General features: G+C 32.5%; 2 protein-coding genes and 3 long non-coding RNA genes across 5 annotated transcripts in view; 3 read left to right on the top strand and 2 right to left on the bottom strand.

The window, feature by feature from the left end:
* Positions 1-10,219: 10,219 nt before the first annotated feature.
* Positions 10,220-98,016, bottom strand: LOC143257450 (uncharacterized). Its single transcript, XM_076516144.1, has 4 exons — positions 97,982-98,016; positions 73,043-73,377; positions 12,466-12,504; positions 10,220-12,285 (listed from the first exon to the last, which is right to left on the bottom strand). The coding sequence occupies exons 2-4, from the start codon at positions 73,360-73,362 to the stop codon at positions 12,282-12,284; spliced, it is 363 nt and encodes a 120-aa protein (XP_076372259.1). The 5' UTR covers positions 73,363-73,377; positions 97,982-98,016; the 3' UTR covers positions 10,220-12,281.
* On the top strand, positions 18,187-20,059 carry LOC143257453 (uncharacterized). Its single transcript, XR_013031859.1, has 2 exons — positions 18,187-18,505; positions 19,843-20,059. It is a non-coding gene; the product is annotated as an uncharacterized LOC143257453 (long non-coding RNA).
* On the top strand, positions 40,101-58,936 carry LOC143257447 (uncharacterized). Its single transcript, XM_076516140.1, has 5 exons — positions 40,101-40,233; positions 41,035-41,136; positions 45,636-45,704; positions 55,602-55,742; positions 58,697-58,936. The coding sequence occupies exons 1-5, from the start codon at positions 40,198-40,200 to the stop codon at positions 58,865-58,867; spliced, it is 519 nt and encodes a 172-aa protein (XP_076372255.1). The 5' UTR covers positions 40,101-40,197; the 3' UTR covers positions 58,868-58,936.
* Positions 98,017-125,959: 27,943 nt separating the features above from the next.
* Positions 125,960-130,806, top strand: LOC143257451 (uncharacterized). The gene is made up of 3 exons (XR_013031856.1): positions 125,960-126,096; positions 129,792-129,996; positions 130,185-130,806. It is a non-coding gene; the product is annotated as an uncharacterized LOC143257451 (long non-coding RNA).
* LOC143257454 (uncharacterized) overlaps positions 126,090-133,123 on the bottom strand; it is a 10,924-nt gene continuing 3,890 nt past the window's right edge. The window contains exons 2-3 of the long non-coding RNA XR_013031860.1: positions 129,387-129,478; positions 126,090-126,267 (exon numbers count right to left, since the gene is read on the bottom strand). This is a non-coding gene — a long non-coding RNA (uncharacterized LOC143257454). The remainder of the gene's footprint in view (positions 126,268-129,386; positions 129,479-133,123) is intronic.

The following is a 133,123-nucleotide window of genomic DNA, read 5'->3' on the forward strand; positions in this document are numbered from 1 at the left end:
AAATAAAACCATACAAAGCTCCTGTGCAGCATAGTTAAAACCCTAGTAGAAGTTCTCAGTGTGTGTTAGATATTAAAGCTTAGTAATAAAGTTCTCAGTGTGTTAGATAAAGTTTTCATTAGAAGCTCTCAGTGTGTTAGATATTAAAATCCAGTAAAAGTTCTCAGTGTGTGTTAGATATTAAAACTTAGTAGAAGCTCATGTAACTGGTATATGCATTAAACAATAAATAACAATTAAAAAATAATATCCACTGGTACATTTAGCTCTATAATAAAAAACGAAATTGGAAATATTTTATCACTGCTTACGTATCGATACAGTAAACACGAAATAGCTAAAATACATTCACTGATACATTTTGTTATAAAACAAATAAGTAGAAAAGTAAATGGCACCTGTACATGTAAGCTCTATAAGAAATAAAAATAACACATACATTAAAATAACATGTAGTCTCTAAAGAAAAAAAACAACACTGAACTTTGAGAATGAGTATAGAAATAAAAACAACATACACTGAAAATATGTAGTTTTATAAGAAATAAAAAAGCAACATACACTGGTACATGTAGTTCTATAAGAAATAAAAACAACATACACTATGGTACATGTAGTTTTATAAAAAATAAAAACAACATACACTAATACATGTATGGTTTATAAATAATAAAGCAACATATAATTGAAAATATGTAGTTCTATAAAGAATAAAAACAACATAACACTGGTGAAAAGATGTAGTTCTATAAGAAGAATAAAAACAACTTATACACTGGTGCATGTAGCTCTATAAGAATTAATAAACAACATACACTGGTAACATGGGAAACACAGAAATAAAATAAATATAACAAGGACATGAGTTAAAAATAAGAAGGAATGTAAGAAATAAGAATAAATGTCACTGTACACTGGTTTTATGTAACTCTGTAAGAAATAAATAAACAACATACACTGGTTTTTATGTAGTTCTATAAGAAATAAATAAACAACATACACTGGTACATGTAGCTCTATAAGAAATAAAACAACATACACTGAATTTTTATGTAATGGCTTATATAAAATAAAACAACATACACTGGTACATGTAGCTCTTTATAAAATAAAAACAACATACACTTGTACATTGTAGTTCTATAAGAAATAAAAAACAACATACACTGAAATATGTAAATCTATAAGAAATAAAAACAAACATGTAACTGGTACAATGAAGTTCTATAAGAAAATAAAAACAACATACAATTTAAATGTATGAAGCTCTATAAGAAATAAAAACAACATACACTGGTACATGTGACTCTATAAGAAATAAAACAAACATACACTGAAAATACATGTAGCTCTATAAGAAATAAATAAACAACATGTATGACCCGAAAGAGGAATGGCAAGAAATAAACAACATACACTGGTACAGTGGCTACGTTCTAAGAAAATAAAACAACATACACTGGTACATGAAATCTATAAGAATTAAAAAACAACATATGCTGGTACATGTAGCTTTATAAGAAATAAAAATAATATGGTGCACCATAGCATGGAACCTGTAAGAAATAATAAAACAAATACAACACTGGTACATGTAATCCCTGTAAGAAATAAAAAACAACATACACTTTGTACATGTAGCTCTATAGAAATAAAAAACAACATACACTGGTACATGTGGCTCTCTAAGAAATAAAACAACACAAATTTGGTATGTACATGTGGTTCTATAAGAAATAAAAAACAACATACACTTGCAGTACATGTAGTTCTATAAGAAATAAAAACAACATACTGGTGGATGTATTTCTATAAGAAATATAAAAACAAACATAAACAATAAAACCATGTAAGTCTCTATAAGATTAATAAAAACAAACATACACTGGTACATGTAGCTCTATAAAGAATAAAAAACAACATACAACTGGTACATGTAGCTCTATAAAATAAAAAAAACAACACACTGGTACATAAAGCTCTATAAGAAATAAATAAAATACACACCTGAACAGGAATAAGAAATAAACTCTATAAGAAATAAAATACAACAACATGGAAGTAAGGAAACAAATAAATGGACATGAAGTAAATGGAATATAATGTAATAACAAATAATGGAATGTAACAGAAATAAAAACAACATCTTGTAGTTCTTATAAGAATTAATAAAATTAAACATGAATTAGTATGAATGTATAAGAAATAAAAACAACATACACTGGTACATGAAGCTCTATAAGAAATAAAAACAACACTGGTACAGTAGCCTAAGAAATAAAAACAACATACACTGGTACAATTTTTTTAATGTAGCTCTATAAAATAAAAAAACAAACACTGGTACATGTAGCTCTAATGAAATAAAAAACAACATTAACTGGTACATGTAGCTCTATAAGGAAATAAAAACTGGACATGGAAGTAAATGGAATATAAAGACATACAACAACAGGAAATAAATAAACAAACAAAATACACTTTAAGGTATGTAGCTCTATAAGAAATAAAAAAACAACACACACACAGATTTTTTATGTAGCTCTTAAGAAATAAAAAAGCAACATACACTGGGTACATGTAGTTCTATAAGAAGAAATAAAACAAAACATACACTGGAAAAAACATGTAGCTCTATAAGAAATAAAAACAACATACACTGGTACATGTAACTCTGTAAGAAATAAATAATCAACATACACACTGGTACATGTTGCTCTTATAAGAAATAAAAAACAACATGACTCTGGTACATGTAGCTTTATAAAAATATAAAAAGCAACATACACTGAATTTTTTATATAATGAATCTGAGATACAAATAACATACACTGGTACATGAAGCTCTATAAGAAATAAAAAAAAACATACACTGGTACATGTAGCTCTATAAGTCATAAGAAAACATTATACACTTATACATGTAGCTCTATAAGAAATAAAAAACAACATACACTGGTACATGTATAGAAGGGGAGAAAAGTTTTAAGATGTGGGTATACTTTCCATCTTTTTCATATTTTCTCATACACATAAAATAGAATTAATTATTGATAAATATATATATGTAAAACTGCTGGTTTGAACTTTTTTTTCCTCAACCCAAACCAGCCGTTTTAGATATATATTTTTTTCTTCTAAGTGGGTTTCTCATCACCACTGATTAATTGTTGATAAATTGAAAAATAATTTGATAATTATTTGTTTGCCTGTTGGAATAATGTAGATTCTACCACACTTGAAATACATTTTACAGAATAAAAGTGAAATAATCTTACTGCGTTATGTTACATGGTTTTGTGTAACCATACAATTCTCATAACAAAAAAATATTATGAACATCATGCTCTTTCACCTGGAGTGAAATTCATGTATTTTCTGTTTTAAAACTTAGGGTCAGAATCTAAAACTGAATATGAGTGTAAACTCGTTCATTCTTTAATATAATATTTTTGCTTTAAAATAAACTATCCTTTTATTTGTAAGGTTTTAAAACAACATAATTTTAAAATGGTCATTTTTTTTCCAGCACATTTGCTGTGAACAATATTACTTCAAAAAAAACAAAAGAGGCCCTGCATGACCAGGTGGTTAAGGCACTCAACTCATAATCCGAGGGTCATGCGTTCGAATCCATGTCACACCAAACATGCTTGCCCTTTCAGCCGTGGGGGCATTATAATGTGATGGCCAATCCCATTATTCATTGGTGACAGAGTAGCCCAAGAGTTGGCAGTGGGTGGTGAAGACTATCTGCCTTCCCTCTAAATTATTGACAACTAGCAGATAGTCCTCATGTAGCTTTGTGCGAAATTAAAAAACAAACCAAAAACTAATTAGATTAATTGGAAATGAAAAGTTTAACCTTCTCAAAGCTGCTGAGATATAGTTAACAATTTGTAACTTCTGAGAGTTGAACTATAAAGGTTCTTAATAGCATTTCAAAAGTTATTAAAGAATGTTAGAAATTAATTATGGGCATTATTTCAATGGTGAATGAGAATTCTTTAATATCTTCAATTAATCTCTTGATTGAAGTCAACTGAACAATGAGAGATGTTATTCAGCAATCTTTTTTATTTCTTTTTTTCAGTAAATTCTGGTCTTATCTTAATAAATCAGAGATTCTGATGAAATATGATTTTAGAAAACCGTATGTATGCTCAAAAGATAAATACATTGCTGACCAAAATCTTAAGGTCAATGAATATAAAGAAAAACATGGAATTTCCATTGTCAGACTCAACCAATTATTTGAGTAGAGCTTCAAAGATGAAAATAAGAAAAGGGAAAAAAAACCAAAAAACTATTTTAGCATTTAATAGGGAAAATGCGAATACTGTGAAAATAGTCTAAATACTAGCTGGTCAAAAGTTTGAGACAATACCAAAAAGAAGTCCTAAACAGGGTAGGAAACGCCCAAAGAGAGGTCTCAGAAGTGAGTTGCATGGCCGTCATTGCAATAACTTCAAACATTCACTTTGGCATGGTCAGTATAAGTGTTTGCAGAAGGCTGGCTGGAATGTTATTTGAAGTGGTAAAGATGGCTTCATGAAGATCATGCACTGTTTGGAATTGACGTCCATTTCCATAGACTTCCCTTGCCATCCACCCCCAAATGTTATCAATGGATGGTCCAAAAGAATCACGTTATTTGCCATGAAAAAGCCCTTTGTCATGCAGGCGTTGTGGATTGCAGTGTTGTCCTGCTGAAAGATCCAGTTATTTACAAACAAGCGAGGGCTTTCAGTCAATAAGGATGCTCCCTCAACATACCAATGTAGCCAGCTGCTGTTTGACACCCCTATATAACCTGAAGCTCCATTGTTCCATGGAAGGAGAAAGCATCCCAGATCATGATAGAACCTCCTCCACTGTGTCGTGTAGAAAATGTCTCTGGTGGGATATCCTAATTGTGCCAGTAACGTTACAAGCCATCTGGACCATCTAGGTTAAGTTTTTCTCATCAGAGAACAAAACCTTCATCCACTTTTCTATGTCCCATATTTCGTGCTTCTCAGCAAAATTTAATCGAGCTCTTTCGTAGTGTGGAAGGAGGCGAGGCCTTTGAAAACGTTTACGGTTTTTGAAGCCTTTCTCTCGTAGATGCCGTCTTCTTGTTCTTAAGCTGTATTCTGTGACCGTTAGGGCCTTAATCTGGTTCGACGATCGACTGATGTCTTGCCGGACAACCCATCGAACCCTCCTGCTCAATGCCGGCGAAATTTTCTTAGGCTGACCACTTGAAATTCTCGTTCTGTATCCCTCAGGGTCTTTTAAGAAATTTGCAACAGCAGTTTTACTACGCCCAATCTCACCAACGATGGCACGTTGAAAGAGACCTTGCTTTCGCAGCTCGACAATTTTGCCACGTTCAAACTCTCTCAACTTTTTCGTCTTTGTCATATTTTTACCCAATGTAACAGGAGATGTCAGTGGAAGATGTTGACAACGCTAATGCTTGAACACAAATTACTAAATTTCGTTACATGTTTACTGATTAATGCTTCGTTTCATTATAGTCTTAAACTTTTGACCAGCTAATGTTTAGGCTAATTTCAAAAGTTTTTTATTTTTATTTTCCTTTTTCTTATTTTTATCTTTCGAAGCTCTACTCAAATAAGTGGTTGAGTCTAACAATGCAAAATGCATATTTTTCTTTCTGTTCATTGGCCTTAAGATTTTGACCAGCAGTGTATGTTTTAAATATATTCTGTTGTATGTGCTATAAACCTTAATAATGTATTTACTTTTTTAAAATAATGTTTATCTTTATTGGCCGACAGGGACACTGCATGTATTACAGTGATTTTTTATGCCTAAAATGAAAACGTTCCAGCAATTTGCATATTTGCGAAACTGCAACAGAGTAATATACTTACTAAGTACATAAATAAAATAATAATTTAAAATAGTATTGTTTGAACAGAAAGATTATTTCTTAAACATTATGAATGTATTTGTTGGTAGGTACTTTAAACCTAATTTGTGAACAAGACAATGTCTCTTTGGTACTCTTAGTTTTGCGCATTTCAAAGTTTCAATCCTTTCTTTTCGGACGATAGCAATTAATTTATTTAATTGGGTGTACACTTGTGTCTTCATATTTAAAGTCAAAAAGTCTGTAGGAAAAAATGGAAATCTGTTCTACTTCAGGATGTACAAAAACGCTACACGAAAATAATCCATTATACCCTCAAAGAGGGTTATCAAGCCAATTAACTCAAGATGATGGATGTTTACACCTACATATATCCATTTAATGGTTTATCTTTATTGTAAGATATCAAACCCTTTTTATGCTTTAGAAGACCAATGTAAGAATATATGTAGCGCCGTTTTCATTCAACAACAATGTTATTCTTGATGAAGAGAAACTTGAAATAAAAATGTATCTCAGAATGGCTACTATGAATGTTAACAGTTTTATTGATAAGGAGAGAACAACGTTTTGACCTTCCTCGGTCATCTTCAGGTTAAGAAAGAGAAAATTTGAATGTATCCGTTGACAGACACGTCATAGCGACGAGAATATAAACGGGTACAGGATTGTAGAGGACGTTGTAGGTGGATGTTAGGTTATGTAGGTTCCTTTACATTGGTTTAATTTTAGTTTCAGTTGTTGTGTAAGTAGGCTTCTTTGATTTTGCGTTTGTTTATATTTTATCCTACCTAATATCTGGATGTTTTTTATGGTTATTTTGTGTTTATTTGATTTACAGTGTTCAAAACGTGTGAAGGTGTTTTGTGTTCTTTGAATCTATTTTTCTGCTTGTTTCTCAAATATAGATGTCGTGGCAGTTATTGCATTGTATTTTATAAATTATGTTGTGTCTGTCAGTGTAGTTTTTACATACTATGGACTTTAGTTTTGTACCTGGTGTTTCAATAAATTTGGTGTTTACCGGAATGTTGTGTTTTGTTATAATTTTTTTCCAAATGTTGGTTATTTTTTCGCTGATGTCGGTAACATATGGTATACAGCATAGCATTAATTATGTATTTTAAAATATAAGCAAGCTGTTCACAAATATTCTTGTGTCCCAAACTAAATAATTGAATACAAACCGCTACAGTTTATCTGTTGAACACTCGTAGTGACAACTCCAAGAACAATAATTAACGCTCAATTTGGGAAATGTCATTTATTTGAAGAAAGAAGTAATTTATGTTTTATATGACGCTAGAAATCTGGTTTTGATACCTATGGTGGGCAAAACAAAGGTATTTCATGTTGTAGCTTTATGCTTAAGAACAACAAATAAACATAAAATTTACAGAAACTCCTGACTACACGTAAATTCGTGTACACAAATTACTGATCCGAGTCTTTTGAGGACTAAAAATAAAATGTACAATTCAGTGAAGACGAAGCTTTTTAAAACGTTAAAAAAACAAAAAAAATAACGGACATCAAAATCCAGAAGACTGCAAAATTAGGGACGACTAACGCAGATGGCCCTCGAGTAGCTTTGCGCGAAATTCAAAAAACAAATTCATCGCACTGTTTTCGTAATGAAAACTACAAAAAAGTATTAGTCTTTCCAGCCCACAAATGGTGATTTTACAGCAATACTGTTGTTGTTAGGCCTAAAACTAACGAGATATTTATGAATAGTTCACTGATATGTTTATCGGTCTGTCTGTTTGGGAATTTCGCACAAAGCTACTCGAGGGCTATCTGTGCTAGCCGTCCCTAATTTAGCAGTGTAAGATTAAAGGGAAGGCAGCTAGTCATCACCACTCACCGCCAACTCTTGGGCTACTTTTTTACCAACGAATAGTGGGATTGACCGTCACTTTATACACCCCACGGCTGGGAGGGCGAGCATGTTTAGCGCGACGTGGGCGCGAACCCGCGACCCTCGGATTACAAGTCGCACGCCCTTACGCACTTGGCCATGCCAGGCCGTCTGATATGTTTAAAACGAAATATTAGCTTTGTTAAGAAAGAAAGTATTTTGTTTGTTAGAAATGGAATAGTTACTTAAAATAATATTTCATAGAAAAATAAAAATATTTCGTTTGTTAGGTCTACAAAACGAAAAAACGTAACTGAATAAGAGTAAATCACGGTTATCACCCTAATAACTGTGATAAAAATAATCACTATACTGGTTATTTTCTGGTTTCAGTGTAATCTTCATTATAAATATTACACATTCTGGTTCTGTCAGTTTTCTCCTTTTTAGATATCTTAACACAAAATTGTGGTTATGTGTTGTAGTTTTCTTAACTCAGCTAAATATTACTGTTAGCATAAGCTTAACCGCTCATCCAACATCCTCCATGCATCGGAGTTCATTGACTATTCTTTGAATAATTTGTACTTAAACACGTAATATTCCTTCAGATTTTTCTCTTCCCTTCAAAGAAGCTGTAAAAATCTTACTGCATATAAAAGAAATAAACGCAAAAAGTACTTTTATTGTCATAATTACTTTAAAAAACACCCTGGCTTTGAACCCATGATTAAATTATTTATAATTTTTTTTGAAATGCATAGTTGTTATGTAATATTTTGTTACAAATTCTCTTGTACTCATTCACTTCTATTTCTTTATTCAGTAATCAGCATGAAGAAATATTTCTGTACAACTATCAATCAGATAAATAGCTATAATAATGCTGTCAAACCTAATCGTCTAATAAATACTGACTGAATTAATTTATCTCGGTGTTTCTTAAGTTTATAAAACGTTTAACCTCATTCAGATAAGACATGAATAAATTGTTTATTTGGAAGATTTTACACTCACTTCAATAGCTCTTTGGATTTCATTTCCATGTTGTTCTTTACCGTGTGTGATATCTTTTATATTTACCAAAAGCTAAAGTTTTCTTCATATGTCACTCCCATATACTAGTCTACTTGACTGATTACATTACAACAATTTTGATAATTATCAAACAATTTATATTCTCTATATACGATTTTTTTTTTCTCGTAACAATCATCATAACTACATGTGCAAAATGGCTCGATTGGGTTGAGAAAATATTTTACATGGAAGAGCGAACAACGTTTCGACCTTCTTCGGTCATCGTCAGGTAACTGACCGGAAGCTGACCACATGTTTGGAAAGGGTTGTGTAACTGAGTGTCGGAATGTAGAGGGCGGTGTTAGATGTTTGAATATATAATTTTATTTATTTTATTATATTAATATAGCTATAAAGGCGTTCCTTTATATTGGATTATTTTGGGTTTAAGTTGTTGTATAAGTAAGGCTTCTTTAATTTTGTGTTTGTTTATGTTTGATTCTTTATTTAGTATTTGAGTGATTTCTATGGTTATGTTGTGTTTATTTGACTTGCAGTGTTCGAAAACGTGTGAAGGTGACTTTTTTATGTCCTTTGAATCTAGTTCCCATTTTTCTACTTGTTTCTCCAATATAGAAGTCGTGGCAGTTATCACATTGTATTTTATAAATAATGTTGGTGTGGTGTTTGTCAGTGTAGTTTTTACATAATATAGAACTTAGATTTGTGCTTGGTTTTTGAATAAATTTGGTATTAACTAGAATGTCATATTTTGCGACTAGTTTTTGCCAAATGTTGGTTATTTTCTTATGTGTGAAGGTGACTATTTGTGTTCTTTGAATGTGGTTTCCATTTTTCTACTTGTTTCTCCAATATTGAAGTCGTGGCAGTTATCACATTGTATTTTATAAATAATATTGGTGTAGTGTTTGTCATTGTAGTTTTTACATGATATAGAACTTAGATTTGTGCTTGGTCTTTGAATAAATTTGGTATTAACTAGAATGTCATATTTTGCGACTAGTTTTTGCCAAATATTGGTTATTTTCTAGGTTGGTTCTAAGGTCCAACATAAGAAATTAAAAGATGTTTAGAATACCTATCCAGGAGACTTGTGATACTTTCCTCAGAAAACAACCAACAGAAAGACAACTCTGACAATTTTATTGACTTTCAACAGCCAAACTTTCCAAAAAAATTAAAAATTTATATTTTCCAGAAACACCTAAAAACAACATTTTAAACGAATTTTTCAAATAATTTTCTCAATAACCATCAACATAATTTCACAACAGAAAGCTAAAAACAATCTTACAAAAAGAGACATTAATTCCATTAAAAACCTAAAACAAGACAAAACATAAAAATTTTAAAAGCAGATAAAGGAAACGTTATAGTCATAATGAACATGAATGAATACATCCAAAAATAAAGAACATCCTATCGGACACAAACAAATTAAAACCAATACACACAGATCCAACAAAGACACATGAAATGCAACTGAACAAATTACCACTAAAAATGAAAAAGCCAACACAGTTTCAAAAACTTTATTCCTACCTACGCAAGACCGACTCACGAACACCACAAATATTCGGCATCCCCAAACCTCTTAAACCAGATCATCCAATATGACCAATAACATCCACATATGAATTGTTTAATTACAATCTTGGTAAATACAAAGCATGGGCATTCTCCAAATATGAAACATCAGCCAACTCATTCATCAAAGACTCTTATAATTTCAAGTCTAATCTTAATCAACTTAATCATAAAGCCTTAATGGCCAGTTTCAATGTTATATCCCTCTTTACAGAAGTCCCAACCACTGAAACGTGTAAGATAGCCTTAGAACTCTGTATCCGAGACTCTAACTCATCAATAGACATTCCCAGCAACCAATTAGCAACATTCATAGAATTCACCACAATGAAGACAAACTTCATGTTCAACAACCACAACTATATACAAACAAATCGCCTAAGCATGGGCAACCCAGTATCACCAATTCTAGCCAATATTTTTATGACACAAGTTGAAACACAAGCAATGAACACAGCATTACATCCGCCACTAAACTGGTACAGATATGTAGACGACACGATTGCGAGATTCACATCCACACAACACACGCTTAATTTTTTTTAATCACATTAACTCTATATATCCCAACATTAACTTCACATGTGAACAGAAAGAAAGCAATCAAATATCATTTCTTAACCTCAAAATTACAGGAACGACACGCAATTTAAAACAGAAATCCACCGAAAAATCATCCATACCGGACTATACATTCCTTGGGACTCAGCACATGAAACAGAACAAAAACTCAACACACTAAGAAACGAAATATGCTCACCAGATAAAATTAATGATGAATTAGACAAAATAAAACAATACTTCATCAACATCAACAAGTTTCCTCCACAAACCATAGTTAAATATTATACGCACACACCTAGACATAAAGGAAAATCAACCAACAAGAGTAAATATACCTTACAAATCAAAAAATCATGAAACCATATACTGTTGCATACCATATATTCCCGATATAGGCAGAAAAATGACCAACATTTGGCAAAAACTAGTAACAAAATATGAATTTCAATTAATACCAAATTTATTCAAAACCAGGCCAAATGTTTATTAGAATTTCAGTCTTGGTGTCTCATTTATGAGTTGGAAATTCTTTAAAAAAAACAACAAAAAAAACGAAGCTGTTTTAGATCAAACTATTCAAACTGAAATGTCTGTAAAACTGTTAAATATTGTTTATTGTATAAATATTAGATATGTCTCATTACAAGTTAAATTGATAGGTAAGAATAAAAGAAAAATATATGTAAAAAATTAAAATATAATGAAAGATGAAGTAAAATATGATATGATAAACTTTTTACGAGCGCTAACAAATATTCACTAAAAAAGGAATCATTTATAGAGATATTTATTCAAGTAATTTATTGTACAATAAAGAATGAAAACATTAATTTTTGAAACTGTACACAGCTAAGACATCATTGACACTTGTGATAGATAATTTATTCCAAAACATATTCTCTTTCTCAGTGATAAGTTTGTAAAAATTGAATATAATACGTTTTTAAACTTCATAGATTATTTTAACTGATCTCATGATATTTAACATATTAAAATAAATCTAGTTTTTAATAAGTACTGATGTTTTCCTCGTGAAATATCTTTATTACTTAATTGCTGACCATGTAATTTGTACATGTTTTTACATTTTCACCTTTCGATTTAAATCCACATTAATTGTTCGTATTTAAAGTTCAAAGTATATTTTGCTGTAACTTGTGTTCTCCAGTGATGTTTTGTTATTTAGAGTGATGTGGTAAACTGTGTAACTGAGTAGTACTACATTTTTACCCTTAGATATACTTTAATTTTCTGTGACATCTCTGAAACCTCGTGGTAATTTTGGTCCATCTCAAAGGAATTCATCTGTGTTTACCGAGAAAGCATCCCCACACTGTGACTTAAATATCATCTACAATAAATGAGCCAAGATGAGTAAAGTTTGAAGGCAACCATATTGGTGACTATATCAGTAATAACACATGAATAGACTTGTGGCTCTATTAGGAAGTCCCAAGTTTGTAACATCTATTTAAGTAGATACGTTAGCACAGTCTAGGTTAGATTAAAATATTTAAAAACACTGACATACCTGGAAATTCTTGGAAACCCGAGGTGGTACAGCACTTTACTACAGAATTACAAGGATAAAATCAGGGTTTTCATTGTCATCAGTGAACATGTCAGATAGCTCGATATGGCTTTATTACAAAATAACACACACACACACACACAATATAATGTTATAATAACACACACAATATAATTTAATGTTATATAATGTTATAATAACACACACACAATATAATTTCATGTTGTACGATGTTATACTTGCAAAAATATTTATTCCTCGACATATTTTTTTAATAAGTTATTCAACAACATTTTTATTTAAATATTTTGTGTTTGATATAAAGTTATTATACCTGATTTTATTTATAAATTAATTTTAAATATTAAGTACATTATCGGTTGCCATGTGTTATATTCAGTTTTATTTTTCTAGTTATATTTATAACTGATGGTTTATGTGTTATGTATACATAGGAAGTTATATCATATCACTGTACATACCCTAAAATATCAGTTTTCATACTATTTTCAATAAGAATTCTTATTGTTCATTGCAACCTTCAAAGAGTGAAAATGTTTATACTCTCTCCTAGCCTTGAAACTCCCACCTACTTTACGTTTCAATGTGATTTAGCTGCGTTGTAGCGTGTAAATGTCCAAGAACAACTCTTCACTAAAACACACACCACTATCACAGCTAACTTCCTGTTTACTGTAGTACACATTCTTCAATTCTGTATTAGTCAGAAAAGAAGCACCAGAAGTGTGAGGAGAGTATAGTCATCTGTAAGAAAATATTAACTTTGATTCGATATCTTACTGAAACTAATGTAACAACAGGAATGTCACTGGGGATCTCACATTTACTTGGTTTAGGAACCTAGACAAGCAGTCCTCGGAAAGTGTCCAAAGAATCTGGTTGGAATGTTATTTTTGTAAGAGAAATAAGCCAGTGAGAAAACACACTAACCAGGTATATTATTTTTCCATCTTGAAAGTCTAGGTCACTAAATTGTATGTAAAAATGAGTATGACATTCTTAATTGTAGATATGCTGTCTGGTTTATCTTATTTACCAATACATCTAGACTGTTCCATCTCTTTTTCTGTACCAGACCTCCCAGGAATAAACCAGCTGGAGAAAGTATGATGAGGGTTCCTTAGTCAACTAATATTATTTGGTTGGTCAAATTCCTTTCTAAAACCAATTCTCTCACAAAATAATCAGTAGGATTTTGTAGATTGTGGAATACTCAGCCAGTTATAATCTTCTCTGATATGGAACAAAGGAAAAGGATATAGGAATGGAAAGTACATGTGCAGCTTGTCCAAAAGCCACATGTAAAGCAAGAGAGTGGCAAAAGTGGGATGATACATTTGCTTTCTAACAGTTAGAGTGGACACCACCTACCAAATTGTTAGCTCCCTATATAGTTCTGCATTCGAAAGATGCATTTTTAAATGATAGAGATTTACTTTGGTTTTTGACTTATATTTTTAAGCTTATGAACTTACAAGCTTGTATTACTATTTCTGTCTCTATTGTGAGAGAAGAACTACCTCACATAAGTCAAATCTCAACAATGGCTAGGTAAAGTAGTTACATGTTGATGACGTAACAGCTTATTTTCATATATTAGTGATTTTCATTATGCAGCCTACAACTTCACTTCCTATGGTTTTAATCTCTTTCATCTCCCGTTTTCAATGGGAAATTTAGCTTGTTTATTTATTTCCATCTACAACTTAAGGCTTTGTCAACTTTGTTTCCTCTTGAGGACAGTATTCAGCCATCCTCTCATTATGTGTACATGATTTCACAGCTGTGTTCCATTCTGTATCTTCTCTCATTATGTGGACATCATTTCACAGCTATATTCCATTCTGTATCTTCTCTCATTATGTGTATATCATTTCACAGCTGTGTTCCATTCTGTATCTTTACTTTTATCTCATGACACTTCTTAATTCATTTTTCATCACCAGTGATGTTTTGTTTAAACTTTTTTTCTGTTTATTATGGTGTTGTTTATTAAACTGATGTTGGAAAGTTTGAAATGCAAGAGTTTATGATAATTGTCTTAGAAAATCAATGTGTAATAAGTTGTTCTGTAACTGTACGTATGATTTTTCATCATATCTATATAATTTTAATGTGTGAAAATAGGCAGGTATGTGGATACCTTGGTATAATCCTGAATAAATTAATTTACCATCTGAGCTGAAGGATGTGGTACGAAGGCCCAAAAAAGAGAGGCTTTTCTTTCTTAGATAGGTGGTAAATGTATACAGACGTTGAGTATTCAACTGATACAAAGGATCTTGTAGAATAGATAGGGATTGATAGAGAATTTCAGTGAACCTACAGAAATCTTCCATTAATTCAATCATACTCAGTAACGTGTGAAAGTAAGTATGAGTCAAAGGTATAGGGACTTCCATCATAGACATGACTCTCAAAATAGAAATAATTTCAGTATAAGACAGATTAGAAGTGGATCAACCTAAAATAAAAGGAAGAAAATTCAGCCCCTTTGAGAAATGTTTTGAAAATTTTCCTCAGTGAAAAGGGTATTAAAATTCATATGAAATTCAAGATTCAATTTCATCTAGAGTGAATTTTGAAACTTTAGTTAATAAACAACTATAAAATAAAGGAAACACTAACAAACAACATGCAAAACATAAAAGTACAAAAAAGGAAGATTTTAACACATCATCAAATGTAAAGGAGAAGATGGAACCCCCCACCCCTTGTATTATCTCCTGCTGGTTAGTCACCACAGATCTGATTTTGGAAAGTTAACATTTTCTTACATAAAAATTTGTTTCAATTAGATACCATTTCAAAGAAAGATTTTATCTTCTGTTAGCATCTTTCTTAAGTATTTGCGTGACACTAGCTTTCAGGCAACTCCCACCTAAACTCTCGTTCTGGAAAACAAAGAATTTCCAGTTAACTTCATAACTGACTGATTTATATTATAAGCTCACTGTACACAAGGACGACATTAACCAGTTTCACGTGTAAAAGTTACTTATATTTTACATGCAGACGTATACTATTTATTTTAGTTTTTTGTACTGTTGGGTTATCGATGGATCAATTTTAAGTTTATGGACTTATAACACTAAAATCCAGGGTTCTATTCCCAATGTTGATCAATATTTGAGGCTTCAGCTACTTATGAAGTAGTTTTTATGTCATAAATCACAATCAATTCAAACCAGACCTACATCTCTTCACAGATGCTTATCTTTCTGGTTGTGGTACATCTCTGAATAGCTATCTCACCTCAGACATCTGGACCAGCATAAGCAATTCCTCCACATCAGTGTGCTCGACCTTTATTCTATCAAAAGGAGATGTTTACATTTCATACCAATGTTAGTGGATGGTTTGATTATTATCCATTCTGACAATTTCATGGTGGTTTTATATATCAATAATAGAGTAAGTACCAGATCTTTAACTCTTTATTTTTAAACACTCGACCTCATGAACATCTATCCAGTGAATCTGCTTTACAGATTATAATGTATTAAGAGCAATGTACCTCATAGTAGACCATCTGTACCCTGTTCCACCTATTAAATAGCCACTTCACTCACAAGTTTCCTGATGTGTATACTTTGTTTTAGGAACTTACGACTTCTTTTCTGATCAATAATGAAGATTTATGAGTACAGATGGAGCTAGCAAACATGGAATTGACATCACTCTCCTATTGGTAGAGAGAGGGCCTTTACTGCACAATAACATCATTATCCAATAATATAATTCATGAGAGAAGAGAGGAGAACAAATGTTGGTGTAGTCTATAAAAGAAGACTTAGGATATGAACTAAGAACAGTGTTTGTATATAGTGTTAAAAATTGTTGATAATAATTTTATTGAAGAAGGGCTGATTTCTGGATAAGCAAGACTGCTTAGTGTTGTGTTATTATTTGGATTATTTCATGACTTAATGATTGTTAAATTCTTCATAATTATATTGTCAAGTGTTAATCATTTTTTTACTTCAGTATTGGTAAAGTGAAAAGACAGTGTTTGTTTATGACAACTGTTTCATATGAATCTGGTTTGTTTTCAGTCCTTTTAATGGTGTAATTCAATATTTGAATTTATAGATAAGTAACTTTTCATTATTTGAAATTAAACACTCACTATTCTCTAGTATGTTTCTTACAGTAGTTTTAGCTTTGGTTTGTATTGATATAAAAATGGCTTCACTTTCTGTGTACATGTGTGTTTATTTTTTATTTCTCAGGTTTTTAAAGATTGTTTATCACAACATGAATTATGCCTGCTGTTTAAAGTATTAATAATTGAATGTTATTAGAATGATGGCATATTGTAACTTTCCAAATCACTGAATAAAATTCAACTAAAAGCTATGTATGAATAACTCCTTCAACAATAGATACATTTATAGAACAACACAGAGATATGGGACTGATAACAGTTTATTATATCTATAAAATTATCAGACAAACACCATTAGTAATTACATTAAAAACAAAATAAGTACTAACACAGCAGAGATATATGTCAAAATGTATTTTTAAAAATTATTGGTTTTTTTTAACTGTACATAAACATTATAAAGTTTATAGCCATTATTTCTTTTTATAAATGTACATAAACATTATAAAGTTTATCGCCATTATTTGTTTATATAACTGTACATAAACATTATAAAGTTTATAGCCATTATTTGTTTATATAAATGTACATAAACATTATAAAGTTTATAGCCATTATTTGTTTATATAACTGTACATAAACATTATAAAGTTTATAGCCATTATTTGTTTATATAAATGTACATAAACATTATAAAGTTTATAGCCATTATTTGTTTAACCTATAAAGTTTGTAGCCATTATTTGTTTATACAAATGTACCTTTATAAGTTTATAGCATTATAACCTATGATGTCTTAAGACATTAAGATGTCTTAATTAGGGGTACATTGACAGCTGTACATAGTATGTACATCATCTCCTATTAAATTATGGTCAATGTAATAACTATTTCGAAATTAGCCCACAAACTATCTCTAAATGGTTAACTTATCTGTAAAAATATCTTGTGTCACTTGTTGTGATGAGAATACACCTCACTGATTGTGTAACCATCTATAACTGATACATCATTCAGTTTACCACATAAAGTCTGGCTCTAACCGTCTGTACATTGACACATTATCCAGTTTCCGCTATGTCTGGTAAACGGATGGCATTGTTAAGACTGGTTCTCTGGTAATAGTTTTAGTTGTGGGTGACCTAAATTGGCAGATACTGGTCATCTGTTTGTGTTTTGAATGAAGCTGTCCAGATGTGTAATATTGGTTTGGATATTGTGCTACATTCATGCTAATGGTACATGTAACCAATTTGTATTAACCTGCTCTGATCAGCCAGTTTTCATTCATCTGATGGTTTTTCAAGTGGTAAAACATCAATATTTCTTTACTGAGGTCTGGACATTGTTCAGAAACAATTTGAAATACTTTAAATGCTGTGATTGACTTTAAAAGAGGCAAGTGAGAGAAGCTTATGCAAATCTAGTGGATATAGTGTGAGCTCAGATGATCAGTTTCAGATCATAAGTCCAATCATCACATATCTGATTTGGATAACAATAAACGTTGATTAAAACATTAGTTTTGTTACCATGGCTGGCTAGCATGTTAGTTTTGTTACCATGTTAAAATTGTTACCATGGCTTTTTCTAATGCACAGTAATAGTTAAATATGTCTAGAGTAAGACACAACCCTCAGTGAACACGTAATAAAACTCTACCAGTAAAGAAGCAGCCTTTTCAAATACAATAAATACGACTAAAACAGTGTTTTAAATAAAGCTTTGTGTCTTGCAATTATGTACTGACCCAAATTTCTTTGTTTCTCAGATTTGGTGTAAACACGCGTCGTGTACACATGCAACCCCTCAGAACAACATCACATCTATTATCTAGTTGTAACCACGGAGATCAACTTTCAATGAAAAATAATCAACTTTTAGATAGGTCATGGACATTCACAGCGTTTGGTATAGTTGTCTGTTTTGGTTTTATTGCGAAAGAAACAGTTCATTTTGCTATAGACTTGTAAAATAATAATATGAACAAATAGGAAAATTTTGACTTTTTCTAATAAACGTGAAAAATCCCCTTCTGTTGATTATCAATTTTAACTTTGGAAAAGGAAGGCTGTGAAAAAATAAGTCTGTTTTAAAGTTAGCCCGAATATTCTGTTAAAGAGTTTTGAGGAAATTCCTATTATTTTCATACCACTGGTGAAATAGGCATATACATTCTGTTATTATTGTAGTGCCACTGAAAGATTAGATGTGTGTGTATATATAATACTCTGTCGTAACTGTGGTACCATTGAAGGACTAGGTACACACATCACGTTTTTACCACAGTAGTACTGAAGGATTAGGTATATACAAGATGTTGTTATTATACTAACACTGAAGGATTAGGTACATGCATTCTGTTGTTATAGTAGTAACACTGAAAGGCTAGTTATACACGTTATATTGTTATAGTAGTAACACTGAAAGGCTAGTTATACACGTTATATTGTTATTGTAGTAACACTGAAGGACTAAGTATATACGTTATGTTGTTATTGTAGCAGCACTGGAGGACTAGGTATAAACATTCTGTTGTTACTGTAGTAATACTGAAGGACTAGGTATATGGTTTTCTCACTTACCCTGTGGTAACGTTCAAGAATCTCAACACCTACTTTACACTGGAGGAATATTGACACAAGAAACCAGAACGAAGAGCATCATGGCAATATTTTATTTATTTTCCTTGTTAACGCTTCTCTTGCCAAAGGGTACGTAACCTAAATATCATAGGGCTATATAGGCCAAACTATTACAAGTCTGAATCTCTGAAAACAAGACTAGATTCAGTGAGATTCTTTATAGTGTGTTTTAACGCGATCCAGAATGACTCTTAACTTTTTGTCTTTTCGTTATTTTACGTCTGCTGCTAGAAATCAGGAGGATCAGTTTTGTAAAATTAGGAAAATATTTTACATAAATAATAAAGGTGATAACGAACGTTACTTAATCTATATTACGAAGTGATCTTCTAGGCTCGCTAACCCTAATACACGATACATTCCTTTACATCAAAGACATCTTTAGATTTTAGGGACGAATTTCTCAGTTTGCTAGCAACTGTTATCTCACAAAATTAATAAAAAACACCTCAGTATGGAGAACACGAAAACATGCTTTGTTTTTGTAAATGTGTATATATATATATTTTAGTGTATTATTTTGTACGTGTGTATACATATATATGTGTGTGTGTGTGACTGTATTATTTTTATTAAAACTGTTTCATTTCTTTGTTTTAACAGCTTTTGCTTAAAATATAATACTTATGGAGTCCAGAGTCTGCATTCTACATGGATGGCTAAAATCAATGGAGTGTAAAAGTTGTGTTGGATTGTTGATATTATGTTGAAGTGAAGAGACTGTTGTAACGAAAGTCCTTTTCATGTTTAATATGATATACCTATACACTAACAGGAAGGTTCATGTATATAAACACATTAAATAGAGTTATTGTTTGAATTTTGATATCGTTCCTTTATAACACGTAAACCAGATGGATTATGTTTGTCAGTGCTTATCTATAATAACGTAAACTACGCTTGAAAACAGCACTTACAAAGGTTTATAATAAAACTGTTTTAATAGTATAACTGTTGATGTTTCAACGGATTATTCTGTAACTAAAGTTCTAACAATAGCTAACTTGATTCATTTTAGTCGTTAAGAAAGATGTAACTTTTGACTAAAGTTCTAACAATAGCTAACTTGGTTCCTCCTAGTGGTTAAGATAGATGTAAATTCAAACTGAAGTTGTAAAAGTAGCTTAATTTGTTCCTCTTAGCGGTCAAGACACACGTAACTTCGAACTAAAGCTGTAACAGTAGTCTACCCGGTTCCTCCTAGTGGTTAAAACAGACGTCTCTCATTGTTAATGCTTTCCTTATCAAGTTCCTTAGGTGTCTGCTTGCTTACTAGCCTGGAAAACTCTCATTATTTGCAGTGACTAGTAGAGCACATGCTTCAGATGACACGGTTCCTTAACCTGTGTTGGATATACTCAATTAACTGTTTGTTGCTCTACATCTAGCATGGGCTACAAGAAGAAGGCTTTCTTAAACTTAATCTGATACATCAAGTGAATAGCTAACTTGGTTTCTCCTAATGGTTAAGAAAGACGTAACTTCTGACTAAAGTTCTAACAACAGCTAACTTAGTTCCTCCTATTTGTTAAGACAGACGTAACTTCTAAATAAAGTTCTAACAATAGATTACCTTGTTCCTCCTAGTGGTTAAGATAGATGTAAATTCAAACTGAAGTTGTAAAAGTAGCTTACCTTGTTCCTCTTAGCGGTCAAGACACACGTAACTTCGAACTAAAGCTGTAACAGTAGTCTACCCGGTTCCTCCTAGTGGTTAAAACAGACGTCTCTCATTGTTAATGCTTTCCTTATCAAGTTCCTTAGGTGTCTACTTGCTTATTAGCCTGGAAAACTCTCATTATTTGCAGTGACTAGTAGAGCACATGCTTCAGATGACACGGTTCCTTAACCTGTGTTGGATATACTCAATTAACTGTTTGTTGCTCTACATCTAGCATGGGCTACAAGAAGAAGGCTTTCTTAAACTTAATCTGATACATCAAGTGAATAGCTAACTTGGTTTCTCCTAATGGTTAAGAAAGACGTAACTTCTGACTAAACTTGTAACAACAGCTAACTTAGTTCCTCCTAATTGTTAAGACAGACGTAACTTCTAAATAAAGTTCTAACAATAGATTACCTGGTTCCTCCTAGTGGATAAGATAGATGTAAATTCAAACTGAAGTTGTAAAAGTAGCTTACCTTGTTCCTCTTAGCAGTCAAGACACACGTAACTTCGAACTAAAGCTGTAACAGTAGTCTACCCGGTTCCTCCTAGTGGTTAAAACAGACGTCTCTCATTGTTAATGCTTTCCTTATCAAGTTCCTTAGGTGTCTGCTTGCTTACTAGCCTGGAAAACTCTCATTATTTGCAGTGACTAGTAGAGCACATGCTTCAGATGACACGGTTCCTTAACCTGTGTTGGATATACTCAATTAACTGTTTGTTGCTCTACATCTAACATGGGCTACAAGAAGAAGGCTTTCTTAAACTTAATCTGATACATCAAGTGAATAGCTAACTTGGTTTCTCCTAATGGTTAAGAAAGACGTAACTTCTGACTAAACTTGTAACAACAGCTAACTTAGTTCCTCCTAATTGTTAAGACAGACGTAACTTCTAAATAAAGTTCTAACAATAGATTACCTGGTTCCTCCTAGTGGATAAGATAGATGTAAATTCAAACTGAAGTTGTAAAAGTAGCTTACCTTGTTCCTCTTAGCGGTCAAGACACACGTAACTTCGAACTAAAGCTGTAACAGTTGTCTTCCCGGTTCCTCCTAGTGGTTAAAACAGACGTCTCTCATTGTTAATGCTTTCCTTATCAAGTTTCTTAGGTGTCTGCTTGCTTACTAGCCTGGAAAACTCTCATTATTTGCAGTGACTAGTAGAGCACATGCTTCAGATGACACGGTTCCTTAACCTGTGTTGGATATACTCAATTAACTGTTTGTTGCTCTACATCTAGCATGGGCTACAAGAAGAAGGCTTTCTTAAACTTCTTAAAATAAACGACTTTGTAGTTTTAATTATTTAAAATGTTTGTACTGATTGCACTAACAGTATATCCTTATGTTAAAAATCACGTGTATTTATTATCATTTTACATGTATTTTAGTAGTAATAAAGTCTTGTGTTTATCGTATTTCCCTTTTTTTAATATTATGCAGCTGAGGTAACACAACACTAATCACAAGTAGGTCTTACCAATGTGGATGTTACAGACTTTAGTATTGTAGATATCGTGGTCTGTCTTCGTACATCTGTGCAAAAACCAATAAAACTTAACCTTACCGGATTCACTGTGATATTGTAAACTATGGAACAGCGGCGTAGATCCTGGGGTGGATGGAGGGTATACATCTCCCCTTCATTTTAGTTGGGGGGTATATTGCATACAATCATCACCCTCCTACAGTTTGGTTTGTTGAATTGTTTTATTGTGTCACAGGCCTACAAATTGTGTGTTTGTTCTTGTGATTCTCGTGTTCTTACCAATCGAATTACATAATTAGGCCTAGACGTAGGCTTTTTCAGTAGCCGAAATGTACATCTTCAACATATGCGTGCTTCTAAGCTTTTCCATCTAAGCGATAGTTCGTAAGTATCAGTCAGTAGGCCTAAGTATACATGCAAGTATCGTGGCAACAAGATTACTCTGTGACTACATGTTTACAGCTTTCAGGTTCACGTAATCAGAGATTACCAATTTGTAAATTGAAGAATTCACGTAAGTGGTTGAAAAAATTATACCCCACCCCATTGGGTGTAAAATATCTACGCCCCTGCTATAAAGAATAAAAAAAAATTAACTCGAATTCCTTTCCTATTTGGTCAGTATATATTCGTTTGTTAATTAATGTAATTTTCTTTCGTAGTTAAAAGAAGCCAAAATTATTCAAAATTACAGAATACAATATTTTGAGAGAAGTGTAGTATTCTATTTATATTTCTGTATTATAAAAATGACATTCCAGGAAAATGCAATACTATGTCTAGCTAACTTTTCAAGAAAGTGCGGTATTTTGTTTATCTACCTTTTGTATCATAAAACAGAACATTCCAAGTAAGTGTGGTATTTTGTCTATCTACCTTTTGTGTTATAAAACAGAACATTCCAAGAAAGTGCAGTATTTTGTCAATCTACCTTTTCTATTATAAAAACAGTACATATTAAAAAATTGCAGTGTTTTGTCTATTTACCTTTATCCCCAGTGTCTCAGCGGTATGTTTGCTGACTTACAACGCTAAAACCGGGTTTCGATAATGATAATATAAAATGCCTATATAAAATCTGTTGTGGAATACGAATGTCCAGTAACATACAACATGCCTCACATCTTTGTAAAACTTGGCTTGAGGTTGTTGTTTGTTATTAAATACAAAGCTACACGAGGGGTTATCTGTGCTTTGCCCACTATAGTTTCTGCCATTGTAAGTTCGCAGACATTGCGCTGTGCCACTTGAGTCTACCCAACTAAAAGCAGTACGAATTGCCTACCGAATTCACGTCTATACAATCGGCTCTTACTTATAGAAAACAAGAAATTCAACGTCATTATACTAAAATAAGACCAAAACCCGAAATAACCTATTCAATGTTGCACAAACACCCGCCGCCTCATGGACCAAGTTTTTTCCTCCCTTAAATCACATTAGTCACAAAACAAGCACTCACTAAAACAACCAACTTGAGAGTTTTACCTTGTGGCTCTACCTCCCTCTTTATCAGTTTAATGGCCATAAGAAACAATGGACCAAATATATTCATTAATAATCATGTGTATCTTGTTTATATTATTCAATGTGAGGTTATGTTCTCTATTTTACCAATATATTCAATGTTTAGTAATTTTATAATTTATGTTTTGTATCTATGAACTCTATAAACAAAATATGTTGTAAATTTCTGTTAAGTATAAAGTTAATTACCATGCATATAATTGTATGTGAAATTGTAATATGTAACTGACCTTTGTGATGCAATAAACTCAAGTTCTGGCTTTGTGTCTTCTTTGGGACGTGATGCGCTGGTCTACATGAGACGGGTCTCTGCTGTTTGGATCTGCTGCTCGTGATCGGTTTATCGATTTCAGGCAGAAAGTTTTAAAACACCCCTTGTCAAATCACCATCAAGATCACCTTTATAGTTTTTCTTCACGCCTGAACCACGACAAATCAACTTATCAGAGAAACAACCATAAACCCATCAAAATTACTGAAAGCCAGAAAAGGGGGCGAATACAAAATCATTCATTTTTGAGAACCTCCCGGTTTTCTGATAAACCTAAAATAACTATCAAGTCTTTTAACTTAGCTTGAAAGAATAAAATAAAAACTGAAGGCCAAACTGGTAGCTACACTGACAGTATTGATAAGAATGTACATTAAATATTCAGTTAAATAAGCTACGCATTGATGTTTTGTTGTTGTTTTATTCATCATAATACTCTAAACTGAACAGAAACTGGTTCACCAGTGAATGGATATTTGCTGTAAAATTCTTATCAACGCTTTAAGTGTAGCTAACACTTTAGTCGCCAGTTTTGATTTCATTTTATCACATCCAAGGTGTTTTTGACAAGAAACTAATACAAAGAAACGATGAAAACCTTTGAAGTAAAATTCATATAAACCAGAAGAACTCTTAAACAACCCTAAAACCTCCTTTCTTAAAACTAAAACCATTCTCTACAACAAAACTATTTTACTTATATCACAATCTCTTAAATAACTAGGACCAAGTAATAATCAGTTAATGATAGTTTACTTTGATGTTGAGTTCAAATTTAACTGTATTTTGTATCATTATCAATATACCATAAATTTTGTTTCTAAACTATTAAAACCAAAGATACAGTAATTGTCATTTGGTATTTTGCCACGTGCTCTACAGTGATTGCGAGTATTTCACAAGTCAATGGTTAAAGTAAATCACGGTTATCACCCTAATAACTGTGATAAGAAATAATCACTATACTGGTTATTTTCTGGTTTCAGTGTAATCTTCATTATAAATATTACACATTATGGTTCTGTCAGTTTTCTCCTTTTTAGATATCTTAACACAAAATCGTGGTTATGTGTTGTAGTTTTCTTAACTCAGCTAAATATTACTGTTAGCATAAGCTTAACCGCTCATCCAACATCCTCCATGCATCGGAGTTCATTGACTATTCTTTGAATAATTTGTACTTAAACACGTAATATTCCTTCAGATTTTTCTCTTCCCTTCAAAGAAGCTGTAAAAATCTTACTGCATACAAAAGAAATAAACGCAAAAAAGTACTTTTATTGTCATAATTACTTTAAAAAAACACCCTGGCTTTGAACCCATAATTAAATTATTTATAATTTTTTTGAAATGCATAGTTGTTATGTAATATTTTGTTACAAATTCACTTGTACTCACTCACTTCTATTTCTTTATTCAGTAATCAGCATGAACAAATATTTCTGTACAACTATCAATCACATAATTAGCTGTAATAATGCTGTCACACCTAATCGTCTAATAAATACTGACTGAATTAATTTATCTCGGTGTTTCTTAAGTTTATAAAACGTTTAACCTCATTCAGATAAGACATGAATAAATTGTTTATTTGGAAGATTTTACACTCACTTCAATAGCTCTTTGGATTTCATTTCCATGTTGTTCTTTACCGTGTGTGATATCTTTTATGTTTACTAAACACTAGAGTTTTCTTAATATGTTACTCCCATATACTAGTCTACTTGACTGATTACATTACAAAAATTTTGATAATTATCAAACAATTTATATTATCTATATACGAATTTTTTTTTTCTCGTACCAATCATCATAACTACATTACTTGACTTTGGTAGAGATTTGTTAAATTGCTAAATCATGTATCCATAGGAAATGCATGATGGTTATAAAAAATAACTATTCCAGTTCGTATAGCAAATATACAGATTATTCATTAAGTTTCCTGTTGTGAAGATCTGTCAATATGACAAATCATCTGGATTGTAAATAATTCGAATTTTTTTATGTCCGAAATGAATAGGTTCGCTGCACATATTACTCCACATATTGTTAACCCATTAGATGTGGTCTTGGCAATATTTCAAGCTGTGGCTGTATCCATTCTTTAGATATTTGGTATCCAGATCGGCCTTGTGTAGCATATTTTTAAATTGCAGTATACTAACAAGGGATCCAGACTGCAGCTGCGCAGATCTTCTTGGAGTAATTACCATACAGCTACATACCAAAAACAAAAGTTTGTTTCAATCATCTCGGAGTAAGAATCTTATAGCTGCAGCCTAAACTTGATAGTCTGTACTAATCATCTCAGAGTAAGTACCATACAGCTGCAGCCTAAAGTTGATAGTCTGTTTTAATCATCTCAGAGTAAGTACTATACAGCTGCAGCCTAAAATTGGTAGTTTGTTTTAATCATTTCAGAGTAAGTACCATACAGCTGCACACCAACACTCCAAAGCTGATAGTCTGTTTTAATAATCTCGGAGTAAGTACCTGATAGCTACAGTCCAAAATAGACAGGAGGCCGTCGCTGCTTGTATTGTGGATGAGAGACGGCCTTGTTCACATTATGGGGCAAAGGTGCCTTTGGTTTGGAAGCGATTTTCAGATTATGCTAAACAGCCTGTTCCGATTGGTTGATTTCCACTTGTTTGATGTCTCTGCACATGAATGGAGCATTGTAATGTATTCTTTCACATCTAGTCATGATGCAAGTACAAACTGCACCTTTAAACTCAGTTATTTGCTTCAAGATGAGACAAATCTATACATAAATATTATGTAAAAGGGAGGCTGAAGTAATCTTTAAACATACAAGTTGGATAACGTTCCTCAACACAAAGCTACAGAATATCATATCTGCGCTGTGTCCACAGTGGGAAATCGAAACTCAGATTTTAACGCTATACGTTCGTAAATGTACTGTCAACCTACGGAATGTTACGACTTATATAACTATTAAATATATTTTCCTTGTTACGGCCAAAAATATTAGAAATTTATACTTTAAAATGTTTTTTTGTTGTTGATTATAACTATATCCCAGCATTTCTCCACAAATAAAAGTACCTTATGGAGAATAACATATTTGATACAAAAGTAAAATGGGTTCGAGCTGTCAAGTTTTTCCAGAGAGTATAATAATCAGTTGTTAAGTCGTTTTAATTTTGTATAGATTTTAAGTACAATCAATATTTAGAGTTATGCATCCACAACTTTGATTTTGACTATTTTCTTCGGTTTCAAGAAAATCAAATTCCAAATATATGTATGAAAAATAATTACAGAATAAACGATACGTCCGATTAAATAATGACTTACATTAAAAGGAACATAAGTCATCTTTCAATCTACCTCTATATATGTATATACATACATATATTTTATTTCGCAATATTACACATGTTATACAGCGAACTATGTACTACTACTAGTACAGTGCCAGTGTGCTATAAAACGCAGATATCTAATACATGAAGCAGGGACATTCATCACACGTTAATTGCGATAATAGTTTGATGGATTATTTTCGAGGGGTTTTTGTATGTTTGTAGTTTATAGTGCAGTAAACTCTTATCTTAGTCTGTTTTATCTCATGTCCCTCAGTTACCACCTGAGCAAGCGACAGGTTAAAGTTCAAGAGACGAACTCTCACTATAATGATTATGGTAAAACTTCTAAGTGAATACTGAAGATAAGATAATAATAAAAACCGACTTCTATTCATCTATTTTTTTAATTGGTATAAAACTAAGCCAACTGCTGTGACAAAAAAAAAAGCCAGATGAAAACATTATATAATACGTTTATGTACAATTACGGTAGTAGGTACAAAACTCTAAAATACTGGATTATAAAATTTCTTCTTGAGTAAATGAAAGTGAAAATTGGGAGTTTCCTAGTAGCATCATGCTGATTCGAAGGTCCAAGGTTCATGTTGTGATATGTCACTGAACACACTCCGCACTTTCAGCTGTGAGCGCAACATGAAATTGATAGTCAAACTAGTTAATCGGTTAGGGCAGTGGTTCTTAACCTTGTTGGAGGTACTGAACCCCGGAAGTTTCGTACCTGCATTCACTGAACCCTTCGTTATTAGAAAAATAAAATACGATTTTTTTCAAATTCAAAACATAAGTAGATATTTTATTAGTGTACAAAACGAACTATGCATCAGTTGCACACAATATCATTGTGTTCAAAGAACAAAACCAACAAAACATGAATTTCACACAAAAGCAGAAACATAACTAAATGAATATTTGCTGCAAATTAATGTGACTTTTGCTTTTGCCTTTCAGAGACAAGTTCAAAAATGCGCGGCTTCACCTTGACAAGTGCCACTCATATCAATTTCGCAACAAAGTCTGTTCCTTTTCTTCGTTTTTACGTCTAACATCCTCGAAAAGGATTGTTCGCAAAGATATGTTGAAACAAATGGTATGAGTACCTCAAGGGCTTTCTTAGCAATAAGAGGGTACACAACGATTTGGTGACACCAAAACGTTGAGAGCGTTGTTGTAAGTACAAATACACAGAGAAAAAAACCCAAACGAGCCGTTTTTGCATATAAATTTCTCAACAAGTGGGTTTCTCGACATCACTGATTATTATTTCATCACGGCGATTGTACGAGAAGTGTAAGTTTTTTGTGTTTTTCTCTGTGTATTTGTACTTACCTGTTACCATAATGTCTGAACTAGCATACCGTACACCACTATTAACAGTACACGCTCACACGATCGTTAAGAAACTAAGAAATTTAAACCAACGAATTATTAATAGAAGAAATGACATTTATTTTATTCAACAATGTAGAAAAGAACAACTAACCCCTAATTTTGTAAAGGTAAAACTTTCAAAAAATTTTTATACATGCACAAACATTATCAAAAATTTACAGAAAAAACTACTTAAAGCCATGTTAAACACAAAATACAAAGAACTACATGACTTACAAAAACAAAAAATGAACCTAGACCATCAACTGGCATGCTGCATTAAACCAGAGATTTACGGACTTATACAACGAAACATAAACGAAATCAATACTAAGAACGACAGAGACAAAAAGATCTGCCACAACAAAAAACTAGAAAACTAAGATGCAAACAACAGAAAAGACACAAAAAAACAACGAACCGTTGACTAACCTCATAATTAACAGATCCGACCGACAATTAAACACAGACGAGATACATCTACTTAACAAAGGACTCAACTTCGCAATAGCACCTAGGTACATTCCAACCATAGAAATCAAAACATGTTTAGAAGACTTAGCCAGGAGACTTGTGATACTTTCTACAGAGAAGAAAAACAAGGAAACAACCAAACACAACCAACATAAAGAAGACAACTTAGATAATTTTATTGACATCCAACAGCCAAACTTCCCAGGTAAAATTACAAATTTATATTTTCCAGAAACACCTAAAAACAACATCTTAAACGATTTTTTCAAAGAATTTTCTCACAAACCATCAACATAATTTCACAAAACAGAAAACTAAAAAACAACCTTACAAAAAGAGACATTAATTCCATTAAAAACCTAAAACAAGACAAAAACATAAAAATTCTAAAAGCAGATAAAGGTAACGCTATAGTCATAATGAACATGAATGAATACATTCAAAAAATGAATAACATCTTATCAGACACGAACAAATTTAAACCAATACACACAAATCCAACAAAGACACACGAGACGCAACTGAACAAATTACTACTACAAATGAAAAAGCCAACACAATTTCACAAACACTTTATTCCTACCTACGTAAAACCGACTCACGCACACCGCAAATATACGGCATCCCCAAACCTCATAAACCAGATTGTCCATTACGACCAATAATGTCCACATATGAATCGTTTAATTACAATCTTGGTAAATACATAGCATGGGCATTCTCTAAATATGTAACATCAGCCAGCTCATTCATCAAAGACTCTTTTAATTTCAAGTCTAATCTAAATCAACTTAATCATAAAGCCTTAATGGCCAGTTTCGATGTTATATCCCTCTTTACAGAAGTTCCAACCACTGAAGCCTGCAAGATAGCCTTAGAACTCTATATCCGAGACCCTAACCCAACTATAGAAATTCCCAGTAACCAGTTAGCAACCCTCATAGAATTCACCACGATAAAGACCAACTTCATGTTCAACAACCAAAACTATATACAAACAAATGGCCTAAGCATGGGCAACCCAGTATCACCAGTTCTAGCCAATATTTTATGACACAAGTTGAAACACAAGCAATTAACACAGCATTACATCCACCACTATACTGGTACAGATATGTAGATGACACGGTTGCGGGATTCAAATCTACAGAACACATACTTAATTTTTCAATCACATTAACTCTATACATCCCAACATTAACTTCACATGTGAACAGGAAGAAAGCAATCAAATATCATTTCTTAACCTCAAAATTACAAGAACTGACACACAATTCAAAACAGAAATCCACCGAAAAATCACCCATACTGGACTATACATTCCTTGGGACTCAGCACATGAAACAAAACAAAACTCAACATACTAAGAAACCAAATAAACACAGCCATAAAACTATGCTCACCAGATAAAATTAACGATGAATTAGACAAAATAAAACAATACTTCATCAACATCAATAAGTTTCCTCGACAAACCGTAGAAAACATTATACGCACACACCTAGACAAAAAGCAAAATCAACCACCAACTAAAGTAAATACAGCTCACGAATCAAAAAACCACGAAACCATATACTGCTGTATACCATATATTCCTGACATCAGCAAACAAATAACCAACATTTGGCAAAATTAGTAACAAAATATGACATTCCAGTTAATACCAAATTTATTCAAAAACCAGGCACAAAACTGAGGTCTATACTATGTAAAAACTACACTGACAAACACAACACCAACATTATTTATAAAATACAATGTGATAACTGCCACGACTTCTATATTGGAGAAACAAGTAGGAAAATGGAAACCAGATTCAAAGAACATAAAAAGTCACCTTCACACGTTTTCGAACACTGCAAGTCAAATAAACACAACATAACCATAGAAAACACTCAAATACTAAATAAAGAAACAAACATAAACAAACGCAAAATCAAAGAAGCCTTACTTATACAACAACTTAAACCCAAAATAAACCAATATAAAGGAACACCTTTATACCTATATTAATATAATAAAATAAATAAAATTATATATTCAAACATCTAATACCGCCCTCTACATTTCGACACACAGTTACACAACCCCTTTCAAACATGTGGTCAGCTTCCGGTCAGTTACCTCTTTCTTTGTGAACCTGACGATGACCGAAGAGGGTCGAAACGTTGTTCGCTCTTCTATGTAAAATATTTTCTCAACCCAAACGAGCCGTTTTTGCATATAAAGATTGATTGTTATATTATTGCGACCCACGGATTATAAGTCAAATGCCTTAACCACCTGCCTGCCCAACCTTGATATCTTTACATCAAACTTATCTCATCGTTTCAACTCTTACGTTTCAAACGCTTTAATAATACGATACGCACGAAGTGCTTGAATGTATCAAAAGTCAAAACTTTCCCCCAAGGATCTAAGAAGTTACTCAATTTAAAACAAATTTTATAAAAAATCGTTTACGAAATGTTTTTGACGGTGTTCAGATTTAAATGACGACATTAAACGGTCTTCTCATTTTTGAAATGAATGTGAAAAAAATGTCATTTCATCTTTAACTAGAAGTTTATTAAATATGTGAATAGTTTATATGTTATACGAGTATCGATGTTTTTCTTTTCTGCGAAAAAACCTGGTCTGCAATGCAGTCTGGGAAAAAAAAATTCTAATAGAAATGTGAAAACAATCGAAATAGCATCTTGTATATTTAATATGACCCAACATGGTCAGGTGGTTAGGGCGCTCGATTTTGTAATTTGAGAGTCGATGGCTCGATTTCCCGTCACATCCCACATGCTCGCTCTTTCAGCCGTAGGTGTATTATTATGTTATGGTCAGTCCTACTATTTGTTGGTAAAAGAGTAGCCCAAGAGATGACGGTGGGTGGTGATGACTAGCTGCCTGTCTTTAGTCTTACACTGCTAAATTAGGGTGGGTAGCACACATAGCCCTCGTGTAGTTTTTCGCAAAATTCAGAAATAGACAAATAATATATTTATTACCGATAGATGTATTCACCTGATCTACTTTAATTGTGACGATGTTCTAGTGACACTAGTATTTTAGACCCAGTTTTCTCTTAATATTTTAACAATGTCAACTTTATCCTCATAAACAAGTTCTTATTCTGATTCTTGTAATTTTGCCCGGCATGGCCAGGTGGGTTAAGGCGTTCGACTCGTAATCTGAGGGTCGCGGGTTTGAACCCCCGTCGCACCAAACATGCTCGTCCTTTCAGCTGTGGAGGCGTTATAATGCGACGGTCAATCCCACTATTCGTTGGTAAAAGAGTAGCTCAATAGTTGGCGGTGGGTAGTGATGACTAGTTGCCTTCCTTCTGGTCTTACACTGCTAAATTAGGGATGGCTACCGCAGATAGCCCTCTAGTAGTTTTGCACGAAATTAAAATAAAATCTTCTAATTCGTGTACGTGGAGACTACTTTTTTATTACAACGGTTTTAATTTTGTAACTCTATAACCATTGACTTTTGATATACAGCAAGAATGTTTCAGAAAATGCCTTTTCGATGAGATGACAGTAATAACAGTAAAAAATACGTATAAAAGAATAGGCGAGTATAACGTCTCTTTGTGGTACTTGCTCAACGAAACATATACAGTATTTCGTCCTCATACACTTAACATCACAACTACAATTTCCTGAATTTCTCCCTCCTAGTATAACCAGTTCTATTGTACCATCATCCCTTAAACATCAAAGTGAAGACGAACAAATTGAGCTGTTGTGTATGGCAATAAAGATGACTCTCAGATAAAAGAAAAGTTTGGCGGAGCTGATACATGGAGCTGATAATAGGTGGGAGCATGTTTGTTTCTCTTCGTGTCGAACTAGCCCACAAGCTAACACGAAGACGTTCACGTTTCCATAACACACAACACACCTGTGCTGCGTTTATTTTTCTCATTTTAATTTTTTTAAAGGCGGGACTTAGCCATCTGATAAAACCAGTTAATAAAGACAAACGTAATGAAACGTGCAAGAGCATTTCATTGTAAGACGTTCAAAGGATCGTTGGGTCAAGCACACTCGCCGCAATTTCTGGATAACCATTCGAAGCGCGGCGTGACTCGCCGACAAAACTAAAGCGTGTATGTATTTCTTATGAACAGAGTTGGTTTTACATTTTAGTCACACCGTCAGATCTCTGAAGCGTTAAATAGAACCTGCATATTAGTGGATTAAGCCGGGGATTGCAGACGATAAACTCGGCCCAACCAGACAGAGATCAATGAATCACGATAGTTCATACGACTCCTAAAGGTGAAAGATATTCAACATAAACTTTAACTTAGTAATAGTTGATGACTATCTTGTATCTTAAAAGCAACACAAATCACCAAATTGTTCACAAATAATATAAATTCGATTCCAAAGCGATGAAAACTATTATAAACAAAAATCATTTGATTATAACACTGTAAATACTTTTGAAAACTAATCGTTATTAGTTTTACACTCATGTTAACTATTTTGCACTGCTCGGTTAATGTATATGGATTTAAATCAAACTTAAATATCCTAAAACGCGGAACTTGGTCAGATGTAAACAGGTTATGAGATATCACTTATAGCAAGTTCCCTATATTATGAGCCAATGTATTATAATCATTAAAAGTTTTCGTTTTTGAACACATTTATTCATGCTATTATGTACTTCTTGTCCGTTTCTTACATAAAATTGGCTTCATTAGTTTATATATTACGTTTTAGTTCTTATATATATAATTAGGCTTCTCAGTGGCTCAGTGGTAAGTCTGAAGGCTTACAGCGGCAAAATTCGGGTTTCGATATCTGTGATGAGCACAGTACAAATAGCCCATTGTGTAAGGCCTGGCATGGCCTAGCGCGTTAAGGAGTGCGCTTCGTAATCTGAGGGTCGCGGGTTCGCGTCCGAGTCGCGCCAAACATGCTCGCCCTCCCAGCCGTAGGGGTGTTATAATGTGACGGTCAATCCCACTTTTATTAGGAGAACTATATTCGGCGAGCATGTTTGGTGCAACCGGGATTCGAACCCGCAACCCTCAGGTTACGAGTCGAACGCCTTTACCCACCTGGCCATGCAGGGCCTATACATAATGCACCATACTATAACTTGAAACACTTTGAATATTTATTTTATTTTCAAACTTATTTTCGTATATTTCCACACATACATGCGTTCGGATGTATATACATGTTTTACAATAGAGAAATTGGGTAAAACATGCAATTACATTGTTAACTATAATGTCAACAACATCAGTAATAAAAATTTTAGGGATGAATCGAGTAAACATATTATTGAGTAGATGAAATTATGCGTGGAAAATAGCTTATGTAGGATGCTTAAAGCAAACCTCGTTGTCCAACGTTTTATATGATTCGGGTGTAGCGTGTAAACACTGAAAAATTTTACAAGCATGAACATTTCTGAATAATAATTTTTATTTTATTTTTTCTACAAGTCGCAGTTAGAAAACACGCCAGTGCGAATTGAGAATTTATAATCTAAAGCAGAAAATAACGCCTATACAGCTTTGCATTGTAGTTACTTATATTGTATTAGAACAAAGTTGTACGGAAGCAACAAGTTTGCATTATTGGATTCCTGTGGACAGAAGCTAAAGGCTAGGGGGTTGTGCTGTGGTCAGACTGATAAATACTGGTAACCAGTATTTCGGATTTTATTATCATTACCATTACAGTTGAGCTCAGGTCAAACATTTTGACAAATCATGGCTAAAATAGGTTTTTAGAGCACATATCGAACGAATGAAATACTGATAGGTATTTTGGTTTGAAATCTTCCAAGGAAAACCTCGTAAGATAACCGGGGGCGCTCAGAACAGCTGTTCCCCCTTCGTTTCGCTCGAGGTCAAGGGGGTAGGAGCAGATCTTGGTTGTGGACGTATAGCTTTGTTTGTTTTTGAAGGAAGGAATTCTGGCTGGGAATAAACATGATCGAGGTGAAATCTACGTCATTCCTGGTGGAATGACGACGGAAAAGGAGTAACAGTAAGCGCGGCTCGTCTGTTTGATTGTTCGGCGGAGAAGAAGAGCTGGTGGAAGTGTCGATTAGTAAGGCGTTTAGCAAGTTTGATGAAGAATGTTCGGCAGGTGGGTCTGACTTAAGGGGAGATAATGGTAGTAGACTATTCATATTGCTGGTTTATTGTGATTTCTGGTAGAACATGGTATTTTAGTGGCTGCTGAGTCTTTTTTCCTTTTTTGCTCTTGTTGTTTGGGTTGACTTGTCTGTCCTGTTGCTTGATTTCACTTATGGATCTGCTGGTCCTTTTCTGTTCTTTGTTTGAAACTATAGGCTTGGTATCCTGTATGGCGGCAGGTGTTATGCGAAAGTGATGTGTAAAGAAACTGGGAGGTATGCTGATTAGGGTTAGGGGCGGGCGAGGCCTTAGGTACAGTTTTTCTACCTTGAAATGATAAAAGTGAAGGGAATAACCTGTGTAAGTATGTACTCTGCTGTCTGTTTAAATGTCGTTACAAGTTTTGTGAAGTGTAAGACTGATCCTGGTTTCCTAGATGTTATTTGGTGAACTACGTGGATATTTGAGTAGGTGGCTATTTAAAGGGCTTTGTAGGTTTCATCGGTCGTGAATGGTTGATCAACCTCACTCAAAAAGACCGTGTGTAAGCTGCCATTTCTTTTTTTGGCGATTGGCAGGTTGCTGGTTGGTTTGAGTACCATGTTCGGCAAAGGTATCTCAGGTCGTCTGAAGACTTTAAATGAAGGAGAATACCCTCCTTTATGTAATCGCCTAGTTCATTTGGAGATTATTTTAACTTGGGGTATGCACCTTCGGATCAAGTTGCAGCAGATGCCAGTAACGACCAAGTCGCTTTTAACACTAAAAGCCTACTCCTGTGGCTTAACTTTGGACCAATCAAAATTTACATCGACGATCATTTTCAATCCAGACTTTTACATCACATCCACTTCTTGACCATATCTTGTTAATTTGGTTGTGTTTACTTGTATTCATCCAGTTGTTTTACTGCGCCCATAATTCTTGAATAATGAAAGATGAAAGTTTTCATTTAAGTGTTTTTAACAATTTTAAAGGTTACCTAGCACCCCCACAATACTTTGACGATTTACCTAGCACTCCCACAATACTTTGAGGATTTACCTAGGACTCCCACAATATTTTGGGGATTAACCGAATATTCCCATTGACTGAAGGGAAAGCCTAGTTGAAGACGTACTGCCAGACGAGCTGTTTGATATGCAGGCTCTTATGAAACTACTGATAGATTGGACCTGGAGCTTGATAAGCCTTATAAGGTGACTGATAGATTAGACCTGGGCCTGAGAAGCTTTTTAAGGCTACTGATAGATTTGACCTGGGGCCTGAGAAGCCATTTCGGTTGACATTGACTTCTAAAGCCTCTCCTGAATTAAGTTTCTAATAACTGTTCCACAGGTCATCAAGATGCCAATATCTCTCCTTAACACGCTAACAGAACCAAGTCTTATTGATGTGTCGCAAGCACAGCCAACTCTACTAATAGAAAATCTGTTAACAATTGAGGAGAAGATACTGGAGAATACTGAGGAAAACAGTATACATTATGATCCAAGCAAATATTCTGTCAGAGGTTAGAAGGTAACTTTGCAACTTGTAACTTACAAGTACTAAAACGTTCTTGTGCGTATACACTTTTCAGGACTTTCACGAAGTTATGAACAGATACAGACATCTAGAAAAGTCCTTTCTCTTCCTCAACTCTTTCCACTCATTGGCTAACTGGTGCTGTACCTGTAAGTTTTGAGTCATCCATTTCTTCAGCGATACGAGAAGTTCCACAGCAGACCTCACACATAGAGATCCCGACAACAACAAGTTTCTGAATCATTACACCTTCCAATAACCGACTACCCTTAAGTAGCTGAATTGATACAGAACAGTGAGTTTACCAACGTGACGAAGATAAATAAAGAACTTATGGCAATTTCAACGAGCCCAAATTAGTGAGAGAACTTTGCTAACTATAACAGAATCACTGAGGACCAAAAAATACCATAAAAAAGCTTAAGATAGTATCCATTTGACAGCATTAGCCAACGAACTTTCAATCGTTGCTTTGATTAGCATCTTTTAGGACACGCGTCTTATGCTCACCATTTTTTTGAAATGTCTCGCACGTCCATTGGTGCAGACGTGAGTATGTATTTTACAATAGATAAATTAGTTATTGTATGCAAAAAGCCTAGTTACTAACTACCATAATTTAATCTTTTTAGAAGATATTGAATCCTCTTTGATATAATATGTCGCTAGCAATGGAGGTACCAAAGTGGTGAGTTAATGCATTCCAATCATTATAAGTGAAACTGTAACATTAAACTAGCTATACTCATTATGGGTTAATTTTTGTTTTTATTTATATAAGTATCTAGCTTTGATCGGAAGCTATTAATAATTACATAGAATTGCACTAGGGATAACTATCTAAAGATCTGATAAAACATGGGGATGTGTTCTCATTGCTTTTAGTTGTTGAACGGACGTGATGAGGATAGCATAATATATTTAGGAGAGATGACGATGTTATTTTCTATACAGGAGACAGCTGTCTCGGTCTTGAGGAAAACATACAAAGCGATGATCAGAATTTTCTAATGTTAAGTTCTTGTACTATTCGAGAGAAGTAATGTCATTTATATATGTAAAACGGCTGTTATGGATATAGAAATCACTATGTAGAGGAGCGAACAATGTTTGGACCTTCTTCGGGCATCGTCAGGTTCACAAAGAAAGAAAGGGTTACTGACCGGTAGCTGACTACGTGTTTGAAGGTAGTTATGTAATTGAGTGTAGGAATGTAGAGGCCGTGCTTAGATGTCGGATGTAATTATTAATATAGGTATAAAGGTGTTCCTTTGTATTGGTTTATTTTGGGCTTGAGTTGTTGTGTAAATAAGGATTCTTTAATTTTGTGTTTGTTTATGCTTGTTTTTTTACTTAATATCTAGGTGTTTTCTACAGTTATGTTGTGTTTATTTGATTTGCAGCGTTCGGAAACGTGTGAAGGTGACTTTTTATGTTCTTTGAATCTGGTTTCCATTTTTTACTTGTTTCTCCAATATAGAAGTCGTGGCAGTTATAACATTGTATTTTATAAATAATGTTGGTTTGATGTTTGTCAGTGTAGTTTTCACATTGTATAGACCTTAGTTTTGTGCCTGGTGTTTAAATAAATTTGGTATTAACTGGAATGTCATATTTTGTCACTAGTTTTTGCCAAATGTTGGTTATTATTCTGCTGATGCCAGGAATGTATGGTACGCAGCAGTATATAATTTCGTGATTTTTAAATCGTGGGATATATTTACTTTTGTTAGTTGATTCTGTTTTTTGTCTATGTGTGTGCGTATAATGTTTTCTATGGTTTGTGGAGGAAACTTATTGATGTTGATGAAGTATTGTTTTGTCTAATTCGTCGTTAATTTTATCTGGTGATCATAGTTTTATGGCTGTGATTATTTGGTTTCTTAGTATGTTGAGTTTTTGTTTTGTTTCATGTGCTGAATCCCATTGGTTCGATTGATTGGTTTGAATTTCACATAAAATGACACGAGGACTATCTGCGCTAGCCGCCCTTAATTTAGCAGTGTAACACTAGAGGGAAGGCAGCTAGTCATTAGCTTTTTATTCTTTTTGGTAGTTGAAAAGTCATCTTTGATTTAATAAAACTAAAAAGCTATGAAATTAATAACTCTAAACTATCCTAACAATACCTCATTGAAACAATTTTAATTTACATAAACAGTAATACCACAGAACTAGTTCTTTGTGGACAAATGTCTAAATCTCCATTCATTATTATAATTTATATAATTGAGTTGCAAGATTTTCTATGGACACAAACAACCAAATTTTAGATTTGAATGTTGATATGCTTTCTACAGTTTTGTATATTATATACATTTTTAATATAGTGTAATTTTATGTAGTTTAAAGCATCTATGTACATTACAAATTAAATAATGAGATTTATTTGAGGATGATTTGTATTAGTTAACACCTTATTTTACCAGTAATATCATGAGCTATTGATTAACAATAATCTCCAAAAAGCTGTCAAGTTACATACATTATGTATGTAACTCTGTATGTAACACAAAAATTTCAAAACAGTTGTTAATCATGAATGGAGTGAGTATAAAAATAGTGTAATTTCATCTTGAATGATATTTTAAATAAACTTTTAAACAGCAAAGACAAAAATATTTCGTATGAAAGCTAGACAAAAGGAACTAAATTATCAACTATACAGAAAGATGCCTTGATAAGAGAAGTATCTGAAGAAGCAGGTTTAACATAATATTATTTACACCATTTATCATAATTAAGAATTGAGAGTAATGTGATTTCACAATTTTTGTACATTATGCAAGGAATTCATATATATTAAAAAGAATTGACTTAGGAATTTTTTGTTTTACTGTTATTCCTACCCCCAAAAAAAATCCAAATTGGGAATATATTGTTTGAATAAGTTGAATTGACATACAAGCATAGTTACAATTTTCAGGAAGATGACAAAACCTTGTTATGCTAGAAAATAACAACAGAGAAGAAAGTTATATTTGCTTTTGTATTACGTTTGAAAGATGGTATGCTCTGGAAGCAGAATTAGAAGTACCATGAAATGTGCAAAATTATTGATCAGAAATTTTGTTCCACTAGCTTTGAGGAAGATGCAAAGAATAAGTGTCAAACTTTGATACAGAAAGGAATTGTGGCTGATCCAAAGAATCCAGAAGCTCTTTAGTGTATGGCTAATTTCCTCTTAGTCAAGGAGGAAATAGAGGTCCTTTATATGTATATTATTAAGAAATTAAGCCAGTTTCAGGCTTGAAACTCAGCTTTTGTAATAACCAGTTAGTTTACTCAAATTCTAAATGTTATTTGTTCTAGTATATTTCCTATTATCATATAAAAATTATTAAAAGATGTGATATTCTTGCTTCATGTACAATGTTTGAAACAAAAAGAAGCCAGCCAAAATTATTAAGCTGAAATTTTTTTAATCTACTTTCCATAAATTATATTAAAAATGGAATGTCTTATCCTTCTAGAAGAGTGTTAAAAAAATAACTGAGGAAATGTAAACAAAGTTGTTTAGATTTTTGCTAACAAACATATGAAATTACTAAAGTAGTAACTGATACAAATGTTCGAGGACATTTTCGGAGTTGGAACTTGCAAATCATTTGAAATAAATAACTCATTCTGGTTAAGGTATATTTTTAAAATCATGTAGATAATACAACTTTTTCTTCATTAGTTAAATTTGTAGTGCAGATTTAAAGATTTAAGTCAGATTTTAAAATTGTTGCTGTATTATATGCTACTCTGTAGTATTTTTTCTAGAGTATTATGTAAATTTAAATTATATAAACACATTTAAATTATCTTTTGATTACTAAGTAGTAATTTCTTTGTTAATTGTGAAGATTTTAGAAAACCAACCATTATAGTAACTGAGATTGAATTTTATCTTGATTTGATGTGTCATTGTTATAACCTGGTGAAGTGTTATGTCCAAAACAATGGAGCAGTTTAAATATGTAAAACTATATATATTTGTTTTATATCTGAAAATCTATAGGAAGCCAAAGCTAAAATGCAAGAGAGTCTCTCTTTATGGTTACCCAAATACCAACTAGTTAGAGAAGGAGGATTGGATCCTTCTGAATTTGACCCAGTTGAGGTGAGAAGTTTTTCTTTGCAGTGATGATACAAACTGTTAAAACAGAACATATGTGTCTCAAGTTAAATTCTGATAGTGTTAGCAGTATAAAGAAGTATTATACATGTAATTTATTTGAGAAAGACAAGTAACATTTTCAAACTGCTTTTATACAAGGAACATTCAGAAAGATATCTTTCCTTCCATATGTCTAAGTTATGCATCTGTTGCTAGTAATATCTTATACTATGTTTCCAACCTAAATGACAAAATTATAAGTGGCCCCTGCAAGTAACATTGGGTTTTAAGAGTGTACTCTAGGAAAATGTTACTTATATCAACATTTACAAATATACACAACATGGATTTTTTTTTAATCATAAGTGTATTAAGAAGTTTAGGCTTACTAAATATGCTTCAGAAGTGAATTGAAAACAGATTGGCTAAAGAGGCTGTTGTTGCCAAGGGTAAGTCTACAAGAGATGACAAGGTGATTTAAAAAAAAGACATATTTTTTCATTATTCTCTGTGAGAAAACAATTTTCAAGCATCTCTGTGCAGTTGAATTCTCAATACCATATTTACATTTTATCAGTTTGATGGAATTCATGAAAGTATTCCAAAACAAATTTACCATCTGCTGACAATATAGTTATTATTTAGCATTGGTTTTGCCTAATTAAGCATTGATCTTGTGAGCTCCAGTCTTTTATACCCTTCTTAAATACCCTTGACAATATCTAATTTGCAAATTTCTCCACCCTTGTCAGTGTGGCCACTATCCTGGTACTATATATAAGCACCTCACTTAGATAATGTAATCACTTTATCAGCAGATGGGCTAATTTGACCTCCAGTGCTCCTCCTCTGTTTTCTAGCATCTATTTATAGTAGGGGGGCATTACTTTTGGTTGGAGCTGTTCATGGTTTTATCCACTGAAAGATGGAGACAATCATTTGGCCTGGAGTGTTTTCTCAGGGCTTCTGAAGTTGTCTTTTCATTGATCCTGAGAATTCTGAGACTTTACTACTTTGGCTTCTCATGAGTGTGATTTAGATCTCATTCCACTCCTTTTCTTCTATTATTCATTTGGTTTTTGAGATTGTGGGGCTTTTCCTTGTCCTCTTTGAGTTTACCCCTCTCTTGTTAGTGGAGAGGGTACTATTTAGTTTCTTTTTCTTCCCAATTTTCTTGGTTTGGGCTGGGAAATTTACTGTTTTATTATGTGATGCGATTGGTAGATCTTGTACCCTCTATCTTTTTGCTTGCCTTGATATTCTGCCTCCTGGTGGAAGTATATTTGGCTGCTGACATCTTTTATTATGTCATAAGTTGGAGTTGTTGGCATGTTTGGATGACTTTCTCTCTCCATTAGTTTCTGCTATATCCTGCTAGGTCTTTTTTTTTTTTTTCTAAGTATCTGACAACTGGGAAGGGGATACATCTATGTCTGTAATTCCTTTTCCATTTATTTCTCACTTCTTCAATCAGTTGTAATCTGATAATTTGTTTTGGTCTGTCAGGCTGGAAAGTATTATGTGGTCCACTTTACCTCCTTTTTGTCTTGACTGTTTTGATTGGGATTCTTTAATTTCCATTGATTTCCCATTTCCTAAGAAGTGGAATCCAAAACATCCATATACCAAATTTGCATATTTTAATCTTTACAAGTGAAGTATCTTCTGAGTTACATTTCAGTAGTATCAGCACATTTGTATTTTGCTGGCTATTTCATTTATCCAGTAATGGACTTTTTTTACAGGCCTATATTCAGAATTCTCCTTCTGCTTTTCTTGCATTTTTTACATGCATGGAAAATTTCCTTAATCCATGGCCATTTCTAACATTTGTTAGATTGTAATGAGGAAGGGGGTACTTTTGTCACAGTCTTGGAGAAGAGGGTGAATTTGGGGACCCTTCTACTCGTGTTTCTAGATATTTTTCCCAGATGTCAGTAGGAATAGCACTAGCCTCTGTGGGAGTTTATTTTTGACATTATGCTTTTCAGTTTAAGTGTTCAGATTTGACACAAAGATATCTGATTTGAGTGGTATGTATGTCCCTTCTCCTTGATCAATGGTAGTTTTTATATTGGTCATGAAAGGATATGCACTATCTCTTCAATTCCAAATGTGAAGTGGTTCCATCCTAGGTCCTTGGTTGAGGACAGGTTCCATATCCTCTTCGTAATTCCAGAAGTAAGTGGAATACTCCTTGTCCAGTTGGCTGGGAAGTGAAATTGAATGTTCATAATTCCATAATCAATCCAAAGCTGGGGTGTTGCCTTTTAGACTTCTTCAGATGGAGAAGAAAGTATCCTCTTTGGTGTTGCATTCTTTTTCATCATGATTCTGGTGGTGTGAAATACATCACTGTGGCTACAGGTTGGGATCTAAATTGCAAGTATATATTTCTGTAACATTGTGGTCCAACAGCCCTAGCCACCAATGTAATATATAGGGACCAATACCCCCTTAAAGAAAGTCAATTCCAGGTGAGAAGCATATGGATGTAGTGTGATACCCCACTTGTGTACCACTTTTATCATGGCACACCAATGTTTTTTTGCAGATGCTATGGATCATATCCACACCAGCTTTTCCACCTGCTCATTGTGGGATTCTAGCTATGTTGTTGGTAGACAATAAGTATGCCTTGAAAGTTAATATTTTCCTGAACTGAAAATGTATTTCCAATAATATATACCTTTGTTAACACTCTCCCACCCTGCCTCCCTTATTAAGAGCCAGTAAAAGTCACATAAAAGTGATTACATTGTCTAAGTGAGGTGCTTATGTGCAATACCAAGATAGAGGATACATTGACAAGGGTGGAGAAATTTGCAAACTGTATATTGCCAGGGGCATTTATGTGGGTTATAGAAGATTTAAGCATGCAAGACCAATGCTTAGATAAGCAAAGCTGATGTCCAAGAATAGCTATATTGTTAGTGGAGATATGTATTATTGGAAATACACTTTCAGTTTAGGAAAATGTTAACTTTCATCAAGTTTAATTTTGAAAATGAATATTGACAGTAACCTGATAAGTAAAATTTTGTTTCTTTCTGAACAACCTTCATAACAGAATTTGTTGTCAATAAAATAATGACCTTTGATTCAAAAATAAATAATATTAGAATGCTGTTTTAAATTTACGTACAACATATGAAAGAAATAGTGATTTAAAGTATAAAAAGTCCTTCAGTATTATTGTTACCCTTTGAACATTATGAAATGACTATGTAGCAATAATGAACAAAGAAATAAAAACTCTGAGCAATATTTTGAATAACACACAGGTCAAATAAAATACTAAACTTCTTATTTCAAGATGGGTATAAGTAAGTAAAAACTATTTACACTCACTGTATATAATCAAATGTTCAAATTGTATTAATAATATACAAGATTGAATGTGCAAACTACTCTAGAAGATTCATTTTACTCACAACTTCAAATGTTTATGACAGTGTTTGTAAAGTTATTTCAATAAATGCAACACTTATGATTTTAAAAAATGTAGAATTTAAGGTAATAAAAATGAACAATTAGCATTAGAAATCTTTCTATTTACATTGAGTTTTGCTTATGTGAGAATAGTTTTTTGATATTGTTTTAAAATGCTTAGTGTCTCAATGGTAAATCTAAGATGTACTGTTACTTAAAGTTTAGGTTTGATACTCATAGGCATATCACAGATAGTCCGTTGTTTACTTTTGTGTTTAACAACAAACAAAATTGTTGGGAATTAAACTTCATTATTTTTCTTTTGTTTAGTTTCTCTAGTTAATTTCATTTGCCTTCAACAACATAATGATTAACTTTGTAGAATGGACTTGAAGACAAAGGCAGAAGACTTTGAAACGTCTCCAGAACAGGCAGTTGCCATCCATTGTACAAAGTTTCATCATGAATGCTCTGCCTAAACAATCTATCAAAGTATTCAACAACATAGTTTTTCTAATAGAAGAGCTATCCTTGAAAACATAACCAGTATCCTTATAAAAAAAAAGAAAATATTTTATGAGTTGGTTGTCCATTGCAGAACAATAAACACTTTTTTGTTGTTGTTGTAATACTTAATATTTATTTTATTGTAACTTGCAAAGTGAAATTAAGTATTGAATTATATTTCTGTGCAATTTGAGGAGTCTGTTAGCATTTATATATTGTAATTTGAAAGAAATTCATTTATCTATGTATGTTATGTATGTACAAGTTTTGTTCTGTAAATAATAATAAGACATTAGAAACTTCCAGTTATTGAGCGATGAAAGGTGTGAATAAACACGTAACTCAATATTCTTGTGCTTTACAGAGAAAACCAGTATTTTGTTAACATTTACATACAGTACCATGAAACTATGAAACATTAGACCAAGTAGTTCTGTTTTATAAGTATTAATTTTATTAATTTTTTTGGTTAAAGTATATCAGGCACTGTTTTTATTTTTTTTCATAGAAATGTTTTACTTTAAATCTAGTTTTTAACTTTAGGTTGTTCTTTCTTCTCTTAGGTTTGCCCTCTTAGCTATGATGCCAGAATTAACACCAGCAAACTTCTTATTGAGTTAGAGTTATATGATGTAAGTTTCTTCAAATATTCAGTTGTACTACTTTAACCCTATCATAATTTGTGAGCACTTTTGAAGGGTCAAGTGCACACCAACACAATAACTATAATAATAGACTTCAATCCCACCCTTTATGATGTCACAGTGTGTAGTTACCTGTTACTAAAGAACACCAGCTTTAAAAATACTATAGATTATGTTTAAATGTGATTGGATGGAGCAGGTTATAGTTAGAATGTTAAATTATGGTTTCATGGGAAAGTGTTTAGATGGAGCTCCGGTAGGGATGAACAAATGAATACAATGTTAGAAAACTCAGGAAAAATCTGGGAATTTGTTTGTAATTTGTCATTAAATTAAGCATTTGAAAACTATAACATTATCTGTGATACAATGTTAGTTATGTTTAGCTTTAGTGTATGTCGTAGAAAATAACAAAATATTCTCTCTTTCAAATCCTTATTTATACAATTTTTATTAAGTTTATCATTTTCAGACAATTAAAAGAAGTAAATGGCTTACTTTTCATTCAAAAGAAACTACTTGTTAGATACAAATTGATCTTGGTCAGTAACATTAGCAATGGCAAATGTAATGATGATTTCATATGTAAGGTTAGTTTGTAGGTCACTGATAACTTTGTCAATTTCCATTGTCTTTAAGATTTATAACTAAAGTGGCAACTACTGATATTGGCAAAAGAAATATCTTCACATGAATTAAGTTTAAAATTACTGGATATATAAAATAGTACTTGCTGATCAACACTGAAAATTCAAAGACTAAAGGAAGTATCTTTAGCAAATGTTTTTTTCAGATGTCTTATAACAAAATTTTAGAATTACATTATCTAGAAAATTACAAAAGTACTAAGTAAAGGTTTTAAGTCTTAAGTTAGATGCTATTTAATAATTTTATACTAAATTTTACCATCAGGTGCCCAATACTGCAGTTCAAAACTTTGTAATTACTAAAATTAGAATTTACAACAGTAAGAGTTACTGCTATTGTATTGAATTATCTAGTTTAATAGGTTCCATATTGAACATTAATTTTATGAAATTTGGTCCAGAATTTTTTATTCAGAAGAGAAAATTGGCAGAAATTAGTTTTGCACAATTCACATATACCAGTGCTACAGAATTTGTGTAAAAAGTAATCACTCCTGGAATTCTGCCAGCAGGAATAATTGTAACCTTTTACAAAGTGCAAAACTAACATTTTTGATTTAACTAATTATTATTTCAATAGATGAAAATTGGTGTACAATTAACTTAACAAATTAAATCACCAAATGTAGTCATAGTCTGCAGAGATAATGACAACTTTTCCTTTTATATGTTTACACAAGATTGGATCATTCGTGTTCAACAGTAGAAACTTATCTTTCCAGTTTTGCTATGTAGACTGTATAGTTTTTGTTCAGAACTGCAGTAAACTATAAAAAAAGTGCCCATTAATTACTTTACTATCATTAAAATGGAACATTAAAAAGAACTTCTCAATGTTTTTTCAAGGCCGTAAATGGCTGAATTATGCTGGTGTTCCACCTATCTGGAGTACTGGCACAAACTCCAGAAAGTAGTAAACATATATTCTTTGTAAACTTAATTTTAATATCAGTTAAAAGGGTTAAAATATAAATTGCTTTATAATTTATTTGTACTTTTCAGGGAAAAACAACTACGACCCAACGAGATGATTACAACACAATGGTTATAACAGAAATAGAATTATTTTACATGATTTATGAAATTGTTTCATCAGGTCTGAATCAATTGTTTATCAAAGGTTGGTAAGAGACAAGAAACCCACATCATTTGAGATGTCTTCCTTAAAACACCAGTCCTCCATATAGATAAATGCCAAAGTAATATCATTGAGTAATGGACAGATAAACAAGAAAACAATAAGACAGAAAGACATGTATAAATAATTTACTGCATGTGACTTTTTGTATAATTATAATGTGACACATTGAAATAATTTTCAAATTTTATGATTTTATTATTTCAATAATAAATTTGAAATAATTTTCAAATTTTATGATTTTATTATTTCAATAATAAATTTGAAATAATTTTCAAATTTTATGATTTTATTATTTCAATAATAAATTTGAAATAATTTTCAAATTTTATGATTTTATTATTTCAATAATAAATTTGAAATAATTTTCAAATTTTATGATTTTATTATTTCAATGTTTCACATTATAATTATACAAAAGTCACATGCAGTAAATTATTTATACATGTCTTTCTGTCTTATTGTTTTCTTGTTTATCTGTCCATTACTCAGCCACATGATATTCCTTGAGGCATTTATCTATATGGAGGACTGGTGTTTTAAGGAAGACATCTCAAATGATGTGGGTTTCTTGTCTCTACCAACCTTTGTGCATACAAAACATGGTTTGGTTGGCTTCTTTCTCTTTTCTCTGAGTGGTAAAGTGTTAAGTTAGTAACCAAAATACCATCATCCCACCCCTTATGGGGTATTCAAGAATGATTAGGCTGCTGCGAAGCAATGCTGCTCAATAATCACTCAAATATCAAAACACACGAACCTGGCCAGTAGGGCAAATCGAATTAACAATAACAATAAGACTTCCTCCATCTAGAAGATAGATAATTTTTAGGAAAATATTTCTTACATAGTCATAATTTTACAATATAGAATTATATGTTCTTGTGTTCCCATTTCTTTACAGAGACATAAACTGGATTTTCTATGAATTTTCTCGCTTGATAATCTGGGAAAACCCCATGATTTGTTAAGATTGATTCATATGAAAAATCTCCTTTGCATCTGTTAAAATTTACTTTTAAAATATTTATAAGTAAATCTTCCAACGGAGGTGTTGTCCCACCTCTGCTGCCAATTAATCAGTAATTCATTATTTAATTTTGCTTTAATTTGTTTCTTACTTTTGCCAAATTCAACATCAATGTCCATTTTATCTGTGGCTTTCTGAGCCTTAAGATCTACTATTTCATTATAAATAATCCCAATGTGGGCTTTAGCTCAAACAAAAGTAATATTAAGATTATTGTAAATTATTTATTCCTTAATTATATTAACTAAATAATTATTATCTTTATACAATTTAAGTGCCATTAATGATGACCTTGAATCAGGATAAATCGCTGCTTCATAAATGTTATTTACCATAAAATCAATAGTCTTAAAAATTACGAAAAGTTCAGCCATAAATACTGTAGTATTATCATTCAACCTAAACATGCTTTCATTTTAATTTCATCATTATAAATATATATATATATAATCACACCCAACTTTATTATTAGTTTTTGAACCATCTGTATAAAATTTATTACTGAATTGTTTTAGATCTTCATCATAGTACCAATTAAAACTATGATTAATCCAAAGAGCTAAGTTTAGCTCTGTTAGAAATTCAGTATTTTCTCATCCAATTATCTCATCTTCTATTTTAACATTTTGTTTAAGATATAACATTTCATATAACTTAACATCAATCTCTAGAGTTAGATCTAAAGGGGGGAATCCCCATTAAAGTATTAAGTGTTAAACTAGCTACAGTTTTATAGCTCTTTGCAATCAGTAACATTATAATTCTTTGAGTTTGCAAAATTTTATTTTTAATTCTTTCTGTATGTTCAAACCAGATCTCATATCTGTATGTTCTCATTTTTTCTATACCTAATTTATAAATATCTTTCAAAATTTGTGATTTCAGACCCCAAGTGGCTCTTGAAATCTGCTTTAATTTTTTGAATAATATTATCTATTTTGCTTTTAACATAATTAAGGTGTGATAACCAATTTAGTTCTTTAATGAATTTAATTCTTTTATTACTAATAGTAATTGTTGGTATATGTGTAATATTCTTGCCTTTATAAATTAAAATGAAATTTGATTTGTCTATATTAAGTTCTAAATTATTGTCTAAAATCCAGTTGTTTACCTTATTTAATATGTCCTCAGACAATGACGTAAATCAGGGGAATTCCCAACCGGTAAGGTCGCGACCCCCTGGGGGGTCGCATAGCCTTGTTAGAAGTAGCTTGGGATAACATTAATTTTATTTCATCAATTACATTTTCAAGTCGCGAGTACCAAAAGGTTGGGAACCCCTGACGTAAATAAATATGAAGCTTTTGCTCGCATTAAAATAATGGTATCATCAGGAAACGTTAAGTTAGTAAAACAAATCAACTGTTGGCAAGAAGAATTCAGGGTGCCTGTCACTTTCATGACATTACCTAGCAGATGAATTGTCGTATGATCATGACAAATCAATAGTTTTATTTGTTGCCCTCTATTTTCAGTGTGGGCATTCAGAATAAATATTTCAAAGATATGAAGAGCAGTCTTCTTGTATTATCATATCTTGTGTAAAGCTGAGTAATGCTACAGTGTCTGGTCATATCTGTCTGTCCAAGATGTATTATTATTGTAATTGCAGCCTGTGTTGGGATTATTCTGATTCATAACATCAGCTATCTCCACATGTTGCTTATAGTGAGCACTTCCCATTTATCTTTCAATTTATAAACTACCCTCCTGTGTGTGGATTCCTATACATGGTGAGGGGACCTCCTAGGGAAGGTTCTGTTCTTTCAGGTTACCTCCTTTAGGATCTAAACATCCACCCACGTGTTTGTTGTGTGTGGCGACCCGTGAAGGGGAGGAGAGGATCTTGGTGGTTGAGGGTCCAACCTTAACACACCACTTTGGCCTTGAATTCCTGTAGACAGGTGGTCTTTGGGTGGCCCCTCTTGGGTCAGTCGTCTGATCCACTTGGGCTAGGGTCAATCAAGTTCCAGTATTCGTAGTTCTCAATGGGTATTGTGGGCGTTGTGTCTGATGCTGGTGTTTGAGTATAGTGCTCACAAAACCCTGGTGTTGCTGCAGTGTCCTTGCTTGACATTGAAGTGTGTCCCCTTGTAGGGCTCCATGGTGGGTGGGATCAGTAGGCACAGAAATTTTCTTTTTCCTATGGATCCTCCAAATACAAATTTAAATAAAATAGTGAAAAAACAGTCAATAGGTAAATAACCACATCTTGAAACTCTGATCAGCAATCTTCAACATCTGTACCACCAGTTGTACCTCATTTTCTCATCCTAAATTCTCTTTCAGAGAAACCTTTAGGGCAAATGTCCCCCTTTTTTATTCAGAAGGTAATGGAGGGACTTGCTGACTCTCCAAAGTCAGTGAAGAAGCTTTGATGTGGAGACATATTGGTTGAAACATCCACATCCCAAGATAGTGAACTCCTCTTGAATTCAAAGGCAATTTGCGATATACCTATTGAGGTTACACCTCATGCTACTTTGAATTCATCATGAGGAGTTATTGCTGAGAGGGATTTGAAGAACATCCCCGAGTCAGAGATTCTCCCTGGTTTCTCCACTCAAGGAATTTCTGCAGTAAGGCACATCTCCACTCACAAAGATGGAGTTACACTGCTGATAAATATCCTCGTTTGGACATTTACATCACCACGTGTGCCTGCTGCTATCAAGGCAGGTTATCTAAATTGCAGGGTACAGCTGTACATTCCAATTCCTCTCCGATGTTTCCAGTGTCAGAGGTTCGGCCACTCAAAGACGCCATGTCATGGTTCCCTGACATGTGCTCGTTAATGGTGGCAAGGACCACGATGCCTATTATACCTTTTAAGAATCACAATCTCTAGTTCGATTTGAAAAGCAGAAAATGGCTGTAACATTAAATAACTCAACACCAGGACGAGAAAGGCCAACTTCATGTGACTAACGCTGCTGTTTGAACAATTTATTTGAACTACCCTTTAGTCATCCTGGCAAGTTATTATTACAATTTTGCTGGATGTCTTTTAAAACTTTTATTACTTTATTTTTGAAAATGGCCATAATGACACATAACCCAGAACTAGGACTGGAAAAGCCAACAAAAGACTGACAGTGGATTATGTACTTACCTGGCAGGGTTGTGATAATTACCATTATGCTACAAAAGTCCTTTACAACTTCTTTTATTGTAATTTCTTTCTTAACATTGTAGACTGGATGTCAACATTGGTTTTATGCTATTTATGTTTTACATGCTATTTTGTTTTACCTTCATTTCCTTTTATGAATTTTACTACATTTACTTCGTTTACCTTTTACTGAACATTTGACAAGTTCTTATTGCAATTTTGCTACATGTCTTTTAAAACTTTTATTACTTTACTTTGTGAAAATGGCCATAATGACACACAACCTGGAACCAGGACTGGAAAGGCCAACTTCAGGTGACAGACAGTGGTTCTTGTACTTACCTGATAGGCTTCCTGGCAGATTATGATAATTACTATTATGCTACAGAAAGTCTTTTACAACTTCTCTTACTGTGGTTTCTCTCTTAAAGGTGAATTTTACAGAAAAAAGGAAAACTTTTCAGTCAAAAAAACTACTCATGCTGATTAACTTTGTACGTTCGCATTTTTTATAAAAAAAATATGTGCTTAATAAATGAAGCGTAATTAGTGCAAAAGAGCCCTTTCCAAGTGGCGATCCGAGCGTTTAGTTTTCACGTTTGTCACAAAGAAAAGTACTTTAACAATAGTTGCCAAACAAACTGCCAACGCCAGCAAGTTGAATGTAAATAAACATGGCCAGTGCATACGACGAAACAGAACTGGAGTCTGTTTTGACTTTGTGTTCTGAACAATGTCGAGTAGCGCCATATCAATTCGAACCTAGAACAATCACTTTTGACACAGATCTAGAAGTTCTCGTTATGAGGACAGTTCCACAAGTAGTAGACGAATGTTAGTTTTACGTTTGTCACAAAGAAAAGTACTTTAACAATAGTTGCCAAACAAACTGCCAACGCCAGCAAGTTGAATGTAAATAAACATGGCCAGTACATACGAAGAAACAGAACTGGAGTCTGTTTTGACTTTGTGTTCTGAACAATGTCGAGTAGCGCCATATCAATTCGAACCTAGAACAGTTACTTTTGACACAGATCTGAGAAGTTCTGGTTATGAGGACAGTTCCACAAGTGAGAGTAGTGGAACTGTGAGTGATCTGATAGTGCCCAGTCCGGTTGCAAGTCAGTCATACCTCCAGTGGAAGAATGGTAAACCTAAGTCATAACAACAAATATGGTCTGTATTATTTCACATGCAATTTTAAGCATTTCGATACCTGTCTGGTGTTTATAAGTTACTGGTATCACAGACTGGGTTTTATTTGTTTATACTTTGCCGACTATGGTAACTAATACTCGCCCCTTTCACAATCATTGTACTGGGTATTTATGACTCGTAACAAAATGAATTTCAGTTATACATCATAATTATGTCTATAAAATCAAACTAGATGTAGCAGTCTGAATAGTTAATTTAATATGTACCATAAATGTATGATTTATATGACATATTCCATATGTTTGTGCAAGGTGTAGGTGTGGTTTATGCGAGCAGATGCCAACCAGGAGAGAGTGCGTTTGTTGTTCTTTCTCCTTGCATGGAAATGAAAAGAAGCTTTTGCTCAATGCCGAACCGTTTTTACAACCAAAAGCAATGCAGTAAAACAACATAAAGTAGCAATATCAAGACAAAATATAGTCTCACAAAGTATGTAATCCGAAAAAAGCACCGATAGATTTACATAAAATACCAGCACTGAAAGGAACACAATGGTCGGCGCACAACAAAGCATGTTTGGCAACTATTACGTCATAGTTGTAAAACGTGACGGAGACAGCTGGATGATTGAGAGGAACTGAATTCGCGGACCCTCATATTTTGTTTCATTTTTTACTCAAAAACTAAAGTATTTGATTAGGTATAATTCCTGTGTGGTTGCCATATTTTTAAAGTACAGTTTCTAGGGCAATTATTAAATTTGTTGAAAATTCACCTTTAACATTGTAGACTAGATGTCAACATTGGTTTAATGCTATTTATGTTTTTCAATACTGTTTTACCTTCATTTCCTTTTATGAATTTTACTACATTTACTTTATTTTTACCTTTTTACTGGACGTTTGGTGCAGATAGCCTAGCTGCTTTGTGCCATAAAACACTAAATCAACCAACCAACTTATGAACTACCACTGTGTCTGACTGCTTCCATTCATATTCTCCCTTCAACTTTTTCTGGATTACATTCTTTGGAATTTATTTATGGTCAAACTAGATTATTCCACATACTTAAGTTGATCACTCAATTGATTTGTTGTTGTTTTTTTCACCAGAGTGAGGGAATTGTGATATTTATCTGTGTAAATGGCATGACTTTTATTCAGGTAATTGGCCAACAAGTCAAGTGCAACAGTTGCAGCCTGTTCCAAGCCAGCATCATAATCAGGATCAGTTCTAGAGTACGTGTGAATTTGCAGCACCAAATCTTGATATGCATAGTTCATAGAGTTTGATTCCATATTTGTGGGATTTATTTTTGATTTCCCTTCAAAACAAGAGCCTGCTACGTTAAAGTACCATGGATGTGTAGGAAAAATCCCCTCATTACTGAAATGATCTTTAAGAGATTGTACCTTATATAAACTACCATTGTGAGGTTGGGAATTGTTTGTAAAATGCCTTGAAAGCATTTGGAAGAGACTGACTTGTAACACCAATATTAAAAAAAAAAAAGCCTTGTACAGAATATCAGTACTTCAATAGTTCTCTGAGGTAGGTATGTTGCTTGTATTCATGTGAATCAACAAGGAAAAAACTTGTTTTTTTCTGTTGCATTTGTATTCTTTCAGTATTTTAGACATGATTCTTTCTCTAGTGGTTACTGTTTATTGATTTGGCTGTCGCATATTGATTTAGAATCTGTGACAATGATATCCATAATTATGGCATCAGGAATAAGTCAAAATAATCACCAGGTGAAGTATTTTGTAACCAAATTCTAAGACCAGAGTTTTCATTGAAAGGAAAATTGGGTAGATCTTGCACAAGATTTGAGCAGTCATGCAATGGGATATCAGAGCTCACCACGATTAACTGCAATTCTATCCTGAATAGGAGCTGCTCCACTATACTGAACTGGTGTAATAGAATCACATCCACCACCTCTTGTCTTACCTCCTTGATCATGTGGTCCTTTGGTGCATATCCTATGAACTTTAGGTCTCCCAAGTACTGCTGGTACTTCATTGTAGTTTTTTAAAAAATAAATATGACAAAACCATTGGGTTGTCGTCATCACTAGACTGGTTATCACTGTTATCGTTGGTCTGCATTTCAATCTGTACATTGCTGTCATCTGAAGACATTTGCATATAGATAGATGAGATTTGAATATAAAGTATGTGTGCATGCATATTTTGCATGGCAAATGGGTGTGGTACACTATAAGTCAGCAGTCATCAAACTAAATCATCTGTTTCTCACTTTACATAATTTAGATGATGTCAGTCCCTACCCTTAACTAGCAGGAAGCTTTGCTTGTTTTTTACATCATATAATAACAATTAAAAAATTAAATTAATTACAGAATGACAAAGCATAAAAATGGCTAATAAAAGGAATAAACTCATGCTTAATCAGTTTTGATAGATGCTAAGATGATGTTACATTGTTAAGGGAGCTTGTACTTGCTAAACCATTTGATTTGTGATTACCCCTTCTATGTGTTTGTGCAACACATTTAATTTACATATTCATAAGAGCCTGATCACAATCTGTGATGTAATTCAGTTCTATAAATTACAGATTTAGGGATATAATCATATAATTATTGGCATATTGTGTAATTTTGAGTGGCCCAAAGCAAATTTCTAAAGAGTGCTTACTTTAAATAAATGAATCTCCAATTCACAGAACAATAGAATATTGAGATTACTCAGTTTAAACTTTCATTAAAAAGAACTGTCATGGTTTATGAATTTTAAATAGCATACAGAATTTGTTCTTAACATTTTGACAGGAAGCAGCTGAAGTTCTGGAGGGGCTTGTTGAAGAGGAGGATGAGGTTGTTGATACCTGGTATCTTCTTGGTTGGATGAATTACCTTCGAGGTCAAGATTACTGGGGAAACTCCAGATTTTACTTAAATAACACAAAAAAGGTTTGTTAACTTGTACTTTTTTAGGGTTCCTGTGCATCATTAAGTAAGTCACTACATTTTTAAACAACATATTGCAATAGTGTACCCATGTTTACAATCCTAAACCCTAAGACTACAGTAATGTTCTGTAAAACATTAGTCAGAGATATATAGCATTACTGAAAGAAATACTTTGCAATTAGCAAGTTAGACTTATCAGTTTGTTTGTAACACTGTAAACACATTAATCATTACACTTTCTAGCTGTACACAAGGAATACGTGTATAAACATTCAATGTACTTAAGAAGTCAGTAAGGGTGTTTTAGAACAGTTTGTGAAACAAAATATTACATTGCATTGCATATACTTGCATTATTGTTTATATTAGAGCACATTCACATTTAATATATCAATGTATACAGAAGACATTTATATTAAGATTGGTAAGTTATGTGACAAACACAGATGGTATAAGTTCATGGTGTAGTGGCATTTATCAGAACTACATTTTAATTTTATTTGACAGTTTGAATGTATCATTACCAATGAACATTTTTCCTTTTAAGTGTAAGGAATGAATTAAATGTTTCCAACAGGGCAATTCTAATATTGTAGTTGGTGCCTAAAACAAGTCTTCTACTTGAGGAAGAACACTACCACTGCTGATGTCTGACATGGGTTTTCACAGTTACTGTGGACTGAAAAAAAGAACAATAAGTTGTATAATTTACTTTTGCATTATTTTCAAACTAAGTGCCTATTGACATTTAAAGTTGTACTTGAAATAGTGCAATTTTTAAAATGTGCCCTTCAAGGAAACAAAATGAGAGCAAAGGAGCAAACCTGAGTCTGTATCCCAGTGAGAAGAATAAAGAAAAGAGGTTAGAAATGAGGAATGCTGAATATGAAAGAAAAGCCTTAGTCTTTCATCCAGTCAGAGAAAATGCTGCCACCATGGCAGAATGGAAGAAAATCTCAACGATATTAGCAAAGGCCAGGAAATGTTGAGAGAGAATTCTAAGAAAAGCCATGAGAAGGATAGTCCTGGAGCCCAGTCATTCATGTGACTTCATATCAAAGAGCTATGAGACAAGTGTAAAAATTTTCAATAAAAGAAAATTATAAAGTAAGAATGGTAGCATTAAAAAGTAAGGGAAAAAAATAGGAATGGGTGGGATAATATTACATTACTTGGTGGTTTGGGGCACTATTCAACTTTGAAGTGGATGTGACTGTCATTCTGCCCATTTCTTCTCTGTGTTTTACTTTGAACTTTGATCTAATTATGGACTTGAATTGACTTTTATTGGTAACTAATCCTTTCTAAATACCCAACAAAGTCAAATTTCACAAATCAGCAGTTTAGATACTATTATTTTGCCTTACCCCAACCAGTTACATAACTGTCTCCCATAACCAAAGTGTGTCTATTAGAATTTTCTATTTCACTTTTGACATCACTGCTCTCTTAATGTCATGCATTTCATTAGGTTCACATAATGTGATCACATACTCATGTTTATACTTGCTTAATGAAACAATTTACAAGAGAAAATTAGTTACATTCACCATTTGCTTAGTTCGATTAATTACCAAATTACAAAAAAGCACACAAAGTATGAGTGGACTGAATGATGGCCACAAACACTTTGAGGTTGCACCATGTAAAACAAAACACTAAATATTTATGATGTTATCCCTCTCATTTCTACCATGTTCCTTATTTTATGTTGCTACTACTCTTTCTTCCTAATTGTATTTATTTAAAATAGTTTTACGATATATTCCTGCTTGGTCAACTGTTGACCCTTCAAAGTAATTGTAATGGTAAAGGCAGTGAATTTTATTATGAATTTCGAGGTCTTTTCTATGGACTGTGATTTGGTTTAGACTGTATTAGCCTGATAAGCTAAAGAAGCTTTTTTTTAATTTAGACATTTTCAAAATTGAAATGTTCTGAAATTACAACAGAAATTCGATTATAAGAAATCTAGAGGTACAAAACAGAGAACAAAACTGTTAATTACAACAAATATATACATAAGAAGTAAACAGTCTGGATATGCAAATGTAAGACAAGAGAATGTGGCACAAATGAAATAGAATTAAAATAAGCTTAAATCTGTTGAAGACTTATTTATGGACTGAAGGAGAGCTTTTATGCATGTGTCTTTTTATAAGATGTTCAATATTATGCTTGACTAGATTTAAGCTTAACTGTGTCACCTGTGTCATATTTTTTTCATATTGTATATTCAAATTGTTTACTCTTAAATATATATTTCTGTTGTAATTACAAATATTAGTTGTTTTGTAATGTACTGCTGATGAAACATGCAAGTTATTAAACGAGATATAGCTATGAGTTCATGAATTGTACAAGTTTGGTTGTGACGTATCAGAATGTCTCCTAGCTAGCATAATACAGAATTTCAGCCAGTTATTATTCTTTTTGTGCTCCAGCAATACCATGTGTAGGATGCACATATACCCAATTAAGTTTTTATTTCTTATCATGACCTCTATAAACTGACCCTCAAACCTTAAGTGTGTGTGTGTATGGCTGGAAGAATCTTAAAAGCCAAACTTGCTTGTCAAAGCAGAAAGCAGCATGAATTTCTGCAAGTTGCACATCGATTGGTGTGCATCCGAGATATCAGCATGCCAGATGGATTTTTTTTTCTCTCTTTATAATGTATTCTGTTGTAATGGAAACTGTGTTATCGAAGTATTGTTCAAAATTCATGGTCATGAGACGATACATCACCATGTGTGGTAATAGACTGTAATAATGTTGTGAATATTCAAAGTTCTTTTTTTTTAATAACATTCTCAACATCCGTTTATCCACACATAGGGTACCCTTGGTGTTAGTGGTGTTTACAGGCTTACAGTTACAATTATAAGTGAGGCCTATATACCATCTAAAATATGTAAGGAATTAAAACTTTTATTACAAAATCTATCTTATAGCTGACAGCAAAATTTGGAGCAGATAATCCTCAGATTTTGCAACATGCAGAAGAATTATTAGAAGAAATGGGACCAGGGGAAGATAGTGAAGATGAAAATGAGAATGAATTTAATGAGAATGGTGAAGAAGAAGATCTTGAGTCAAGCTCTGGTGAAGAAATGGAACATTAAAGTGACAGAGCTACTGTAAAAGTGAAAAATGTACAGTGTTTTAAATAAAAATTTTGTTTAAAGTTTTGATTATTTTTTTTGTCCTCTATTAAGTTTTAGAATGCAAGTCTCTTGTTTAACTTGGAAAACTGAAATACAGGATTGTAAGATTGTTCAGAGTAATTTTATTGGATAAAGTATTTTGCCTGTTTTTACTTTCTGAAGATGCACTTTAATCTGAACACCAAACATGTCACCATAATTTTGATGCAGAATCTGGGAGGATTTACAAAAAATGAACAGTCTTTTTGTGGTGTATTAATAACACTATAAACAAATTGTTCTAACCAAGAGATTGAATAGTATAGATGTACTTGGAGGATTCTTACTGTTTCAGGAAGCATTGTTAATGAAATGAGGTTTGAGATAACCATGTGTATATATATACATTTTAATAATTTGTGCACCTAATAAAATTGGTGTTAGCAAGAACTATGTGTTAGTTAAAATAAACCTGGTACCTTTTGTGGTAGCTTTAGATTCATGAACATAAGAGGAGAGGGGGTTTAACTTTAATAAGAGTTTTAATGATGAACTGTCTTCAAATATATCACTTTGTGCTCAAGCTCTCATTTCAATAACACTAAGCATAGGGTAGAACAGTTTTAAAATTGCAAAGTAAAGAAGGATGAAATAATTGAATCTATCCACTCACATATCAGTCTGAACTTAATAAAACAGTCACATTTTTGTAAAATTTTCAATGATAAAAGAAAGAAATTAAATTATAGGTAAGGTATACGCTACCCTTATCTGTCTAATCCAATACTGTGGATGTTTGTTAGTTTTAGATTGTTTCCATATCTTTTGCTGCATCTCCATTTGCAAGAAACAAGCAACAGCAGCTACACCATACACTACGAAATTTCTGATGACAGTGCCAACTAGTGTCCCAACACACCCTCATTCTTTGACAGACAACATCCCCTTTTAAAATACTGTTGCTCTATTAAGGTAACAAAGTGATTGGATGATTAGACCCTGTGTAAATGGAAAGAGGATTTGAGGAGAAACTGAGGCAAGTCCAATCCATCCAGGAGGGCTAAGGAGTTTCACTAGATTTGTGCTGAGCTCTCTATTAATGTGTGGTATATAAGCATACCATGCATATTTATATTTTTTTTGTTTTAATATTGTGTGAGTTATAATTTGTCAATTACTCTGTGTTTGTCCAGTTTTCTAATGGCTTTTATTCTAGCTGCCTTTGTTCTTTGCCATTCTCTTCAAATAACACCTGGTCTTTTCATCAATGGTATGAACATACCACTACACATTAAACAATGATGTCAATAGCACTGTCCTCCAGTGATATGTCAAATGATGTCTTGTGGTTACAATTTCCCTTGGGTTTGAATGAAAATGATCAGAATGGGGGAAGCACTGGTTCTACAGGAGTATGACATCATGTATGATGTAAGTAATATTAGCGTAACAGTTTCGCAGATGAGCTTGGACTAGTCAGTCACATAGAACCAAGCAACTACATACAGTATTGATGTTAATGTGAATAATAATGGTTGTTTATTTGTGTTTTACGTATGTCCAGATTCATTTATTTTGTTGTCAAAACTTGGTTGTTTGGGAAATTCAGAAGTACTCTGTGATAAATATGTTGAGAAATCTTCTGTTAGTTGAAGATCTGCCCCATTATTTTAAGGAAAATCAGTTTATCATGAATGTCATGCAAATGCGAGACCTTGCTTAGGTTAAAGAAATCGTCAGATAAATCACCCCTGCCAGCAAACTCCCCACAAAGACTCAGTATAATATGTTTTTGAGTGTGACTTTCAGTTCTTTTTTTCATTTACATCTTATTTAGTTTAAGTATTTAAAGTGTTAAAATCATAAATGTTAACCATCTTCATATAAATGGAACATCAGTGTGCTACAGTTTCTGCTATTACCATCATTAACTTGGGCTTGGTTTACGGAGACAGGCTGGTTGGTTGGTTTGGCTTAGTTGTTGGAATGTTGACTGACACTGCAAATTACTCTGTTATTTATTTTAACTGAGGAATGCAATGGGCAAGTGGAGCACACAAGTACTAACTTGAGAGTTTACAGTTAAAGTAAAGAATCTGACTCTGAAACCAAAATTCCAAAAATAAGCACTTTTTAATAAACTTTTCAAATATCATAAACTAGCGTTCAATATTGCATAATTTCTTTATACTGATAAGTCATTGTAGTTAATCAACAAAACACTCTTTAAAGTAAATTAAGTCAGCTGTATTTTACTGTTAACCGATGTTAGGAATAATGGCAATAAGTTACTTACAAAGAGTTCAGGCAAGAATCATTTACAGATCTCGTCATTGCAATGTTCATATTTGCTTCAACTCGGGAAGAACTTCCAAGAGAACTGGCATGGAGTTTGGAGAACTGCCTTCTGAGTGCGAGAGAACTGATTTTACGCTTGGTATACGAGTTTTTATTCAAACTCTTCCTAGTATTCTTACAATATTTCAAATAGCATACACAACTATCCGCAAGTAGTTATGACACGTAATTGGTTATTTGTAACTCGATCATGTTTAATAATCAGGAACAAAACCCAAACTGCTTATTCTTTGGTTGCTGATTGAATCGACAACCTTTTCTCTTGTATCTGTACACACGTTCTTCTTATCGATATTTCTTCAAAGTCCGATTCGCTTCCTTTTCTTGTAGTTTTTTGCATGATGATAATAAATTATCCGCAGCTTTAGACCATACTGTGGCGTCTCCAAGCTGTCGGGAAATCTTCTCAATTCCATCTTGCATAACCCTTTTCTGACATTGATAGTGTCAGTTTATAGCAATATAAACATACAGTGGAAAGTCTCTCAATATGTTTCTGTTCTTAAGCAAGCGTTGTTATATAACCATTTTTTATACGTCTGTGAATATGCGTCACGCTTATCCTTAATACGTCACGCTTGATCCTCATAATATATACATAATAATTGTTGATTTATGCAATGTTATTTAATGACTTTAATACTATAATAATTTATTATTAAAAGGTAAGAAATACATATTTTTAATTATCATTATGAAAGGGCAATTTGATTTCGGGTATTTCTGCTGTTGATGGGTATTTGAAGAAACGGCCCGGCATATTTAAGGCGTGCGATCGTAATCATCGCGGGTTCGCTTTGCATATTTATATAGCCGTGGGGGTGTATAATGTGACGGTCAATCCACTATTATTGGTAAAGAGTAAGAGTTGGCGGTGGGTGGTGATGATAGCTTTTCCCTCTAGTCTTACTGCTAAATTAGGGCAATTTGATTTCGATATTTCTGAGTAGCTTGATGCAGAATTTCCAAACAAACAAAACAAACAAACAAAATTTGAAGAAACCCCAGTTTTTTTGTATTATGTATATTTTTCGGTTTCCATTTCCTCGGACTCATCAAGCTACTGATACACAGAAGTATAACACTGACCTAATATTTGAACTTTTGTGAAACAACTGTAATCTGGTAGATCATTATTTGAAATACAAGTTACGTTTTTAAATCTGAACTTTGTTTGTGGTCACATGAGTCATTAAAACATCATCCAAATGAACAAAACTAACAGAAAAGCTAATATTTCCAAATATTGTTAAAGGATATTTTTTATCATTGAGTTACAATCATTGTTTTAGATTCTGTATTTTATGTTGCCTTTGGTGTTTATCTTTGTTAAAGGGTTGTGCCTGTCTGTGTTGTGTACGTGTCTTCCTGTGTAAATGTTTCACAGGGGCGAGAGCAATCCGACAAGTACGAATTAATGGTTTGCATTTTTTATTGTGTGTGTGTATATATATGCCTGAAGGTAAAGGGAAGTAGAGATGTAATATTTGAAATGTATCAAGTATTTACTTTCTTTTTATTTTAGAAAAGAAGTGATTTCTAGCTCACCAAAAGGTTTCTAAATGATTCTCGGGCACGGCAGGTATTTGGGAGAGACCAATCAAATACATATTAATGAAAGCATTCGAGTAATTAGTTTCCTAATGTGTTTGAAGATAATGAAATTCTCTTTCTCCCCGCACATGGGATAAAATAATTACAATATGATGGGAAAAAGAAATAATAAAACAATTGAGCCTTGAGAGACAAGGGAGGCGGAAGCAAATACAAGGAGAACAAAAAGTTCATTACACATACATCAGTGATTTCGAGAAACCCACTTGCTGAGAAATTTATATGCAAAAACGGCTCGTTTGGGTTGAGAAAATATTTTACATAGAAGAGTGAACAACGTTTCGACCTTCTTCGGTCATCGTCAGGTTCACAAAGAAAGAGGTAACTGACCGGAAGCTGACCACATGTTTGGAACATGTTGGAAATTTCCCTAGCAACGGGGGGCAAGCAATGGATAAAATTTCCCTTGCAACAGGGGGGAAGGAGTGGGTAAAGTGCCCATAGCAACAGGGGAAAGGAGTGTGAGAAATGCCCTTAGTAACGGAGGGCAAGCAGTGGAAGAAATTTCCCTAGCAACGTAGGGCAAACAACCATAGCAACAAGGGGAATGAAGTGGGGAACTTCCCAGAAAGGGGCATGGAGTGGGTAAAATTTTCCTAGCAACAGTGTCAAGAAATATTCCTAGCAACAGGGGAAGGAGTAGAAAATGTCCCTAGCAATGGGGAAGGAGTGGAGGAAAATGTTTCTAGCAATGGGGAAGGAGTGGTGAAAATCCTCCTAGCAATGGGGCAAGCAGTGGAAGAAATGTCCCTAGCAACAAGGAGGCAAGCAGTGAGAAATGTTCCTAGCAACAGGTGCAAGAAGTGGGGATATCCCAGAAGATGGGGGCAAGAAGTGGAAGAAATTTCCCTAGCAACGGGGGACAAGCAGTGGAGAAATTTCCCTAGCAACCAAGGGTCAAGAAGTGGGGAAATTCAGTAGCAACGGGGAAATGTCCCTAGCAACCCAGGAGAAGGAGTGATGGAATTGTTCGTAGCAACGTGGGCAAGCAGTGAAAGAAATTTCCCTAGCAACGGGGGACTAGCAGTGGGGAAAATGTCCCTAGCAACGTGGGGTAAGAATTGTAGGAAATTTCCAGCAATGGGGAAGGAGTAAAAGAAATTTCCCTAAAAACGGGCACAAGCTGATGAAGAAATTTACTTAGTAACGGGTGGAATGCAGTGGAAGATATTTCCCTAGCAATGGGGCAAGCAGTGGAAGAAATTTCTTCAGTAATAAGGGAAGGAGGTGGGAAATGTCCTTAGCAATGGAGGGCAAGCAGTGAATAAAATCTCCTAGCAACTGTGTCAAGCAATGGAAGAAATTTCCGTAGCAGCGGGGTAAATGTCCCAGCAACAAGGGTCAAGCAGTGGAAGAAATTTTCCCAGCAACAGGGGGCAAGGAAGGAAATTTCCCAGCAACGGGGGGTAGGAGGGGAAATGTACCTAGCAACGGGAGTCAAGCAGTGGAGGAAGTTTTCCTAGAATCGGGGGGCAAGCAGTGGAAGAAATTTCCCTACCAACGGGGGGAGTGGGGAAATGCACCCAGCAACAGGGGTCAAAGAGTGGGAAAATCTCCCAGCAACAAAGTGTCAAGCAGTGGAAAAATGTCCCTAGGAACGGGGGGGAAGCAGTGGGAGAAATGACCCTAGCAACAGGGAAGGAGGAGTGGGAAATGACCCAGCAACAGGGGGGAAAAAGTGTGGGAAATGTCCCTACAACGGGGACAAGGAGTGGGAAAAATGTAATTAGCAACGAAGAGCAACGAGTGGGGAAATATCCCTAGACACGGGGAAGAAGTGTGGGAAATGCTCTTAGCAACAGTGGAAAAATTTCCCCTAGCAACGGGGAGCAAGCAGTGGGAAATTTCCCAGCAACGGGAAGGAGTGGGGAAAAGTAACAAGTGGGAAGGAGTGGGGAAATCTTCCTAGCATCGGAAATGTTGAAATCAAGCAGTGGGGAAATCTGCCCAACAAAGGGGAAGGAGTGGGGAAATTTCTCTAGGAATGGGAGGCAAGCAGTGGAAGAAATTTCCCACTTGACAAAAGCTTGCCAAACTTTGTGAAGATAAAATTTAAACATCTGGAGTTGTAGTCAAAATTATTTCTGTAATACAAAGTTGACACAATGGACTGGCCCTACGTATATTCAGTTAAACTCTTTTTTTTCTTTTTTACTGCAATGTTGATATTCACCATATTACCCAGAATGTAACTCTAAATATAGGTTGTTCACAGTTAAAATAGCAATCAGAAAATAATTGGTAGTTGTTTCTAGTTTCAAGTGAGGAACTTATGACAGTAATAGGAGTATGTAATTCTGTATAACTGATTATTTCATGATGCATTTAAACAGATACCAACCACATTATTTCTCTAATTCTAAAAGCATTTACTTAATATTGCTACACTGTTGTTCCTAAGTCATAGCCATAGTACAAAAAATCACTCTGACAAAAAATAAAACATTTACATGTTTCAAATGTTTTATTCATACAATCAAAGCCAATGTGACATGATTTTTTTTTTTACACAAACATCATATCTGTTTATAAACAGTCATATCAGACAAATATATACACAATAGTGTTATGAGGTATACTCCAAACAGGTTTTAGACACACACAAAATGAAATATGTTAAAATAAATATAAAACCGTGACTTGTTTCTCAATAATGAATCTTTTACACTCACACAATGTGTGAAATTACAGGCTGCCCCTAAAACAGTCAAAACAAATTGGATTATTGAAATTTTAGCTTTTATTTAAGATGTTAACGTATTTCACAAAAATATTAATATGAAACACATCTGTATTTATGTTATTGAGGTAAAAAAATCAGCATAAACAAGCAAGAGGCAAAGAACTAACAACTATAATAATGGTTGCGTTTTGATCTTTGTAATGGAATTTACAGTAATGGAAAGGAACCCCTCTCAAACAATATAACACTAATATACTCATATTATATATTATAATTTTAGTTTTCTCAAAACATTTCTTTTAAGCAGAGCATGACATTTGACTCAAACAACATTGTATTGTTACGCTGCTTGAAACTCAACCATAGCAACCACAGTTTTATGAGTTAACACAGTTAAAGTATATGTAAAAATCAAATACTATGTAATAACTGTAGAAATAATTTCAGATCCTATTATGGTATTATATACTTGTTATCAATACATATGTATAAATTTATATCTTGTTTTAGTATGAAATGAATCATCTTAAAAGAAAACTGTTGTTTCAGTTGCAATACTAAATAATACTTAAATCTCGTCTACCAATTGCAAAGCTTCTTTTATTTTTTAAATATTTTTTAATATAATGTTAATTAGTATAAAGAATTCACATAAGAGTTTATTAAAAGTTAAAATAATTGTTTCAGATTTATATGTGTATTTACTTGAAACCTAAATGGAAGTACTGCAAAATAATGCGTTTCAAAAATTACTTAAAACTTTACTTCTTACTACAAATTGATAATGAAAAAAATCTACAGAAACTTAATTATATAGATATATGTACAAGTGCATGCATACATATACATCAGTACTGTTTTTCTTGTCTGAAATAACAGTTAAAGAAGCTCCTCTAATATGGTTTAGATAAAGAATTTTTTTATTAAGTAGACATTATTATGAATAACCAGCCTTATAGATTGTTCTAATTAATTGTTCTTCACATCTTTGATTATCTAAATATAAACAAACAAAACCAGTCATACAGACTCATATATATATACATATACAGTATTCCTAAGAAAATATGTACATTCTATTTGCAGTTACTTTTATTCAAAATCTTTTCACTGGTCATAGAAAAAAGCAAGGTTCTGCTGTAATTGTGGTTCCAAATATGATAAGCACTGTTATAAAAAAACAGCAATATTGAAGCAACATTTAAGCGAGTCATACAGCAGTATAAGAATACATAATAACCTTTTAGGTCCCATTCAAAGCACATTATAACAGAAAACTTTATATCTATAATTGAAAAAAAGATAGTAATGAAGTTAAAGTATTAATGTTACCTATTATCAACCAAATTTGTACAGTGACAATTTCCAACAAAAAACAACTGCAAACATAATTGCTGCTTTTTAATTTTGATAAAACCAATTACCTGACAACTGTTATTTAGTACATTTACCAGTATAAAATACAAATAGTTCTATATCTTCATTTATGAAGAGCTTATTAGGATGATCAGTGTTAAGGAAAGAATGTCTTAAATGTGGTACTACATTTCCTTACAACAGTAGAAACAAACTAATTTTTGAACATTCATGTACTGAAATTCAATAAGCATAACATACTGAGTAACAAAATGTTGTAGGTATATGACATGTCCTATACTTTCTCACTACTTCTATGGATTAAGCTGTTCTATGTATGTATACTAATTAACTTATTTCCTTTCTCCCTCTCTCTCTCTCTATATATATATATATATAAATATAATGTGTGTTCCTGTATATATTTAACAATTTTTTAAAAACATATTAAATGTAAAGAGATTATTGCCCATGTTATTTCAATTTCCTCCTTTACCCAAAACATTTCATCTGTTTTTAGACATCACCATTTTGTAAGGAAGACGAAGTTATTACTTATATTGCTTCATAACCAAAGTCAAAGCTCAAAGGCCATGATATAATCAAAATGTTTCAAACTTAGACATAATTTGTTTTCCTTCTACCTGACCAACAATGAACATTAGAGTTTAAATTTATAAACCAATGACAAAATTAACACTAATTCATGTGAATATCTTGAGCAAATATCATAATTTTCAAAAATACCAGTTCTAAATTTTCACTTTTTAAGTTATTTTTCTCTTGCACTAAATGCTTGAGATATATTCATACAATTTAGTATTTGAAAAACAAAACACACCTAAAAACACCTACCATCTTATCTTGCAGTATGCAAATAATTCAAAACTCATTTTTTTCTCAATGACAACTACGTTATTATGGGTTTAACATCACATATTACATATTAAAGTAAACAACATTTAGAATGAGAATATCCTTAATTATACTTATCCAGTACAGTAAATTTGAATCAACCATGTTATAAATTTTGTTTTTTACCATAAAGTTACAAATTAGGCTATGTGCACTATGACCTTCTGAACTCTGGAGTTTAGCAATGTAAACTCTGGAACTTAACCCACCTCTGGGGTCTATAATATTTGAAATATTATAGTTTATTACTAAAAGCCACAAAATTACAAGTGATAAATTTCCATCACCATCCCCAAATTAAGAATAACAAGCAACTTTAGACAAAATAAACATAATTCCAGAGTGCAAGCATTTCTAAATTACTGCTTTTTTACTAATTTATTTGTGGTACTATGCTTGTAAAATGGAAAAGCATGCAAATATGATTTTATATTTCTTTTAATGAAAATTGCTGCATGGCAACAATATTTTAAAATAGACAAGTTTCCTCTTTTTTACATATTTTGCCCTACAATAAGTAATTATTTCGGAAAAATTCATCACTATGAAAAACATACAGTAGTATGCAAAAGTACAAACTTCTCCCATCTGCTCAGATATTTAAAACTTTAATGAATAAAAAAATGAGCTTATTTTCAATCATTCTTGAGGTTACTGTGTACTGCTGTACAGTATAAAATGTGAAAATTAGGTGTAACTAAGATGTTCATGATACACACAACTTAATGAGTATGAAAACAAATTTTAATAACACTTTTTTGAGAGTTATTGCACTTTTCTAGTGGCTTCAAATATTATCATTACACTATCCACATAGTAACATGAACTATGTTGGCCCATGAGGAGAATATATATGAAGAATGATGCACATTTTTGGTCTTGCTTTAGAAGAGAAACTAAATTTTTGAAAATCCTTGATCTCTTATTTAATACTTTATTACCTTGAAAGGCTTAAAATGTAAAAGCACAAACAATTTCCATATTAACATGCAAGGCAATCTTCATTATAAATTTATAAAATTGTAGATTTATAGACCATTCAATAAGTATTGTTCAAGAAATCTCGAAGATCTTTCATGTAAATATGATAGTAAAATCACAGTTAAACTTCATTTTTTGTGGAAAATGTATGAGCAAGATGTATAATAGACAAGTTTACTGAATATGTCTCTTTCTAACTACCTTTCATGCTATGAAAATCATTTTTGCATCTCAGAAGTTATATTTGCTATTTTTTGAAAGCTAAAATACACAGCACAGTAAAAACTTCAATAAAAATATAAACTTGTATGACTATATGTTTTCCAGTACAAAACAAAAAATTCCTCTTAGAGAAATACATGTGTAAACAATGGTCTGACAATGATCTTAAAACTGTCATCTTCTTGATTACACTTGTGAATTTGTCTTGCAATAAACATAATATAGGTTTTAAAGAGTAACAAACGAGTTCCCTTTTTTAAGTTATGATAACGATAACTGTGTAAAGAAACAAACATGATACTTCATTTCATTTACTTTTTCATATTTATTTCAGCCTTAAAATGACCTTTAGTATGAAACTTTGTTGAAGGTTTTGACAGAGAATTTGCAGTATTCAATAATGATAGTAAAAATGAAGTAATTACTACAATATATATATATATACACACTAAATACTGTAAAACTTCAGTGACTTGTGTGTGACAAAAACCACAGAAGAATGAAGAGATGAAAGCAATGTGGTTTTTGTTTTTAGCATGGCAATAAATAATAACTAATCAGGGTAGTGTTACAAGAAATGATGTTCTTAATATTAAAAATGCTGTTTTATTAAAATTCACTTCTTCCACACTTTTAATTCAAATAGAAATAACCTTTCCAATCAACGTTTGGGCTTATAATGACAGGTAAAATACAAATGCGATGTGTCAGTTTTAATATCCTTCCTTTCTTCATTTGAAAAAAAACAAAATAATTATTGTGTATTTGTTTTTATCTCATTTTAATAAATAACAAAATTGCTTTGGAGTGATAACATTAAAAAAAACTACAAAAAATACCATTCTAAATTATTAAAACGAAAATTCTAATAACAGTACATAGGTTAAACTTACCTACATAATAGCAAATAGATGTACAACTTAAAAAACTTCAATATTTACTAAATAAACTGGTTACAATGAAACATAAATGAAATTTAATTGATTGTCATCATGAGAGAGAATGAAGTGAAGGGATTTCTTCTATGATAAAATAAAACTGTGAACTAAAAATATAAAAGATTAACCAATTATGTGGGTTGCTTTCACTAAGTATTCAACCTCTCATGTAATATCGATACATCAAAACTCCTGTTCCAAATAGTACAACTAAGCCTACTGATATCTGCTTTAATAACAAACTATGTGGTCTCCACCTTTCATAGTCTTGTTGTTTTTCTTGGATAGTTACAGCTGTCTTTTCTATATGTTCTTTACATTTTTATTTTCGTAATTCAACATCACTGAGCAAATAATGGAGAAAAATACAAAATTAATTTATTTTCAACACTGTTTCAATAATCAACAATCTATTGAGAAACTAACTTGTCACTTATATCTTACTGTACTAATTTTTTTGTTTTTTCACAATTACCTTTGAACTTTTTTATCTCATCTAAAATCTACTTTATATATATATATATATATATATATATATATACGAAGGCTAGGTACATGTAAAAATAAAATCCATAAAAAACATGTAAACAACAACTATCCTATTTAGCCACCACTTTAAATGTTGATATATTTCGTCCAAGCTTTTGAAAACTATATTTATTTACAGCAATTAAATGTGATTGGATTAGATATCTAACTTTTCCTAGACATAGCAAATTTTTCTTATTGGCAATAGAAAAGACACTAGGATTCTACTGTTAAATATTACACCTGTGATAGCGGGTAATGATAAGAACTGGAGATTAAATAATGTGTGGTTGAGGATATGTCAATTTTACTAAATTTTATCACTGTCGATGCACACAGTAATAGTACTGGCTATATATTTTTTTAATTATATAAGCATACACACAAATGGTAAGTCTTAACAATATTCCATGCAAAACAAACATAGGACTGAAGTACTGACTTATGCATTATTAATCTAATAAATTGCTACAGGAATATTAATAATCTATTTCATAAATATTGAAGGATATGGCTTCAATGCCATTGTGATGTGACCTTTACTGATGACCTGTTGCTACATCAAAAAAATCAAACTAAATAAAGGAAAACTTACTTCTGTCATGTATATTGCTAACACTTAATTGTTGAGATGAAATTACAAGTAGGCCATTAAGGCTGAATGATAGGTTGGGGTTAATATATAAGGATGGGCAGATAAGGTGGTTGGATTTGTAGGACTGATACAATATAGTGACATGCAGAGGGTAGCTGGATGGGCTCAAGCTCCTACCCTCCTGTCCATATACTGTAAAAGTGCCTTTATCTCAGTCATAAAAACTTAAGAATTATTAAAATACATTTAATTCCACACCTTGCTTGCTGTGAGTTACTAGGAAAAAAAAAGGTTTCAGTTGTAAAATGAATGATACACAAGGGCCTAAGTTTTATAGAAAAAAATTATTATAAGTTATTAATTGTTAATATCCATAAATTCACTGTTTAGTTTTAGATTTTAAAATTGTTCATAATATTAATTAAATAGGAATAAGAGATTTGATTCCTTCTTATGGCTCTTTACACTAATGTGTACCAGAGACAGCCTACAGTTCACACATTCACAGCTTGTCTTAAGATGCTTTAAAATATTTTTTTTTTAAACGAGTCTCTTTTCTTTTAATGTCATCTATCCATTACTGGTTCAATGAGAAAAGGGAGCATTTAGGAGAAGGATGGCTTACATTTACATAGGACAGAGGCAGGCTTGTTTGCAAAGGTAGCTTTAAACCAAGTTAAGTGCTGAGGGCCAGAATGAACTAAATGAAATGAAGAAAAAATAATATGTAATGAAGCACATCATAGGAAAAAAAAGTAAAGAAATTTCTCAGAGCTGGCTGATCTTTTATTATTGTAATTCTAGAAGTAAAAGAAATAAAATAGAAGACTTCAGAAAACAAGTTTGAAAAGAGGATTTTAATGTAATTGGAATAATTGAAGCTTGAATGAAAGTAGACAAATATTACATGAATTTCTTTTAAATACAGGATGGCACGTTATTTAATAGGAATACAGGGGAAAGGAATGGCTTCATATGTAAACTAAGTTGCAGCCTGTTGAGGGTTTTGGAACTGATAGCAAGGAAATTGAATATATTTGGGATTTTATTAATAGAGAAAGGAGGAACGGCTTTAAGCTGGAATTTTTTACAATCATCAAACAAAATTCATGTTTTGTTAACAACAAACTCTACAGTGAGATAACAAATTCAACTACTAATGAAGGTGGGATGGATTTGCCTAATGGGTAAACAAAAAGGGTTGTTATGAATGGAATTCAGTCAAATTGGATTAATGTCAATGTGAATTACCTCAGGGTTCAGTGTTAGGATTTTTGCCTTTTTGATTTACATCAATGATATAGATGAAGGAATGGTAAAATAAATTAATTAAATCTATTGATAATATTAAGATCTTGTGTGATGCTGGCCATTAGGAGGATATTGCTGCTGCTTAACTAAAGAATTTGGATTATTTCTTGAGTTGGGTGAAGAACAGAATATGTATTTTAACTATAACAAACACCAGGTAATACATGTAGGATATTATAATTTGAATTTTCACTAGAAAACCTTAACAGTTTTATGGAGCAAAATATTTTAGTATTCTGGCTGATCAGTCTCTTAAGCCATCCAAGCAGTGTGCTGTTGCAAGTGGCATAATCTTTATTTCTACTTAATGGTGAAAATGGTAAGAGAGAAGGAATTCAAGTATAAATTTTGGCAGGGTAGGAATCACCTCCAGCTAAGACAGTTTTCTAAGAAATTATATGCCTTTGAAATGGGTTGCCTTCAGATATGGTGAGCTAACTAAATTTAAGGATGTTTATGGAAAGTTTTGATAATTATTGAAATAATATGGGCTGGCATTGGGTGTTTTACTTTAAGGTTTAATTTAAAGGGTGAGATGGTTTAGTTGACCAGCAGGTTTTCTGATGTCCTTAAATTATATCTTATGTAATATAAAAAGTTAAGCAATTACAAACTTAGTTGAAGTAACAACTGAAAGAAAAACTCTCACTTACCTATTATTTTCAAGGAGTAAAGATGATTCTTTATTGTTGATGGAAATATCTTCTCCAATGGCATTTATATCACTCCACTTTTTATCAACAAAGCCTGAAGGTGGCGAGTCACTATATACAGTTTTCGGGGTATCAGTGAACACCCTTCTGTCTTCTGGAATGAGTCTTTGATTTGATACATCAGTTAGTGGCTTGGTGGTTCGAGGTGGCAATGGTGGTGGTTCTGCCTCACTATCATCTTTTTCAATTATCAGTTGCCTTCCATCACATTCAACTTCTGCATTCTTATTTTCTGGCCCCCTAATGTCTATGTTGTTCATTATTACCTCTCCATCCTTAAAACATTAAAATATATAATTATAAATGAAATATTTTGGGATTATCAAATAAAGTGTGCATAAATCCATTATTTTTACAGTTTTCATATTTAAATATGACAACAGTAAGTGTAACAGTTATACACTTCTTATTTCGTGCACTAATAGAAAGAGACATACCTGTTTTACCCAATTCATTACGTTTTCTGTGATCAAAAGAAATTTGTTTTAGGTTAACTTTCATTACTAGGTGCATGTCCCAAAAGACATTTTCTTAATTAAAGTATTCACAAAATACTTAAACAAAGGTTACTCATTATGACATTTTTCTCGTTCCTTACAAATATCATCTTTAAATTTGCAGTTAAATAATAATTTATATAATATAGGGTTTATGAAGAAAGATTGACCAAATATATATAGCAAGAGAATGGATGATTCAGACATGTAGTTTCAAGCAGATAAGTGTTAAAATAGATAGGTGGAAAAAATATGTACCTCTGTTTGTTAAATATTAAGAGATATTTTAACAATTGTGTTGTACAGAGAAAAACTGCACTTTATCATTTTCCTCATATCATAAAATCAATGTGGAAAAACATCTTGCTGGTCACACCAAATATTAATCAATCTTTTTTTTTTTTAACTTGTGTAAGAAGATAGGCAATTATCCATTTTGCTTAAAAACAACACACACCTGGACTAAGAAGTCTAATTCATTTTAAATTCTCAAATCTGGGGTCAATAGAAGTTACTGGCTATTTTGCTTGTTCACACACTAGACACTCTTTAAATAGTAACATAGTAATATAAATTTTTTTTGCATGTTCCAATAAGATTTTTTTAAAGACAGTATTACTAATAATTCCAATAAAGAGAGGAGAAAAGGAAACATTAACATTTTCCTACACTGAAAATTTATTCCCAATAGGTACTTATCCTCACTCACACAAATCTATCTTGATCTTCTTTCTGGCCCCAAACATTGCTAATGAATGGATATACACATCTACATTTTAAGAACTGGCTCAACGATGTTTGTTTCCCAAGAGACACCTGAAGTTGTGATTGAAATTTTGACTCTTACTCAACTTTTAACTTCTAATTTTATGTAACATATATGTATATTCATATCAAAATTAAATTCTGGACTGAATGCTTAAAAAAACGTTACAACTGCATTGCGGAGAATTGTTTGTTTTGGAATTTCGCACAAAGCTACTCGAGGGCTATCTGTGCTAGCCGTCCCTAATTTTGCAGTGTAAGACTAGAGGGAAGGCAGCTAGTCATCACCACCCACCTTCAATTCTTAGGCTACTCTTTTACCAACGAATAGTGAGACTGACCGTCACATTATAACGCCCCCACGGCTGAAAGAGCGAGCATGTTTGGTGTGAAGGGGATTCGAACCCGCGACCCTCGAATTACGACTCGAGTGCCTCAACCACCTGGCCATGCAGGGTCAGCTTTAAAGTATAGGGAAAAGTGGATTGTATAAAAACACTAATATGAGTGATTGAATTGATTAATTAGTCGAAATAAAATGCATTTTTATTTAGTTCAGGGCTTCAGACAGGGATTTATATTGTGTATATTCGTTGTAATTCAGTTAGAAAGCCAGTCAGTGAGTTAATTTTTGTTTTAGATCGATCATCGAGAAAATTTTGCAAATATGTTTACAAGCAAGTAAGGCGATCATTAGTTTCGGTTGAAATTTTACTAATGAAATTAGGCCTGCCAATGGACGTAACCTACAGGAAACGTTATTAAAGAAATAAATTAATTTTTTTTTTTGGTAACGTACAACGGATTCACCGTTATATATTACCACACAATAAACAAAACGGATCGCTCAATGTTCCTTAGTCTTACGAGATTTAAATTTCAAGAGTTTACATCAAGGTCTACCTCTGTACAAAAGGAAGATTCTCTCTAATAAAGGTGCTGTTCCTTGTCTAATAAAGCCACAATTTTTGTGAAAATATTACAGGACTTTGACTAAACTTAAAATGATAACGGAGCACAAAGTGAGATCACATTGTTCAATAGATGATGAAACAAGGAAAAGGAAAACAAGCACAAGAAGCTAGAACCTTAACCAAAGATCAAGAAAAAGAAAATTGAAAGGAGATCAAGAAGAAAGAGAAAAAGTCTGAACTAAAAGAAAGAAACATAAGTTGAAGAGACAAAATGTTTATTGGGCAATTAAAACTTAAACTGAACATGACTGTAGATGAGATATATGAAACTATTAGTTGTATAGAGGGATTATAAATTGAAGAAGTACAAAAAAGCTGTAACAACAATACTGAAGAAATGCAAAAAACTTCAGTGGTGTACAAAACACATTTATGATGTACAGAAAATTTCTAATAGCAAGATCAACCAAGTAGAAAAAGATATCAATGAAAAATTAAAATATTCAGAAGATGAATTAGTAAATAGAGATCAAACCATACAACCATACCTTTTACTGGTAAAGGTGAAGAACTCCAACCTAAAATGTCATTTATTATACAATATGGAATTGGACAGACTATTTGGTCTATACCCGTTACTGCAATCACTGCTATACCATCTGTAACTGCTGGACCTTTCTGGACTACTCTAGCTATGTTACTGCTAAACCTAGTACTATAATTTGTTTGGCAATTTTATCAACATCACTCAAATGAGAGATCAATGAACTATGATTAAAAGATACCATGAGAGACATATCAGGATCAGTTTGAAATACTTTCCAGAGTGAATGGGTGGAATAGTGAAGAACAAGCAGTTAATCTTACTGCTCATTTAAAATTACAGTTTAATTATATTAAGCAATCAAATCAAAGTTTTGGAGCAAACTTGCAAATATACGATGTAAAGGCATACAAAATTATCTTACTGGAAAGCTCCAAGTAAAATAATGATTTTGTTGGCACATGACAAATTTATATATTCCATAACATGCTATGAGAATCAGACTACAGCAAAGTAGGTGTAGGTTTTTAAAAGAAGCTATCCAGTTTGTGATAGAATTTTAATTCATTAAAGTCACAGACAAACAACTAAAGGCACCTTCTAGAAGTTATAGGATCATCATATCTAATAGTATTTAAATATTAATTCCCCCTTACAATAGTATAGAAGAACTGAAGTTATAAGCTGTACAACTAGTTATAGAGTACAAGAATTAATTGTAAGACAATAAGAAATTTCAAAGGTAACTTGAAAGGACATATTGCTAAGAATTGCAGACAAAGGTTTGTATGGAATAAAACGCATTCCATGAGAGTTCAGAAAAGAGAGGTTGTTATAAATGTGGGAAACAGGACTATTACAGCTGGACTCTGAGGAATCAATAGCTTTTAGAAAATCAGGGAAGTAGCACTATAAGGAAGAGGTTCAACCAAACTAGGTCAAAGGAACAATAAAGAATTAACCACATACAGAAAAAACTGGGATTAACTAAACTACAGGGTAAAGTTCAAATGAGATGATAAATTCATTATAAAACAACGAAAAGAACAGTCCATAAGCTCTTAAGTTTATTGCTAAGAATCTCGGCAGGATGCTGTCCTGACAAGAAAGTTGGAAGCTACCTTTACTGAAAGAAGCTAGAACAAAACACCCCATCAGTGGTAAAATCTCTTGTATGAATAAATGGGTCACCATTATTACCATAAATACAACAGATGTGAAAAGGGATATTCCAAGATGTGAAGGCAGTATACTATTCCACACCAAAGAAAATCAGAAGTTGTCACCTTTAAAACAAGATGTAGAAATAAATCAGATGTTAAATCCCCACAAAACAAAAGCTTACTGCCTCACAAGAGGTGTGGAGGTCTTATAATTGTTTCATACCACATTTTATATGATTTGCTCACAGAATATCAAGATACATTTTGAACTGTACCTTATGACTTAACCTGAACAATGGAAACTTCTTATAAGATTTACACTGGAAATGCAGTTCCAATATGTTAATTAACTACAAGATTTCCACTTGTAAAACAGGTTAAGACATTCAAAGAGATAGAAGATACAAAGAAAGGAGTAATAGAACCAATGATCATTCAATGGATAACAACTATTGTAGTTGTGAAGAAAACTGGTTGATCTACAAGATACTTTGTGAATAATTAAAAGCAAAATAAGTTAGAATGAAGAATGTCTCCTTGCTATGAAGGATTAAATTTACTTTAAGTGCTTTATCTGGATTAAAATGGTTTTGAACATTGGATCTTAAAACTGGATATTGGCAAGTGCAAGTCAGCAAATTAAGTTCAGAGAAGAAAGAGGAAATGAACTGTAACAGTTCATTGTGTTACTATTTGGATTACATAATTCACCTGCTACATTTTAATGATTAATGGATTGTGCTCTCCTCTGAACCACTTTAACACCGTACTAATCTACTTGAATGATATAATCACACATCGGTCGACTTGATTATTCTTATGATTGGCTGAGGAAAGTTTTTGATCATTTGAAGAAAGGAAACTTTAAACTGAATCTCAATAAGTGTGAATTGTTTTACCATTAGATGAATTATCAACATAACCATCAGAGAAGTAGTATCTACAGACCCATTCCAGACTGAATCTCTTTAGAAACAACCAATATTAGGAACCTACATGATGCAAGACTTTTTTATAGATTATGTATGCTTTTATTAACATCATTCATGTAAAGTTATTCTTTGACACATAGCATCCCCAGTGGCTTAACAGAACGTCTGAAGCCTTATAACTTTAAAAAAACAACAAAAAAAAACAACCAGTTTTTGATATCTGAGATGAACATAGCTCAGAGAGCTCGTTGTGTACCTTGTATTTAACAACAACCATACCAAAGTTTGATACAGTATGTTCTCTACACCTATTACTTGAAAATCAAATAATATTTGTTGGGTTGCTGGTTGTAAACAAGCATTTAGCAAACTTAAGAAGACGGCAGACCCAACTCTTGGAACTGATCTCAAAAATACAACATGGAAAATAGCACGTGGTTCTCTATTTTACCAAAATGAATACCGAAGAAAAAAAGTTAAGTACAGAGAACATTACCAAGTATTGTTTGAGCTGTAAGTCGTTTTTTATTATTATCTACTTGGACAAACGTTTGCACTACAGACAGATCATGCAACATTGAAGAAGCTGGTAAAGGTTTGTAACCAGAAAGTCAGATAGCAAGATGGCTCCAGATACACAAGGAGTACTCTTTAATTTTGTGCATCACCATGAACAGTACCATAAAAACACTGGTAATTATTCTATAAACTATTTAGTAATGAATAACATAAACACTGTGAAAATGGGGAATCATGAGACAGTAAAGATGATTGATGTAAAGTACAACATAATATAGCCAAATTGGAATATCCAAAATGATAAAAAACGAGTGTGATCTAATGCTTAACTGGAAGGCTTATAGGTAAAAGATACAAGTTTGAAATAAATTATCCAATGAGTCAATAACAGTGCAAAAAAAACCTCTTATGGCAAACAGTCATTCCATACAGCCCAAAAAAAAGATTTACTGACATAGTGGAAATTATTTTACCTAAAAGAGGTGTTGTTATGTCGTGAATGAAAATATCCCACTATAAAATAAGGCCGACTTTAGCTCTCTGCTATTTCCATAACTTTTGATATGCTGGACAATTAAGTGTTGAGAAAACACTAGAGAAAGTAAAGAACACTTCTACTGGAATGGGTGCTGAGAATCTTTTTGAGAGAGCTTCTGTTGATGGGTTTAGACATTGGCCACAAAGTAAACAGTGGGAATAAATACACTATGGTTTTGATAGACTATTTCACCAAATTATCATAAGCATGCATTATAATTCCTAACTAGGCAGCAAAAACTAGCAAAGAAACTCATTAGTGAATTTGTTTTGAAGTAACATATAGAATGCTAAATTAGCCTTGCTTATAGGAAGCTGTAAACACTTTGAAATCAAAATGGCCAACAGAACAGCCCTTAATCCATCTTCCAATGGAACTGTATAAAGATTGATTAACTAATTGTTTGGAATTAAGCACAAAGCTATACAATGGGCTATCTGCCCACCATGTGTATCAAAACCCAGTTTCTGGTGGTGTGAGTCTGCAGACACACCTCTGTGCCACTGTTGGACCTGTAAAAAGTTACTACCATTAACTTTTAAATCAATAGAGCATGTAGGTGAGTGAATGTCACAAAATGGGATTATTGGGGACATGTGGTTGTTTTTCTATGATAATATGCACTGGCTGTAACATAAAGAACATCATCTACTGTTCCAATAATGAGCATTGTATTATTTACCCTTGTTACACTTAAGTGATGTAAACCACAACATCCTCTTAGTCAAATAAGAATTCTGCTATAAAGAACAAAAAAACGGCTAACTTAAAGGTTTTCCGGGTCATGTATTTATGCTAAAACAGCATGGAAATTAAACAGATGAAATGCTTTTAAAATTTCTACATTATTAAAAAAGCAGGTAGAAAATATATGATACGCTTACATATCAAGTCTAATCATCTGAAGTTTACTTATAAAATTAGTAAGTGAGTTTGCAACTTTATTACATTTATTATCAGTTGATTAGAGGAAACTCTACAAGTAACATTAATTTAAAAGTTTCTGTTGAAATGCTATTTGTCAAGGTAGGCCTACCAGTGAATGTAGCCTGTTGCAAATGTTACTGAATAAATAAATTAATTCATCATCATTATGTGGATTGAACTGCACATTAGAAAAATATTACTAGTAATGAGAGTGTGTATGCCACAACCTTGTATAGAATGCCATGACACATGGTATTATGAATTTGATGTCAAGTTATTAACTTGCATTACTGTGTATTACTAATTTTGCAATAGTTCGTATTAAAGAAAATACCATACACAATATATAGGATACTGAAAAAATTTATATATGCATTTGGAAAGTTGCAATATACAGATGTATTTTAAATTCTTCACCTCAAAATCACTTCATTCTCCAACTCCTCATAGATCTGAATCAGACAGATTTCTGCATCTCACAGAAATAATTTTAGTACAAACATTTTAGTAACACAACTGATTTTACTTGTACAAAACTTGTAGGAAGGAGTGTGCAGAAATATTCTAGCAACGGGGACGAGCAGTGGAAGAACTTTCCTTAGCAACGAGGGACAAGCAGTGGGGAAGTAGCCCAGGAACGGGGAAAATTTCTCTATCAACGGGGGGCAAGCAGTGGAAGAAATTTTCCTAGCAACGAAGGGCAAGCAGTGGAAGAAATTTCTAAAGCAACGGGGTAAGGGAGTGGGGGAAATGTCCCTAGCAACGGGGCAAGCAGTGTGGGAAATGTCTTTAGCAACCAGGGGCAAGCACTGGGGAAATTTCCCTAGCAACGTGGGGCAAGAAGTGGAAGAAGTTTCCCCAGCAACAGGGGAATGACTGGAGAAATGTCCCTATAAGCAACGGGAAATGGCAGGAGTGGCAGAAATTTCCCATCAACGGGGGACAAGCAGCAAGCAGTAATGGAAATCTCCTTAGCAACGGGGAAGGGATAAGAAGTGGGGAAAATAACCCTAGCAACAAGGGGAAAGAAGGGGATAATGTTCATAGCATCGGGGAATGTCCCTAGCAACAGGGGGGCAAGCAGTGGAAACTTCCCTGCAACGTGGGGCAAGCTCTAAGAAACGGTGGGGGAACGTGGAAAATGTACCCAGCAACGGAGGGCAACGACTGAGGAAATATCCCCAGCAACAGGGGAAGTAGTGGGTAAAATGTCTCTAGCAATGGGGGGAGGAGGACAATGGGGAAAATGTCCATAGCAACGGGGCAAGCAATGGAAGGAATCTCCCGAGCAACGAGGGGCAAGCAGTGGAAATAAATTTCCCAAGCAACGGGGGGTGGCAAACAGTGGGAAATTTTCCAAGCAATGGGGGAAGGAGTGGGGAAATGACCGTTGCTAGGAACATTTAATGCAGCATGACTCATTCCAACCACTGCTCTCTAGCAACGGGGAGAAATGTTCCTAGCATCGGGGGAAATGTCCCCAGCAACGTGGGGCAAGAAGTGGAAGAAATTTCCCAGGAACAGGGGGGAAGGATGGCGGAAATTTCTCTAGCAACAGGGGTAGCAGTGGGTAAATTTCCTAAGCAATAAGGGTGAAAAAGTGGGGTAAATGTCCATAGCAACGGGGGGAAGGAGTGGGGGAAATGCCATTAGCAACGGGGGACAAGCAGTTTTAAAAGTTTCTCCTCTCATCGGGGCAAGCACTGGGGAAAGTCCCTAGCAACGGTGGGCAAGAAGTGGGGAAATTTCCATAGCAACGAGGGGAAGGAGTGGGTAAAATGTCCTGTAGCAACGGGTGTCTCTAGCAAGGAGGCAAGGGGGGAAATGTCCCTAGCAACGGTGTCAGGCAGTGGAAGAAATTTCCCTAGCAACGGGGAAAGGTGGGGGAAATGTCCCTAGCAACGGGGGCTAGCAACTGATTTAATAAACCTTCCATTTGATAGTGTTTGACTTGTATTTGTGTTAAATATATTTTGTATGTAAATACTTTAACACTGATAACGTGATGTGGCATTTTCTATTCTTTTAAAAATATAAAATGTAAAGTTCTATCTTTCATGTTGTCTAAATGCTTTATTTTCTTTTAAAAAATCGTAACAAGCTAGCATCTTTTGTGCTGACCAAATATTAAAACTTAATATATACCCTTAATTACTGTTAGATATTAAAACTTTGTTGATGCCCAAAAAGGCAGTTAGATATTAAAACTTAGTAAAGTTCTCAGTGTGTATTAGATATTAAAACTTAGTAGAAGTTCTCAGTGTGTGTTAGATATTAAAACTTAGTAGAAGTTCTCAGTGTGTGTTAGATATTAAAACTTAGTATAAGTTCTCTCAGTGTGTGTTAGATATTAAAACTTAGTATAGAAGTTCTCAGTGTGTGTTAGATATTAAAACTTAGTATAAGTTCTCAGTGTGTGTTAGATAATAAAACTTAGTAGAAGTTAGAGATATTAAAACTTAGTGGAAGCTCATGTACTGGTATATGTAGCTGTACAAATAAAAAAAAATTAAAAAAATAATATCCACTGGTACATTTAGCTGTATAATAAAAAAACGAAATTGGAAATAATATTTACTGGTACATGTATCGATACAGTAAACATGAAATAATAAAATACATTTCGCATTGATACATTTTGTTTATAAAAACAAATAAGGAGAAAAGTAACATACACTGGTACATGTATAGCTCTATAAGAAATAAAAAACAACATACACTGGTACATGTAGCTCTAAAAAATAAAAACAACATATACTGGTTTTACATGTATCTATAGAAATAAAAAACAACATACACTGGTACATGTAGCTCTATAAGAAATAAAAAACAACATACACTGGTACATGTAGCTCTATAAGAAATAAAAACAACATACACTGGTACATGTAACTCTGTAAGAAATAAATAAAACAACATACACTGGTTACATGTAGCTCTATAAAAATAAAACAACATACACTGGTTTATTGCAGGCTATAAAATAAAAAAGCAACATACACTGGTACATGTAGTTCTATAAGAAATAAAAAACAACATACACTGGTTTTTATGTAGCTCTATAAAAATAAAAAAACAACATACACTGGTACTATGTAGCTCTATGAGAATAAAAAAACAACATACACTGGTACATGTAGGTTCTATAAAGAAAAAAACAACATACACTGGTACATGTAGCTCTTATAAGAAATAAAAACAACATACACTGGTACATGTAGTCCTAGTAAGAAATAAAAAACAACATACACTGGTACATGTAGCTCTATAAGAAATAAAAAACAACATACACTGGTACATGTGAACCTCTATAAGAAACTAACAAACATACACTAACATTACATGTAAATAAAAAGAAATAAAACAACATACACTGGTACATGTAGCTCTATAAGAAATAAAAAACAACATACACTGGTATTACATGTAGCTCTATAAGAAATAAAAACAACATACACTGGTACATGTAGCTCTTTATAAGAAATAAAAACAACATACACTGGTATTATGTAGTCTCTATAAAATATAAAACAACATACACTGGTTTTGTAGCACTATAAGAAAATAAAAAACAACATACTGTAAGCTCTATAAGAAATAAAAACAACATACACTGGTTTGCATGTAGCTCTATAAGAAATAAAAACAACATACACTGGTGCAATGTAGCTCCTATAAGAAATAAAACAACATACACTGGTTTATGTAGTTCCTATAAGAAATAAAACAACATACACTATAATGTAGCTCTATAAGAAATAAAAAAACAACATACACTGAAAATTTGTGTAGCTCTATAGAAATAAAAAACAACATACACTGAATTTTATGTAGCTCTATAAGAAATAAAAAAACAACATACACTGGTACATTAGTATGTAAAACTCTGGTAAGATTAATAAACAACATACACTGGTACATGTAACTCTATAAAGAAATAAAAAACAACATACACTGGTACGTAACTCTGTGAAATAAATAAAACAACACTATACTGGTTTATGTAGCTCTATAAGAAATAAAAACAACATACACTGGTGCACATGTGGCTGTATAATAAAAAAACAACAAATTAGATATTTTATAATTTTGTATCAGTACAGTGGCAATGAAATAGTAAAATACATTTCATGATGCAATTTTGTTATAAAACAAATAAGGAGAAAAAGTAACATACAAACTTAATGAACATGTGGCTCTATAAGAATAAAAACAACATACACTGGTCAATTATGTAGCTCTAAAGAAATAAAAAACAACATACACTGGTGCAATGTAGCTCTATAAGAATAAAAACAACATACACTGGTACATGTAGCTCTATAAAATAAAAACAACTTACACTGAATTTTTTGTGTAACTCTAAGAAATAAAAAAACAACAATACACTGGTTTTATGTAGCTCTATAAGATAATAAAACAACATACACTTTAATTTTATGTAGCTCTATAAGAAATAAAAAACAACATACACTGGTGCATGTGAGCTCTATAAGAAATAAAAAACAACAGCTACTGGTTGCATGTAACTCTGTGAAATAAATAATCAACAACATACACTTGCCTGTTTTTTGTGTAGCTCTATAAGAAATAAAAACAACATACACTGGTTTTGTGTAGCTCTATATAAAATAAAAACAACATACACTGGTGCATGTAAGTTCTATAAAAATAACAACAACACACTGGTTTGCATGTGTGAGCTCTATAAAGATAAAACAAACATACTGCTGGTGCACATGTGAGCTCTATAAGAAATAAAAAACAACATACACACTGGTGCATGTAGTTCTATAAGAATAAAACAACATACATGCTACACTGAATTTTAGTGAGCTCTATGGAATTAATAATACAACATACACTGGTTTTTTATGTAACTCTGTAAAATAAATAAAACAACATACACTGGTTTTATGTAGCTCTATAAGAAATAAATAAACAACATACTTTGGTGTATGTGGCTCTATAAGATAAAAAATAACATACATTCTGGTGCATGTAGCTCTATAAAATAAAAAACAACATACACTGGTGCATTGTAGCTCTATAAGAAATAAAAGCAATAACATACACTGGTACATTATATAGTTCTATAAGAAATAAAAAAAATAACTTATACATTGGTACATGTAATCTATAAAATAAAATAACATACTGGCAAATGTAGCTCTATAAAAAATAAAAACAACATACACTTTTTATGTAGCTCTACAAAATAAAAACAACATACACTAATTTTATGTAGCTCTATAAGAAATAAAAACAACATACACTGGTACATGTAGCTCTATAAGAAATAAAAAACAACATACACTGCAATTTTGTATAAGAAATAAAAAAACAAATACACTGAATTTTATGTAGCTCTACAAGATAAAACAACAACATACATTGGTACATGTTAGTTCTATAAGGTAATAAAACAAGCATACACTGGTTTTATGTAGCTCTATAAAAAAATAAATAAAACATACACTGGTATTTTTATGTATCTGTAAAAATAAAACAACGGCCGTTTCCTTCTATGAGGGGTTCTCTCTTTTCTACTAAAGAATATACTAAAACTCATACACTAAGTATTAACTTTTTTTCTCCCACTAATTTTGCTCTTAAGAAATAAAACTCTTTCTCACTAATTTTTCTAAAATAAATACAATATACACCTGGGTTTTATGTCAACTCTATACAGAATAAAACAAAATACACACTGAATTTTACATGTAGCTTCTATAAGGAATAAATAGCCAACATACACTGGTTTTATGTACTTGGCTCTATAAGATAAATTCGAATTATGATTGAATTTTACATGGTTCTCTATAATAAATAATATTTATAACATACACTGTTTTTATGTAACTCTATAAGAATTAAATAAAACAACATACACTGAATTTTGTGTAGCTCTATAAAATAAAACAACAACATACTGGTTACATGTAGCTATAAAAATAAATAACACATAATTTTTAAATAAAAACAACATGGTGCATGTGGCTGGAATTAAATAAATAACATGAAAATAAAAACAACATTTTGTATGTGCTCTAATTTTTGTGTAGCTCTATCTAGAATAAAAAACAACATATCACTTTAGTTTTTATGTGGCTCTATAAGAATTAAAAAAACAACATATTTACTGGTGCATATAGTTCTACAAAATAAAACAACATACATTGATTTTGTATGTAGCTCTATAAAAAAAAAACATACACTGGTAGGCTCGTATCTATAAAATAAATAAACAACATACACTGGTACATGTAGCTCTATGAAATAAAACAACATACACTGGTACATGTAGCTCTATAAGAAATAAAACAACATACACTGAATTTTATGTAGCTCTATAGAAATAAAAACATTATACACTTGTACACATGTAGCTCTATAAAGAAATAAAAACAACATACACTGGTACATGTATAGAAGGGGAGAAAAGTTTTAAGATGTAAAATATACTTTCCATCTTTTCCTTATTTTTCTCATACACAAATAATAAATTAATTATTGATAAAAATATATATGTAAAACTGCTGGGTTTGAACTTTTTTTTTCCTCAACCCAAACCAGTTTTACATATATATTTTCTTCCCTAGTGGGTTTTCTCGTCACCACTGATTAATTGTTGATAAATTGAAGAATAATTTGATAATTATTTGTTTGCCTGTTGGAATAATGTAGATTGTACCACACTTAAAATACATTTTTACAGAATAAAAGTGAAATAATCTTACTGCGTTATGTTACATGGTTTTGTGTAACCATACAATTCTCATAACAAAAAAATATATATGAACATCATGCTCTTTCACCTGGAGTGAAATCCATGTATTTTCTGTTTTAAAACTTGGGTCAGAATCTAAAACCGAATATGAGTGTAATCTCGTTCATTCTTTAATATGATATTTTTGCTTTAAAATAAACTATCTTTTTTTTATTTGTAAGGTTTTAAAACAACATAATTTTAAAAAAATGGTCATTTTTTTTCCAGCACATTTACTATGAACAATATTATACTTCAAAAAAAAAAAAGAGAACCTGCATGACCAGGTGGTTAAGGCACTCAACTCATAATCGAGGGTCATGCGTTTGAATCCATGTCACACTAAACATGCTTGCCCTTTCAGCCGTGGGGCGTTATAATGTGATGGCCAATCCCATTATTCATTGGTGAAGAGTAGCCAAAGTTGGCAGTGGGTGAAGACAGCTACCTTCCCTCTAAATGGATGTTACAGACTTTAGTATTGTAGATATCGTGGTCTGTCTTCGTACATCTGTGCAAAAAACCAATAAAACTTAACCTTACCGGATTCACTGTGATATTGTAAACTATGGAACAGCGGCGTAGATCCTGGGTGTGGATGGAGGGTATACATCTCCCCTTCATTTTAGTTGGGGGTATATTGCATACAATCATCACCCCCTACAGTTTGGTTTGTTGAATTGTTTTATTGTGTCACAGGCCTACAAATTGTGTGTTTGTTCTTGTGATTCTCGTGTTCTTACCAATCGAATTACATAATTAGGCCTAGACGTAGGCTTTTTCAGTAGCCGAAATGTACATCTTCAACATAGGCGTGCTTCTAAGCTTTTCCATCTAAGCGATAGTTCGTAGGTATCAGTCAGTAGGCCAAAAGTATACATGCAAGTATCGTGGCAACAAGATTACTCTGTGACTACATGTTTACAGCTTTCAGGTTCACGTAATCAGAGATTAACAATTTGTAAATTGAAGAATCCACGTAAGTGGTTGAAAAAATTATACCACACCCCATTGGGTGTAAAATATCTACGCCCCTGCTATAAAGAATAAAAAAAATTAACTCGAATTCCTTTCCTATTTGGTCAGTATATATTCGTTTGTTAATTAATGTAATTTTCTTTCGTAGTTAAAAGAAGCCAAAATTATTCAAAATTACAGAATACAATATTTTTGAGAGAAGTGTAGTATTCTATTTATATTTCTGTATTATAAAAATGACATTCCAGGAAAATGCAATACTATGTCTAGCTAACTTTTCAAGAAAGTGCGGTATTTTGTTTATCTACCTTTTGTATCATAAAACAGAACATTCAAGTAAGTGTGGTATTTTGTCTATCTACCTTTTGTGTTATAAAACAGAACATTCAAGAAAGTGCAGTATTTTGTCAATCTACCTTTTCTATTATAAAACAGTATGTATTAAAATTGCAGTGTTTTGTCTATTTACCTTTATCCCCAGTGTCTCAGCGGTATGTTTGCTGACTTACAACGCTAAAACCGGGTTTCGATAATGATAATATAAAATGCCTATATAAAATCTGTTGTGGAATACGAATGTCCAGTAACATACAACATGCCTCACATCTTTGTAAAACTTGGCTTGGGTTGTTGTTTGTTATTAAATACAAAGCTACACGAGGGGTTATCTGTGCTTTGCCCACTATAGTTTCTGCCATTGTAAGTTCGCAGACATTGCGCTGTGCCACTTGAGTCTACCCAACTAAAAGCAGTACTGAATTGCCTACCGAATTCACGTCTATACAATCGGCTCTTACTTATAGAAAACAAAAATTCAACGTCATTATACTAAAATAAGACCAAAACCCGAAATAACCTATTCAATGTTGCACAAACACCCGCCGCCTCATGGACCAAGTTTTTCCTCCCTTAAATCACATTAGTCACAAAACAAGCACTCACTAAAACAACCAACTTGAGAGTTTTACCTTGTGGCTCTACCCCCTCTTTTATCAGTTTAATGGCCATAAGAAACAATGGACCAAATATATTCATTAATAATCATGTGTATCTTGTTTATATTATTCAATGTGAGGTTATGTTCTCTATTTTACCAATATATTCAATGTTTAGTAATTTTATAATTTATGTTTTGTATCTATGAACTCTATAAACAAAATATGTTGTAAATTTCTGTTAAGTATAAAGTTAATTACCATGCATATAATTGTATGTGAAATTGTAATATGTAACTGACCTTTGTGATGCAATAAACTCAAGTTCTGGCTTTGTGTCTTCTTTGGGACGTGATGCGCTGGTCTACATGAGACGGGTCTCTGCTGTTTGGATCTGCTGCTCGTGATCGGTTTATCGATTTCAGGCAGAAAGTTTTAAAACACCCTTGTCAAATCACCATCAAGATCACCTTTATAGTTTTCTTCACGCCTGAACCACGACAAATCAACTTATCAGAGAAACAACCATAAACCCATCAAAATTACTGAAAGCCAGAAAAGGGGCGAATACAAAATCATTCATTTTGAGAACCTCCGGTTTTCTGATAAACCTAAAATAACTATCAAGTCTTTTAACTTAGCTTGAAAGAATAAAATAAAAACTGAAGGCCAAACTGGTAGCTACACTGACAGTATTGATAAGAATGTACATTAAATATTCAGTTAAATAAGCTACGCATTGATGTTTTGTTGTTGTTGTTTTATTCATCATAATACTCTAAACTGAACAGAAACTGGCTCACCAGTGAATGGATATTTGCTGTAAAATTCTTATCAACGCTTTAAGTGTAGCTAACACTTTAGTCGCCAGTTTTGATTTCATTTTATCACATCCAAGGTGTTTTTTTGACAAGAAACTAATACAAAGAAACGATGAAAACCTTTGAAGTAAAATTCATATAAACCAGAAGAACTCTTAAACAACCCTAAAACCTCCTTTCTTAAAACTAAAACCATTCTCTACAACAAAACTATTTTGCTTATATCACAATCTCTTAAATAACTAGGACCAAGTAAGAATCAGTTAATGATAGTTTACTTTGATGTTGAGTTCAAATTTAACTGTATTTTGTATCATTATCAATATACCATAAATTTTGTTTCTAAATTATTAAAACCAAAGATACAGTAATTGTCATTTGGTATTTTGCCACGTGCTCTACAGTGATTGCGAGTATTTCACAAGTCAATGGTTAAAGTAAATCACGGTTATCACCCTAATAACTGTGATAAAAATAATCACTATACTGGTTATTTTCTGGTTTCAGTGTAATCTTCATTATAAATATTACACATTATGGTTCTGTCAGTTTTCTCCTTTTTAGATATCTTCACACAAAATCGTGGTTATGTGTTGTAGTTTTCTTAACTCAGCTAAATATTACTGTTAGCATAAGCTTAACCGCTCATCCAACATCCTCCATGCATCGGAGTTCATTGACTATTCTTTGAATAATTTGTACTTAAACACGTAATATTCCTTCAGATTTTTCTCTTCCCTTCAAAGAAGCTGTAAAAATCTTACTGCATACAAAAGAAATAAACGCAAAAAAAGTACTTTTATTGTCATAATTACTTTAAAAAAACACCCTGGCTTTGAACCCATAATTAAATTATTTATAATTTTTTAAAATGCATAGTTGTTATGTAACATTTTGTTACAAATTCACTTGTACTCACTCACTTCTATTTCTTTATTCAGTAATCAGCATGAACAAATATTTCTGTACAACTATCAATCACATAATTAGCTGTAATAATGCTGTCACACCTAATCGTCTAATAAATACTGACTGAATTAATTTATCTCGGTGTTTCTTAAGTTTATAAAACGTTTAACCTCATTCAGATAAGACATGAATAAATTGTTTATTTGGAAGATTTTACACTCACTTCAATAGCTCTTTGGATTTCATTTCCATGTTGTTCTTTACCGTGTGTGATATCTTTTATGTTTACTAAACACTAGAGTTTTCTTAATATGTTACTCCCATATACTAGTCTACTTGACTGATTACATTACAAAAATTTTGATAATTATCAAACAATTTATATTCTCTATATACGATTTTTTTTTTTATCGTACCAATCATCATAACTACATGTGCAAAAATGGCTCGATTGGGTTGAGAAAATATTTTACATGGAAGAGCGGACAACGTTTCGACCTTCTTCGGTCATCGTCAGGTTCACAAAGAAAGAGGTAAGTGACCGGAAGCTGACCACATGTTTGGATAGGGTTGTGCAACTGAGTGTCGGAATGTAGAGGGCGGTGTTAGATGTTTGAATATATAATTTTATTTATTTTATTATATTAATATAGCTATAAAGGCATTCCTTTATATTGGTTTATTTTGGGTTTAAGTTGTTGTATAAGTAAGGCTTCTTTAATTTTGCGTTTGTTTATGTTTGTTTCTTTATTTAGTATTTGAGTGTTTTCTATGGTTATGTTGTGTTTATTTGACTTGCAGTGTTCGAAAACATGTGAAGGTGAATTTTTATGTCCTTTGAATCTGATTCCCATTTTTCTACTTGTTTCTCCAATATAGAAGTCGTGGCAGTTATCACATTGTATTTTATAAATAATGTTGGTGTGGTGTTTGTCAGTGTAGTTTTTACATAGTATAGACCTCAGTTTTGTGCCTGGTTTTTTGAATATATTTGTTATCAACTGGAATGTCATATTTCGTTGATAGTTTTTGCCAAATGTTGGTTATTTTTCTGCTGATGTCAGGAATATATGGTATGCAGCAGTATATGGTTTCGTGATTTTTTGATTCGTGAGATATGTTTACTTTTGTTGGTTGATTTTGCTTTCTGTCTAGGTGTGTGCGTGTAATGTTTTCTACGGCTTGTGGAGGAAACTTATTGATGTTGATGAAGTATTGTTTTATTTTGTCTAATTCATAGTTAATTTTATCTGGTGAGCATAGTTTTATGGCTGTGTTTATTTGGTTTCTTAGTATGTTGAGTTTTTGTTTTGTTTCATGTGCTGAGTCCCAAAGGACTCAACTTCATAATAGCACCTAGGTACATTTCAACTATAGAAATCAAAACATGTTTAGAAGATCTTGCCAGGAGACTTGTGATACTTTCTACAGAAAACAAAAACAAGGAAACAACCAACAGATAGAAGACAACTTAGATAATTTTATTGACATCCAAGAGCCAAACTTCCCAGGTAAAATTAAAATTTATATTTTCCAGAAACACCAAAAACAACATCTTAAACGATTTTTCAAAGAATTGTCTCACAAAACCATCAACTATCAAGAAACCAAATAGACACAGCCATAAAACTATGCTCACCAGATAAAATTAACTATGAATTAGACAAAATGAAACAATACTTCATCAACATCAATAAGTTTCCTCCACAAACCGTAGAAAACATTTCACGCACACACCTAGACAAAAAGCAAAATCAACAAAAGTAAATATATCTCACGAATCAAAAAATCACTGAACCATATACTGCTGCATACCATATATTCCTGACATCAGCAGAAAAATAACCAACATTTGGCAAAAACTAGTAACGAAATATGACATTCCAGTTAATACCAAAGTTATTCAAAAACCAGGCACAAAACTGAGGTCTATACCATGTAAAAACTACACTGACAAACACCACACCAACATTATTTATAAAATACAATGTGATAACTGCCACGACTTCTATATTGGAGAAACAAGTAGAAAAATGGGAATCAGATTCAAAGGACATAAAAATTCACCTTCACATGTTTTCGAACACTGCAAGTCAAATAAACACAACATAACCATAGAAAACACTCAAATACTAAATAAAGAAACAAACATAAACAAACGCAAAATTAAAGAAGCCTTACTTATACAACAACTTAAACCCAAAATAAACCAATATAAAGGAATGCCTTTATAGCTATATTAATATAATAAAATAAATAAAATTATATATTCAAACATCTAACACCGCCCTCTACATTCCGACACTCAGTTGCACAACCCTATCCAAACATGTGGTCAGCTTCCGGTCACTTACCTCTTTCTTTGTGAACCTGACGATGATCGAGGAAGGTCGAAACGTTGTTCGCTCTTTCATGTAAAATAATTTCTCAACCCAAACGAGCAGTTTTTGCATATATATTTCTCTACACGTGGGTGTTTATCGACATCACTAATCATCATTCCCGTATTAAATTAAAAAAAAAAATTTTAACCTTAATTACTACGTAAAATGAGATATATGGGACAGCTATCATGTATTTTTTTTATTATAAATCGAGTGTAGTCATTATTATTACTTTAATCAGTTTCTCTAAGATACTGATCATCACCTTTTCAGGTAAGTATCTCACGATATCTATTATTCCAATTTTAGTCACACGCATCAAAACAATATGAATAATGAAGTTAAACATATTAATACGGCTATCATGACAATGTTCGTCAAACATCTGCTGAGAACCATCAGGATTATATTAAGGAAACAACTTAGGATAACCACTATAAAGACATTATTTGAATGTTTTAGTGCATTTATCATGGCTGAGGTAATTAAACAGATTAGGAGAACCACCACAACTACGTTAATCAGGTATCTTGCGATATTCATCATGGATACGTAATGTAGTCGTCGTAGGTCAGCTATCTCAACTATAATCAGATATATCAGGATATCCGTACAGATTTCTTTAGACATATATTTTAAAGCATCTTTCATATCTTCCATGATCTTACATCTACTGGAAGCCATCATTACTTTAATTAAATAGCATATAGAAGCCATTATTGATGTTACGATTAAACCCCTAAAGAAAGTCAAGATTAAGATATCCCTCCAACAGCATATTAGAAGCAACACAAATACATGAGTTAAACACTCCAGAATAGACATCATTATAATGTCAACTCAAATCTTCCAAAGAGTCTTTGTAATTATGTTAGTAAAATTAATATTTTGAAATATACGCCGCAGTTGTTTTTTTCACAGAGACTTCGATACTTAGTGTAGTGATAGTTTGGTTCCTAAGATACGGTGTATATTGTTGAGTATTTCTAAAGTAGCTTACTATATTGTTGGAAAGGACACAAAAGCTGATGAAGTAATAATATTTCATATTTATCATTATATTAATGGTTTATTCTTATATTTGAGCCTTTCTTTACAGTAGTTTTTCTAATACGTGTGTATCAAATGTTATTTTGTACATTTCGTTGCATTTGTTATTATTTAAATCTGTTCATTCTAAATTTCCGATTGAACAAAAATTCTCTCAACGCTCAGGTTGCTTTTTGTCGTTTAAATGCTATCAAATATATATATATATATTTAGATGTTAAGGCTCATCATCAAATCTGAGTTTTGAGATGCAGGGTGAGAGTGGTCGGTCTTATAAATTTGTGAGTTTATTAATCTTGATATTAAAATTCGAAGTCATTTGGGTTAAATAACAACTAGATATAGTCTGATTTGTAAATAAAAGAAAGATGGTAACAATTTAAACTTAAAATGTGTTGATTTTACAACAAGGTTTAATTTTAAATAGGCTTAACATTGTAACGGTATTTTAGGCTTTGTTAAAGATAAGCTTGTGATAAATCGTGGAACAGGATAAATATATTTTTATATTAAGTAAATATAATCTAAAATATAGTTTACTAAAACTGTTTTTCTCTTCGTATTTTATTATTACAGCAAAAATTAGTGAACTCAAGTAACTGTAACGAGCCTATTATAAAAGTTTTAATATCTTTTGGTGTTTTAAGAATTAACTTTATTACTTCAAGTAAGATCGCTAGTTTAGATCCAGCCTATAAAAATAGGTAGATTATAAATCAGACTAAAATATTTTGTTATTAACCTCACGTATGTTGACAGTTATACTAATTTATAAAGTTCTATATAGCTAAACTTCATTACGTTATTGTGAAGAAGGAGTAGAGATAAAAAAATAATGTAATTGATTCTTAAATGTTAAGCTCAGTAGTAGCTGTTAGCAAAAGATTATGCTAATTAGTATTGATAACTGTAAGGCTGCAAGTATCAATACAACATTTAACACTTGGAGACAAGCGTTCAAAGTTTGTCAGATGTAACGAGCACAATGACGGGATTTCATTTGGGAGCTTTGGACTGGCAGGTATTTTGAAGGAAGCTAGTAATGAAGATGTGCAATTTATGTGTAGAATTTGTAAATTGGAGATTATCCTCATTAAAGAAGAGGCAGGTAAAGTGTAGACTGTGGAGAATGACAGTAAGATTTCAGGAGGAGCTTAAACATTTACATGGAAAAGATATATCAACTAACATTGACAATCAGAAAGGCAGAAAGAACACTATTTGACTTAAAGTTAGAAATTGATCATAATAATTCTGTTCTGTTGAACAATAAATTCCTGGGTTTTACTTCTGCAGTTGAGGAACTGTTGGATGGAAGGAAAGCCAAAGATTGAATTGCAGTGTTTGAAAACGTGTGAAGGTGACTGTTTGTGTTCTTTGAATGTGGTTTCCATTTTTCTACTTGTTTCTCCAATATAGAAGTTGTGGGAGTTATCACATTGTATTTTATAAATAATATTGGTGTGGTGTTTGTCATTGTAGTTTTTACATAATATAGAACTTAGATTTGTGCTTGGTTTTTGAATAAATTTGGTATTAACTAGAATGTCATATTTTACCACTAGTATTTGCCAAATGTTGGTTATTTTCTAGGTTGGTTCTAAGGTCCAACATTAGAAATTAAAACATGTTTAGAAGACCTAGCGAGGAGACTTGTGATACTTTCCTCAGAAAACAACCAACAGAAAGACAACTCTTACAATTTTATTGACTTTCAACAGCCAAACTTCCCAAAAAAATTAAAAATTTATATTTTCCAAAAACACCTAAAAACAACATATTAAACGATTTTTTCAAATAATTTTCTCACTAAACCATCAACATAATTTCACAACAAAAAGCTAAAAACAATCTTACAAAAAGAGACATTAATTCCATTAAAAACTTAAAACAAGACAAAAACATAAAAATTTTAAAAGCAGATAAAGGAAACGTTATAGTCATAATGAACATGAATGAATACATCCAAAAAATAAAGAACATCCTATCGGAGAAAAAAACAAATTAAAACCAATACACACAAACCCAACAAAGACACGTGAAATGCAACTGAACAAATTACCACTAAAAATGAAAAAGCCAACACAGTTTCAAAAACTTTATTCCTACTTACGCAAGACCGACTCACACACACCACAAATAATCGGCATCCCCAAACCTCTTAAACCAGATCATCCAATATGACCAATAACATCCACATATGAATTGTTTAATTACAATCTTGGTAAATACAAAGCATGGGCATTCTCCAAATATGTAACATCAGCCAACTCATTCATCAAAGACTCTTAATTTCAAGTCTAATCTTAATCAACTTAATCATAAAGCCTTAATGGCCAGTTTCAATGTTATATCCCTCTTTACAGAAGTCTCAACCACTGAAACCTGTAAGATAGCTTTAGAACTCTGTATTCGAGACTCTAACTCATCAATAGACATTCCCAGCAACCCTCATAGAATTCACCACAATGAAGACAAACTTCATGTTCAACAACCACAACTATATACAAACAAATCGCCTAAGCATGGGCAACCCAGTATCACCAATTCTAGCCAATATTTTTATGACACAAGTTGAAACACAAGCAATGAACACAGCATTACATCCGCCACTAAACTGGTACAGATATGTAGACAACACGATTGCGAGATTCACATCCACACAACACCGCAATTTTTTTAATCACATTAACTCTATATATCCCAACATTAACTTCACATGTGAACAGAAAGAAAGCAATCAAATATCATTTCTTAAACTCAAAATTACAAGAACCGACACGCAATTTAAAACAGAAATCCACCGAAAAATCATCCATACCGGACTATACATACCTTGGGACTCAGCACATGAAACAGAACAAAAAACTCAACACACTAAGAAACCAAATATGCTCACCAGATAAAATTAATGATGAATTAGAAAAATAAAACAATACTTCATCAACATCAACAAGTTTCCTCCACAAACCATAGTTAAATATTATACGCACACACCTAGACATAAAGGAAAATCAACCAACAAGAGTAAATATACCTTACAAATCAAAAAATCATGTAACCGTGTACTGTTGCATACCATATATTCCCGATATCAGCAGAAAAATGACCAACATTTGGCAAAAACTAGTAACAAAATATGACATTTCAATTAATACCAAATTTATTCAAAAACCAGGCCAAATGTTCATTAGAATGTCAGTCTTGGTGTCTCATTTATGAGTTGGAAATTCTTTAAAAAAACAAACAAAAAAAACGAAGCTGTTTTAGATCAAACTATTCAAACTGAAATGTCTGTAAAACTGTTAAATATTGTTTATTGTATAAATATTAGATATGTCTCATTACAAGTTAGATTGATAGGTAAGAATAAAAGAAAAATATATGTAAAAAATTAAAATATAATGAAAGATGAAGTAAAATATGATATGATAAACTTTTTACGAGCGCTAACAAATATTCACTAAAAAGGAATCATTTAAAGAGATATTTATTCAAGTAATTTTTTGTACAATAAAGAATGAAAACATTAATTTTTGAAACTGTACACAGCTAAGACATCATTGACACTTGTGATAGATAATTTATTCCAAAACATATTCTCTTTCTCAGTGATAAGTTTGTAAAAAATTGAATATAATATGTTTTTAAACTTCATAGATTATTTTAACTGATCTCATGATATTTAACATATAAAATAAATCTAGTTTTTAATAAGTACTGATGTTTTCCTCGTGAAATATCTTTATTACTTAATTGCTGACCATGTAATTTGTACATGTTTTTACATTTTCACCTCTCGATTTAAGTCCACATTAATTGTTCGTATTTAAAGTTCAAAGTATATTTTGCTGTAACTTGTGTTTTCCAGTGATGTTTTGTTATTTAGAGTGATGTGGTGAACTGTGTAACTGAGTAGTACTACATTTTTACCCTTAGATATACTTTAATTTTCTGTGACATCTCTGAAACCTCGTGGTAATTTTGGTCCATCTCAAAGGAATTCATCTGTGTTTACCGAGAAAGCATCCCCACAATGTGACTTAAATATCATCTACAATAAAAGAGCCAAGATGAGTAAAGTTTGAAGGCAACCATATTGGTGACTATATCAGTAATAACACATGAATAGACTTGTGGCTCTATTAGGAAGTCCCAAGTTTGTAACATCTATTTAAGTAGATACTTTAGCACAGTCTAGGTTAGATTAAAATATTTAAAAACACTGACATACCTGGAAATTCTTGGAAACCTGGGGTGATACAGCACTTTACTACAGAATTACAAGGATAAAATCAGGGTTTTCATTGTCATCAGTGAACATGTCAGATAGCTCGATATGGCTTTATTACAAAATAACACACACACACAGAATATAATTTAATGTTATATAATGTTATAATAACACACACACAATATAATTTCATGTTGTATGATGTTATACTTGCAAAAATATTTATTCCTCGACATATTTTTTCAATAAGTTATTCAACAACATTTTTATTTAAATATTTTGTGTTTGATATAAAGCTATAGTAACGGGGGTAAGCACTAGGGAAATTTCCCTAGCAACGGAGGGGAAACATTGAAAGAAATTTAACTAGCAACGGGGAGCAAGCAATGGGGTAAATTTCCCTAGCAACAAGGGTGGAAAAGTGGGGGAAATGTCCCTAGTATCGGGGGGCAAGCAGTGAAAGAAATTTCCCAAACAACAGGGGCAAAGAGTGGAAGAAATTTCCCTAGCAACGGGGTAAAGGAATGTGGGAAATGTCCCTAGCAACGAGGGTCAAGCAGTGGAAGAAATTTCCCTAGCAATGGGGGGCAAGCAATGGATGAAATTTTCCTTGCAACAGGAGGGAAGGAGTGGGTAAAGTGCCCATAGCAACAGGGGAAAGGAGTGTGAGAAATGCCCTTAGTAACGGAGGGCAAGCAGTGGAAGAAATTTCCCTAGCAACGTAGGGCAAACAACCCTAGCAACAAGGGGAATGAAGTGGGGGAACTTCCCTAGAAAAGGGGACATGGAATGGGTAAAATTTTCCTAGCAACAGTGTCAAGAAATATTCCTAGCAACAGGGGGAAGGAGTAGAAAAATGTCCCTAGCAATGGGGGGAAGGAGTGGTGAAAATGTTCCTAGCAATGGGGGCAAGCAGTGAGGGAAATGCCCCTAGCAACAAGGAGGCAAGCAGTGGAAGAAATGTTTCTAGCCCCTGTTGCTAGAATTTCTCAAGTGCTTGCCCCCGTTTCTAGGGAAATTTCCCTAGCAACAAGGGTAAAGAAGTGGGGGAAATGTCCCTAGCAACGCGGGGCAAGCAGTGGCGGAAATGTCCCTAGCAACGGAGTCAAGCAGTGGAAAAAATTTTCCTAGCAACCTAGGAGAAGGAGTGATGGAATTGTTCGTAGCAATGGGGGACTAGCAGTGGGGGAAATGTCCCTAGCAACGTGGGGCAAGAATTGTAGGAAATTTCCCCAGCAATGGGGGAAGGAGTAAAAGAAATTTCCCTAAAAACGGGCACAAGCCGTGGAAGAAATTTTCTTAGCAACGGGTGGAATGCAGTGGAAGAAATTTCCCTAGCAATCGGGGCAAGCACTTAGGAAATTTCCCTAGCAACGACGGAAAAGAAGTGGGGGAAATTTCACTAACAACGGGGGAAATTTCATTAACAATGGGGAGAAGGAGTGGGGGAAATCTCCCAGGCAACGGGGGTCAAGCAGTGGGCGAATTTCCCTAGTAAAGGGGGGCAAGCACTAGGGAAATTACCCTAGCAACGGTGGGCAAGCACTGGGAAAAGTCCCTAGCAACGGGGGAGCAAGCAGTGGAAGATTTTTCCCTAGCAATGAAGGTGAAGGAGTGGGAGAAATTTCCCTTGCAACGGGGGTTAAGCAGTGGAAGATATTTCCCTAGCAATGGGGGGGCAAGCAGTGGAAGAAATTTCTTCAGCAATAAGGGGAAGGAGTGTGGGAAATGTCCTTAGTAATGGAGGGCAAGCAGTGAATAAAATTTCTCTAGCAACGGTGTCAAGGAATGGAAGAAATTTCCCTAGCAACGGGGTGAAGGAGTGGGGAAATGCCCCTAGCAACGAGGGTAAAGAAGTAGGGGAAATTTCACTGGCAACGGGGGGAAGGAGTAAGGGAAATGTCCCTAGCAACGGGGACAAGCACTAGGGAAATTTCCCTAGCAATGGAGGGGCAAGCATTGTAAGAAATTTTACTAGCAACAGGGAGCAAGCAATGGGGTAAATTTCCCTAGTAACAAGGGTGAAAAAGTGGGGGAAATGTGCTTATCAACGAGAGAGAAATAATGGGGGAAATGTCCCTAGTATCGGGGGCAAGCAGTGGAAGAAATTCCCATAGCAATGGGGGAGAGCAGTGGAAGATATCTCTCTAGCAACGGGGTCAAAGAGTGAGGGAAATTTCCCTAGCAACGGGTGTCAAGCAGTGGAAAAAATTTCCCTAGGAACGGGGGGCAAGCAGTGGGAGAAATTTCCCTAGCAGTGGGGCGAAGGAGTGAGGGAAATGACCCTAGCAACAGGGGGAAGGAGTGTGGGAAATGTCCCTACAACGGGGACAAGGAGTGGGGAAAATGTAACTAGCAACGAAGAGCAACGAGTGGGGGAAATATCCCTAGACACGGGGGGAAGAATTGTGGGAAATGTTATTAGCAACAGTGGAAAAAATTTCCCTAGCAACGGGGAGCAAGCAGTGGGGGAAATTTCCCTAGCAACGGGGGGAAGGAGTGAGGGAAGTATCCTTAGTAACAAGTGGGAAGGAGTGGGGAAATTTCTCTAGGAATGGGAGGCAAGCAGTGGAAGAAATTTCCCACTTGACAAAAAGCTTGCCAAACTTTGTGAAGATAAGATTTAAGCATCTGGAGTTATAGTCAAAATTATTTCTGTAATACAAAGTTGACACAATGGACTGGCCCTACGTTTATTCAGTTAAACTCTTTTTTTTCTTTTTTACTGCAATGTTGATATTCACCATATTACCCAGAATGTAACTCTAAATATAGGTTGTTCATAGTTAAAATAGCAATCAGAAAATAATTGGTAGTTGTTTCTAGTTTCAAGTGAGGAACTTATGACAGTAATAGGAGTATGTAATTCTGTATAACTGATTATTTCATGATGCATTTAAACAGATACCAACCACATTATTTCTCTAATTCTAAGAGCATTTACTTAATATTGCTACACTGTTGTTCCTAAGTCATAGCCATAGTACAAAAAAATCACTCTGACAAAAAATAAAGCATTTACATGTTTCAAATATTTTTGATCTTTGTAATGGAATTTACAGTAATGGAAAGGAACCCCTCTCAAACAATATAACACTAATATACTCATATTATATATTATAATTTTTAGTTTTCTCAAAACATTTCTTTTAAGCAGAGCATGACATTTGACTCAAACAACATTGTATTGTTACGTTGCTTGAAACTCAACCATAGCAACCACAGTTTTATGAGTTAACACAGTTAAAGTATATGTAAAAATCAAATACTATGTAATAACTGTAGAAATAATTTCAGATCCTATTATGGTATTATATACTTGTTATCAATACATATGTATAAATTTATATCTTGTTTTTAGTATGAAATGAATCATCTTAAAAGAAAACTGTTGTTTCAGTTGCAATACTAAATAATCCTTAAATCTCGTCTACCAATTGCAAAGCTTCTTTTATTTTTTAAATATTTTTTAATATAATGTTAATTAGTATAAAGAATTCACATAAGAGTTTATTAAAAGTTAAAATAATTGTTTCAGATTTATATGTGTATTTACTTGAAACCTAAATGGAAGTACTGCAAAATAATGCGTTTCAAAAATTACTTAAAACTTTACTTCTTACTACAAATTGATAATGAAAAAAATCTACAGAAACTTAATTATATAGATATATGTACAAGTGCATGCATACATATACATCAGTACTGTTTTTCTTGTCTGAAATAACAGTTAAAGAAGCTCCTCTAATATGGTTTAGATAAAGAATTTTTATTAAGTAGACATTATTATGAATAACCAGCCTTATAGATTGTTCTAATTAATTGTTCTTCACATCTTTGATTATCTAAATATAAACAAACAAAACCAGTCATACAGACTCATATATATATACATATACAGTATTCCTAAGAAAATATGTACATTCTATTTGCAGTTACTTTTATTCAAAATCTTTTCACTGGTCATAGAAAAAAGCAAGGTTCTGCTGTAATTGTGGTTCCAAATATGATAAGCACTGTTATAAAAAAACAGCAATATTGAAGCAACATTTAAGCGAGTCATACAGCAGTATAAGAATACATAATAACTTTTAGGTCCCATTCAAAGCACTTTATAACAGAAAACTTTATATCTATAATTGAAAAAAAGATAGTAATGAAGTTAAAGTATTAATGTTACCTATTATCAACCAAATTTGTACAGTGACAATTTCCAACAAAAAACAACTGCAAACATAATTGCTGCTTTTTAATTTTGATAAAACCAATTACCTGACAACTGTTATTTAGTACATTTACCAGTATAAAATACAAATAGTTCTATATCTTCATTTATGAAGAGCTTATTAGGATGATCAGTGTTAAGGAAAGAATGTCTTCTATGGATTAAGCTGTTCTATGTATGTATACTAATTAACTTATTTCCTTTCTCCCTCTCTCTCTCTCTCTATATATATATATATATATATATATATATATATAAATATAATGTGTGTTCCTGTATATATTTAACAATTTTTTAAAAACATATTAAATGTAAAGAGATTATTGCCCATGTTATTTCAATTTCCTCCTTTACCCAAAACATTTCATCTGTTTTTAGACATCACCATTTTGTAAGGAAGACGAAGTTATTACTTATATTGCTTCATAACCAAAGTCAAAGCTCAAAGGCCATGATATAATCAAAATGTTTCAAACTTAGACATAATTTGTTTTCCTTCTACCTGACCAACAATGAACATTAGAGTTTAAATTTATAAACCAATGACAAAATTAACACTAATTCATGTGAATATCTTGAGCAAATATCATAATTTTCAAAAATACCAGTTCTAAATTTTCACTTTTTAAGTTATTTTTCTCTTGCACTAAATGCTTGAGATATATTCATACAATTTAGTATTTGAAAAACAAAACACACCTAAAAACACCTACCATCTTATCTTGCAGTATGCAAATAATTCAAAACTCATTTTTTCTCAATGACAACTACGTTATTACGGGTTTAACATCACATATTACATATTAAAGTAAACAACATTTAGAATGAGAATATCCTTAATTATACTTATCCAGTACAGTAAATTTGAATCAACCATGTTATAAATTGTTTTGTTTTTTACCATAAAGTTACAAATTAGGCTATGTGCACTATGACCTTCTGAACTCTGGGTTTAGCAATGTAAACTCTGGAACTTAACCCACCTCTGGGGTCTATAGTATTTGAAATATTATAGTTTATTACTAAAACCACAAAATTACAAGTGATAAATTTCCATCACCATCCCCAAATTAAGAATAACAAGCAACTTTAGACAAAATAAACATAATTCCAGAGTGCAAGCATTTCTAAATTACTGCTTTTTACTAATTTATTTGTGGTACTATGCTTGTAAAATGGAAAAGCATGCAAATATGATTTTATATTTCTTTTAATGAAAATTGCTGCATGGCAACAATATTTTAAAATAGACAAGTTTCCTCTTTTTACATATTTTGCCCTACAATAAGTAATTATTTCGGAAAAATTCATCACTATGAAAACATACAGTAGTATGCAAAAGTACAAACTTCTCCCATCTGCTCAGATATTTAAAACTTTAATGAATAAAAAAATGAGCTTATTTTCAATCATTCTTGAGGTTACTGTGTACTGCTGTACAGTATAAAATGTGAAAATTAGGTGTAACTAAGATGTTCATGATACACACAACTTAATGAGTATGAAAACAAATTTTAATAACACTTTTTTGAGAGTTATTGCACTTTTCTAGTGGCTTCAAATATTATCATTACACTATCCACATAGTAACATGAACTATGTTGGCCCATGAGGAGAATATATATGAAGAATGATGCACATTTTTGGTCTTGCTTTAGAAGAGAAACTAAATTTTTGAAAACCCTTGATCTCTTATTTAATACTTTATTACCTTGAAAGGCTTAAAATGTAAAAGCACAAACAATTTCCATATTAACATGCAAGGCAATCTTCATTATAAATTTATAAAATTGTAGATTTATAGACCATTCAATAAGTATTGTTCAAGAAATCTCGAATATCTTTCATGTAAATATGATAGTAAAATCACAGTTAAACTTCATTTTTTGGAAAATGTATGAGCAAGATGTATAATAGACAAGTTTACTGAATATGCCTCTTTCTAACTACCTTTCATGCTATGAAAATCATTTTGCATCTCAGAAGTTATATTTGCTATTTTTGAAAGCTAAAATACACAGCACAGTAAAACTTCAATAAAAATATAAACTTGTATGACTATATGTTTTCCAGTACAAAACAAAAAATTCCTCTTAGAGAAATACATGTGTAAACAATGGTCTGACAATGATCTTAAAACTGTCATCTTCTTGATTACACTTGTGAATTTGTCTTGCAATAAACATAATATAGGTTTTAAAGAGTAACAAACGAGTTCCCTTTTTTAAGTTATGATAACGATAACTGTGTAAAGAAACAAACATGATACTTCATTTCATTTACTTTTTCATATTTATTTCAGCCTTAAAATGACCTTTAGTATGAAACTTTGTTGAAGGTTTTGACAGAGAATTTGCAGTATTCAATAATGATAGTAAAAATGAAGTAATTACTACAATATATATATATATACACACTAAATACTGTAAAACTTCAGTGACTTGTGTGTGACAAAAACCACAGAAGAATGAAGAGATGAAAGCAATGTGGTTTTGTTTTAGCATGGCAATAAATAATAACTAATCAGGGTAGTGTTACAAGAAATGATGTTCTTAATATTAAAAATGCTGTTTTATTAAAATTCACTTCTTCCACACTTTTAATTCAAATAGAAATAACCTTTCCAATCAACGTTTGGGCTTATAATGACAGGTAAAATACAAATGCGATGTGTCAGTTTTAATATCCTTCCTTTCTTCATTTGAAAAAAACAAAATAATTATTGTGTATTTGTTTTTATCTCATTTTAATAAATAACAAAATTGCTTTGGAGTGATAACATTAAAAAAAACTACAAAAAATACCATTCTAAATTATTAAAACGAAAATTCTAATAACAGTACATAGGTTAAACTTACCTACATAATAGCAAATAGATGTACAACTTAAAAAACTTCAATATTTACTAAATAAACTGGTTACAATGAAACATAAATGAAATTTAATTGATTGTCATCATGAGAGAGAATGAAGTGAAGGGATTTCTTCTATGATAAAACTGTGAACTAAAAATATAAAAGATTAACCAATTATGTGGGTTGCTTTCACTAAGTATTCAACCTCTCATGTAATATCGATACATCAAAACTCCTGTTCCAAATAGTACAACTAAGCCTACTGATATCTGCTTTAATAACAAACTATGTGGTCTCCACCTTTCATAGTCTTGTTGTTTTTCTTGGATAGTTACAGCTGTCTTTTCTATATGTTCTTTACATTTTTATTTTCGTAATTCAACATCACTGAGCAAATAATGGAGAAAAATACAAAATTAATTTATTTTCAACACTGTTTCAATAATCAACAATCTATTGAGAAACTAACTTGTCACTTATATCTTACTGTACTAATTTTTTGTTGTTTTTCACAATTACCTTTGAACTTTTTTTATCTCATCTAAAATCTACTTTATATATATATATATATATATATATACGAAGGCTAGGTACATGTAAAAATAAAATCCATAAAAAACATGTAAACAAACAACTATCCTATTTAGCCACCACTTTAAATGTTGATATATTTCGTCCAAGCTTTTGAAAACTATATTTATTTACAGCAATTAAATGTGATTGGATTAGATATCTAACTTTTCCTAGACATAGCAAATTTTTTCTTATTGGCAATAGAAAAAGACACTAGGATTCTACTGTTAAATATTACACCTGTGATAGCGGGTAATGATAAGAACTGGAGATTAAATAATGTGTGGTTGAGGATATGTCAATTTTACTAAATTTTTATCACTGTCGATGCACACAGTAATAGTACTGGCTATATATTTTTTTAATTATATAAGCATACACACAAATGGTAAGTCTTAACAATATTCCATGCAAAACAAACATAGGACTGAAGTACTGACTTATGCATTATTAATCTAATAAATTGCTACAGGAATATTAATAATCTATTTCATAAATATTGAAGGATATGGCTTCAATGCCATTGTGATGTGACCTTTACTGATGACCTGTTGCTACATCAAAAAAATCAAACTAAATAAAGGAAAACTTACTTCTGTCATGTATATTGCTAACACTTAATTGTTGAGATGAAATTACAAGTAGGCCATTAAGGCTGAATGATAGGTTGGGGTTAATATATAAGGATGGGCAGATAAGGTGGTTGGATTTGTAGGACTGATACAATATAGTGACATGCAGAGGGTAGCTGGATGGGCTCAAGCTCCTACCCTCCTGTCCATATACTGTAAAAGTGCCTTTTATCTCAGTCATAAAAACTTAAGAATTATTAAAATACATTTAATTCCACACCTTGCTTGCTGTGAGTTACTAGGAAAAAAAAAGGTTTCAGTTGTAAAATGAATGATACACAAGGGCCTAAGTTTTTATAGAAAAAAATTATTATAAGTTATTAATTGTTAATATCCATAAATTCACTGTTTAGTTTTAGATTTTAAAATTGTTCATAATATTAATTAAATAGGAATAAGAGATTTGATTCCTTCTTATGGCTCTTTACACTAATGTGTACCAGAGACAGCCTACAGTTCACACATTCACAGCTTGTCTTAAGATGCTTTAAAAATATTTTTTTTTTAAACGAGTCTCTTTTCTTTTAATGTCATCTATCCGTTACTGGTTCAATGAGAAAAGGGAGCATTTAGGAGAAGGATGGCTTACATTTACATAGGACAGAGGCAGGCTTGTTTGCAAAGGTAGCTTTAAACCAAGTTAAGTGCTGAGGGCCAGAATGAACTAAATGAAATGAAGAAAAAATAATATGTAATGAAGCACATCATAGGAAAAAAAGTAAAGAAATTTCTCAGAGCTGGCTGATCTTTTATTATTGTAATTCTAGAAGTAAAAGAAATAAAATAGAAGACTTCAGAAAACAAGTTTGAAAAGAGGATTTTAATGTAACTGGAATAATTGAAGCTTGAATGAAAGTAGACAAATATTACATGAATTTCTTTTAAATACAGGATGGCACGTTATTTAATAGGAATACAGGGGAAAGGAATGGCTTCATATGTAAACTAAGTTGCAGCCTGTTGAGGGTTTTGGAACTGATAGCAAGGAAATTGAATATATTTGGGATTTTATTAATAGAGAAAGGAGGAATGGCTTTAAGCTGGAATTTTTTACAATCATCAAACAAAATTCATGTTTTGTTAACAACAAACTCTACAGTGAGATAACAAATTCAACTACTAATGAAGGTGGGATGGATTTGCCTAATGGGTAAACAAAAAGGGTTGTTATGAATGGAATTCAGTCAAATTGGATTAATGTCAATGTGAATTACCTCAGGGTTCAGTGTTAGGATTTTTGCCTTTTTTGATTTACATCAATGATATAGATGAAGGAATGGTAAAATAAATTAATTAAATCTATTGATAATATTAAGATCTTGTGTGATGCTGGCCATTAGGAGGATATTGCTGCTGCTTAACTAAAGAATTTGGATTATTTCTTGAGTTGGGTGAAGAACAGAATATGTATTTTAACTATAACAAACACCAGGTAATACATGTAGGATATTATAATTTGAATTTTCACTAGAAAACCTTAACAGTTTTATGGAGCAAAATATTTTAGTATTCTGGCTGATCAGTCTCTTAAGCCATCCAAGCAGTGTGCTGTTGCAAGTGGCATAATCTTTATTTCTACTTAATGGTGAAAATGGTAAGAGAGAAGGGAATTCAAGTATAAATTTTGGCAGGGTAGGAATCACCTCCAGCTAAGACAGTTTTCTAAGAAATTATATGCCTTTGAAATGGGTTGCCTTCAGATATGGTGAGCTATCTAAATTTAAGGATGTTTATGGAAAGTTTTGATAATTATTGAAATAATATGGGCTGGCATTGGGTGTTTTACTTTAAGGTTTAATTTAAAGGGTGAGATGGTTTAGTTGACCAGCAGGTTTTCTGATGTCCTTAAATTATATCTTATGTAATATAAAAAGTTAAGCAATTACAAACTTAGTTGAAGTAACAACTGAAAGAAAAACTCTCACTTACCTATTATTTTCAAGGAGTAAAGATGATTCTTTATTGTTCATGGAAATATCTTCTCCAATGGCATTTATATCACTCCACTTTTTATCAACAAAGCCTGAAGGTGGCGAGTCACTATATACAGTTTTCGGGGTATCAGTGAACACCCTTCTATCTTCTGGAATGAGTCTTTGATTTGATACATCAGTTAGTGGCTTGGTGGTTCGAGGTGGCAATGGTGGTGGTTCTGCCTCACTATCATCTTTTCAATTATCAGTTGCCTACCATCACATTCAACTTCTGCATTCTTATTTTCTGGCCCCCTAATGTCTATGTTGTTCATTATTACCTCTCCATCCTTAAAACATTAAAATATATAATTATAAATGAAATATTTTGGGATTATCAAATAAAGTGTGCATAAATCCATTATTTTTACAGTTTTCATATTTAAATATGACAACAGTAAGTGTAACAGTTATACACTTATTATTTCGTGCACTAATAGAAAGAGACATACCTGTTTTACCCAATTCATTACGTTTTCTGTGATCAAAAGAAATTTGTTTTTAGGTTAACTTTCATTACTAGGTGCATGTCCCAAAAGACATTTTCTTAATTAAAGTATTCACAAAATACTTAAACAAAGGTTACTCATTATGACATTTTTCTCGTTCCTTACAAATATCATCTTTAAATTTGCAGTTAAATAATAATTTATATAATATAGGGTTTATGAAGAAAGATTGACCAAATATATATAGCAAGAGAATGGATGAATCAGACATGTAGTTTCAAGCAGATAAGTGTTAAAATAGATAGGTGGAAAAAATATGTACCTCTGTTTGTTAAATATTAAGAGATATTTTAACAATTGTGTTGTACAGAGAAAAACTGCACTTTATCATTTTCCTCATATCATAAAATCAATGTGGAAAAACATCTTGCTGGTCACACCAAATATTAATCAATCTTTTTTTTTTTTTTAACTTGTGTAAGAAGATAGGCAATTATCCATTTTGCTTAAAAACAACACACACCTGGACTAAGAAGTCTAATTCATTTTAAATTCTCAAATCTGGGGTCAATAGAAGTTACTGGCTATTTTGCTTGTTCACACACTAGACACTCTTTAAATAGTAACATAGTAATATAAATTTTTTTTGCATGTTCCAATAAGATTTTTTTTAAGACAGTATTACTAATAATTCCAATAAAGAGAGGAGAAAAGGAAACATTAACATTTTCCTACACTGAAAATTTATTCCCAATAGGTACTTATCCTCACTCACACAAATCTATCTTGATCTTCTTTCTGGCCCCAAACATTGCTAATGAATGGATATACACATCTACATTTTAAGTACTGGCTCAACGATGTTTGTTTCCCAAGAGACACCTGAAGTTGTGATTGAAATTTTGACTCTTACTCAACTTTTAACTTCTAATTTTATGTAACATATATGTATATTCATATCAAAATTAAATTCTGGACTGAATGCTTAAAAAACGTTACAACTGCATTGCGGAGAATTGTTTGTTTTGGAATTTCGCACAAAGCTACTCGAGGGCTATATGTGCTAGCCGTCCCTAATTTTGCAGTGTAAGACAAGAGGGAAGGCAGCTAGTCATCACCACCCACCTTCAATTCTTAGGCTACTCTTTTACCAACGAATAGTGAGACTGACCGTCACATTATAACGCCCCCACGGCTGAAAGAGCGAGCATGTTTGGTGTGAAGGGGATTCGAACCCGCGACCCTCGAATTACGACTCGAGTGCCTCAACCACCTGGCCATGCAGGGTCAGCTTTAAAGTATAGGGAAAAGTGGATTGTATAAAAACACTAATATGAGTGATTGAATTGATTAATTAGTCGAAATAAAATGCATTTTTTATTTAGTTCAGGGCTTCAGACAGGGATTTATATTGTGTATATTCGTTGTAATTCAGTTAGAAAGCCAGTCAGTGAGTTAATTTTTGTTTTAGATCGATCATCGAGAAATTTTGCAAATATGTTTACAAGCAAGTAAGGCGATCATTAGTTTCGGTTGAAATTTTACTAATGAAATTAGGCCTGCCAATGGACGTAACCTACAGGAAACGTTATTAAAGAAATAAATTAATTTTTTTTGGTAACGTACAACGGATTCACCGTTATATATTACCACACAATAAACAAAACGGATCGCTCAATGTTCCTTAGTCTTACGAGATTTAAATTTCAAGAGTTTACATCAAGGTCTACCTCTGTACAAAAGGAAGATTCTCTCTAATAAAGGTGCTGTTCCTTGTCTAATAAAGCCACATTTTTTGTGAAAATATTACAGGACTTTGACTAAACTTAAAATGATAACGGAGCACAAAGTGAGATCACATTGTTCAATAGATGATGAAACAAGGAAAAGGAAAACAAGCACAAGAAGCTAGAACCTTAACCAAAGATCAAGAAAAAGAAAATTAAAAGAGATCAAGAAGAAAGAGAAAAAGTCTGAACTAAAAGAAAGAGACATAAGTTGAAGAGACAAAATGTTTATTGGGCAATTAAAACTTAAACTGAACATGACTGTAGATGAGATATATGAAACTATTAGTTGTATAGAGGGATTATAAATTGAAGAAGTACAAAAAAGCTGTAACAACAATACTGAAGAAATGCAAAAAACTTCAATGGTGTACAAAACACATTTATGATGTACAGAAAATTTCTAATAGCAAGATCAACCAAGTAGAAAAAGATATCAATGAAAAATTAAAATATTCAGAAGATGAATTAGTAAATAGAGATCAAACCATACAACCATACCTTTTACTGGTAAAGGTGAAGAACTCCAACCTAAAATGTCATTTATTATACAATATGGAATTGGACAGACTATTTGGTCTATACCCGTTACTGCAATCACTGCTATACCATCTGTAACTGCTGGACCTTTCTGGACTACTCTAGCTATGTTACTGCTAAACCTAGTACTATAATTTGTTTGGCAATTTTATCAACATCACTCAAATGAGAGATCAATGAACTATGATTAAAAGATACCATGAGAGACATATCAGGATCAGTTTGAAATACTTTCCAGAGTGAATGGGTGGAATAGTGAAGAACAAGCAGTTAATCTTACTGCTCATTTAAAAGTACAGTTTAATTATATTAAGCAATCAAATCAAAGTTTTGGAGCAAACTTGCAAATATACGATGTAAAGGCATACAAAATTATCTTACTGGAAAGCTCCAAGTAAAATAATGATTTTGTTGGCACATGACAAATTTATATATTCCATAACATGTTATGAGAATCAGACTACAGCAAAGTAGGTGTAGGTTTTTAAAAGAAGCTATCCAGTTTGTGATAGAATTTTAATTCATTAAAGTCACAGACAAACAACTAAAGGCACCTTCTAGAAGTTATAGGATCATCATATCTAATAGTATTTAAATATTAATTCCCCCTTACAATAGTATAGAAGAACTGAAGTTATAAGCTGTACAACTAGTTATAGAGTACAAGAATTAATTGTAAGACAATAAGAAATTTCAAAGGTAACTTGAAAGGACATATTGCTAAGAATTGCAGACAAAGGTTTGTATGGAATAAAAACGCATTCCATGAGAGTTCAGAAAAGAGAGGTTGTTATAAATGTGGGAAACAGGACTATTACAGCTGGACTCTGAGGAATCAATAGCTTTAGAAAATCGGGGAAGTAGCACTATAAGGATGAGGTTCAACCAAACTAGGTCAAAGGAACAATAAAGAATTAACCAGATACAGAAAAAACTGGGATTAACTAAACTACAGGGTAAAGTTCAAATGAGATGATAAATTCATTATAAAACAACGAAAAGAACAGTCCATAAGCTCTTAAGTTTATTGCTAAGAATCTCGGCAGGATGCTGTCCTGACAAGAAAGTTGGAAGCTACCTTTACTGAAAGAAGCTAGAACAAAACACCCAGTATGTCTGGAAGGGTCATCAGTGGTAAAAAAAATCTCTTGTGCATCTAAGGAATAAATGTGTCACCATTATTACCATAAATACAACAGCTATAAAATATTAGTCATGTATGAAAGGGATATTCCAAGATGTGAAGGCAGTATACTATTCCACACCAAAGAAAATCAGAAGTTGTCACCTTTAAAACAAGATGTAGAAATAAATCAGATGTTAAATCCCCACAAAACAAAAGGTTACTGCCTCAGAAGAGGTGTGGAGGTCTTATAATTGTTTCATACCACATTTTATATGATTTGCTCACAGAATATCAAGATACATTTTGAACTGTACCTTATGACTTAACCTGAACAATGGAAACTTCTTATAAGATTTACACTGGAAATGCAGTTCCAATATGTTAATTAACTACAAGATTTCAACTTGTAAAACAGGTTAAGACATTCAAAGAGATAGAAGATACAAAGAAAGGAGTAATAGAACCAATGATCATTCAATGGATAACAACTATTGTAGTTGTGAAGAAAACTGGTTGATCTACAAGATACTTTGTGAATAATTAAAAGCAAAATAAGTTAGAATGAAGAATGTCTCCTTGCTATGAAGGATTAAATTTACTTTAAGTGCTTTATCTGGATTAAAATGGTTTTGAACATTGGATCTTAAAACTGGATATTGGCAAGTGCAAGTCAGCAAATTAATTTCAGAGAAGAAAGAGGAAATGAACTGTAACAGTTCATTGTGTTACTATTTGGATTACATAATTCACCTGCTACATTTTAATGATTAATGGATTGTGCTCTCCCTCTGAACCACTTTAACACCATACTAATCTACTTGAATGATATAATCACACATCGGTCGACTTGATTATTCTTATGATTGGCTGAGGAAAGTTTTTGATCATTTGAAGAAAGGAAACTTTAAACTGAATCTCAATAAGTGTGAATTGTTTTACCATTAGATGAATTATCAACATAACCATCAGAGAAGTAGTATCTACAGACCCATTCCAGACTGAATCTCTTTAGAAACAACCAATATTAGGAACCTACATGATGCAAGACTTTTTATAGATTATGTATGCTTTATTAACATCATTCATGTAAAGTTATTCTTTGACACATAGCATCCCCAGTGGCTTAACAGAACGTCTGAAGCCTTATAACTTTAAAAAAACAACAAAAAAAAACAACCAGTTTTTGATATCTGAGATGAACATAGCTCAGAGAGCTCGTTGTGTACCTTTGTATTTAACAACAACCATACCAAAGTTTGATACAGTATGTTCTTTACACCTATTACTTGAAAATCAAATAATATTTGTTGGGTTGCTGGTTGTAAACAAGCATTTAGCAAACTTAAGAAGACAACAGACCCAACTCTTGAAACTGATCTCAAAAATACAACATGCAAAATAGCACGTGGTTCTCTATTTTACCAAAATGAATACCGAAGAAAAAAAGTTAAGTACAGAGAACATTACCAAGTATTGTTTGAGCTGTAAGTCGTTTTTATTATTATCTACTTGGACAAACGTTTGCACTACAGACAGATCATGCAACATTGAAGAAGCTGGTAAAGGTTTGTAACCAGAAAGTCAGATAGCAAGATGGCTCCAGATACACAAGGAGTACTCTTTAATTTTGTGCATCACCATGAACAGTACCATAAAAACACTGGTAATTATTCTATAAACTATTTAGTAATGAATAACATAAACACTGTGAAAATGGGGAATCATGAGACAGTAAAGATGATTGATGTAAAATACAACATAATATAGCTAAATTGGAATATCCAAAATGATAAAAAACGAGTGTGATCTAATGCTTAACTGGAAGGCTTATAGGTAAAAGATACAAGTTTGAAATAAATTATCCAATGAGTCAATAACAGTGCAAAAAAAAACCTCTTATGGCAAACAGTCATTCCATACAGCCCAAAAAAAAAGATTTACTGACATAGTGGAAATTATTTTACCTAAAAGAGGTGTTGTTATGTCGTGAATAAAAATATCCCACTATAAAATAAGGCCTACTTTTAGCTCTCTGCTATTTCCATAACTTTTGATATGCTGGACAATTAAGTGTTGAGAAAACACTAGAGAAAGTAAAAGAACACTTCTACTGGAATGGGTGCTGAGAATCTTTTTGAGAGAGCTTCTGTTGATGGGTTTAGACATTGGCCACAAAGTAAACAGTGGGAATAAATACACTATGGTTTTGATAGACTATTTCACCAAATTATCATAAGCATGCATTATAATTCCTAACTAGGCAGCAAAAACTAGCAAAGAAACTAATTAGTGAATTTGTTTTGAAGTAACATATAGAATGCTAAATTAGCCTTGCTTATAGAAAGCTGTAAACACTTTGAAATCAAAATGGCCAACAGAACAGCCCTTAATCCATCTTCCAATGGAACTGTATAAAGATTGATTAACTAATTGTTTGGAATTAAGCACAAAGCTATACAATGGGCTATCTGCCCACCATGTGTATCAAAACCCAGTTTCTAGTGGTGTGAGTCTGCAGACACACCTCTGTGCCACTGTTGGACCTGTAAAAAGTTACTACCATTAACTTTTAAATCAATAGAGCATGTAGGTGAGTAAATGTCACAAAATGGGATTATTGGGGACATGTGGTTGTTTTTCTATGATAATATGCACTGGCTGTAACATAAAGAACATCATCTACTGTTCCAATAATGAGCATTGTATTATTTACCCTTGTTACACTTAAGTGATGTAAACCACAACATCCTCTTAGTCAAATAAGAATTCTGCTATAAAGAACAAAAAAACGGCTAACTTAAAGGTTTTCCGGGTCGTATTTATGCTAAAACAGCATGGAAATTAAAGAGATGAAATGCTTTTAAAATTTCTACATTATTAAAAAAGCAGGTAGAAAATATATGATACGCTTACATATCAAGTCTAATCATCTGAAGTTTACTTATAAAATTAGTAAGTGAGTTTGCAACTTTATTACATTTATTATCAGTTGATTAGAGGAAACTCTACAAGTAACATTAATTTAAAAGTTTCTGTTGAAATGCTATTTGTCAAGGTAGGCCTACCAGTGAATGTAGCCTGTTGCAAATGTTACTGAATAAATAAATTAATTCATCATCATTATGTGGATTGAACTGCACATTAGAAAAATATTACTAGTAATGAGAGTGTGTATGCCACAACCTTGTATAGAATTCCATGACACATGGTATTATGAATTTGATGTCAAGTTATTAACTTGCATTACTGTGTATTACTAATTTTGCAATAGTTCGTATTAAAGAAAATACCATACACAATATATAGGGATACTGAAAAATAAGAAATAAAAAACAACAAACACTGGTACATGTAGCTCTATAAGAAATAAAAACAACATACACTGGTACATGTAGCTCTATAAGAAATAAAAAACAACATACACTGGTACATGTAGCTCTATAAGAATTAATAAACAACATACACTGGTACATGTAGCTCTATAAGAAATAAAAACAACATGCACTGGTACATGTAGCTTTATAAGAAATAAAAAAGCAACATACACTGGTACATGTAGTTCTATAAGAAATAAAAAACAACATACACTGGTACATGTAGCTCTATAAAAATAAAAACAACATACACTGGTACATGTAGCTCTAGAAGAAATAAAAAACAACATACTCTTGTCCATGTAGTTCTATAAGAAATAAAAAACAACATACACTGGTACATGTAGTTCTATAAGAAATAAAAAACAACATACACTGGTACATGAAGCTCTATAAGAATTAATAAACAACATACACTGGTACATGTAACTCTGTAAGAAATAAATAAACAACATACACTGGTACATGTAACTCTGTAAGAAATAAATAAACAACATACACTAGTACATGTAGCTCTGTAAGAAATAAAAACAACATACACTGGTACATGTATCTCTTTAAGAAATAAAAACAACATGCACTGGTACATGTAGCTTTATAAGAAATAAAAAGCAACATACACTGGTACATGTAGTTCTATAAGAAATAAAAAACAACATACACTGGTACATGTAGCTCTATAAGAAATAAAAAACAACATACACTGGCAAATGTAGCTCTATAAAAAATAAAAACAACATACACTGGTACATGTAGCTCTACAAGAAATAAAAAACAACATACACTTGTCCATGTAGTTCTATAAGAAATAAAAAACAACAAACACTGGTACATGTAGCTCTATAAGAATTAATAAACAACATACACTGGTACATGTAGCTCTATAAGAAATAAAAACAACATACACTGGTACATGTAGCTCTATAAGAAATAAAAAACAACATACACTGGTACATGTAGCTCTATAAGAAATAAAAAACAACATACACTGGTACATGTAGCTCTATAAGAAATAAAACAACATACACTGGTACATGTAGGTCTATAAGAAATAAAAAAAACATACACTGGTACATGTAGCTCTATAAGAAATAAAAAACAACATACACTGGTACATGTAGCTCTATAAGAAATAAAAACAACATACACTGGTACATGTAGGTCTATAAGAAATAAAAACAACATACACTGGTACATGTAGCTCTATAACAAATAAAAAACAACATACACTGGTACATGTAGCTCTATAATAATTAATGAACAACATACACTGGTACATGTAGCTCTATAAGAAATAAAAACAACATACACTGGTACATGTAGCTCTATAAGAAATAAAAAACAACATACACTGGTACATGTAAGTCTGTAAGAAATAAATAAACAACATACACTGGTACATGTAGCTCTATAAGAAATAAAACAACATGCACTGGTACATGTAGCTTTATAAAAAATAAAAAGCAACATACACTGGTACATATAGCTCTATACGAAATAAAAAACATACATACACTGGTACATGTAGCTCTATAAGAAATAAAAAACAACATACACTGGTACATGTAGGTCTATAAGAAATAAAAACAACATACACTGGTACATGTAGCTCTATAAGAAATAAAAAACAACATACACTGGTACATGTAGCTCTATAAGAAATAAAAACAACATGCACTGGTACATGTAGCTTTATAAGAAATAAAAAGCAACATACACTGGTACATGTAGTTCTATAAGAAATAAAAAACAACATACACTGGTACATATAACTCTGTAAGAAATAAATAAACAACATACACTGGTACATGTTGCTCTATAAGAAATAAAAACAACATGCACTGGTACATGTAGCTTTATAAAAAATAAAAAGCAACATACACTGGTACATATAGCTCTATAAGAAATAAAAAACAACATACACTGGTACATGTAGCTCTATAAGAAATAAAAACAACATACACTGGTACATGTAGCTCTATAAGAAATAAAAAACAACATACACTGGTACATATAGCTCTATAAGAAATAAAAAACAACATACACTGGTACATGTAACTCTATAAGAAATAAAAACATTATACACTGGTACATGTAACTCTGTAAGAAATAAATAAACAACATACACTGGTACATGTAGCTCTATAAGAAATAAAAACAACATGCACTGGTACATGTAGCTTTATAAGAAATAAAAAACAACATACACTTGTACATGTAGCTCTATAAGAAATAAAAAACAACATACACTGGTACATGTAACTCTGTAAGAAATAAATAAACAACATACACTGGTACATGTTGCTCTATAAGAAATAAAAACAACATGCACTGGTACATGTAGCTTTATAAAAAATAAAAAGCAATATACACTGGTACATATAGCTCTATAAGAAATAAAAAACAACATACACTGGTACATGTAGCTCTATAAGAAATAAAAACATTATACACTTGTACATGTAGCTCTATAAGAAATAAAAAACAACATACACTGGTACATGTATAGAAGGGGAGAAAAGTTTTAAGATGTAAGTATACTTTCCATCTTTTCACTTATTTTTCTCATACACATAAAATAGAATTAATTATTGATAAAAATACATATGTAAAACTGCTGGTTTGAACTTTTTTTTTTCTTCAACCCAAACCAGCCGTTTTTCATATATATTTTTCTTTACAAGTGGGTTTTCTCATCACCACTGATTAATTGTTGATAAATTGAAAAATAATTTGATAATTATTTGTTTGCCTGTTGGAATAATGTAGATTCTACCACACTTGAAATACATTTTTACAGAATAAAAGTGAAATAATCTTACTGCGTTATGTTACATGGTTTTGTGTAACCATACAATTCTCATAACCAAAAAAATATTATGAACATCATGCTCTTTCACCTGGAGTGAAATCCATGTATTTTCTGTTTTGAAACTTGGGTCAGAATCTAAAACCGAATATGAGTGTAATCTCGTTCATTCTTTAATATAATATTTTTGCTTTAAAATAAACTATCTTTTTATTTGTAAGGTTTTAAAACAACATAATTTTAAAATGGTCATTTTTTTTTCCAGCACATTTGCTGTGAACAATATTATACTTCAAAAAACAAAAAGAGGCCCTGCATGACCAGGTGGTTAAGGCACTCAACTCATAATCCGAGGGTCATGCGTTCGAATCCATGTCACACCAAACATGCTTGCCCTTTCAGCCGTGGGGGCATTATAATGTGATGGCCAATCCCATTATTCATTGGTGAAAGAGTAGCCCAAGAGTTGGCAGTGGGTGGTGAAGACTAGCTACCTTCCCTCTAAATTATTGACAACTAGCAGATAGTCCTCATGTAGCTTTGTGCGAAATTAAAAAACAAACCAAAAACTAATTAGATTAATTGGAAATGAAAAGTTTAACCTTCTCAAAGCTGCTGAGATATAGTTAACAATTTGTAACTTCTGAAGTTGAACTATAAAGGTTCTTAATAGCATTTCAAAAGTTATCAAAGAATGTTAGAAATTAATTATGGGCATTATTTCAATGGTGAATGAGAATTCTTTAATATCTTCAATTAATCTCTTGATTGAAGTCAACTGAACAATGAGAGATGTTATTCAGCTATCTTTTTTATTTCTTTTTTTCAATAAATTCTGGGTCTTATCTTAATAAATCAGAGATTCTGATGAAATATGGTTTTTAGAAAACCGTATGTATGCTCAAAAGATAAATACATTGCTGACCAAAATCTTAAGGTCAATGAATATAAAGAAAAAACATGGAATTTCCATTGTCAGACTCAACCAATTATTTGAGTAGAGCTTCAAAAGATGAAAATAAGAAAAGGGAAAAAAAACCAAAAAACTATTTTAGCATTTAATAGGGAAAATGCGAATACTGTGAAAATAGTCTAAATACTAGCTGGTCAAAAGTTTGAGACAATACCAAAAAGAAGTCCTAAACAGGGTAGGAAACGCCCAAAGAGAGGTCTCAGAAGTGAGATGCATGGCCGTCATTGCGAATAACTTCAAACATTCACTTTGGCATGTTCAGTATAAGTGTTTGCAGAAGGCTGGCTGGAATGTTATTTGAAGTGGTAAAGATGGCTTCATGAAGATCATGCACTGTTTGGAATTGACGTCCATTTCTATAGACTTCCCTTGCCATCCACCCCCAAATGTTATCAACGGATGGTCCAAAAGAATCACGTTATTTGCCATGAAAAAGCCCTTTGTCATGCAGGCATTGTGGATTGCAGTGTTGTCCTGCTGAAAGATCCAATTATTTACAAACAAGCGAGGGCTTTCAGTCAATAAGGATGCTCCCTCCAACATACCAATGTAGCCAGCTGCTGTTTGACACCCCTATATAACCTGAAGCTCCATTGTTCCATGGAAGGAGAAAGCATCCCAGATCATGATGGAACCTCCTCCTCTGTGTCGTGTAGAAAATGTCTCTGGTGGGATATCCTAATTGTGCCAGTAACGTTACAAGCCATCTGGACCATCTAGGTTAAGTTTTTCTCATCAGAGAACAAAACCTTCATCCACTTTTCTATGTCCCATATTTCGTGCTTCTCAGCAAAATTTAATCGAGCTCTTTCGTAGTGTGGAAGGAGGCGAGGCCTTTGAAAACGTTTACGGTTTTTGAAGCCTTTCTCTCGTAGATGCCGTCTTCTTGTTCTTAAGCTGTATTCTGTGACCGTTAGGGCCTTAATCTGGTTCGACGATCGACTGATGTCTTGCCGGACAACCCATCGAACCCTCCTGCTCAATGCCGGCGAAATTTTCTTAGGCTGACCACTTGAAATTCTCGTTCTGTATCCCTCAGGGTCTTTTAAGAAACTTGCAATAGTTTTACTACGCCCAATTTCACCAAAGATGGCACGTTGAAAGAGACCTTGCTTTCGCAGCTCGACAATTTTGCCACGTTCAAACTCTCTCAACTTTTTCGTCTTTGTCATATTTTTACCCAATGTAACACAGGAGATGTCAGTGGAAGATGTTGACAACGCTAATGCTTGAACACAAATTACTAAATTTCGTTACATGTTTACTGATTAATGCTTCGTTTCATTATAGTCTTAAACTTTTGACCAGCTAATGTTTAGGCTAATTTCAAAAGTTTTTATTTTTTATTTTCCTTTTTCTTATTTTTATCTTTCGAAGCTCTACTCAAATAAGTGGTTGAGTCTAACAATGCAAAATGCATATTTTTCTTTCTGTTCATTGGCCTTAATATTTTGACCAGCAGTGTATGTTTTAAATATACTCTGTTGTGTGTGCTATAAACCTTAATAATGTATTTACTTTTTAAAATAATGTTTATCTTTATTGGCCGACAGGGGACACTGCATTTATTACAGTGATTTTTTTATGCCTAAAATGAAAACGTTCCAGCAATTTGCATATTTGCGAAACTGCAACAGAGTAATATACTTACTAAGTACATAAATAAAATAATAATTTAAAATAGTATTGTTTGAACAGAAAGATTATTTCTTAAACATTATGAATGTATTTGTTGGTAGGTACTTTAAGCCTAATTTGTGAACAAGACAATGTCTCTTTGGTACTCTTAGTTTTGCGCATTTCAAAGTTTCAATCCTTTCTTTTCGGACGATAGCAATTAATTTATTTAATTGGGTGTACACTTGTGTCGTCATATTGATGACTCTAGTTTTGCACTGCAAAATTAGGGACGACTAACGCAGATGGCCCTCGAGTAGCTTTGCGCGAAATTCAAAAACAAATTCATCGCACTGTTTTCGTAATGAAAACTACAAAAAAGTATTAGTCTTTCCAGCCGACAAATGGTGATTTTTACAGCAATACTGTTGTTGTTAGGCCTAAAAACTAACGAGATATTTATGAATAGTTCACTGATATGTTTATCGGTCTGTCTGTTTGGGAATTTCGCACAAAGCTACTCGAGGGCTATCTGTGCTAGCCGTCCCTAATTTAGCAGTGTAAGAGTAAAGGGAAGGTAGCTAGTCATCACCACTCATCGCCAACTCTTGGGCTACTCTTTTACCAACGAATAGTGGGATTGACCGTCACTTTATACACCCCCACGGCTGGAAGGGCGAGCATGTTTAGCGCGACGCGGGCGCGAACCCGCGACCCTCGGATTACAAGTCGCACGCCCTTACGCACTTGGCCATGCCAGGCCGTCTGATATGTTTAAAAACGAAATACTAGCTTTGTTAAGAAAAGAAAGTATTTTGTTTGTTAGAAATGGAATAGTTACTTAAAATAATATTTCTTAGAAAAATAAAAATATTTCGTTTGTTAGGTCTACAAAACGAAAAAACGTAACTGAATAAGAGTAAATCACGGTTATCACCCTAATAACTGTGATAAAAATAATCACTATACTGGTTATTTTCTGGTTTCAGTGTAATCTTCATTATAAATATTACACATTCTGGTTCTGTCAGTTTTCTCCTTTTTAGATATCTTAACACAAAATTGTGGTTATGTGTTGTAGTTTTCTTAACTCAGCTAAATATTACTGTTAGCATAAGCTTAACCGCTCATCCAACATCCTCCATGCATCGGAGTTCATTGACTATTCTTTGAATAATTTGTACTTAAACACGTAATATTCCTTCAGATTTTTCTCTTCCCTTCAAAGAAGCTGTAAAAATCTTACTGCATACAAAAGAAATAAACGCAAAAGTACTTTTATTGTCATAATTACTTTAAAAAAACACCCTGGCTTTGAACCCATAATTAAATTATTTATAATTTTTTTGAAATGCATAGTTGTTATGTAATATTTTGTTACAAATTCACTTGTACTCATTCACTTCTATTTCTTTATTCAGTAATCAGCATGAACAAATATTTCTGTACAACTATCAATCAGATAAATAGCTATAATAATGCTGTCAAACCTAATCGTCTAATAAATACTGACTGAATTAATTTATCTCGGTGTTTCTTAAGTTTATAAAACGTTTAACCTCATTCAGATAAGACATGAATAAATTGTTTATTTGGAAGATTTTACACTCACTTCAATAGCTCTTTGGATTTCATTTCCATGTTGTTCTTTACCGTGTGTGATATCTTTTATGTTTACTAAACACTAGAGTTTTCTTAATATGTTACTCCCATATACTAGTCTACTTGACTGATTACATTACAAAAATTTTGATAATTATCAAACAATTTATATTCTCTATATACGATTTTTTTTTTATCGTACCAATCATCATAACTACATGTGCAAAAATGGCTCGATTGGGTTGAGAAAATATTTTACATGGAAGAGCGAACAACGTTTCGACCTTCTTCGGTCATCGTCAGGTAACTGACCGGAAGCTGACCACATGTTTGGAAGGGGTTGTGTAACTGAGTGTCAGAATGTAGAGGGCGGTGTTAGATGTTTGAATATATAATTTTATTTATTTTATTATATTAATATAGCTATAGAGGCGTTCCTTTATATTGGATTATTTTGGGTTTAAGTTGTTGTATAAGTAAGGCTTCTTTAATTTTGTGTTTGTTTATGTTTGATTCTTTATTTAGTATATGAGTGATTTTTATGGTTATGTTGTGTTTATTTGACTTGCAGTGTTCGAAAACGTGTGAAGGTGACTTTTTATGTCCTTTGAATCTGGTTCCCATTTTTCTACTTGTTTCTCCAATATAGAAGTCGTGGCAGTTATCACATTGTATTTTATAAATAATGTTGGTGTGGTGTTTGTCAGTGTAGTTTTTACATAATATAGAACTTAGATTTGTGCTTGGTTTTTGAATAAATTTGGTATTAACTAGAATGTCATATTTTGCGACTAGTTTTTGCCAAATGTTGGTTATTTTCTTATGTGTGAAGGTGACTATTTGTGTTCTTTGAATGTGGCTTCCATTGTTCTACTTGTTTCTCCAATTTTGAAGTCGTGGCAGTTATCACATTGTATTTTATAAATAATATTGGTGTAGTGTTTGTCATTGTAGTTTTTACATGATATAGAACTTAGATTTGTGCTTGGTCTTTGAATAAATTTGGTATTAACTAGAATGTCATATTTTGCGACTAGTTTTTGCCAAATATTGGTTATTTTCTAGGTTGGTTCTAAGGTCGAACATAAGAAATTAAAAGATGTTTAGAATACCTAGCCAGGAGCCTTGTGATACTTTCCTCAGAAAACAACCAACAGAAAGACAACTCTGACAATTTTATTGACTTTCAACAGCCAAACTTTCCAAAAAAATTAAAAATTTATATTTTCCAGAAACACCTAAAAACAACATTTTAAACGAATTTTTCAAATAATTTTCTCACTAAACCATCAACATAATTTCACAACAGAAAGCTAAAAACAATCTTACAAAACGAGACATTAATTCCATTAAAAACCTAAAACAAGACAAAAACATAAAAATTTTAAAAGCAGATAAAGGAAACGTTATAGTCATAATGAACATGAATGAATACATCCAAAAAATAAAGAACATCCTATCGGAGAAAAAAACAAATTAAAACCAATACACACAAACCCAACAAAGACACGTGAAATGCAACTGAACAAATTACCACTAAAAATGAAAAAGCCAACACAGTTTCAAAAACTTTATTCCTACCTACGCAAGACCGACTCACACACACCACAAATAATCGGCATCCCCAAACCTCTTAAACCAGATCATCCAATATGACCAATAACATCCACATATGAATTGTTTAATTACAATCTTGGTAAATACAAAGCATGGGCATTCTCCAAATATGAAACATCAGCCAACTCATTCATCAAAGACTCTTATAATTTCAAGTCTAATCTTAATCAACTTAATCATAAAGCCTTAATGGCCAGTTTCAATGTTATATCCCTCTTTACAGAAGTCCCAACCACTGAAACGTGTAAGATAGCCTTAGAACTCTGTATCCGAGACTCTAACTCATCAATAGACATTCCCAGCAACCCTCACAGAATTCACCACAATGAAGACAAACTTCATGTTCAACAACCACAACTATATACAAACAAATCGCCTAAGCATGGGCAACCTAGTATCACCAATTCTAGCCAATATTTTTATGATACAAGTTGAAACACAAGCAATGAACACAGCATTACATCCGCCACTAAACTGGTACAGATATGTAGACGACACGATTGCGAGATTCACATCCACACAACACACGCTTAATTTTTTTTTAATCACATTAACTCTATTTATCCCAACATTAACTTCACATGTGAACAGAAAGAAAGGAATCAAATATCATTTCTTAAACTCAAAATTACAAGAACCGACACGCAATTTAAAACAGAAATCCACCGAAAAATCATCCATACCGGACTATACATTCCTCGGGACTTAGCACATGAAACAGAACAAAAACTCAACACACTAAGAAACGAAATATGCTCACCACATAAAATTAATGATGAATTAGACAAAATAAAACAATACTTCATCAACATCAACAAGTTTCCTCCACAAACCATAGTTAAATATTATACGCACACACCTAGACATAAAGGAAAATCAACCAACAAGAGTAAATATACCTTACAAATCAAAAAATCATGTAACCGTATACTGTTGCATACCATATATTCCCGATATCCAGCAGAAAAATGATCAACATTTGGCAAAACTAGTAACAAAATATGACATTTCAATTAATACCAAATTTATTCAAAAACCAGGCCAAATGTTCATTAGAATGTCAGTCTTGGTGTCCCATTTATGAGTTGGAAATTCTTTAAAAAAAACAACAAAAAAAACGAAGCTGTTTTAGATCAAACTATTCAAACTGAAATGTCTGTAAAACTGTTAAATATTGTTTATTGTATAAATATTAGATATGTCTCATTACAAGTTAAATTGATAGGTAAAAATAAAAGAAAAATATATGTAAAAAATTAAAATATAATGAAAGATGAAGTAAAATATGATATGATAAACTTCTTACGAGCGCTAACAAATATTCACTAAAAAAGGAATCATTTATAGAGATATTTATTCAAGTAATTTATTGTACAATAAAGAATGAAAACATTAATTTTTGAAACTGTACACAGCTAAGACATCATTGACACTTGTGATAGATAATTTATTCCAAAACATATTCTCTTTCTCAGTGATAAGTTTGTAAAAATTGAATATAATACGTTTTTAAACTTCATAGATTATTTTAACTGATCTCATGATATTTAACATATTAAAATAAATCTAGTTTTTAATAAGTACTGATGTTTTCCTCGTGAAATATCTTTATTACTTAATTGCTGACCATGTAATTTGTACATTTTTACATTTTCACCTCTCGATTTAAGTCCACATTAATTGTTCGTATTTAATGTTCAAAGTATATTTTGCTGTAACTTGTGTTCTCCAGTGATGTTTTGTTATTTAGAGTGATGTGGTAAACTGTGTAACTGAGTAGTACTACATTTTTACCCTTAGATATACTTTAATTTTCTGTGACATCTCTGAAACCTCGTGGTAATTTTGGTCCATCTCAAAGGAATTCATCTGTGTTTACCGAGAAAGCATCCCCACACTGTGACTTAAATATCATCTACAATAAATGAGCCAAGATGAGTAAAGTTTGAAGGCAACCATATTGGTGACTATATCAGTAATAACACATGAATAGACTTGTGGCTCTATTAGGAAGTCCCAAGTTTGTAACATCTATTTAAGTAGATACGTTAGCACAGTCTAGGTTAGATTAAAATATTTAAAAACACTGACATACCTGGAAATTCTTGGAAACCCGAGGTGGTACAGCACTTTACTACAGAATTACAAGGATAAAATCAGGGTTTTCATTGTCATCAGTGAACATGTCAGATAGCTCGATATGGCTTTATTACAAAATAACACACACACACACACAATATAATGTTATAATAACACACACAATATAATTTAATGTTATATAATGTTATAATAACACACACACAATATAATTTCATGTTGTACGATGTTATACTTGCAAAAATATTTATTCCTCGACATATTTTTTCAATAAGTTATTCAACAACATTTTTATTTAAATATTTTGTGTTTGATATAAAGTTATTATACCTGATTTTATTTATAAATTAATTTTAAATATTAAGTACATTATCGGTTGCCATGTGTTATATTCAGTTTTATTTTTCTAGTTATATTTATAACTGATGGTTTATGTGTTATGTATACATAGGAAGTTATATCATATCACTGTACATACCCTAAAATATCAGTTTTCATACTATTTTCAATAAGAATTCTTATTGTTCATTGCAACCTTCAAAGAGTGAAAATGTTTATACTCTCTTCTAGCCTTGAAACTCCCACCTACTCTACGTTTCAATGTGATTTAGCTGCGTTGTAGCATGTAAATGTCCAAGAACAACTCTTCACTAAAACACACACCACTATCACAGCTAACTTCCTGTTTACTGTAGTACACATTCTTCAATTCTGTATTAGTCAGAAAAGAAGCACCAGAAGTGTGAGGAGAGTATAGTATCTGTAAGAAAATATTAACTTTGATTCGATATCTTACTGAAACTAATGTAACAACAGGAATGTCACTGGGGATCTCACATTTACTTGGTTTAGGAACCTAGACAAGCAGTCCTCGGAAAGTGTCCAAAGAATCTGGTTGGAATGTTATTTTTGTAAGAGAAATAAGCCAGTGAGAAAACACACTAACCAGGTATATTATTTTTCCATCTTGAAAGTCTAGGTCACTAAATTGTATGTAAAAATGAGTATGACATTCTTAATTGTAGATATGCTGTCTGGTTTATCTTATTTACCAATACATCTAGACTGTTCCATCTCTTTTTCTGTACCAGACCTCCCAGGAATAAACCAGCTGGAGAAAGTATGATGAGGGTTCCTTAGTCAACTAATATTATTTGGTTGGTCAAATTCCTTTCTAAAACCAATTCTCTCACAAAATAATCAGTAGGATTTTGTAGATTGTGGAATACTCAGCCAGTTATAATCTTCTCTGATATGGAACAAAGGAAAAAGGATATAGGAATGGAAAGTACATGTGCAGCTTGTCCAAAAGCCACATGTAAAGCAAGAGAGTGGCAAAAGTGGGATGATACATTTGCTTTCTAACAGAGTGGACACCACCTACCAAATTGTTAGCTCCCTATATAGTTCTGCATTCCAAAGATGCATTTTTAAATGATAGAGATTTACTTTGGTTTTGTACTTATATTTTTAAGCTTATGAACTTACAAGCTTGTATTACTATTTCTGTCTCTATTGTGAGAGAAGAACTACCTCACATAAGTCAAATCTCAACAATGGCTAGGTAAAGTAGTTACATGTTGATGACGTAACAGCTTATTTTCATATATTAGTGATTTTCATTATGCAGCCTACAACTTCACTTCCTATGGTTTTAATCTCTTTCATCTCCCGTTTTCAATGGGAAATTTAGCTTGTTTATTTATTTCCATCTACAACTTAAGGCTTTGTCAACTTCGTTTCCTCTTGAGGACAGTATTCAGCCATCCTCTCATTATGTGTACGTGATTTCACAGCTGTGTTCCATTCTGTATCTTCTCTCATTAGGTGGACATCATTTCACAGCTATATTCCATTCTGTATCTTCTCTCATTATGTGTATATCATTTCACAGCTGTGTTCCATTCTGTATCTTCTCTCATTATGTGGACATCATTTCACAGCTATGTTCCATTCTGTATCTTCTCTCATTATGTGGACATCATTTCTGAGTTATGTTCCAGTTTGTATCTTCTCTCATTATGTGTACATCATTTCACAGCTGTGTTCCATTCTGTATCTTCTCTCATTATGTGTACACCATTTCACAGCTGTGTTCCATTCGGTATCTTCTCTCATTATGTGTACATGATTTCACAACTATGTTCCAGTTTGTATCTTCTCTTGTTATGTGTACATCATTTCTCAGCTATGTTCCATTCTGTATCTTCTCTCATTATGTGTACATCATTTCACAGCTGTGTTCCATTCTGTATCTTTACTTTTATCTCATGACACTTCTTAATTCATTTTTCATCACCAGTGATGTTTTGTTTAAACTTTTTTCTGTTTATTATGGTGTTGTTTATTAAACTGATGTTGGAAAGTTTGAAATGCAAGAGTTTATGATAATTGTCTTAGAAAATCAATGTGTAATAAGTTGTTCTGTTACTGTACGTATGATTTTTCATCATATCTATATAATTTTAATGTGTGGAAATAGGCAGGTATGTGGATACCTTGGTATAATCCTGAATAAATTAATTTACCATCTGAGCTGAAGGATGTGGTACGAAGGCCCAAAAAAGAGAGGCTTTTCTTTCTTAGATAGGTGGTAAATGTATACAGACGTTGAGTATTCAACTGATACAAAGGATCTTGTAGAATAGATAGGGATTGATAGAGAATTTCAGTGAACCTACAGAAATCTTCCATTAATTCAATCATACTCAGTAACGTGTGAAAGTAAGTATGAGTCAAAGGTATAGGGACTTCCATCATAGACATGACTCTCAAAATAGAAATAATTTCAGTATAAGACAGATTAGAAGTGGATCAACCTAAAATAAAAGGAAGAAAATTCAGCCCCTTTGAGAAATGTTTGAAAATTTTCCTCAGTGAAAAGGGTATTAAAATTCATATGAAATTCAAGATTCAATTTCATCTAGAGTGAATTTTGAAACTTTAGTTAATAAACAACTATAAAATAAAGGAAACACTAACAAACAACATGCAAAACATAAAAGTACAAAAAAGGAAGATTTTAACACATCATCAAATGTAAAGGAGAAGATGGAACCCCCCACCCCTTGTATTATCTCCTGCTGGTTAGTCACCACAGATCTGATTTTGGAAAGTTAACATTTTCTTACATAAAAATTTGTTTCAATTAGATACCATTTCAAAGAAAGATTTTATCTTCTGTTAGCATCTTTCTTAAGTATTTGCGTGACACTAGCTTTCAGGCAACTCCCACCTAAACTCTCGTTCTGGAAAACAAAGAATTTCCAGTTAACTTCATAACTGACTGATTTATATTATAAGCTCACTGTACACAAGGACGACATTAACCAGTTTCACGTGTAAAGTTACTTATATTTTACATGCAGACGTATACTATTTATTTTAGTTTTTTGTACTGTTGGGTTATCGATGGATCAATTTTAAGTTTATGGACTTATAACACTAAAATCCAGGGTTCTATTCCCAATGTTGATCAATATTTGAGGCTTCAGCTACTTATGAAGTAGTTTTATGTCATAAATCACAATCAATTCAAACCAGACCTACATCTCTTCACAGATGCTTATCTTTCTGGTTGTGGTACATCTCTGAATAGCTATCTCACCTCAGACATCTGGACCAGCATAAGCAATTCCTCCACATCAGTGTGCTCGACCTTTATTCTATCAAACGGAGATGTTTACATTTCGTACCAATGTTAGTGGATGGTTTGATTATTATCCATTCTGACAATTTCATGGTGGTTTTATATATCAATAATAGAGTAAGTACCAGATCTTTAACTCTTTATTTTTAAACACTCGACCTCATGAACATCTATCCAGTGAATCTGCTTTACAGATTATAATGTATTAAGAGCAATGTACCTCATAGTAGACCATCTGTACCCTGTTCCACCTATTAAATAGCCACTTCACTCACAAGTTTCCTGATGTGTATACTTTGTTTTAGGAACTTACGACTTCTTTTCTGATCAATAATGAAGATTTATGAGTACAGATGGAGCTAGCAAACATGGAATTGACATCACTCTCCTATTGGTAGAGAGAGGGCCTTTACTGCACAATAACATCATTATCCAATAATATAATTCATGAGAGAAGAGAGGAGAACAAATGTTGGTGTAGTCTATAAAAGAAGACTTCGGATATGAACTAAGAACAGTGTTTGTATATAGTGTTAAAATTGTTGATAATAATTTTATTGAAGAAGGGCTGATTTCTGGATAAGCAAGACTGCTTAGTGTTGTGTTATTATTTGGATTATTTCATGACTTAATGATTGTTAAATTCTTCATAATTATATTGTCAAGTGTTAATCATTTTTTACTTCAGTATTGGTAAAGTGAAAAGACAGTGTTTGTTTATGACAACTGTTTCATATGAATCTGGTTTGTTTTCAGTCCTTTTAATGGTGTAATTCAATATTTGAATTTATAGATAAGTAACTTTTCATTATTTGAAATTAAACACTCACTATTCTCTAGTATGTTTCTTACAGTAGTTTTAGCTTTGGTTTGTATTGATATAAAAATGGCTTCACTTTCTGTGTACATGTGTGTTTATTTTTTATTTCTCAGGTTTTTAAAGATTGTTTATCACAACATGAATTATGCCTGCTGTTTAAAGTATTAATAATTGAATGTTATTAGCATGATGACATATTGTAACTTTCCAAATCACTGAATAAAATTCACAGCAGTATGTGTTCGGACTTACATTGCTAGAAACTGGTTTCGATACCCATGGTAGGAAGAGCAAACATATCTCATTGTTTAGTTTTGTGCCTAACTTTAAACAAACTGAATAAAATTCAACTAAAAGCTTTGTATGAATAACTCCTTCAACAATAGATACATTTATAAAACAACACAGAGATATGGGACTAATAACAGTTTATTATATCTATAAAATTATCAGACAAACACCATTAGTAATTACATTAAAAACAAAATAAGTACTAACACAGCAGAGATATATGTCAAAATGTATTTTTAAAAATTATTGGTTTATATAACTGTACATAAACATTATAAAGTTTATAGCCATTATTTCTTTTTATAACTGTACATAAACATTATAAAGTTTATCGCCATTATTTGTTTATATAACTGTACATAAACATTATAAAGTTTATAGCCATTATTTGTTTATACAAATGTACCTAAACATTATAAAGTTTATCGCCATTATAACCTATGATGTACTCTTAAGACATCTAAAGATGTCTTAATTAAGTAGGGGGTACATTGACAGCTGTACATAGTATGTACATCATCTCCTATTAAATTATGGTCAATGTAATAACTATTTCGAAATTAGCCCACAAACTATCTCTAAATGGTTAACTTATCTGTAAAAATATCTTGTGTCACTTGTTGTGATGAGAATACACCTCACTGAGTGTGTAACCATCCATAACTGATACATCATTCAGTTTACCACGTAAAGTCTGGCTCTAACCTTCTGTACATTGACACATTATCCAGTTTCCGCTATGTCTGGTAAACGGATGGCATTGTTAAGACTGGTTCTCTGGTAATAGTTTTAGTTGTGGGTGACCTAAATTGGCAGATACTGGTCATCTGTTTGTGTTTTGAATGAAGCTGTCCAGATGTGTAATATTGGTTTGGATATAGTGCTACATTCATGCTAATGGTACATGTAACCAATTTGTATTAACCTGCTCTGATCGGCCAGTTTTCATCCATCTGATGGTTTTTCAAGTGGTAAAACATCAATATTTCTTTACTGAGGTCTGGACATTGTTCAGAAACAATTTGAAATACTTTAAATTCTATGATTGACTTTAAAAGAGGCAAGTGAGAGAAGCTTATGCAAATCTAGTGGATATAGTGTGAGCTCAGATGATCAGTTTCAGATCATAAGTCCAGTCATCACATATCTGATTTGGATAACAATAAACGTTGATTAAAACATTAGTTTTGTTACCATGGCTGGCTAGCATGTTAGTTTTGTTACCATGTTAAAATTACCTGTTGGTAATGAAATAAGCAACATTTGAACAAAATACTTGTGATATTTTATATTGTCAGATGTGTGTTTTGGATTATTTTGTAAAGATGGTAAAGCCATATCATTCTACATACTGATATAAACAAAGTTATTTCTATTTCGTTAGATCACTGTGTTACCGAGATCTGCAGTTTAAGTAGTGGATCTGATCAAACTTGTTATCAGTGTAGATACTAAATCTGATCAAACTTGTCATCAGTGTAAGTACTGAGATCTCACAAACTTCATCAGTGTAAGTACTTAATCTGATCAAACTTGTCATCAGTGAAAGTACTTAATCTTATCAAACTTGTCATCAGTGTAAGTACTGGAGATCTCACCAAACTTGTCATCAGTGTAAGTACTGGAGATCTCACCAAACTTGTCATCAGTGTAAGTACTGGAGATCTCACAAACTTCTCATCAGTGTAAGTACTTAATCTGATCAAACTTGTCATCAGTGAAAGTACTTAATCTTATCAAACTTGTCATCAGTGTAAGTACTGGAGATCTCACCAAACTTGTCATCAGTGTAAGTACTGGATCTCATCAAACTTGTCATCACTGTAAGTACTTAATCTGATCAAACTTGTCATCAGTGTAAGTACTGGAGATCTCACCAAACTTGTCATCAGTGTAAGTACTGATCTCATCAAACTTGTCGTCAGTGTAAGTACTTAATCTGATCAAACTTGTCATCAGTGTAAGTACTGGAGATCTCACCAAACTTGTCATGTGTAAGTATTATCTGATCAAACATAATTTTAAATTATGCTTTTAATTATTTATACGTTGGCTTTTTCTAATGCACAGTAATAGTTAAATATGTCTAGAGTAAGACACAACCCTCAGTGAACACGTAATAAAACTCTACCA

This window comes from Tachypleus tridentatus, chromosome 7 (assembly GCF_004210375.1).
Source record: "Tachypleus tridentatus isolate NWPU-2018 chromosome 7, ASM421037v1, whole genome shotgun sequence".
Taxonomy (NCBI): Eukaryota; Metazoa; Arthropoda; class Merostomata; order Xiphosura; family Limulidae; genus Tachypleus; species Tachypleus tridentatus.

Excerpts from the sequence above, each read along its gene's own strand:
- LOC143257447 (XM_076516140.1), top strand. The coding sequence starts at position 40,198 with ATGGCTAATTTCCTCTTAGTCAAGGAGGAAATAGAG. Across the intron at positions 41,137-45,635 it reads CTGAATTTGACCCAGTTGAG|GTTTGCCCTCTTAGCTATGA; the intron begins GTGAGAAGTTTT and ends TTCTTCTCTTAG. Across the intron at positions 55,743-58,696 it reads ACTTAAATAACACAAAAAAG|CTGACAGCAAAATTTGGAGC; the intron begins GTTTGTTAACTT and ends TCTATCTTATAG.
- LOC143257450 (XM_076516144.1), bottom strand. The coding sequence starts at position 73,362 with ATGAACAACATAGACATTAGGGGGCCAGAAAATAAGAATGCAGAAGTT. Across the intron at positions 12,505-73,042 it reads TTACTCCTTGAAAATAATAG|TAAAGTGCTGTACCACCTCG; the intron begins GTAAGTGAGAGT and ends GTAATTCTGTAG.